We start from the raw sequence: 112,048 nt of genomic DNA on the forward strand, positions 1-112,048 counted from the left end.
AATGCAACCTTAGGATGTATTTGTGCGTGCGTGCGTGCGTGCGTGTGTGTGTTTGTGTCAGTGGTGAGATTCAGCCAGTTTGCACCTATTCGGGAGAACCGGTTGGTAACTTTCTAAGCAGTTTGGAGAACTGGTTGTTAGAAGAAATCTCATTTTGCTTTTTTCCCCACTTTACAGGGCTAATCCTGTAAGGCAGGAAGGAAACATTCTGGTGTTGTTTCTAGCCTGATCTTTATTGCCCTGCTTACAGAAACTGCCTCTCCGGTTAACCCTTATTATACTTGTAACAGCTAAGGCGAAGCGCCCATCGACCTGAGTGACGTTGAGTTGGCCACACCCACCCAGTCACAAGACCACCAAGCCACGCCTACCCAGCTGGTCATTAGGGCAGAGGACCGGTTGTTAAATTATTTGAAACCCATCACTAGTGTGTGTGTGTACTTGTTTTCCCAAAAATAAGATCCAACAGGAAATAAAATCTAGCATGATTTTTCAGGATGCTTGTAATATAATCCCTATATATATAATATAATAGACCGATTATATATTATACTATATAATATAATAGACCGATTAGATCCCACAGATTAGGCCTCCTCCGAATTCCATCCGCCGGCCAGTGTCGACTGGCGACTACCCGGAGGAGAGCCTTCTCTGTGGCTGCTCCGACCCTCTGGAACGAACTCCCCGTGGAGATTCGAACCCTCACCACTCTCCAGGCCTTCCACAAAGCCCTTAAAACCTGGCTGTTCCGACAGGCCTGGGGCTAAAGAACCGTTGCCCCCCCCCCCCCCGAATGGTATGGTTGTTGTGTGCTTTTAAATTGTGTATTGTTTTGTTCGTCTTTTTTATCCCTTATCTGTATCCCCTTCCCTGACTTGGATTGTGAGCTGCCCTGAGTCCCCTTCGGGGAAAAGGGCAGCATAATAAGTGCAATAAATTCAATTCAATTCAATTCCCTACACCCCAAAATAAGCCCCAGTTAAGATTGTCAGCTGAACTGATGCATTTAGTACCGTATTCCCAAAAAATAAGACCTAATCCAAAAATAAGCCAGAATGCATCTTTTAGAGCAAAAATTCATAAGGTTAATTTTAGTCTTCCAGTCTTACTTTGGAGGGGACATGGTATGTATGTATGTACTGTATTTCTTCATTTATTTATGTCCCACCTTTACTATTTTTACAAATAATTCAAGGTGGCGAACATATTCAGCCCGTCTTCCTACACGAATGATCAGAAGATGTCTACAGGTAGTCCTCAACTTACGATGACAATTGAAGCCCAAATTTCTGTTGGTAAATGAGGGGTTTGTTTGTCAGGACCACACACCAGTTGCCAGGTGTTTGAATTTTGATCCTGTGACCATGGGGATGCTGCAATGGGAGTAAGTGTGAAAAGGCCACTTTTTCCAGTGCCGTGGTAGCTTGGAACGGCCACTAAGTGAAAGGTTGTAAGTCGAGGGCTCCCTGTCTTTAGAAATACAGGAATGCTGATATTCATTGATAGGTTTTCCATTTGTTTGCTGTGAGGGACAATGGAATGGAATGGAATGGAGTGGAGTGAAAGAGAAGGGAAGAGATGAAATGAGGAGAGAAGAGAAGAGAAGAGAAGAGAAGAGAAGAGAAGAGAAGAGAAGAGAAGAGAAGAGAAAATATGGAATGGAATGGAATGGAAGGGAAGGGAAGGGAAGGGAAGGGAAGGGAAGGGAAGGGAAGAGAAGAGAAGAGAGAAAATATGGAGTGGAGTGGAGTGGAAGAGAAGAGAAAATATGGAATGGAGTGCAGTGGAGTGGAGTGGAGTGGAAGGGAAGAGAAGAGAAGAGAAGAGAAGAGAAGAGAAGAGAAAAAATATGGAATGGAACGAAGTGGAGTGGAATGGAGTGGAAGGGAAGGGAAGGGAAGAGAAGAGAGAATATATGGAATGGTGTGCAGTGGAGTGGAGTGGAAAGAGAAGAGAAGAGAAGAGAAGAGAAGAGAAGAGAAGAGAAGAGAAGAGAATATGGAATGGAATGGAGTAGAATGGAATGGAACTGCTATTGCTGCTATTGCTATTGCTGAATAACAGAGTTTCAAGGGACCTTGGAGGTCTTCTAGACCAACCCCCTGCTTAGGCAGGAAACCCTATATACCATTTCAGACAAATGGTTATCCAATATATAGTTTTGTACTGTAGGTGAGCTGTTAATTCTTTTTGCATATATAAAAAAAACCCCATGAGAGATAAAGAGTTTCTGGCATTAAAGAGTTTATGTCTAACCCTTCCGAGTGCTGTCGGAAGCAGAGTCATGCCTTCCCTGGCCCCTTCCCACATGGTCCCCTCTCAGCGAGGGTCCCAAGCTGAGTCAGCTGTGGAGCTTAGGGAGAAAGGATGAAACGACCGAAGGGTGGAAAAGCATTTGCCAATTCAGCGCCAAGCTCGGGAGAGACAAACCAAGCCGCAGGGATGCTTCAGAAGTGCTAAAAATGTTCAGCCCTGCTACTGCATAAAGACCCACAGCGGGACAAAAGGTGCAAGATTGTGCTTTTCCTTGGGAGACCAAAGTGGGGAGGGAGGGAGAAACACACACAAACAGACAAACACATCAAAAACACATGCCCAAAAGAGCATCCACGTCTGTCTGCAGAATTTCCACACTATCTCACAAATCATCAAATTTCAAAGGCTTCCCTAGTCTTCCCATCCTGCTTCTTCTGAGTCCAACTTTGGCTTCTGGAGAGTGTCACAGAGAATACCCTGGCTTGCATATCTTCATGGTCAAAGATACATTCCAGCATCTCTCTAATATGTAGAGCAGAGAAGAGTAGAATATAGAATAGAATAGAATAGAATAGAATAGAATAGAATAATGGGATTAATTTAATTTAATTTATTACATTTATAGGCCGCCCAATCCCGGAGGACTCCGAGCGGCTTACACAGAACAAGAAAGAAAAATAAACAAAATAAAATAAAAACAAAGATTAAAATTCTCCAACACGCATACATTCAAATTGGGGCTGGACCCTACATAATAAGGTTAACAGCCCCAGGCCTGTTAGGATGGGATAGAATAGAATAGAATAGAATAGAATAGAATAGAATAGAATAAGAGAGTTGGAAGGGACCTTGGAGGTCTTCTAGTCCAACTCCCTGCTTAGGCAATGGTTGCCTGTTGTGGCCCAGCAGGAGCCGTTGGAGCTGTCACCAGACTCCGACAGCGAGGGGCCCTATGAGTCGGCTCTGGAGGATGTGGAGGACCCTGGACAGGGTTCCGACTCCGAGCAGGGTGCAGAGAGGCTGGTTGGCCACCAAGAGGCGCCTGAGCCTTGGACCAGTGGGGAGGAGACAAGGGAGAGTGAGCTGGACGCCAGTAGTGAGTTGTTCCTGGATGCACGGCACCGAAGAGCTAATAGGCGTCAGGAACAGTTGCGCAGTTACAGGAGGTAATTGCACTCAGCTGGTGGTCATTAGGCTCCTCTCCAGACTATAAAAAGACTACTTGTGCACACACCCCTCTTTGCAGAAGTCAACAGAGGATCGAATGTCGGAGAACTTTGTTACGAGCTGGGCAGGCTGGATTTCTGCCAAGCCTCATCTGTGTTTATTGCTGCCCAAGCTTGTCTGTTCCAGTTTGCTGCCAAGGACCTGTCTGTCTGTTAATTAAATGCCGTAACTTATCTTTGACTCGGAGTGTGTCTTGGTGTGGGACGAGGGGGGTCCGAACAGTTGCCCAATCTCTTCTTAAAAACCTTCCAGTGTTGAAGCATTCACAACTTCTGGAGGCAAGCTGTTCCATTGATTAATTGTTCTGTCAGGAGATTTCTCCTTAGTTCTAGGTTGCTTCTCTCCTTGATTAGTTTCCACTCATTGCTTCTTGTTCTACCCTCAGGTGCTTTGGGGAATAGTTTGACTCCCTCTTCTTTGTGGCAACCCCTGAGATATTGGAAGACTCCTATCATGTCTCCCTTAGTCCTTCTCTTCATTCAAGTAGACATACCCAATTCCTGCAACCGTTCTTCATATGTTTTAGCCTCCAGTCCTCTAATCATCTTTGTTGCTCTTCTCTGCACTTTCTAGAGTTTCCACATCTTTTTTTTCCATCGTGGCGACCAAAACTGGATGCAGTATTCCAAGTGTGGCCTTACAAGGCCTTATAAATTGGTATTAACACTTCACGTGATCTTGATTCTGTCCCTCTGTTTATGCAGCCTAGAACTGTGTTGGCTTTTTTGGCAGCTGCTGCCCATGGCTGGCTCCTATTTAAACGATTGTCCAATAGGACTCCAAGATCCCTCTCACAGTTACTACTATTGAGCCAGGTGCCACCTATTCTATACCTGCACATATGGTTTTTCAAAGGGTTTGAAACTAATCAAGGAGAGAGCCAACCTCAAATTAAGGAGAAATGTCTTGACAGTGGGAACAATTAATCAGCATGTCTGGGACACAAGCTTGTTAATCTTCCTTTCTTTGTCTGCCATAAAGTATATTTATGGATTTTGCTGATTTTCCCCTCTTTTACCTTTTCAGTCAGAATTCTGCCAAACACCTGCTCAGTTCGTGGTTAACAAATTAATCCTCCGGAGTCTTGCAATGTTGGTGTGTTTTTCCTGGAATCTATTGAAAGGGCAAGCATCTGCACCCTTCCCATATGCATTCTCTCTCTTTTTTACATAACTATTGTTATATAGTTATATAAATGTAATATTTATATAGTTAAATAAATATATTTATATATATGGATCAGCAAGATAGCTTCGCGAATAATAGCTCCATGAAATAACTATAGATAGACCGGTAACTATTTACAGCTGAAATGATACATACCTTTTTATCTTTCGTTGTGTTTTTTCAATTAAGAAAATAATTTCCGTGCAGGCTTGTCTTTGATAAGGCATCTATTTTTATCTTTGTGTTTTGTTTTTCTGTTTCGCTGTCATTGCTTTAAAAGCAACAAAAGAATATTTTTTTTAAAAAAAATAGTCACACTTATTTACAAGTTTTCAAGTCGGTGTTTTGACTCTTAGTGACTACATAGAGAGTTTTTCTCCTGGAGTGTCTCCAACACTCTTCCAAACAAATACGTTGATATTTTAATATTTCTCCAGGTATATATCGTCTACATCTCAGTCCAACCCACCTCCCATCTTATTTTTGAAACAACCATATTGCCTCTTTTTCTAAGCAGATGCTTCTCTCCGTCACCATCCTCATTTATTCTTGAATTGTTAAATGCCTCAAACTTCCTTTTCTTTGTATTTTGTTGCCATTTTCCCAAGCATCCGTTCATGTTATCTAAAGAATATGCCTTCTCTTGTCTGCAACTCATTCATTAAAAATATTGCACTTTTTTTTCTAAAGAAACTCACCTCTGGCCAGTGGTGAAATTCAAAATTTTCCCCTACTGGTTCTGTGGGCGTAGCTCGGGGGGGTGGGTGTCATGTGACTGGGTAGGTGTGGCCAACTTTTTTTTTTACTTTTTAAAGCATTTTTTAATTTTAAAAATGTTTAAAAATTGTTTTGAAAAGGTCCAACAATCAGCTGTGCGACAATCAGCTATGCTGCTTGATCATCAGAACCTTTTTAAAACTTTTTCAAAGCATTTTTTACTATCTATTCGCCCGAACTGGTGGTAAAAATCTTTTTAAAAAGTAAAAAAGGTTCTGAGGTGGTGAGGTGGCGAGGTGGCGTAGAGCCGAGGTGGCGCAGTGGTTAAATGCAGCACTGCAGGCTACTGCTAGATCAGCAGTTCAGCGGTTCAAATCTCACCGGCTCAGGGTTGACTCAGCCTTCCATCCTTCCGAGGTGGGTAAAATGAGGACCCGGATTGTTGGGGGCAATATGCTGACTCTCTGTAAACCGCTTAGAGAGGGCTGAAAGCCCTATGAAGCGGTATATAAGTCTACTGCTATTGCTATTGCTATTGCTATTGATGATTTAAAGCATTTTTTTTACGACAGGTTCAGGCGAACCATCCTGAATCGGTAGCATTTGACCTCTGCCTCTGCCTCTTTCATTATTAACATTCACAGAATGTAAATGCATCTATTATTAATCTATGAGTGCCAGGTTTCATAAATACGTACCTCAAATAATTTGGATGAGCCAATTCACTTATTTCAATTTTTTCTTTTAAAATTAAATGTACACCTTCATTTGATTCTGCATATAATCATCCACGCCACAACATCAGACTAACAACAGTCAGATTTATTGCATCTTCCTTCCTCCTACTTTATTTATTTATTGGTATCCTGCCTTTATTACTTGTATAAATAAACATACCGGCTTGCCGGCCATGTGACTGGGTGGGCGTGGCCAACTTGTAAAATGTGGTGAAACTCACTTAACAACACTCTTGCTTAGCAACCAAAATATTGGCTCAGGGACTTTGGCATTGAAGTGTGCAAGTCTTAAAGCTGTCAGGTTACAAGACCCTTGCACCCTTAACGCTTTAGAAAAAAAAAGTCCAGGGGTGTTCAAACTTGACAGCTTTAAGACTTGTGGACTTCAACTCCCAGAATTCCTCCTCCAGTCATGTTGGCTCAGGAACTCTGGCATTGAAGTGTGCAAGTCTTAAAGCTGTCAGGTTACAAGACCCTTGCACCCTTAACCCTTTAGAAAAAAAACCCAGGGGTGTTCAAACTTGACAGCTTTAAGACTTGTGGACTTCAACTCCCAGAATTCCTCCTCCAGTCATGTTGGCTCAGGAACTCTGGCATCGAAGGGTGCAAGTCTTAAAGCTGTCAAGTTACAAGACCCTTGCACCACTAACCCTTTAGAAAAAAAAACCCAGGGGTGTTCAAACTTGACAGCTTTAAGACTTTAAGGTTTAGATAGGACACTTAGAGGCGGGTGGGGAGATTGGTGAGCCAGCCAATCAGTGAGCAGTGGGTGGGACAAGCGTGGTGCGGATGGGCAGGGGGTGGGAGCTGGAACTGGTTCTAAATGGCACTGTAGATTTGTGGAACCTCTTCTATAGAAGAGGTTAGAACTGGCAGGAACCCAACCTTGGTCTCCTGGTAATTGTCCCAAAGTTACCCCGCCAGCTTTCATGCCTAAGGCGGGGTTGTACAACTCGCCTTGCCACCATTGCTAAGTGAATCACGGCAGCTGTTAAATTAGCAACAGGGTTGTTAAGCGAATCTGGATTCTCCATTGACTTTGCGGGTCAGAAGGTCGCAAAAGGGGATCATGTCACACAGACACACAGACACACACACAAGCATACACAGGACATTGTAGCTGTCGTAAATAGGAACCAGTTGCCAAGCATCTGAATTTGGATCACGTGACTACGAAGTAGGGTGGGGCAAGCGTGGGAAACAATCACTGTTTCCAGAGTTGTGGTAATCTCAAATAAACGAATGGTTATAAGTCAAGGACTACTTGTACACCGTTTAGAGAGTTCTTTTTCTTTATTTATTTGGTAAGAGATCCACAAGTGGAGATTATTTTTTCTTCTTCTTCCATTCAATTGGAAAATGTCCTTGCAGTTTTCTGGGCAAAAAAAAATTCAGAAGTGATTTGCCATTGCTTCCTTCCTAGGGCTGTGAGTGAGGGACTGGCCCAAGGTCACCCGGGTGACTAAAGTAGAACTCACAGTCTCCAGATTTTTAATCAGATGCTTTAACCACTACCCTAAACTGGCTCATTAAATAAATGGCAGACCACTGGAGAATGGAGAGAGATTTTTGTATCTCTATCACCATCTAGTGGTTGGGTTTTTGTTCTCCATTTAGGGCTGGAGTGGGGAGTGATGGGCCTTTTATGACTTGTGGACTTCAACTCCCAGAAATCCTGAGCCAGCATCGGGCGGGGAGAACTATGGCCCCTTTATGACTTGTGGACTTCAACCCCCAGAATTCCTGAGCCAGCAGTGAGGGGGGGGGGGATGGTTGTGTGGACTTCAACTCCCAGAATTCCTGAGCCAGCATTGGGGGCGGGAGAACTATGGCCCCTTTATGACTTGTGGACTTCAACTCCCAGAATTCCTGAGCCAGCATGGGGCGGGGAGAACTATGGCCCCTTTATGACTTGTGGACTTCAATCCCCAGAATTCCCGAGCCAGCAGTGAGGGGGGGGGGGTATGGTTGTGTGGACTTCAACTCCCAGAATTCCTGAGCCAGCATTGGGGGCGGGAGAACTATGGCCCCTTTATGACTTGTGGACTTCAACTCCCAGAATTCCTGAGCCAGCATGGGGCGGGGAGAACTATGGCCCCTTTATGACTTGTGGACTTCAATCCCCAGAATTCCCGAGCCAGCAGTGAGGGGGGGGGTATGGTTGTGTGGACTTCAACTCCCAGAATTCCTGAGCCAGCATGGGGGTGGGGGAGTATGGTTGTGTGGACTTCAACTCCCAGAATTCCTGAGCCAGCATTGGGGGCAGAGCGAACTATGGCCCCTTTATGACTTGTGGACTTCAACTCCCAGAATTCCTGAGCCAGCATTGGAGGCGGGGAGAACTATGCCCCTTTTATGACTTGTGGACTTCAAGTCCCAGAATTCCTGATCTTGCCTGTGGGGCTGCCCTGGAAACACCAAAGGACCTGCCCGCAGTGCCTCTCCCAGCGAAAACAGAGCTCGGGAGAGCTGCCTGTGGCCCTCCCGAGCTCCATTTTTTCTGTCAGAGGGTTGGAGAAGGCGTTTGGGCCACCAAAAGCGCCCCTGACATGAATAACGTGGAGCTGGCCCCCCGGGGTCAAACACCACCTTGATGCGGCCCTCAATGAAATCAAGTTCAACACCCCTGGCCCTGATAAATCATGCAGCCTTGATTAGAAGCATTTTCTCTAGCTAGCTATTCCATCACTCACTATCCTGGCCTGCTTTGAACCTTGTGTCTTCTGCGTGCGAGACTCCTGATCTAGCCAAGGGCTACAATTCATTTCCTATAAGAACTCTTCTCCTGCAACGAGAACCTGCCTCAAGTTCTTTTCATGAATGACCTTCTAGGAGACAAAGCATACGCAGAATGCTTTTGTCTCCTAGGAGGAGAATATATGCAGAAACCCATTCATAGACCAGCAGTGTTTCAGTTCTCGTTCCACCACAAAACCGCGTTCGACTAAAGGGCGCTCGACGAAACCGCGTAGCTGACGTCATCACAGCGCGACAACAGCGTGGAGAAAAAAGCACGCTGTAAATGCTAACCTAAAATTAACCCCTAAACCTAAACCTAACCCCCCTAAACCTAATCCTAACCCCCCTAAACCTAACCCTTAACCTAACCCTAAACCTAACCCTTAACCTAACGCTAAACCTAATCCTAACCCTTAACCTAACCCTAACCCTAACCCTTAACCTAACCCTAACCCTTAACCTAACCCTAAACCTAATCCTAACCCTTAACCTAACCCTAAACCTAACCCTTAACCTAACGCTAAACCTAATCCTAACCCTTAACCTAACCCTAACCCTAACCCTTAACCTAACCCTAACCCTTAACCTAACGCTAAACCTAATCCTAACCCTAAACCTAATCCTAACCCTTAACCTAACCCTAAACCTAACCCTTACCTTAACTTGAATCGGCTTGCTTTCAAAGCGCTATTTAAAGCGCCCTTCTTTCTCCGCGCTCGCCGTTGTTGCCCTGTTGATGACATCAGCGACGCGGTTTAATCGGGCGCAGTTTAGTCGAGCACGGTTTTGTCGTGCCACGCAGTTCTCTAGCTATTCCAAGATCTTTTAGCCAGTTTTTGGGGCCACCGAATGAACTCATACAAGAAGCGATTGGCTTATAGAAGTTCTTTTAGCGACCATTTGAAGTTATGGCCCGTTGAAAAAAGTGGCTTAAACTCGTTTTTCACAGCATTCTCTTGGTCACACGATCAAAATGTATGAGCCTTGTACTGTTCAAGAAGATCTGGAATCACCATTTATACCCTTCCCAGCAAAGTCAATGGGGGAAGCCAGATTTGAGAGATTAACAAATTAACAGAGTTGGAAAGGATCTTGTAGATCATCTAGTCCAACCCCCCGCCCAAGTGAGAGACCCTACACCATTTCCGACATCTGTTCTTGAAAGCCTTCAGTGATGAAGCTCCCACTTCCGGAAGGCAACTTCTGTTCCATTAGTTGATTGTTCTGCCAGAAAAATTATCTTTATTTCTAGGTTGAATCTCTCCTTGGTCAGTTTCCATCCATTGTCCCTTGTCTGGCCTTCAGGTACTCTGGAAAAAAAGCTTGACCCAAGACTCCTCCTCTCTGTGGCAGTCCCTCAAATATTGGAAGACTGCTATCCTGTCTCCCCTGGTCCTTCTCTTCACTAGACTAGCCAGGCCCAGTTCCTGCAACCGTTCATTGTTATGTTTGAGCCTCCAGTCCCATCATCATCCTGGTTGCTCTTCTCTGCCCTTTTTCTAGAGTCTCAACATCTTTTTTGATAGTGTGGTGACCAAAACTGGATGCAGTACTCTAGGTGTGGTCTTACTAAGGCTTTAGAGAGTGGTATTAGTACCTCACTTGATCTTAATTGTATCCCTCTATTAATGCAATTTAGGATTGCACTGGCTTTTTTGGCTGCCACCACACACTGTTAGCAATAGCAATAGCAATTAGACTTATATACCACTTCATAGGGCTTTCAGCCCTCTCTAAGCGGTTTACAGAGTCAGCATATCGCCCCCAACAACAATCCGGGTCCTCATTTTACCCACCTCGGAAGGATGGAAGGCTGAGTCAACCCTGAGCCGGTGAGATTTGAACCACCGAACTGCAGAACTAGCAGTCAGCTGAAGTAGCCTGCAGTGCTGCCTTTAACCACTGCGCCACCTTGGCTCTGTTGGCTCCTATTTAGCTGGTTGTCCAATAAGACTCCAAGATCCCTCTCACAGTCCCTGCTATTAAGCCTGGTTTCACCCAATCTAAATGTGTCCCTTTGTTTTTTGTTTTGCTTTGCCTAAGTGTAAGACTTTACTTTTCTCTACATTGAATTTGTTGGAGAGGGCCCAGTGTTGAAGTCTTCTTCTTGATAGACTTCCCTGCATCCCATCTGGATCTTGAGCCTATCATCTAGGGCAGTGATGGTTAACCTTTTCGGCACCGAGTGCTGAAACGGGAGCACACATACTGTATGTGTGCTCTTGAGCACCTGATCCCGGAAGAGAGGAGGTGGCCGGTGCGTATGCACACGACGGAACCCGGAAGAGCAGAGGGCGAACAGTGCGCGTGCCCACATAGAGGGCTCTGGGTGCCACTCGTGCCATAGCTTCACCATCATGGATCCAGGGTGTTGGCTATTCCTGCCACCTTATTATCATCCGCTTAATTAATTTGCTTAATGACCCCGTGATTCGCTTATTGTATTTTTCGGAGTGTAAGACGCACCTTCCCCCCCCCTAAAAGAACGTGGAAATGTTGGTGCATTTTATACACCAAGCACAGCCGTTTTTGACCTCCTAAAGCCCTGTCCCTGCATCCCATTTTTGCAAAAGCGGAGGCGTTTTTGTCTCCACCCCCCAGGAGCACTCTGCAGGCTTCAGCAGGATTGGGGGAAGGCAAAGATGCCTCCATTTTTGCAAAAAATGCCCCTTTTTTTGCCCATTTCCCACTAAAACAGGGGCATTTTTGCTTTCCCCCAGCCCTGCTGAAGCCTGCAGAATGCTCCTGGGGGCTGGGGAGGACAACCCCCCTTTTTTTTCCTTACTTGCCTCTTCAAAATCTTGGCGCGTCTTATACACCGGTGCATCTTATAGTCCAAAAAATAAGGTAACTCTCTCCATGTCTTGCTCTCTGTCTGTGCCATATACCATACATAAATGGCATACCTATTTAGTGCAAATACTGTGAAGTCACTTGCAGCCAAATTGTATATATTAGGCAAAAGTTCTCAAAGTATATTTTAATGCATGCAAAAACCCTGCACATTGGGTGGGGGTGGGGGGAATACGATGGGCATGTGTACTCTAATTAAAGTCCGAGGGGAATCTAGCAGGATGTCACAAGTCCCAGGTGAGTAGGAGCCGAGGTGGCGCAGTGGTTAGGGTGCAGTACTGCGGGCCACTTTAGCTGACTGTGATCTGCAGTTCAGCGGTTCAAATCTCACCGGCTCAACGTCGACTCAGCCTTCCATCCTTCCAAGGTGGGTGAAATGAGGACCCAGACTGTGGGGGCAAGTTGCTGACTCAATTTTCTAAAAAAAAAAATGTAAACCGCTTAGAGATGGCTGAAAGCCCTATGAAGTGGTATATAAGTCTAATAAATAAATAATAAATAAATAATAAATAAGTAGACAAGTTGGTGGATGCTGTCAGGTTTGGTGTGGGGAGGTGAAGGGTTCAGGGGGGGGAGTTCAATGGGGTATGCGGGAGGATGAAAGAGATACTGCGTCAGGGAGGATTATACAAAATTTTAACAGTGCTAAACGAACTGTGATTTTGACTGGTCCCTTGGTTATGACCGTCTCCCCATCCCCATGGTTACACGATGGTAGAATATAGACTAAGACTTGGAAGGAACCTTAAAGGTCTTCTAGTCCAACCCCCTGCTTAGACAGGTGGCAACCCATTCTCCCCTCTTCGGCTTCAAGGGAGCAACTACACATTTTCAGTATCCCAAAAAGGATTTTATTTTAAATTCACCTTCTCCATTCTGTTATTAATCTTCTTCTAAGCCTCAAACATTGTAGACTTTTAATGCCAAGGAGTTACACCAATTCTACCATATCCCTTTCGCTGCTCTTTGTTGCAATCATGCTATTTGAGGTGTGACGGAGGGGAGCAATGTCGTTTGGTTATGATTTTGTGAGGAGACAGTATCATGAATTTTTAGATTTTTCATTCCTTTCCCGTTCTCATTTTCCCCTTTCCAGCAACTGGTTGCTAATTTTCACCTACATACTTACCACAATCCTAAAATCTAAGAATGGCAAAACAACAACAACAACAACAACAAAACCCCACCCCACTTTGTGCAAAGGTACAGAACAGAACAGAACAACATAGTTGGAAGGAACCTTGGAGGTCTTCTAGTCCAACCCCCTGCTTAGGCAGGAAACCCTACACCATTTCAGACAAATGGATATCCAACATCTTAAAAACTTCCAGTGTTGAAACATTCACAACTTCTGGAGGTAAGTTGTTCCACTGATGAATTGTTCTCACTGTCAGGAAATTTCTCCTTAGTTCTAAGTTGCTTCTCTCCTTAATTAGTTTCCATCTATTGCTTCTTGTCCTGCCCTCAGATGCTTTGGAGAATAGCTTGACTTCCTCTTCTTTGTGGCAACCTCTGAGTTATTGGAACACTGCTATCATGTCTCCCCTGGTCCTTCTTTTCATTAAACTAGACATACCCAGTTCCTGCAACCGTTCTTCATACGTTTTAGTCTCCAGTCCCCTAATCCTCTTTGTTGCTCTTCTCTGCACTCTTTCTAGAGTCTCCACATCTTTTCTACATCGTGGAGACCAAAACTGGATGCCGTATTCCAAGTGTGGCCTTACCAAGGCCTTATAAAGTAGTATTAACACTTCACGTGATCTTGATTCTCTCCCTCTGCTTATGCAGCCTAGAACTGTGTTGGCTTTTTTGGCAGCTGCTGCACACACGGCTGGCTCACATTTAAGTGATTGTCCAGTAGGATTCCATAATCCCTCATGGTTACTACTATTGAGCAAGGGACCACCTATACTGTACCTGTGCATTTTGTTTTTCTTGCCTAAATGTAGAACTTTTACTTTTTTTCACCATTGAATTTCATTTTGTTAGATAGCGCCCAATGTTCTGTGACATTTGAAACGCATTAGGTTTTACGCGCTTTTATCGTTCTCACTTCAAGAATGCGTGTGATTGATATGGGATTCAACGGGCCTCGTTTGGGATCGAAAAAACTTTTGATTCCATTCCAGGCCAGGGCCGGGATTTCAAAAGGCGATTTTTAGAAAGGCCTTTTTGCCACGTAGCCATTAGCAAGAGAGCCCAGTGGGCAAGGATTAAATTATGAGTCCAGTCCATTCTGCCGGGAGGCTTCTGTAGATGATTGAAAGAAGCTGCTTTTCCTGTGATTCCCTCGTTAATACGGGCAGAGTATTGATCTAGGCGACTTGACTGTAATGCAGCTGAGATGATGTACGAGAAATGTTTTGAACTCCTTCCTTTGGTCACAACAATAGGTAGGTAATAGGCTGCGTTCTGTCCATTAAGGAAAGACGAGCTCAGGAAACACGCTGGTTGTGATTGAAGCGCAAATTAACAACAAGAGATTGATCAAAAACCAATTTCGTTTTACACTGATGGGGTCTGTTCTGGACCAAGGCTTTCCAAGAGCCTGAAGCAAACTCCTGGTCCCAACAAAAACCCCTTTTATTAATTGACTGTGAATTCTGCTCATTCACATCCAGCAAAGTCTTTTGAGGGAGGATTTACAGTCACAGACCTTATCTGGCTTGGAGAGCTGCCAGGCCGATCTCTGCAGAACTTGGCAAGGAGTCTCGGAGAGTCACGAATCAATTAAGCAAAGCAATTGTCTCCTGCAAACTCCACTCCCCTTTCGCTCCTCTTTTATTTCCTCTGGGAGGGGCCATTCATCGTCCACCTGTGGCCTCACTCCCAAGTTGACCCCTGTTCTTTAGCTGTTTCCTTCGTCTGGCAACTCTGTGCATGCGCACACTGGGAACAGGCTCCAGCTGTTCATCTGCCTCACTAATGTTTGACACTGAAGGCAGCTGAGAACTGGCATACGGCTCTCTGCCTCCGACACAGAGCCCTCATCAGAGCCTTCCCCGGACTCCAGGACTGGCCCATCTTCCTCCCCAACCTCCTCACTGGCGGGCCACAACAGGGTTATCTGTATACTTGGAAGATACCTATTAGCAATTTAAGAGATGATCTATAGCTCAAGGTTGAACTAGGTAACATCAGCCTGGTTGTTTTCTTGCAGATGTTTCATTACCCAACTAGGTAACGTCATCAGTGCATGAATGTTACTTAGTTGGGGTAAGGAAACATGTGCAAGAAAACAACCAAGCTCAGAGAGGACCAACGACCCCACAGCTACCTCTTAGTGGTACAGTTCCTTGTTTGGAAGAGAGCTGGAGAAATGTTATGGAGGAACTACAAGTTTGCAAAGGGGATGGATTCCAATGGAGGTCCCAAGGCAAATCTGACCTGTAAGTTTAATCGATGGAATTCCAGTTTCATTTGATGGGCGAGGGAAGCCGGTAGATCTGGGATCTTCACCAAAGCAGAAATGTGTTGGCGACGGTTTGGAAATAGAAGGGAAATGGCTGTGACCAGCAACATTTATGGCAGAGGTGGGGAAACGATGGCCCTTTTATGACGTGTGGACTTCAACTCCCAGAATTCTGAGAGCTGGCTCAGGAATTCTGGGAGTTGAAGTCCACAAGTCACGAGAGGGCCATCGTTTCCCCACCCCTTGCTTTACGAAAACCATCGCAGGAAGATATTTTCCCCCCAAAGAAAACGTGGTCACAAAAACCCTCACAGGCTACAAAGAAAGGTATTGTTTAAATAATTCACTCTATTTTATTATTTTCCTTTAAAATAGTTTAAACTTTATGCTACAGACTCGTTTCCAAAAACAAAAACAAAAATGAAAAGCCCAGAAAGTCTCATCTTGCACATATATACATACATATATATGCACACATATATGCATATACTATGTATACGCATATATTGACAATTATATATATATATATATATATATATATATATATATATATATATATATATATATATATATATATATATATTCATTCATTCAGTATCATCACTCTATTCTTTTTTCCTCCAGACCATTAAATATTACATGGAGAGAAGAATGTGTGTTAAAAAGAAACCTTTTTATGTGTGTTTTTGACTTTTTAAACTCAGCAGTTACACAAACAAATTCTAACTTTCCCTCCCCGCTCCCACCCAAAGGGGGGGGGGGAAACCCCTTCCTTGTGAAAGATGTGAACAGAGCTGTTAAAACCAGACCTGTCAAGAAAATTAGAAGCCCGGCCGCCTGGTGCTGCAACGTGCCAAATTCTTATAGCTAAATCGGGGTGGAGGAGTGGGGTGTTTTGCAGCCGAAAATGCCAACTTTACTGAAGGTTCAGTATGACCGTCAAAGCGGGCACGCTTGGCAAGCCTGTGCCCCCAAAATTATCAAGTGCATTGATTTCTTAACCATACAATGGCTACAATCTCACTTTTCAATAGAGCAAAAGCTAAATCGAGACAGGGTTGTCTCAAAAATAAAAATACAACAAAAATAGCAAAAAAAAATTATTTTAAAAATCTAACTCCAAATTCTTTAAGCTATCCAGTGATTATAGATTTTTCTTTCTTCCTCGTCCTTTTTTTTAAAAAAAAATTACTTTTGAAAGTCCTTCGAGAGAGAGGAAAAATGTAGTGTTTTTAATTAAAAAAAAAACAAAAACAAAAGAGGAAAATAAACTGGTTACCAAGCTAAAAAAAAAACAAAAAACCCTCATGATTCCTTTAGAACAAACACAGTGCACAATTGGAAGAGGTTTGGTTAGAATGCAGTCAATTTTTTATATATACATGGAAGTCACAGCAAATACAAACTAAAAAATAGCTTTCTTCTTTTTTCTCTCCACCCCCTCTTCATTTTAAAAGGGTAATTCACCAGTATGCCCCCAGATGCTTCTGATACTGGCCAACAACATGAAGAGACTAAATACTGGATTTATTCAATCAGTAGATCAGTTAGAGCTATAGCTTTCCTTACTAGAAAAAAAAGAAAAAGAAAAGAAAACCGAATAAAATCCCCCGCTTTTTCTGGATTTGGGGGGGTGGGGTGGGGTGGAAGTAGCACAAAGCTGCTCTATGCCAGATTTCACCTGCGCCTAGTCTTCAGACACTCCCATCGAATCTGCTTCGCCTAGTCTAGCTTCACGGTTCTCACCGTTTGAGTGGGAAATTGAAAGTGTGCAGGGGGGCACAATTGCAATTCTCTAGGAGGTGGCTACGGAGAAGAATCCATATGGCTGTGTTACACTCATTGCTACTTTATGCACGCCTGACACACTTATGGGGGAGCACCCAAGCTAGGGAGCAACCAATCACCTCTGTCTGATGGAAATTATGGGATTGATGGTTCTTCGGCTTGGAAGAACCTGATCTGGACACACCGCCGGTTGCATTAAGGACCACAAGATGAAGGATGGGGATGAGCAACGATGAGTTTTTCGGGGGTTGTGCTATTGGGAGGGGGTTATGCATTTGGGGAACATCTGGACAGCTGCGTGCTGTCATCCCTAGAGGCCGGTCTCTTTTTTGACTGGGGAGGGGGCGTAAACACCCTCCTGCCCTGGAGGAAATAAGGCTGAGGTTTCACAATGAAACGACAAAGGAGGCAGGGTTGCAATTCGTTCCAAATCGTTTAGGGCAGGGATTCTCCAACCTAAGTTGCTTTAAGACGTGTGGACTTCAATTCCCAGAATTCCTCAGCCAGCTGAAGTCCAGACTTTAACTCCCAGAATTCCTCAGCCAGCTGAAGTCCAGACTTTAACTCCCAGAATTCCTCAGCCAGCTGAAGTCCACGTGTCTTAAAGCGGCCAAGCTTGGAGGCCCCTGGTTTAGGATTTATTTCACATCCTGATATCAACTTTACGGGAGTGGGCTTCTAGTGTCAGGAGGGGAGGTGCTTGGCTTTCTGAGTGGGCGTTTGTGTGCTTGGGTATGGTTAGACGAGCACCGATTCCGCTCACCATCTGATATAACGGCCTCGCTACATCAGGGTGGTTGAGGCACGAAGGTGCCAACTCAAGATCCAAAGCCGGCCATTCAAAGATGCCCCCCAAGCAACCAGCTTCTTGCCTGGTTAAGAGTTTCCCAAGCCACCCCGGGCTGCTAAATCTCACAATTCTGCAAAGGGCCTGTTGCAGGGGTGAAAGGCTCTGAAGTCTGCTACCGGTTTGCTTTGCGCGTGCAGGCGCACTTCATGCGCAGGTGCGCCAAAGGTGCGCTTAATGCGCAGGCGCACCACAGGTGCTAAGAAGCCTTTTCTGAGTCTGCAACGGTAAGTAGAACAACGAGACGAGGGGAACAGCGGTGCCGTGCAGTTTAGATTCGCTAGAAAGCAGGATTTCCTGCTTTCCAGCGAATATAAATTGCGCAACACAGCTGATCGTCAGAACTTTTTTTTTTAAAAAAAACTTTTTAAAAGCATTTTCTTACTACCAGCTCGGGCGAATTGGTAGTAAAAAAAAATGCTTTAAAAAGTTTTTAAAAAACTTCCCACGATCAGCTGTCAATCGTCAGAACTTTTTTTGGAATTTTTTTTTACTACCGTTTCAGGAGAACTGGTAGTAAAAAATGCTTTAGAAAGTTAAAAAAATAAGTTCCGACGATCAGCTGTGCCATGCAATTCTCGGAACTTTAAAAAAACTTTTTAAAGCATTTTTTTTTTACTACTGGTTCGGGTGAATCGGTGGTAAAAAAAAATGCTTTAATTTTTTTTTTAAGTTCCAACAATCAGCTGTGTGACAATCAGCTGTGCCACGTGATTGTCAGAACTTTTTAAAACTTTTTCTTTACTACCAGTTCGGAAGAATCGGTATTTTAAAAAATGCTAAAAAAAAGTTTTTTAAAAAGTTCCAATGATCAGCTGTGCTGCACGGTTTCTAGTGAACATTAAAAAAAATTTAAGTTCCAACGATCAACTGTGTGACAATCAGCTGTGCCACAGAAAAAGTTCCAATGATCAGCTGTGCTGCGCGGTTTCTAGTGAACATTAAAAAATGTAAGTTCCAACGATCAGCTGTGTGACAATCAGCTGTGCCACAGAAAAAGTTCCAATGATCAGCTGTGCTGCATGGTTTCTAGTGAACATAAATCACACGGCATAGCTGATTGTCGCATAGCTGACTACTGATTCGTCTGAACCAGTAGCATTTCACCTCTGGGTTGTTGGTTCATTCGTCCTTTTAAGGAAGGAAGAATCCCTCTGAATTTCTACATCCAACTGCTTTTGCCCACCTGTTTGGCTGCACTGCATCTAACAGGAGCAACAGGCTTTTTTTTTCCCTAACAGAACGGGCTCGTGACATTCAGAGGACTGGATCTACCTGGGGGATTGGCATGTTTTAGCTCATGCTTCTGAACACAGCAAAGGACAAAATGTTCCAGGATTTTTTTTTAAAAAAAAATTCTGCGCAAATGTGGGGTTGTTTCTCTTAACATTTTATTTTACCCAATTTGAAGGGGAAATCTTCCTGATTTGTGAGCCTGGCTTTTCTACAGGAGTGGGTGCAGGAAGAGAGAAAGCTTCCTTTAAACTACCCTGTTTCCCCAAAAATAAGACCTCCCACATAATAAGCCCAATTGGGCTTTTGAGCACATGTGCTAAAATAAGCCCTCTCCCAAAAATAAGCCCCCCCTGAAAACATTGCAACACAGCAGCAACCATGAGGTGACCACACTTGCCACCTCCTGCACCTCAAAAATAATAAGACCTCCCCAAAAATAAGACCAAGTGCTTATTTCGGGGGCCAAAAGAAAATAAGATCCTGTCTTATTTTCGGGGAAACATGGTACTATTCTCAGTATATGCAAAGGGTCCACCAACCATTTGCTCCCCCAGAGGCGGCCAGTTATTGAGGACATTTCATGTAAAGTGAGATCATGCCACGAATCGTCATGCATGAACAGTAACCAGGACATCCAAGGATTTTTAGGGGCTGTGATAACCCCTGTGCTACTGTTTTCTGACACTTTGGGAGTGTTTGAGGCCAGCTTGCCCAATGACATTAGTCCTTCTGCACAAGTGGTGGGTTCTAAATTCCGTTCCAACTAGTACGGTTGGAACGGCCCCGTCACCCACATGGACGCGCGCAATGCGCGCACGAACATGCATTGTACTTGCCAGTGACGTTTCCGCAAGCCTCTGCGACACTCCAGCTGCTTGGCGGAGCATCGCGCAGGCGCCATATGTGCCATGCGCATGCGCAGAAGCGCCAAAGGCTTAAAGGACAGGTAAGGAGCTCGGGCGGGCGGGTGGGCCCTCCAGAGCACCATACCGGAACGGTATCCAGTGCTCCGGGCAGACTCCGGTACGCCTATACCGGGGAGTACCGCCTGCAACCCACCACTGTTACTCACGGAATAGGGGGCCTCCATTATCCCTCCCCCCCGAGGGAATAAGGATGATCTCAACAGGCAGCGAAAGTTAACCTCTGCAGAAGACAACACAGCTTACGGCCCAGGAGGCGTTCTACATGCAAGCAGCATCGTTCTTAATTGGGTGGTGAAACCCAGGTCAGTTTAAAGAAAAAACTCAGAAGGAGATCCGAGAGTTGAATAGACTGGTGTAAAAGTAAAGCGCCGGCTTTCATGTTAAACGTTTTAAAAGCAAACGGATAGAAATAAGCTTGAAATGAAGACACACACACACACACACACACACACACACACACACACACACACGACCTTCCTCTGGTTCTCTGTTTGGGTAACAGCAATGCTTTTCAAAACATTCCAATTAACACAGGCAAAGCAGTGTGGCCTGTCCTTGCATGGATGCCATACCAACGCGTGCCTGGATTTTATTCCGATGTGTTCGCCATGCAGAGATCGGCGTCTGCCCTATTTTATTCCTCCTCGGTTCCATCTTACAGAGAGCGATCCTGAGAAGGAACAGAGCTGAGCTTCTTCCGGTCATGGAAGAGAAAGATTTCGGAAAGGGGTGTCCATGCTCAGCATCCCCCCCAAATCCCACTAAGGTTTCTCAGCGAAGAGCAAAACTTGGGAGCGGGTTGACTTTTTAACAGCTTTTGTTTGTAGCCTCTAGTTCTCACCCGCTACAATCATGTATCTCTAGCTAGAGGTGGTATTCAGCCTGTTCGGACCGGTTCGTGTGAACCGGTTACCTCCGACGATCAGCTGGCCCCGCCCCTGCCCTATCCTGTCCTTTATTTCCTGCATTCTAGCTCATCTCAATTATGCGGCACAGCTGACTTCCCCCTCACCCTCGCTGTTCTAATTACCGTTGCTGACTCGGAAGGTAAACAGCTGAGCTTCTAAATCAGGGCCCCCCAAACTTGGCCGCGAGTCTTAAAAGTTGCCAAGTTTGGGGACCTCTGTTCTAAATGCTCCATTTTTAGTGCTGCGTGTGTGCAAATCGCGCACTCCCCAAACCGGTTGTTAAACCGGCAGCAACCCACCACTGTCTATAACCCCACAGATATGGGATTACCGCTACAACCCTGACTATTTGAGCCCCCTCTGTCAAATACAGCTGAGGTCAGAAAAGAGAAACTGCCTTCTTCCTTGCGCTCGTTCTTAAAAAAAAAGAGAGAGAGACTGTAGCAAGCCAAGCCAAATGACCAATAGGGATACAGTAGTTTAAGGAGGGGTGGGGGAATTAATAAGAAAATGCACTACTACTCTAAAACTCAAATCTGAGTGCAGCTGAAAATTCACTCCTGAATTTGAAACAAAATTGGGAGCCTGTTGGTCTTTTTTGGGACCAAGCCTTGGTCCTTCTATACGACGGAATCCATTGGCCATCTGGAGGCCCCTGGTCCTGACTCGCTGCTCGTTAAGCTTTCCCCACCCCAATTTACGCTATAATGAGGATACTCAGAACCGGGAGCCTGTTGGGCTAGCAGTGTCCTTTTAATGCTCACACTGCCAGAGACGAGGATTTAAAGCAGCCGGCATTAAGCTCTCTCTCTCTCTCTCTCTCTCTACAGGGTGGGACCGAGAAGAGATCGTGGTGCTCCCCTCCACCAGCACTCCGACTGAAAGACACAGAATTAAAAAACCAAAACAAGAACAACAAAAACCATGTGGAAGTTTGTCTCTGAAGTTCAGTGCTGACGGGAAGCTCCCTTTGTTTTAAGCAAAGTGTTCTTCGTTCAAAGAAACGTCTGGTGACCTTGCAGTTCTAAAGGTAGGAAGGGGGGGGGGGAAATGCAGAGGCAGAGGAGGGAACTTTCCCAAGGGAGTCTAAAGACTTCCAAAAAAAAAAAAAAAAAAAAAACCGCTCGGAGCAGAGGCTTTGGACACCAAGCCGATATCCAGAAACTTCTGTGCCACAAAAAAAAAAGTGTGGGGAAAGAACTAAATAACTAAAAAAGAAAGAAAAAGAAAAAACACAGTGAAAAATTTACTGCGTTACAGTAAGTATTTCCGTCGGCTGTCCTCGTCCAGTGTCAGATCTACCACTTCGGGGGGCGAAGACCAATTCTGCGGAGGAGGGGCCACACCTGTCCATGTTTCTGATTGCCGGGGGCACTGCAGACCTGAGCCGTGTTTCCGGGAAGACACTGTCTGGATCACGCCTCCACGAGGATGGACGTATCTGGGATCAAAGCAAAAGGAGACATGTTCTTGAATATGCACTGGTGGTTTTCCTTGTATGCACGCGGGATATGCCTCAATCACAGGCATGCTGCCCTGAGTCCCGCTGGGAGAGAGAGAGGGGGAGAGAGAGAGACGGGTGGTTTTAAAACCTACTAAATGTACTAAATAAATACTAAACAAAATCTATTTTATTTGGTGGTTTTGAAATCTATTAAATAAATCTGTGACTTACAACAGTTCATTTAGTTCAGGTCCTGAATAGAAGCAACTTATGACCGTCTTTCACAGTGACCATCTTTGTAGCATCCCCGTGAGCACGTGATCAAAATTCAGGTGCTTGGCCAACCGGTTCGTACTTATGACCGCTGCTGTGCCCTATGGTCATGTGATCCTCTTTTGCAACCTTCGCAAAGTCAATGGGGAAATCAGGTTCACTTCACTACTGGTTTACTGACTTAGCAACCGCAGTGATTCACTTAACAACAGTGGCAAGAAAGGGGCAAAACCTGTGTAACAAATGTCTCACTCCACAGCATAAATTCTAGGGCTCAATTGTGGCCGTACGTCGAGGACTATGTGGAATACGAGCAGGAAGTGGGCTCAATTGTGGCCATATGTCGAGGAGTATGTGGAATACGAGCAGGAAGTGGGTAGAGAATGGTTTAAATTGGCTAAGTTGAGAAAAATCAACGGCTCGTCTTGGTTAAACCGAATACCCACCTCCAGTATGTTCTGGGGTGACATTTGTCATTTCTGAAACTCTTGCTGCTGGCAGACATGAAGGGGAGGCAGCAGGGGGGGAAGGCAAGGTGAAACCGGGGTGGGTTCCGGCCTCCACTACTACCGGTTCAGTAGTAAAAAAAAAATATGCGCACATGTGCACTTCGCTTTGGCATATGCCAGACGCACGCTCTACGCCAGTGTTTCTCAACCTTGGCAACTTGAAGATGTCCGGACTTCAACTCCCAGAATTCCCCAGCCAGCATTTTCATTTAAAATGATCTGCGCATGCACACAACATTAAAAAACAAATAAAATTACATTTTTAAATGAAGAAAATCAAGATGGCGCCAATGATCATAGAAGCGGTGTGGTCACATGTCCGCCGGAGTTACTACGTATTCGGCTGAACCGGACCGAATACATAGGAACCCACCTCTGGGTCAAACCATATGGGAGGCAAATATGAAAATGGTAAGAGCCAATACCAGTGGTGGGCAACTATGGCTCCTTTACCAGCTGTGGACTTCAACTTCCAGAATCCTTAGCTGGCTCAGGAATTCTGGGAGTTGAAGTCCATCACTTGTAAAAGGGCCATTGTTTCCCACCTCCAGCCAATAGTCAACCCAGAGCAACTGATTGCACGATCCTCCAAATTTATAGAATCCTATTGATTTTTATTCCTATTTTTGTGTGAACTGATACAACATCAAAGCTAATGTGAATAATCTGTTCATTACTGGGAAGAGGTGGGATTTAGGAAGAGAGAACAGTGGCTAGTCCACAAGCTAATGGATTTTCACCCAAAATCTCAGGAATTGAAAGATATAGGGGATCACTATTTACAGAAAGGATGCTTGGCAATTTGCCCAAAGTGTTGATAATACGGAAGACATAATTCTATCAAACATCTTTAGAATCTTAAGCGTGCCATTAACGGGATAGGGTAGATAAGATCAATGCATAATTTTTTTGTTTCAGGCAATACTTCCTCAAGTTCATGAAATTAGAAATACCATATTTTTGGGAGTATAAGACGCACCTTTTTCCCTCAAAAAAGAGGCTGAATATCTGGGTACATCTTATACACTGAATACAGCATTTTTTGCTTCCTGAAACCCCGCCCCCTTCACCAAAATGGCCGTGCATTGCCTTTAGGCGGCTTTCAGAAAGCTCCTGGGTTCTGGAGGGCAGAAATGAGCAAAAAATGGGCCGTTTTTTGCTCAATTTTCCCCCCCCCCCCCCCCCGAGCACTCTTTAAGCCTCCTAAAGGCTATACTTACCCTTTTTAAAACAAAAAACGGGCCGGTTTTTGCTGGTTTTGCCCCCCCCCCCACTCCCCAGGAACACTCTATAAGCCTCCTAAGGGTTATTCGTGTCCTTAAAAAAAAAAGATCTGTTTTCATTAAAAATGGGCCGTTTTTAGAAGGTCTGCAGAGTGCAAAAACTTTTTTTTTTAATTTGCCTCTTCAAAATCTTGGTGCGTCTTATATTCCCGTGCATCTTATATTCCGAAAAATACGATAGACTTGGCCATAACAAGAAGTTGAGTCCAATTGGACCACACGCAAACCTTTTAGAAGGGCACTGCAGCATGGATTATCCTCACCTTACAACCATTCTTTTTATGAGCCTTTTAACTGATGGCTGAATTAAACGTATATGCTGCCCTTCTCACTGCAACAGTGACTCTCTTTACAACAGAGCTGGAAAAAGTGACTAATGCATTTTTGATCATCACAGTTGTGTCTGTGTGTGTGAGAGAGGGGGGGGAGGGAGGGAGAGACAGAGAGAGAGGGAGACAGAGATATCAAAATACAGGTGTTTGGCAACTGGCAGGGTTTATGCACCGCCCCGAGATCAGGTAATCATCATTTGTGATCTTATTTAAGAGAGACTTCTGACAGAATCAATTGGGGAGGGGGGGGGAGTCAGATTGATTTAACAATAGCATTTATACTTATATACCACTTCACAGCCCTCTCTAAGTGGTTTACAGTCAGCCTCTTGCTCCCAACAATCTGGGTTCTCATTTTACCGACTTCGGGAGGATGGAAGGCTAAGTCAACCTTGAGCCTGGTAAGATTCGATCTGCCAAATTGCTGGCAGCCGGCAGGCAGCAGAAGTAGCCTGCAGTACTGCACTCTAACCACTGCGCCACCGCAGCCCTTTGCCAATCTTGTCAATCGATTCACACCCGCAGGAGAAAAGGTGATACAACCGAGTGCGACTCGCTAAACAGCCATATCGCTTAGTGACAGAAGGTTTGGTTCTGATTGTGGTTGTAAGTTGAGGATTGCCTTATCCCTTTCTGTTAGCTTTGGAGGCTTGTTTTTAACAGCTGAAAAAAAATAACATCTGTTTCTTCCTCCCCCAATAGCCTTTTAGTTAAAATGAAAATATTATTAATAGTATTGGCAGGAGGCTGAACTAGAACTCACTGCACCCTATAAAAGGCTGGAATGACCTTCAGGAGAACTGAAGGGCTGCACTTCTAGGCTGGACATTTGATTCAGAGCTCTCCTCTCCAGGAAGGGAACACTTAAAGAACACTCTTTTTGTGTTAACCTTTAATGGTTGAATGTCTAGGGAGATTCTCAGTCCTCCAGGTCGTGGTTGTCCCAAAGGTGTTTTTTCAAGAAGCAACTGGACTTTCTGTTTTTTTTTTTCTTTGAAGACATTTCTCTTTCCATCCAAGAAGCTTCTTCAGCTCTGGATAGTGAGGAATGGAAGGATTGATCCTCCTTACAGACGGCTGGTCATTTGCATCCTTTTAGAGATTCATGGAGGCAATTTGAAGGCTTGTCTGTGTCCTCAGGGTCACCTGAGTGGTGCAAATGGTTCCTGCAGTCTGCTATTTCTGCAACAGGAACTATCTGTACTACTCAGGTGACCCTGAGGACAGCGATAAACCTCCAGGTGGCCTCAACAACTCTCTAAAAGAAGGCAAATGACCAGCTGTCTGCAAGGAGGATAAATCCTCCTATTCCCCACCATCCAATCAGAGCTGAAGAAGCTTCTTGGATGAGAAGCAAAACGTCTTCCAAGAAAAACCAGATGGTCCAGTTGCCTCTTGAAAAAAAGCATCTCTGGGAAAAGCCTTCTGCAGGCAACAGAAAACATAACCCCAAAAGCCTAACTTTAGTTAATTAGTTAACCTAACTCAAGCTTAACCTTTAATGGTTGAGACCTGCTATGGCAGGCATCTCCAAACTTGGCAGCTCTAAGACTTGTGGACTTCAACTCCCAGAATTCCCCTGTGGCACGACAAAACCGCGGTCCACTAAAGCGCGCCCAATTAAAGCGCGTCGCTGACGTCATCAGCGCGACAACAGCGACCGCGGAGAAAAAAGGGCGCTTTAAAAAGCGCTTTGAAAGCAAGCCGATTCACGTTAAGGTAAGGGTTAGGTTTAGGGTTAGGTTAAGGGTTAGGATTAGGTTTAGGGTTAGGTTAAGGGTTAGGTTTAGGGTTAGGTTAAGGGTTAGGTTTAGGGTTAGGTTTCGGGGGGTTAGGTTTCGGGGTTAATTTTAACTTTAGCGCTCACAGCGTGCTTTTTTCATCACACTGTGATGACGTCAGGTACGCGGTTTCGTCGAGCGTGCTTTAGTCGACCGCGGTTTTGTGGTGGAACCAAATTCCCCAGCCAGCCAGCCAGGGAATTCTAAGAGTTGTAGGTCAACAAGTCTTCAAGTTGCCAAGTTTGGAGACCCCTGTGCTAGTATGTGGAGAACGAACACAATTCTGCAAGTTTGGCTTTAACTAAAAAAAACGAGGACGAGGAATAGCTTGTTTTGGCACCTGTGCTCATAGAGTTCTTCACTCTTGCTGCTGGCCTTTCCTTTTGGCAGCTCATTGGTTTTCTCTGCCTTCCTCTCACTTCTCCCTAGGTCTGGGATTCTCTGTCCCCCTGCTGTGTGAGCGACTTCGTTCCTGTTGCAAAAAAAGATCTCTTTACTGCCTGCCCTTCTCTCCTGGTACGGTGACCCTGAGTTGACTTGGCAATGGCAATGGCAGTTAGACTTATATACCGCTTCATAGGGCTTTCAGCCCTCTCTAAGTGGTTTACAGAGTCAGCATATCACCCCCAACAATCTGGGTCCTCATTTTACCCACCTCGGAAGGATGGAAGGCTGAGTCAACCTTGAGCCGGTGAGATTTGAACCGCCGAACAGCAACTAGCAGTCAGCTGAAGTGGCCTGCAGTACTGCACCCTAACCACTGCGCCACCTTGACTTGAGGGTTTAAGGCTGTGAGGGTGAACCTATTGCAAGCGTGGCAGAGGTGACAGGCGGGACTCACTTTGTGAGCGCGCGCGCCACTGCCAGCTGCTCTTCTGCTTTCCGACACGCACATGTGTGCCGCCCAGCGGGTCTTCACAGGTACCAAGACGCCGGAAAACAACCTAAAAAACTCCCCCCAAAAACAGCCTGAAAATGACCTGAATAACAGCCAAAAAACAGGTCATTTGGGGGGCGTTTTCAGGGCTGTTTTTGGCCCCAAAATATTAGAAAAACAGTCTGAAAACGCCCCGCCCAAAAGGCCATCGGTCAGCTGATCTTCGAATTTCTAGTGTGTAAATGCATGCAGTTCGCCATAACTGGTTTAAGGTTTAAGCTGCTTTATCATAAGTGCCATGCGCTTTTATCCCCAGCATTCCATACATTAAAAAACAGATAGATAAGTGCTGCTTATACATCTGAAATTAATCTGAAAAGAAATAAGCCATCAGCCCTGTCTATGGAGATTCTCAGTCATCCAGGTCCTGGTTTTCCCAAAGGTGCTTTTTCAAGAGCCAAGTGGACTTTCTGTGTTTTTCCTTGAAGAAGTTTCGCTTCCCATCCAAGAAGCTGCTTCACTTCTGACTCTTCAAGGGATGAAGAAACATCTTGGAGGAGCAGCTTCTTCATTTCTGAATTTTCCAAGAGGCAGCTGGATTTCCTTCGTTTTTCCTTGAAGACGTTTTCGCTTCCCACCCAAGAAGCTCCTCCATTCTGACTCTTCAGAACTGAGGAAGCTTCTTAGATGAGAAGCGAAACGCCTTCGAGGAAAAACAAAGGGAGTCCAGCTAGCTGCCTTTTGAAAAAACAACTTTGGGAAAAACAGGCAACAAAAACATAAGCCCAACGTTCTTCATTTTGAAAAACTTATCCCAGCTTTCTAATGATAGCCAGAGTTAAAAACCAGAAGCAAATAGGAAAAAGCACCTTGCATGTTCTTGAACTCCCACAATCTCCACTTCGCTATCAGAAGAGGCCACGTTAATTTCTTCATTGACCTGGGCGTGGCTGGTGGGAAGTTTGTTGCTTGCCAGGAACTGCGCATCCAGATGATCTACGGGAAAGAAACCAACAGGCATCAGCCAACTAAAGACTCAGCGGCTGGAGCAGGTAAATCAAAGATCCTACTCTTTTTTTTAAAAAAATGTTTTTTTTTAATTTTATCAATTTCATATATACATTCACAATTATATGATCTCATAATTGTTATTAATAATATGTATTTATAACCATTTTTTCCCTACAGTTGACAATATACTTGAAGATTGCTTTCTTACCATCCCATAGATCCATCTTATCTTACAACGGTCCTACTTCTTCTTCCCTCCCTCCCTCTTTCCTTCTCTTGTTTCTTCTCTCCTACTCTCCTTCCTTCCCTCCTTCCCCCTTCCCTCCTGCCCTCCTTCCTTCTCTCCTTCCTTCCCTCCTACATTCCCTCCTTCCTTCTCTCCTTCCTTCCCTCCCTCCTTCCCCCTTCCCTCCTTCCTTCTCTCCTTCCCCCCTTCCTTCTCTCCTACATTCCCTCCTTCCTTCCTTCTCTCCTTCCTTTCCCCCTTCCTTCCCCCCTTCTCTCCTACATTCCCTCTTTCCTTCCCTCGTTTCTTCTCTCCTACTCTCCTTCCTTCCCTCCCTCCTTCTTTCTCTCCTTCCTTCCCTTCCTTCTCTCCTACATTCCCTCCTTCCTTCCCTCCTTCTCTCCTTCCTTTCCCCCTTCCTTTCCCCCTTCCTTCTCTCCTACATTCTCTTTCCTTCCCTCGTTTCTTCTCTCCTACTCTCCTTCCTTCCCTTCCTTCCCTCCCTCCTTCCTTCCCTTCCTTCTCTCCTACATTCCCTCCTTCCTTCCCTCCTTCCTTTCCCCTTCCTTCCCCCTTTCCTTCTCTCCTACATTCCCTCCTTCCTTCCCTCCTTCTCTCCTTCTTTCCCTCCTTCCTTCCCTCCTTTCTTCTCTCCTTCTCTTCTTCCTTCCCTCCTTCCTTCCCTCCCTCCTTCCTATCCCCCTTTCTTCTCTTTCTTCTCTCCTTCCTTCCTTCCTTCCTCCTCTCCTTTCCCTTCTCTCCTTCCCCTTCCTCCCCTTTACCCTTCCCCTCTTCTTCCCATTCCTCCCCTCTTTCCTACTCAATACAGCACAGCTGCAAACCGCAGGGCTAGTTTTAAAACAAATTCTGCAATGAATGGAATGGAATCTGGAGGGGACCTGGGAGGTCTTCTAGTCCAGTCCCCCTGCTCAAGCAGCAGAACTGATATCATTTCAGATAAGTGACTGTCTAGACCAGGAGTATCAAACTCAAAGCCAGGTTGCTTAATCTGGCCCATGGATCTGCCCTGGAAACAGCGAAGGACCGGCCCACGGCGCTTCTTCCAGCGAAAATGGAGCCCAAGTGGGCCTTGTACGACCTCCCGGAGCTTTGTTTTCGCTGGCAGGAAGTTGCAGGAGGCTGTCAGTCGAAAACGGAACCTCAATGAGTGACATCGGCCCAGCCACACCCTCGGGCCACACCACACACACCCTGCCCCTCCGAGGTCAAAAACAAACCTGATGTAGCCCTCAATGAAATCAAGTTTGACACCCCTGGTCTAGACTCTTCTTAAAAGCATCCAGTGATGGAGCACCCACAGCTTCTGAAGGCAAGTTCTTCCATTGGTTAATTGTCCTCGCTGTTAGGAAATTTCTCCTTAATTCCAGGTTGCTTCCTGTCTTTGATTTGTTTCCAACTCTTGTTTCTTGTCTGGCCTTCAGATGCTTTGGAGAATAATTTTGTCCCCCTCCTCTTTGTGGCAGCCCCTCAAATACTGGAACACTGCTATCACGTCGCCCCTAATTCTTCTTTCCTTTAGAATAGGCAAGCCCAAATCCTGCAGCCGTTCTTCACATGATATCTTCATACTCAAAGGAGTTGTCAGCCTCTGCTTTGCTGCTGCTTTTCGGCTGCCATTGAAACGGGGAGGGAGGGCATGGTATTTGGGGAGGGAATCATTCTGTCCTGGAGGATTGTTTATTGGGAGTTATTCTCACCGTCTCTTTGCGCAGGTGGAAGGAAGGGAGTTTCCCGCCAAGGCCAATTGTCCAGCATTCCACCCTGATGATGATTTTTGAAGATGTCTCCCACCTGACAGTTGGGTGAATTATGATTGGACTATGGACTGGGGTACCAAGGGGAGGTGAGTGGATCATGTATTGATATCTATTGCTTTCGCGCCTTTTTATTCAGATTCAGCTTTGCTTTGCTTCTCATCGTTTGTAATCAGTAAAAGTACACTTAATTCTGAAACATGGAGTTGATTGAGTGGTTTCTTTCTTGATTATTAAATGAAGGGGCAGTGATAGGAGTATCCCAACTTGTATTACACACATCGTTGTATCAACACTGCCACTACAGGTTGTCCTAGATTTACAACCATTCGTTTGAAGTTACAATAGACATTAGCAACAGCATTGAGGTTTATATCGGACCCTCACCTCTCTCCAGGCCTTCCGAAAAGCCGTCAAAACCTGGCTTTGCCGGCAGGCCTGGGGGTGATGAGTTCCCTCCCCTCTCGACATGTATGGTTGTGCGACTGTTGTTTACTTTTATTATTTGTATTTTGTTTTTTATGTTCTCCCTTTTCCCCCTTGAATTGTTTGCCGCCCTGAGTCCTCCCGGAGAAGGGCGGCATACAAATAATAAAATTCTATTCTATTCTATATACTGCCCCACAGTGTTTTGCAGCACTCTCTGGGCGGTTTACATTGTAGAAGCATTATTTGAATATTGCCCCCAACAATCTGGGTCCTCATTTTACCAACCTCGGAAGGATGGAAGGCTGAGTCGACCCTGGACCATGTCAGGATCGGACTCGAGTTTTGTCTGCAATAATTTTCTGTGATGACCTGTTGCCTCTTGAAAAAAAGCATCTCTGAGAAAAGCCTTCTGCAGGCAACAAAAAACATAACCCCCAAAGCCTAACTTTAGTTAGTTAATTAGTTAACCTAACTCAAGCTTAACCTTTAATGGTTGAGACCTGCTATGGCAGGCATCTCCAAACTTGGCAGCTCTAAGACTTGTGGACTTCAACTCCCAGAATTCCCCAGCCAGCCAGGGAATTCTAAGAGTTGTGGACTTACAACTCTTAGAATTCCCTGGCTGGCTGACTGGGGAATTCTGGGAGTTGAAGTCCACAAAGGCAACACAGCCAGAGAACTGGTATGAATCCCTTTATTGGTACCAACTGTGCTCCCAATGTCTCTTTCACTCTCTGGCCTGGACAAAAGATCTTCCACAAACCTGGAGCCCAAACACTGTAAGCAGAATGACTGCAATCGATCACTCCAGCAGGGCAAGATCGGGAATCCCAGGAACAAAGGATAATTCCAGCAGGAGCAGATAAACGCACAGAAGGTCGTGAATACTTCCAACAGTTGGGAGGAACGCCAGGGATGCAGGCCACAACTCTACACTAGGTGAACTCAAGTGTTTGTTCTCGACAAATGCCCCTCCCAATTGCCTCTCCTTTAAACTCCATCCCCAGGTGTGCCTTGTGAAGGGAATCGGGGCCCTTGCCTTCCTTGTAAGCCACACAACCCCAGTTGATCTCTTCTGCGTTCTTCCCTGCGCTCCCTAGGATGAGGGGGGAGCGGGCCTTGTTGATCTGAACCCCCACTCCCTTGTTCTACCTCTCCCCTGCTCTGCCCAGCCTGACTTTGCCCTTCCCCAGTTTCCTCCACAGCCAACGGAGCCGCTTTTCTGTTCTCTGTCAGCTGTTCGTCTTCCATCTCAGTTAGACTCCAACTGGGGCATGACACTTTATCTATCTATCTATCTATCTATCTATCTATCTATCTATCTATCTATCTATCTATCATCTATCTATCTATCTATCTATCTATCTATCTATCATCTATCTGTCTGTCTGTCTGTCTGTCTATCTATCTATCTATCTATCATCTACCTACCTACCTACCTACCTACCTACCTACCTACCTACCTACCTACCTACCTATCATCTATCTATTATCTATCTATTATCTATCTATCTATCTATCTATCTATCTATCTATCTATCTATCTATCTATCTATCTACCTACCTACCTACCTACCTACCTATCTATCTACCTACCTACCTACCTACCTATCATCTATCTATTATCTATCTATCTATCATCTATCTATCTATCTATCTATCTATCTATTATCTATCTATCTATCTATCTATCTATCTATCATCTATCTATCTATCATCTATCTACCTACCTACCTACTTACCTATCATCTATCTATCTATCTACCTACCTACCTACCTACCTACCTACCTACCTACCTACCTACGTATCTATCATCTATCTATCTATCTACCTTCCTATCTACCTACCTATCTATCATCTATCAATCTATCTACCTACCTACCTACCTATCTGTCTGTCTACCCATCCATCCATCCATCCATCCATCATCTTTCTATCTAACTTGTCATGTTTATGTAATGCATATTGGAGGTGGTGAGCCTTTGAGACCTGTATACAATTAAAATGTATTCATTTTAATGTACGCTGATTAGTGTACATTCAAAGTGACAATAAAGTTATTCTTAGTCTAATACTGCACGTTAACCACGTTGCCATTAGGGCTCTTGACAATGACACTGAAAAAAGTAAATTCTGACCAACGTTCACACTTATCACTGTGGCAGTATCCCCATGGTCACACGATCAAAATTCAAGCACTTGGCAACTGGCCACAGTGGCCTGGGATCATGTGATTGCCATTTGTGGTTTTCCCAGCTGACTTCCGACAAGCAAAGTCAATGGGAGAAGCCAGATTTGTTTAACGGCCACATGATTCACTTAAACAACTGTAGGAATTTGTTTAAGCATTGTGGCAAAAAAAAAAAAAAGATTGTAAAAAGGGGGCAAAACTCACTTAACAGCTGCCTTGCTTAGCAATTGGAACTTTGGGGCTCAATTATGGTTGTAAGTCAAGGACTGTCTATTATATTTAATACTAGCTGGATACCTGTGCTTCGCTATGAAACTATGTGATCGGGCTTGATAAATTGACACTTGAAGCTTGAAACTTAATGAGTAGTTATGGTCGAACTTGATACATTGACACTTAAAGCTTGAAAATTAATGTATAATGTGTAACTCCTTAGCATCAGTGTGTGTTAATATAAGGACACTGGCAGTTGGAACAGAGGTCTTTTCATATGGGGAGGGGGAGTAGAATGTCTAAATTCCCAGCCTGCAGGCCAGATGAGTCACACATTGGCCATGCCCATATAAGGCAACTGGCAGTTGGAACAGAGTTCCTTTCAGGTGGGGAGGGAGAGTAGAACGTCTAACTCCTTAGCATCGAGCGTGTTAGCATAATACTGTATAAGAAATACTGATGATCTGGATGGTCATTTCAAAAAATCCTTTCTTAGCAAGCACCCAGAAGCCAAGAGGAACCAACGTGCCGAATTTCAAGTTTGTAGGCTTTACAATTCTGGAGATTTCGTGATGAGTGAGTGGTATTTGGCTTTTATATATTTATTAATTTAACATATTTATCAAGGCAGCCAACATACCTAATACAGATAGTACTCCGGTTACGATGGCAACTGGGACCAGAATTGTATGACTGTGTCTCTTAGCAAGACAATCCCAGTTGCTGTCGCAAACCCAAGGTGCATAGGTCATTAAGTGAAAAGTGGCAGGGGAGGACCAGGGAATTTCTATTTGAGAAAGGGATCAATGCAAACTCTAAACCCATGTTTCTTCTATATCTGAGTCTCCAGACAATAGAGAAGATTGATGGGGCTTTCTGAAAAACATGGCAGCAGACCAATATCAAGTGGAAAGTACAATTATGTACCGCAAGCAATTCTCAAAAAGGATTTGCTACAATGTAGAATGGCGTTTTAACCATGTTTCTGCATCCAGTGCAAATTGAACACTGTCGGATTGCATTAAATTTTGAAAAGAAGAGATATTTATTGCATTGCTCTTCCGAACTCATAATCCAACAATACAGCTCAGAGCAGCGGTAGCCTCAGCGGTAGCCCCAGCCTGTCCCCCCCCCCCACTTTGTACGTATTGTGGCATACAAATATAAAATTTGTAGGCAGATGTCTTTTTGCGCAGTGTTCTGACCTAGGCTTCCCAAGAGTATGAAGCAGACTCTTTGTGCCAATAAAAGCTCTTTTATTTAGGTTAAAGAGATTTCCTCTCCAGCAAAGTCCCGGTTAACAGTCTTTCAAGAGATTTCAACTACAGACCTTTATCAGACTTGGAGAGCTGCCAGGCCGATATCTTCCAAACGCCACTCTGTAGCAGGCAATACTTGGCAAGAAGTCAGGAACAGATCTTCACTCTAATGAATTGAACTAATTGTCTCCTGCAATCCCTTCGCTCCTCTTTATTCCCTATGGGAGGGGCCATTCACCGTCCACCTCTGGCTTTACTCCCAACTCGACCCTTGTTCCTTAGGTGCTCCTTTCTCCCGGCAGCTCTGCGCATGAGCACACTGGGAACAGGCTCCAGCTGTTCTTCTGCCTCACTGATATCCAACTCCGAAGGCAGCTGATGACTGTCATACGGCCCTGGCCCCATCTCTGCCTCTGACGCAGAGCACTCGTCGGAGCCTTCCCCAGACTCCAGGACTGGCCCATGTTCCTCCCCAACCTCCTCATTAGTGCCACAACACACAGGTATTAGTAGAGGATCTAGATCAGGATTCCATATAGAAAGAGAAGTAAACCTTGAGGGGAAGCATCAGATCTTAGCAAGACCAATGAAATATGTTCTACCCACTTGTCTCCGCATTCAGCTCTTCCAGCAGCCCTCTCGTCCTCCAAGTAGGCTCAGCATCCTGGTTAGCGACGGAACTGTTGTGCTCTTGAACGGCTGCAGCTGCCAAAAGATTGTCCACGTTCACCACTTCTGGGTCAGAGTTTGTGTCCGAAATATCATAATGGGGCACGACGGGAGGTCCATCTGGAAAGGAAAGGAAACCTAGAGAGATCAGTGACGACACCGCAAGATACACGCACAGAAAAAGATTTACTGCCTTGGCTGTGAACCCAACATGTAAGCATTTCAAAATAAACGGTATGTCAAATATGAACTGTTGCAATGACACGCATGAATAAAATACGTAACATAAAAACTTAGGAAATGAATACATGAAACAGACAGCTGTCCTTCCCATCAAATCATAGATCCCTAATCCTGTCACGGGAATTAGATAAGATGATTTCTATTTTTTTTAAAAAGAAAGTGTAGGCATATCTGTTTGGAAAATGGCTGGTTAAATCTAATTTCAAATATATGTCTATACTGAATATATACTGATACCTGCATGCTATTTTGGTTTTAGAGTGTAACGTTTAGAAAAATAGAACCCTGATATTTAACACTTCATATGGTCGAACTGACATCTTCCAGTCTTAAAATACAAATAATGGTCAAATTATCGTTTTTCCAGGTCATTCATCTACCCACTCTTGCAAAAAAAATTGATCCCATTTTTTCCCCCAAGTTGCAGTATTTGTTGTTTAGTATGGAAGGACTATAAAACAAAATCCCAGATGAAATTTTGAAGCAGAACACATAACAGGCCTATTCCCAAACTAGTCCCGCTGGTAACAATGTCTATTAATACAAAAGAGGGAGAACATTTTTTTTAAAAAGGGGGCAGTGGTTTTGTGACACAAAGTCAGTGGTCCAATTCAGATGACGGCCAAATTCGCTGTCAGAAATATGTCGTAAGATCATGTATTCTTCTCTTCTGCGTCTTTTGGTTTCTGGGAATTTGTCCAGAAAATGGCCTTCCTGTCCAAATGAGGCATATTTTGCGTTCCTATTTGTCATAGTTTATTTCAAAATTGGAACTGGAAACTTCCGTTTGAAATGGGCTTAAAACTACACCAAAAAAATTTCAGTTTGCTCATTTGGAAGCCATTGCTGTTGGCTCACCAGGCTATCTCAGAGTATCAGGAAGCAAAGGAAGGAAGTGAGCATTGCAAACATGGAGATAGTCTGGGTTGCCAAATTATAACAATCATATCTGAACCAATTCCAAAATTACCATATTTTTCGGAGTATAAGACGCTCCGAAGTATAAGAAGCACCTAGCTTTTGGGGAGGAAAACAAGAAAAAAAAAAATCTGTCTCCCAGCAATTTGCCTCCTTGCAGCAAACAGCAAACAGCCTGTTTCAGTTTCAGTTTAGCCTGATTAGCACAAGGGAAAAAATTCTGCCTCTGCCTCCCAACAATTTGCCTCCTTGCAGCAAACAGCATGTTTCAGTGTCAATTTCAGCACAGCCTGATTAGCACAAACAGCTGATTGTCGCTTGGATCGGCCTCCCGACCATCAGCTGTTTCAGGGTGAAGGGATTGCCATAGCCTATTGCCGCCTCTGTGCGCTCCGTTTTCAGTCTCCACGTGCCCCGTTTTCGGCCTCTGCGCACCACATTTTCCGCCTGTTCCAGGTGGAATGGGTGGAAACTGGGGCGCGCAGAGGCAGCAATAGGCAATGGCAATCCCTGCAGCCTGAAACAGTTGATAGTTGGGAGGCCGATCCAAACAACAATCAGCTGCTTGTGCTAAACAAGTTGTGCTGAAGCTAAAACTAAAACAGGCTGTTTGCTGCAAGGAGGCAAATTGCTGGGAGGCAGAGGCCAAAGGGGCAGTGCCAGCGGGTGGGAGGGACTACATTTGGTGTATAAGACGCACCCAAAGTTTCACCCTCTTTGGGGGGGGGGGGAATTGCATCTTATACTCCCAAAAAAATACCGTAAGTCTATTTAGATGCACATTATTCTCCGGGAATTCCCAATGAAATACAGGACATTTTTTCCTCCAGTTTTCTTTTCAGAACAATCCTATAAAGGAAATTAGGCTGAAGGATGATTTTTTAATCTCAAGGGTTACAATGGCTCAGCGGTTGAAGACGCTGAGCTAGAAAGCTGACGGACCAAGTTCAAGACCTGAGGGCTATGCAACAGGATGAGCTCCTGTTCCTACCTCAGCTCCTGTCAACCTAGCAGTTCGAAAACATGCAAATGTAAGTAGATAAATAGGTACTACTTTGGTGGGAACTGAACAGCGTTCCGTGCACCTCGGTGTATAGTCATGCCGGCCACATGACCGTGGAATTGTCTTCGGACAATGCTGGCTCCCTCAGCTAAGAAATGGAGATGAGCAACGCCCCCTAGAGTCAGGTACGACTGGATGGGGGAAACTTTTACTCTTTTTATTCACAATGTCACTTAATGTGAACTTGAGACTTCCTAGCCATCACATCGCTAGAGGCCATCAATCGCTTTGAGGTTTCATTAACCCATTTGGGGAATCAGGGCTCAGCTTACGATAGTCCTCAAAAAGAATGTGGACATTTTCTATTTATTTCATTTACTCCAGATCCCGTTATTACACGTTTTCCTCGATCTCAAGCATAAGGCATTATGTTATATATACAGTGGTGGGATTTGAATAATTTAACAATCAGTTCTCTGTCCTAATGATCAGCTGGGTAGGCAGGGCTCGGGGATGATGTGACTGTGTGGGCATGGCCAACTCAATGTCACTCAAGTTGATGGGCACTTCGCCTTAGCTGTTACAATGTAATAAGGGTTAACCAAAGAGGCAGTTTCTGTAAGCAGGGCAATAAAGATTAGGCTAGAAACAATACCAGAATGTTTCCTTCCTGCCTTCCTTACAGGATTAGCCTTGTAAAGTGGAAAAAAACAAAATGATATTTCTTCCAACAACCGGCTCTTTAAACTGCTTAGAAGGTTAACAACTGGTTCTCCCCGAATAGGTGCAAACTGGCTGAATCCCACCACTGGTTATAGGTATATGTGTATTGTTAAGAAGTCTGAAGCATTTAAAGCAGAGAAGTCCAACCTTGGCAACTTTACGATTTGTGGACTTCAATTCCCAACTTCTGGGAATTGGAAGTCCACAAATCGTAAAGTCGCCAAAGCTGGATACTCCCGACTTATGTGCATACCAGTTAATCAAATTGATCCCTTGACTAGAGAGGAATTTAAGATGGATCTGAAAGTCCAGCATTGTTGCTTTCCATCACAATCAAGTTCATTTTTGGAAGCACACATGCAGGATAAGAGTTCGTGTGGCCTTCCTCCGCTGTTGCTTTCCAGCAACTGGCAATGAATCATCATGCTTAACAATGGCTTATAATCACTTCCATAAATTCCTCTCCTGCCTCTTTAAATGCATATTTGAAACCAGCAGCTGTCTCCACTGTATAACCCTCACCCTTCTGAGGACCTAATAAAACGGTTTTCTAGATAATGGAAGAGGAAGCCTCTTTGCTGTTCAAGAGAATCCGCCCTCACTTGGCTGTCGCTTAAAGGAAATTGGAGATGGGAGTAGTAACATTTACTCATAGTTTTTTTGGTGTCCTCGCGTAAAACAGCTCCCAGCGCAAAGCCGGGAATTGCCTCTGACAAACATTTTAGGGAATTCGCTACGTGTTAAAAGACCCACAGTATTGGGTTCATATTGATTCACACTTAAGGGCTTGACTGAGTTGATAAACTGGGGCAGTCAAGCCGAGGAGGCGTGGCTAAAGACTCTAAAATAACTCAGTCACCGGGAAGACCTCAATTTACGGTCACAATTTCTGTTGCTAAGCGAGACAGTTTGCTGTTCAGTGAATTTTGCCCCATTTTATGACCCTTCTTGCCACATTTGTTATGTGAATCCCTGCCGTTGTTAAGTTAGTGACACGGTTGTTAAGTGAATTCGGCTTCCTCCATTGACTTAGCTTGTCAGAAGGTTGCAGAAGGGGATCAAATGACTCTGGGACATGCAACTGTCATAAATGAGTCAGTTGCCAAGCGTCTGAATTTCGATCCCGTGACCACGTGGGGGGATGCTGCAAAGGATACAAATATGAAAAAAAAAAAAAAAACGGTCGTGAATTACTTTTTTTCAGTGCTGTTGTAATTTGGAGCGGTCAGTATAGCCGAACTGTCGTAAGCTGAAGACTGCCTGCTTAAAAACAACTTTTAACATTAGAACAGCTGTTGTATTGCATGCAAGGAAAGCTTCAATCTGATATAACTAGAGATGACAGAAGAATAAACTGTATTGTAGGAAAAGAGCTTGAAGGTTTGAAGATCTACTGGTTCAAACCAAAGTCTTTTCTTTGTTACCAGTAGCAATAGCACAAGACTTATATAGTGCTTTACAGCCCTCTCTAAGCGGTTTACAGAGTCGGCCTATTGCCCCCAACAATTTGGGTCCTCATTTTACCCACCTTGGAAGGATGGGAGGCTGAGTTGACCTTGAACCTGGTGAGATTTGAACTGTCAACTTGCAGGCAGCCGGCAGTCAGCAGAAGTAGCCTGCAGGACTGCACTCTAACCAGCGAGCCACCGTGGCATAGCAATAGCACTTATATATCGCTCCATGTTGGTTTTCAGCCCCTCTCTAAGTGGTTTACAGAGTCAGCCTATTGCCCCCAACAATCTGGGTCCTCATTTTATTGATCTCAGAAGAATGGAACGCTGAGTCAACCTTGAGCCATTCAAGATCGACCTGATGGCAGTCGGCAGAGTTTGCCTGCAATACTGCATTCTAAAAAAATGCATCATGAGGGCTCTTTTATAGGTAGTCCTTGACTTACGACCATAATTGATCCCCAAATTTATGTTGCTGAGTGAGACAACTGTTAAGTGAATTTCATCCCATTTTACGACCTTTTTGCCTCAGTTGTTAAGTGAATCACAGCAGTTGATAAGTTAGTAATCCAGTTATTAAGTGAATCTGGCTTCCACATTGAGTTTGTTTGTCAGAAAGTTGCAAAAGGGGATCACATGACTCCAGGACACTGCAAGCGTCATCAGTTCAAATTCGATTTATCTGCCCAGGAACTGAGGAGAGTGTCGAAGTCACACTTAAGGGCTTGACTGAGTTGATAAACTGGGGCAGTCAAGCCGAGGAGGCGTGGCTAAAGACTCTAAAATAACTCAGTCACCGGGAAGACAAACTGAAGTTGAACCCATGCTTGGATTCTCCAAGCAACGCACAGGAGAAAAAATATATTTGGACATCTAAACATTGACGTTTCATCTAGCTGATGAATTTAAAAAACAAAGAATTAAAATTTTAATCCACAGTTTGCCCTTTAAAATGTTTGGCAGGTAAGACTCTGAGACAAGTTACACATAAAAGTTTCCCCTCAGCATATGTGCTAGTCGTTCCTGACTCTAGGGGGCGGTGCTCATCTCCGTTTCAAAGCCGAAGAGCCAGCGCTGCCCGAAGACGTCTCCGTGATCGTGAGGCCGGTATGACTAAATGGCAAAGGCTCACGGAACGCTGTTACCTTCCCACCAAAGGTGGTCCCTATTTTTCTACTTGCATTTTTACATGCTTTCAAACTGCTAGGTTGGCAGAAGCTAGGACAAGTAATGGGAGCTCGCTCTGTTATGCGGCGCTAGGGACTCGAACCGCTGAACTGCCAACCTTCTGATCGACAAGCTCAGCGTTTTAGCCCCTGAGCCACCGCGTCCCTGTTCTGTGTTATGTTATGTCTACGTTATGCATAGAACATCTGAAATCAGTTTTGCAATTTATGCTGAAGAAAGTTACACAAAAGGAGTCAAATCTAACTTCTTCCATTGTTTTCTGAAAATTTGCAGTTCAAAAATGACAGCACTTTACTTAAAAGGATAAATGAATGGTTAAATATGAGAAGGCATGGGGTTGGTGAGGATGGAAAACAATGATTTTGCAATGAACGCTGATGACTACAAATTGTTGGAGCAGCCGTGACAAATCGAAATTTCAATATTCACTGTCTAGATGTTGCATGCAGCTATATCGAGGTGATTATTTGAGGTTGGAGAGGGTTTTTTGCAGGTTTGAGTAACATGGAAAAGGAAAGCTATTTCTCACTTCGACCAGTCATCAGGGTTCGTTGCAACTCGGCTTCAACAGACATTCCATGATCGATTTAAAAAAAAAAGTTTTAAGTGCAGAAGATACGAGGGTTAAGTACAATATTGACTGTTTTATTACCTAACCAATGACGGTGCTGTTCGTAATTCCTTTTATCAATTTCTCAATGGATTGCCTTTAATTATCAGCACTGGTTTTGTCCAAAGGAGAATCAAACCGATTTATGGAGGTCAAATTATGCTTAGTTAACAATAAGAACCAAGTCAAAATTGTACCACTCCAACATGTATAATCATGCAAAAAATGTAGAATAAAATGCATATACATGCAGAGTGATATTCTGATCACCTACCCAGAGAATAACTTGGGTGAAAATCTTCATCAGTAGGAAATACAAGCATAAACTTGCTATCTGTAGCGCCAACTCTGGTATCTTCCACACTTCCAAACAGCAAACCTTATAGCTTAGCTTAAATTTAGCATACATGAGACAGTGACAACTTACATGCTGAACAATAAGACTTATTAAGAAAATATATCCACTGCTTTTTTTTTCAAGTTTTCATTAAAACAAGAAATCAAAATGTATGCCTTCGCGCTGCGAATGGAACCAAAATATTGCTTTTTAAAAATTCTGACTCTTAAGAAAAATGAAAATATGAGCAAATCTTAAGGTTCTCCTGGCAGGAAGCAAATAAACTGAAAACAGGCAAGCAGAGGAACACAAAGTTGGAGTATTTGGCACAAGATTTTTCTGCATAAATGTTCCTAGAGTTAAAAAAAAAAAAAAACAGAGTTCAATGAAACTTAGGCAGGAAACTTACCAATAAGCTTTTGTTTACAGAGAATCGTATATACCAGTGGTGTGATTCAAATTTTTTTACTACTAGTTTTGTGTGCGTGGCTTGGTGGGCATGGCAGGGGAAGGATACTGCAAAATCTCCATTCCTCACCACTCCAGGAGAAGGATACTGCAGAGAATAGATGGGGGCGGGGCCAGAGGTAATATTTGCCAGTTCTCCGAACTACTCAAAAATTTCCGTTACCGGTTCTCCAGAACTGGGCAGAACCAGCTGAATACCACCTCTGGAATGTACGTGTGAATGGTCCCTTTGTGATATTCAATTTCAATGCTACCATGCCATGCGTACTTCCATAAAATAACTCTACTGTGGTAATTAAGGGTTATTTCTATTTTGAACAAACAAGCATGGGATTGGATCCTGTGATCCTGAAATGTATTGGATGAGCACTTTCTCAAACCGATATTCTTCAGCCAGAACCACAAACCAACTTTTTCAGATTTGCTGTTCCTCTCATGTTGAAAGTGGCTAAAATGAGGCCTCCTTTAATATGCTTTAATTACTGCACAGAATAAGTCAGGCACATTTCTTGCAGGATAGAAAGCTGAAATGAATGTCAGAAGCTTCTTGAATGAGAAGCTAAAACTGGCCACATGGAGCGGGTGGCTTTTATGCCTTCTCTTGGGCTTTGCACTTGAGCTTCCTGTTCCTGTGCAGGAATATGTATTCTATTGATTGTTGTAGGGGTTATGTAGGGGTCAGAGCTGGCTCTATAGGCAAAAGAGGAAATGCAAATCCTAGGTGTTTGTCTGAGATAAGATTGGTTGGCATTTGCTGGGGGTGGTGCAACTGAAACAAACAAACAAACAAACAAGTCCACTTGGCTTTTGAAGGGCACCTCTCAGTGGTCAGATGCTGCCAGTTCGGACCAGTTCGGGTGAACTGGTAGTTGCAGGTAGGCCCCCCCATCTGCCCCCTGCAGGTCCTATGCTGTCCTTTTTAGCCTTGCTTTTGATGCCACACCCAAGTGCGCAAAACGCACGTGCGAGAGCAGCACACGCGCAAAGGCTGGGCACGTGTGGATGGTGCACACACAAGTGAAGCGAGTGTGCACGCGCCCTCACATTTTTAGTGCTAGGCGAACCAGTTGTTAATTCATGGGCCACCCACCTCTGGCACCTCTGAAAAGCTGCCAGAGTGTTGGATGCGGGGGAAGAAATCCATGATGATGCTGAAGGAAGCTGATTAGTCTTCCACATATTTATATGTTGAGCTTTATGGTGCCCATAAAATTATTCAGGAAACCTAAAGGAGGTCCTTCCCCCCCCCCAACCCCCTTCCTGCTGCACTTACAGCCCTCATGCCTGCATTTCCAAGAAAAGCACCATGTGATGAAAATTCCCCACTTCGCTGGAGGAAACAATTCTTCTGGAGAGAATAAAAAAAGGAAACTACCACTTCACCAAAAAGAGAAAACAAGGCCTTGGGGTTGGGTCTCTGTACCAGTCTCTGTAACTTAAAATTGATGAATGCAAAGTGCAAAGGGAGAAGACATTTGAAAGCATAGGAGGAACGGTTGCATTAATTAGGTATGGCCAGTCTAGAGAAAAGAAAGACTAGGGGGGGACATGATAACAGTATTCCAGTATTTGAGGGGCTGCCCACAAAGAAGAGTGGGATCCCCAGAGGGCAGGAGAAGAAACAATGGATGGAAACTAATCAAGGAGAGAAGCACCCTGGAATTAAGGAGAAACTGCCTAACAGTGAGGACAATTAACCAGTGGGACAGCTTGCCTCTAGAAGTTGTGGGTGCTTCATCACTGGAGGCTTTTAAAAAGAGATTGGACAACCATTAAGTCTGAAATGGTGTAGGATCTCCTGCTCATGAGCAAAGGGTCGGACTAGAAGACCTCCAAGGTCCCTTCCAGCTCTATTCTGGTTATTCTGATTCAAGAGCGAGATTAGAGCTCAATATAAACCCAGTAAGGAAGAGGAGGGGCAGGTAAAATAAAAGCAGTATGGGAGGAAAGTAAGAGTAACATCCCGAAACCATCTAGGCCAGTGTTTCTCAACCTTGGCGACTTTAAGTCCTGTGGACTTCAACTCCCAGAATCCCCCAGCCAGCACAGCTGGCTGGGGGATTCTGGGAGTTGAAGTCCACAGGACTTAAAGTCGCCAAGGTTGAGAAACACTGATCTAGGCTACCTTCCTGGAGATACATAAACAAGGCATAAAAGCAGGAACATTCCACAGCTGCTGATTTCCACAGAGTAAAAATGCTGTGTGGTATATCGCCACTGAAAATGGAGGTTTCATACACGTAATCCTCAACTTTTGACCCAAATTAAAACCCAAATATCCCACTGCTAAGCAAGACAGTTGTTAAATAAGAAAGACAGTTGATTAAGCGAATGTGGCTTCCCACGACTTTGTCACAAGTGATCCAAAAGTGATCACATGACCTGGGTCATAAATACGTGCCAGTTGCCAAGCTTCTGGATTTTGATCACATGACCACGGGGGATGCTGTAACAGTTTTAAGTGTGAAAAACGGTCGTGACTTTTTTTCCGTTCGAAAGATCATCGAACCAAATTGAGGACTACCTGTATAACTTTCACGTCTTACAGCTGGATTCCCTTCAAAGATGTCTAATCTATCTATATCTATCTACATCTACATAACTACCTACCTACCTACCTTTCTTTTTCTTTCTATCATAGGGTGTATGTATGTATGTATGTTCCGACATAACTCTGGAACGCCTCGAGCAATTTCAACCAAACTTGGTACACAGATGACTTACTCTCTGGAGAAAAATACTGTGGGGGGTAAGACACCCCTGACACCCCTAGGGATGTGTGTTCTGTTAAGATACAGCCTGTTGTGCCTTTCAATGGCTTCTACTGTACTGCCGTAAAATGGCTTCTACCAGCGGTGGGATTTTTTTTTACTACTGGTTCTGTGGGTAGGGCTTGGTGGGCTTAATTTGGTGGGCATAGTAATTTGGCAATTGGCAATTTAATAAATTTATATGCCGCCCAATCCCGTAGGACTCTGGGCGGCTAATCCTGTAGGACTCTGGGCGGCTAGCTTGGTGGGCATGGTAGGGGAAGGATACTGTAAAATCTCCATTCACTCCCCACCGATCAGCTGGGACTCGGGAGGCAGAGGCAAAGACTAGAGGGCGCGGGGCCAATCAGAGGTGGTATTTACCGGTTCCCCGAACTACTCAAAATTTCCGCTATCGGTTCTCCATAACTGGTCAGAACCTGCTGAATACCACCTCTGACTTCTACTGTACAGTGCAGTGGAGTTGCCATGGTAACAGCTTCACAGTACTCCACATGGGGGCTCCCTCTGGTAAGGGGGAAAATCCAACAGTAGAAATTACATTTGGTCCAGACATTTTCCCACTTCCCGTTTATTTATTAAATAAATATCCAGCAATGCCGGGCTATCAGCTTATCTCCTTTAAAAGAAAGACTGAATTTTTATTTATTTATTCCTTCGGATGATAGAAACACTCTCTCTTTCCCAGACAACAAAAGAATAGATTAATAAGAGATCCAAAGGCTTTTAAGAAGAAAGTGGACAACCACTTGTCTGAAATGGTGTATAGCAGGGGTGTCAAACTTGATTTCATTGAGGGACACATCAGGGTTGTGTTTGACCTCAGGGAGGCTGGGGGGGGGGGGGCATGGCCAGCTCAAGATCACTCGTGTCTGGGGTGCCTGTGGTGGCCCAAATGCTCTGCGAGAGAAAACCGGATCCCAAGCTTCATTTTGGGTTGCGACGGCCTCCTGCAACCCTCTTGCCGGTGAAAACGAAGCTTGGGAGTGCTGCCTGTGGCCCTTGCAAGCTCCATTTTCAGCTGTGATGGACTCCTGCAACTCCCTGCCAGTGAAAACAAAGCTCGGGAGGGCCCCATGCAAGCCCGCCCAAACTCCTTTTTTGCTGGCAGAGGCACTGCCGGCCGGCCCTTCACAGTTTACAGGGTGGCCCTCCCCGGGCCAGATCTAAGCATCCTGCGGGCCGGATCTGCCCCCCCATCCCGGGCCTTGAGTTTGACAAGCCTGGTCTATAGGGTCTCCTGACTGAGCAGGGGGATGGACTAGAAGACCTCCAAGGTCCCTTCTAACTCTGTTGTTTGGTTACCTTTTTATTATTTATTTATTTTATTAAATATATTTATATGCCGCCCAATCCTGAAGGACTCCGGGCGGCTTACAGATCATAAGCTGTTCAGAGGTGAGGAAATATCTGCAGGGGATGGACTGCCCCCCGCCCCACTTGTCCTGTGGGTCCATGCAACTAAATTAGGGCATCTCTGTCTAATCATCAGCCATTCATTGGGAGGAAAGGTCTCAAATAATTAAACATGCCAGGAAGGAAGGGGGGAGAGAACTAAAATGGAAATCTACCTCTCATCAAGGGGAATTGGGTGATAATTACAGGTAGTCCTCGATTTATAACAGCTCGCTTAGTGACCATCCAAAGTTACAATGGCACTGAAAACAGTGACTTATAATCATTTTTCACCCTTTTGACCACTGCAGCATCCCCATGGAATTAACATTCAGTTGCTTGGTAACTGATTCATGTTTACGACTGTTGAAGTGTCCCGGGGTCTTGTGATCCTCTTTTGCGACTTACTGACAAGCAAAGTCAATGGGGAAGCTGGATTCACTTAACAACCACGTTGCTAACTTATCAACTGTAGTGAGTCACTTAACAACGGAGGCAAGGAAGGTCGTAAAATGGGGCAAAATTCACTCAACAAATGTTTCACTTAGCCACAGAAATATTGGACTCAATTGTAGTCGTAAGTCGAGGACTACCTGTGCCAAAAGGGAACTGCTGTCATGGATCCTGTTATTTTTTGCTCATTTTACAGATTGTCCTCGACTTACAACCATTCAAGTGATGGTTTGAAATCACGACGACACTGAAAAAAGTGACCTATGTCTGTTTTTCACACTTACAACCGTTGCAGCATCCCCTTGGTCACATGATCAAAAGGATGATAGGAAGCGAAAGTTATAGGCAGCTGCCTAGCTAAGGTTAAAATAAAAATGCATTTTCATAAATTACCAGGGGTTTTTTGAACAGTAATTTATTTATTAATTAAATGCATTTGCTGCCAATTTCACTATGCACATGATGTGTTGATATTCGAGAGAGAGAAAATGTGCAATCTTGAAGGTTCTGCTTACTTAGGATATTAAATTCTGTGTTGATGCTTCCGGAAATCTGTGCTCTCCACTACTTCCTATTTTTTTGAAGGAAACTTTGCACTGCATTAAACTTAAATTATGGTTAGCTGTTAAATTTGCTTTGAAGCTGCAGTTGCCGTTAGCCTTACCTTTGGTACACAGGTAACACAAATCCATGAAAAATATTAAATATTGAGTTTTGAGAAATATTAAATATTGAAAAAATATTAAATATTGGGGAAAAGAGTAAGGGGAATGTTAGTGATTTGCCCACTTCAAACTCAAAATCTGAGTATGAAGTGGGCACCTCGAATAACATGATTAGGAACTAGGAAATATTTTTATCTGGAGGCCTCTGTTAGATCGAACTTGAGATTTAACAACTCTTCATGTTCACATTTGTTCAGGTTTTTTTTTTAAAAAAAAGACTCACAGACGCAAATTATTAAAGGTAAAGGTTCTCCTTGGACATATGTGCTAGTCGTTCCCGACTCTGGGAGTGTTGTTCATCTCCGTTTCAAAGCCGAAGAGCCCACACTGTCTGAAGACGTCTCCGTGGTCATGTGGCAGGTATGCCTAAACATTGAAGGTGCATGGAACCCTGTTCTCTTCCCACCAAAGGTGGTCCCTATTTTCCTACTTTGCATTTTTACATGCTTTCGAACTGCTAGGTTGGCAGAAGCTGGGACAAGTAATGGGAGCTCACTCAGTTACACAGCGCTAGGGAATCGAAACGCCAAACTGCTGACCTTTGTGATCGACAAGCTATGTGTCTTAGCCACTGAGCCACCGCGTCCCAATAAATCATTAGGATGACATAATTAACACAAACAGAAACAGTATATTTTTCCTGAAGCACTCGAATAGTATTAATAAATTTACACTTATTAACCTGTCATTCAGAAGATCTGTTCATCCCAGCTACTGTAATTTATAAACCACTTTATGGATTAGTGTTATGTATGAACTCAAACACTAGCTTTGTATATAACCTGTATGATAGTTTCCTGAGTAGGACAATTGGATTCGTTCATACATTGCACTAAGCCATAGCTTACAAGTTATGCCAAGATTCATGCAATAGCAATAGCACTTAAGACTTATATAGTGCCTTTACAGCCCTCTCTAAGCGGTTTACAGAGTCAGCCTATTGGCCCCAACAATTTGGGTCCTCCTTTTACCTGCCTGGGGTGAGTCAACCTTGAGCCTGGTGAGATTCAATCTGCCAAATTACTGGCAGCTGGCAGTCAGCAGAAGTAACCTGCAGTACTGCATTCTAACCACTGAGCCACAGCGGCAATGATACAAAGCCAAAATTACTCTGAATTGCAGTTTTGTGTGACATGTGACCAGTCACTCTAACTCACTAGTAAATCCCAGTTAAAACAATTAATAGTTAAGTATGGGAGCTAAGGCAATAGGAAAAAACACTTCTCAATAGGATAAGACCTGGATTCCAATTCTTTTTTGGGATCACATTTCTTACTGGGCCACTGAGATTTCATCATAAACCGGACTTGCTTCTAAGAAAAGTCCTACCTCTGACAGGACCAGGCAACTGGTAATGGAATGAACCATGCAAGGTGCTCTCTTCCAGTTACTCAAGTCCCTCTGGCTGGATTCACACAAAACAATAACGGCAAAGACAATACATTGTCTATGAACCCAACTCAATGAAATTAATCTTCCTGGGTTACTACAAACCAAGTAGGACCTGTAACCTGAATAGCATCTCCATGTTGTTCTTGACTTGTGGCTTACAGGACAACCTTATACTTACTCAGAAGTAAGCCGCTACTGAATTCAACTTCATTGTAAAAGCTGAGTAATGTAAAAACTATTTGGCAGCATCAGACAACAGGAAGGAAAATCTGGACGGGGCTCCTCCCAAACATTTTATCCTATGGGGAGTGGGGTGGTTTCCAGGTCTTCTTCTTTCATGATCTTGATCTTCTGAGGCTGCTCGAGGGAAAGATATGAAACAGCTCCCATACAAAAAAAAAAAGCACAAAGAGGAAGTTGCAGGAGGAGATAAAGGGGAGAAGAGTAAATTTAAGGGCTGGGTAAACTGGCACCGGGTATTATTAATAACTGCAATACTATTTGGGTATATCCAATATGAACCCAAAATCTTTGACACCTCATCATTTTCAATTTGACATTTTCCACCTTTAGTCAGAGCAAGAATCTGAGCCACTAACAATTGGTGAAAATGAGTTCTGAAAGTAGGAAAAAATGACTGTACAGAAAATATACTCTCCTTTAGAAATAAGATTTCAAGTTATTTGGAGCCAAACTTGCAAACTACTTGTTTGTTTCTAATGCGTCACCTGGGTGGACCTTCTGTACCCCATTAATTATTGTATTTTTCATGTTCACAAAATCTTTGATACAAATAGATGAAGAGACTGATAAAAAGAATTATTTGCTGATAGCGAACATGGCGCTCGTTGTACTGAAACCGGAAGTCATTACCCATAACTGAGATCAATGGAAGTGACACTTCCAATTTTCATAGCTGACCTTTGCTAAACCATGATTTAAACAGTAACAATATCCTTACTCTTGGACTGTTGGGCTACAGGTAGTCCTCAACTTATGACCACAATTGAGCCCAACATTTACATTGCTAAGCGAGACATTTGTTCAGTGAGTTTTGCCCCCATTTTACGATCTTTGTTGCCACAGTCGTTAAGTGAATCATTGCCATTGTTAAGTTAGTAACATGGTTGTTAAGTGAGTCTGGTTTCCCCATTGACTTTGCTTGCCAGGAGGTCACAAAAGGTGATCACATGACCCTGGGACACTGCAACCGGCATAAATATGAGTCAGTTGCCAAGCATCTGAATTTTGATCACGTGACCACAGGGAGGCTGCAGCGGCCATAAGTATGGAGAAATGGTCATAAGTCACTTTTTTCAGTGATAACTTTGAACGGTCACTAAATGAACCGTTGTATGTCGAGGACTACTTGTGCCTTTGTATAGCAGCATTTTAACAAAATCCAGTTCACTGGCACCAATAGGAATGCTACAGAGGTTTTGTGGAAAACAAATATGACCTTTAAATCATCTTTACATTTTAAGTTTATTTTTTGCAATGATTTTTAGAGGGTGAAAGTTGGAAAGATTATGTCAGGAGCTGTTTCATATGTTAAGTTTAGAATCCAATCAGAAATAATGTATTGGGGAAAATCTACCAATAAACCATATCTGATGTCTTAATACTCCTGTAATGTTTCAGAACATGACGAAGGGAAGAAAATGGAATTTAACCAAGGTCTCTGCATGCTTGGGAAGACCTATATAGCTGGCAACCTCCTCTGAACCTAATCCTAGATTTTTACCTGTTATCTCAGGAGCAAAACAAAGTAACTACAATACAATAAACACTACACATTCTTAATTTGTAAAAGAATGGCAAATTGATGCTTTATTCAAGGCAAAACAAAAACCAAACCAACTCATCAAGATACTAAAGAGATTCCCTACTGTTTAAAACCAGTTAAATGTACACATTTTTAAGGTTAGGAAGGTATCAAATTCACATCCATATCAATATGATACATGGAAAACTATTAACACCAAACTTATTTTAGAAACCATTCACATTTGTTTTACATATTATTTCCTGCATAGCCTTTAGAACAGATACCCTAAACAATGCAGCTTTTAAAAAGCTGCTTTATTTCTCCTAAGATAAATTATGTAGAGGAGAGGGTAAGAAACCGGTTTACGTATTTATTTATTTATTTTTAAAAAACTTTTCCTTAAAAAACATTCACAGATAAAATTAACAAGATGGATCAATGAGCAATAGCTGAAGATATCTATAAAGTACAGGCATCCAAGGTATTGCTTTAAATATCACGACCTTAAGAGATCTTTTTGAATTTTTGAATGCTTATCATCTCACTGCATGCCTTTTCACAAACTGCCTTCAAAGGGAGTTTCGCTTTCACAGACTGCTTTCCATGTGGTGGGAGCAGCCGTGAGAAAAACACACAGCATCCTCCTACAGAGGTACTCAAACAATCCATTTGTTAATTCCCCACCCATTTTTACCACTGGAAATTTAGGTTGCGATCCTAAAACAAGAAAAAGCTGCACTGAGTGACCTGTGTGGGATTTACTTCCGAGTAAACATGTTTAGGATCTCATTAACTGTGGAGAGAGGAATCAGTCGGGCATAAATCTAACTAGATTGGGCGACACATATTTTTTATTTTTAGCATAGTGAAAAAGTACTTTTGTATTATTTTTTTAAATAATTCATTTTCACATGAAAGCCCAAATAGGAACCATCAGAACTTTTGACGTTTTTGGGACCAAACCTAACTTGTAAGGGATGTTTACTCAATAGCCTCTCCCAGGCATGAAAAAAAAATTTAAACTGAAAAGAATTACAATAACTGAACACTGAATGGGTAGTGTCAACCAACACTGCTAGGAAGAATATTCAGTGAACAAGAGCTTAGAAAATGTTTGTAAAAATAAAAAATAAAGACATAGGGGGGAAAGAGCAGCAATCCAGAAAGCCATGCAGCAAAACCCACTTACTCGTGGTCTTATTATGTGTCCATACACACCATTTCCACATTTACTTGTAATGTTCAGGAAAATGTGGAGGTTTTTTTTAAGGTCAAGGAGATGGGATAAAAAAGAAAGAATATTCTGAAAACAAACTGTGAAGGAATATTTGGAAAACAAAACAAAATCTTACCATTTACTGCTTCCAGAGGTAGGTCTTCTGGAAACAGGGATGACTCAGGGCATAGAAGAGTTTTCATCCCTTAAATCAGGGGTGTTCAAACTTGGCAACTGGTGGGCTTCAATTTCTAGAATTCCCAGGTAAGCCATTATGGCTGGGGGAATTCTGAGAGTTGAAGTCCACAAGTGTTAAAGCTGCCAAGTTTGGACGCCCCTGCCTTAAATGTATAGATAGAATTGTCCCTCAAAACTTAGCCTAAGTGGGTATTAAGAGTCCAAGTTTTGCCATTATCTGAACCAACAGGGAACCTAAGGCAGGTATCAGGAAAACAAGGGTGTCAATCATAAACCACACAACAGGAGGAGAATATTTGTTAATGCTTGAATATGTAAAATGGTCATTTGGCATCAAGATTAAAAAAGCAGGGAAGGAACTTATTATGCAGCAGAAGAGATGCTGACTAAAAGAAGAGCAATCAAAAGGATCACGCTATGAATTATTTCATGAGTGTCTGATAACATTTTATGGGCTGCAAATGACAACATCTTTCAATTTGTAATTTACAACTGGCCAAATTTCAAGGCTTAACCCCACTATTATTTTACAATATAGTCCAGAATTGATAGCATAACATTACAATTTGATTGTATGAAACACACCCACACCGAAAATTACTCTGTTTTGACAGGTGGTATAAGTTCTTATGCATGCTTCTATAGTAAATGTTCACTTAATCTCGTTCAATGTTCCCAAATTAATTTAACTCTTGGAGAGATAGATCTATTATTTTTCTCTCTCAAATTCCTCTGGCCGTTAGGATTAGTACGTTTTTACAAAATGAAAGAGTCCTCTAAATATACTGTTGAAAGCAAAAACTTGCATGAAAGCGAATGAGAACAGTGAATGGTTTATCAAAAACTTTCCAATTCACAAATCAGCCAATTTGTGCCCTAAGTGATGGAAGAACCAAACATGGCAAGCAGTATAATAATTCTGTTTAAGATGCACAATATAGACGCTAGCATTTGTTTTAAGAAAATATTTACAGGACATACTGATTTGGTATACGATTCTTTCAATTTCAAATCTTTTTTATATATATATATATATATAAATATATACAAATGAACAATTCTGGCATGCAAAAGGAGCAGTTAAGGAATACATTGATTGGTCCTACAAGTAAGATACACAAAATAAGCTCGCTAACTCGTAAGCTCTGCTGATGGAAAGCCAGGAAGAGCAAAACCAAATGACATCTCTTTTCTCAAGAAAGCGACAAGAAAAATAAACGCTGTTTAAAAGCCTAAAAGGAGGAACCAAAATGTGTTATTCGTTTTATAACGGACAGCATTTCCAGTCAAGATCTGGGTTAAACCGTCACCGCTTGAGGATCTTGTTAAGTTTGTGATGGGTTCAAGCTGGATTCCATGATATTCCCGTTTTCAGGGAAGAGAGTTGGGAAATTGTTATTCAAAGTCTCTGGACCCTCTAAAGCCGTATCAGTATTTTGACAGCTGGCGTAAGAGTTAAAGGGCTGCTGCGGCGGAAGTCCTTGGCTATCCGATGGCACCTGCATAAAAATCCCTGCCTGAGGAGTTGAGGAGATTCTTTGGCCATCTAAGGGTACTTTAGTTTCCCTGGACTCCAGTTGCTGCTTGCTTTCTTCATCGGTGTCCAGGCGAGTGAGTTTTTCTATCCACATGCGAAACTTCTCCTCTGTCTGCCTCTGCATCTCGGCAAAGCAGTTCATGGCCTCTTCTAGGACGTTGCCTATGCAGTTCCTATCCCACACGGTGCCCCTGTCAAGCAATCCTGGGATTTCCCTGGTCGCTCCTCCAGATCCCCCAGCACGACTGAAGCCAGCTTGAAAGACATTGAGGCCATGGCATCAGATATCATTAAAGGAAGATAATCACATCCACACACATTTAAGGCATGCGAGTATGGCATGAATGAGCTCCACGCTTGCTCTAACTGACTGAGAGACACTGTCCCGGAGGAGCACCTGTGTTGCTCATAAACCAACCGCACATTTTTTGACTCTTTGAAATTATTTTCAGAAAGTGAAATTAACACAATTCCCACATGCAGTTTAAGCCTTTGTTGCAGAAAGCAAAAATAAATATTTTTTTTAAAAAAAACAACCTCAAATCTAGGCTGTATGCATATTATTCTTAACATAAAGTAGCCCTCCCAAAGCAGATCAGGGCAGTTCAGCATTTCACTTCCATTAATCCACTGGTGAGTATCTTTGGGAGTTAGTAAGGCTTGAAGGTGACATCCCTGGTTGTACCTCAATGTATTACCCATAAACATGACAGTTCTATTCATCTTATGGTTACTGTCATTCTCTAGGCCTCTAAGATTTAAAAGAGGCTTAGCTATCCACCGGGGAAGCCATACACAACTAATTATGTCAAACCAACTTTAATTACACTGCTTTAAAAAAAGAAAAAAAGACAATCAGACCAAAATCCCATCCAGTTCTGCATTCTGTTCCCAACAATGCTCTCAGATACCCCTTCGCAGCTTATGATGAAGACATGAAATTATCCTTCCAATTATGTTTCCCAGCAAGTCTATCGTATCATTTCCCATCATGACTAAGTAGCCTTTGATATCTTGTTAAATTGTTTAATTACCTTTTAAAAACTTCTAATTTGGCTGGGGAAACAAACTTAAATCCCAAACCTTGGAGACCTACTCTGTGGTCTTTATTGGAAAAAAACTGCTCCTGCGGGCAGTTACTATTATGTTACACAAATTAACAATTACGCAATTCTAGTTATTCCCAAAGAAACACTTTGGAAAAGTCCAGACTTAAGGCACAATTAGGATATGCCCACTGAAATCAAGATTTTAAATAAGATTAAGTCTAATGCAACTTTCTAATATGATACACAATAGAAATGTAAACAAATTTAATTTTCAATTTGTATTCTGGTAATATTTAGTGCATTGCCAAAAGTCGTGGTATTTTGTCAGGGAATAAAATGACTAAGGACACAGTAGATAAACAAGGATACAAAGAACAATTAGGACAAACACAAGACAGTGAACAATGAAGAAAAAATGGAAATACACTAATTATTTCCAGTGGTTATTATAAATTATTTTCCAGGATTATTTTCGTGTGGGCTTCATATGCATACCATCTGCATATTTTATCTGAGATGGTAATAGCTAACATTTTTGTTTTAGAGACATTAAAAATCTAATCTTCCCTATTATAAAATATAGCCATGATAGTGAAGGCAGAGGAATGTGTTTTTCCACATAAATCTACAGCTGAGTTTGCTACAGCCTTCTGCAGATGTTGAAGCGAATATAGTACACTGGTCTATTAAACTGATGCCTATGGGAATGTACCAGAAAATCATGGAGACTGAAGAATTGGGTTGTTTAGATGAACTTTTTGGGTCCCCCCTCATAATAGCAATATATCATTTAATATAAAGGGAACTTTATCAAATAAGTGGGCAAGATGTAGGCATACAGACTTAGCACTCAGGTAATCAGCAAATAACTGTATTTGGCTGAACTTGTCTGGCTCAGAAGCTAAACAGGGCCGGATCTGGACTTGGATGGAAGGCAACCTAAAAATATAGAGTAGTAGGCTAAACTAGGAGTCAAAAAAGCATAATGGAAGAAGGCAAGAATAAATTAATGCAGTGTACAGTTGTAAAGATATGCCTATATAGGACTAAAGTCATACCAAGTTCGGCATCTAGTCATCTTTGATCTTGTCAAACAAAAGTTAAGTTGGTTAGACTTCCTTAATAACAATGAAAAATTAATAATAGGGGACTACGGCGAAATCCCAGGATGTAGAACAGATTGGCAAATATAAAATAATTTGGTAAAAGGCAATGACAAATCATTTCTCTACTGTTACCAATACAACTTCATGAAAACAGCTAGGAAATCAGAAAAAAAGGTTTGAAATGTTAAAGGAAATGTTATTTTTGCACAAATTCAGACTAATGTCCCCTAACCTAGGTTGGAGAGAGCCAATCTAGAACTAAGGAGAAATTTCCTGACATTAGAACAATTACTCAGTGGAACAATTTGCCTTTGGAAGTTGTGGGTGCTCTAATGGTGGAGTTTTTCAGAAATCATTGGACAACCATTTGTCTGAAATGGTATAGGGCAGGGATCCCCAATCTCTGGTCTGTGCATGCCAGGCTTTTGCACGACCCATCTGCGGCATGCAAACAGCACACGAAACCATGCCCCCTCCGGTCCACGGAAAACTCTCCACAGAACCAGTTGCTGATGCTCAAAAGATTGGGAGCCACTGGTATAGATAGGGCAGGAGTCAGCAACCTGTGGCTCTGAAGCCGCGTGTGGCTCTTTCATCCCTCTGCTGCGGCTCCCTGACGCTGGTCGGCTCCACAATTGATAGGGCTTTTGGTTAAGACAGGTAGAGGAAAAAGGATGCCGCACTAGGAGGAGACTCTATGGTGGGGGAACCAGACTTCCGGTTGGCTGTAGAATTGAACGGGGGGCTTCCGGTTAAGACCTCTGTGGCTCTTTGAGTGTTTAAGGTTGCCGACCCCTGAGATAGGGTTTCTGGCCTGAGCAGGGGGTTGGACTAGAAGACTTCCAAGGTCCCTTCCAACTCTGTTATTCTGTATTCTATAACCTATAACCCTCCAAGAGTTTTTATATAACTCCCCAAAGACAAGCTAGCAAACTATTATTCACTGTTAATGAAACTATAAGTCCAACCATATCTGGAAAACTACTTGTGAACCAGGATGCATTGCGAGCTAAGAATAACCAGGAGCATCTGGTACACTTCTCAGATGGCTCCTCAAACCATGATGCGTATTTCAGAGAAAATTGTGAACAATCCAGATCATCATATTCTATTCTGAATTCAAAAGCAACATCAACATTGAATTTCTCTGCAAAGACACAGCTGAGGAAATTCTACATTAATCCCAATCGCAGAACTACAAGACTTCAGTCTACCAAAAGGAACACTTCTTAAAAAGTTAACATAAACACACTTTTGTATGAGTTAGGTCATCAAGAAAAAAAATTGTAGGAAACAGATCAACTCTTTACATTATGTGCTTATTTTATTCTTTTGAATTATCTTTTAGCACAAGGCAGAGAATAAAAGAAACACATATTTGCTATTTCTGTTTCAGTCCGCGAATACATACATCAAAACCTCTCTCTGCCCACACTGAAAAAGCAATGTTTTAGCACCTGCCTCCAACCTCCCTTTCCTGTTGAGAGCTGTCAAAGGACAGCGAAGGCGGTCTGTCCTTCAGTCAGCAAAAGTTGTAACCACATCTCAGGTATAAGCCACTACCTCCCCTCCTTTCTTCATTCAAGATAGTAGACGTATGCAGAATTTCCTTCATTGTCTGCAATGAAACTAATGCCTCAGTCCTGCTAGCATGTACAAAAAATAAGGCTCCCTGCTGCCTTTTCTTGTCGCCTTCCCATTTTAAAGAAGAAAACAGAAGCCTGAAGTCCATCTTCTGATCAGGTTGCTATTACAGGTAGTCCTCAACTTACAATCACAATTGAGTCCAAAATTTATATTGCTAAGCGACAGTTAAATGAGTTTTGCCCCATCTTACAACCTTTTTGCCATGGTTAAGTGAATCACTGCAGTCATTAAGTTAGTAACCGGGTTGTTAAGTGAATCGGGCTTCTACATTGACTTCGCTTGTCAAAGTGAAGGGGATCACAGGGCCCTGGAACACTGCAACAGTCATAAATATGAATCAGTTGCCAAGCTTCCAAATTTTGATTGCATTAACGAGGGTGATGCTACAACAGTCGTAAGTGGGGAAAATGGTCATAAGTCCCTTTTTTCGGTACTGTTGTAATTTTGAGTGGTCGCTAAATAAATGTTGTAAGTCAAAGACTACCTGTATTCCAATTGACAGCAAAGATGGTGGAAGGTTTCTCCCTGTAACTTGGGCCTAGAAGGGTAAACATTATGCAACTTGTCAATACTGTTACCATCTTCCCTGCACTACAGATCAAGTCCAGGTCTATCAACCTTCTTAAGCTACGGCACAAACTGCGATGATGTCAAAATGATTATGTGAGTGCAATGAAGTCATCACCCAAATGCCATGATCAGTACTGGCATCAGATGACAAACATTGTGGCATTTATACAATGATAACAAGAAGCATATGTTGTCATTATGCACACACACCTAGCATCCTCTTGGCAGATGTCCATTTTTTCTGAGCAAGGCTGTGGTACTACCAAACGACAGCATTAAATTCTGGCCATTTATTCTTGCTAAATGCTTCTATCATTTAAAATGTAATTTTATTTAAAACTGAATTGTCATAGACTCATTTCTCTACCAATGGCAGTATAAGCTATCAATCCTAATTCCTACCAACTGATAAACACTGCACAATGAAAGCAATTCATACTAATTAATGTTATCGCTGGTGTTCATGGTTTAACTGTCAAAAATTACTTATACTTAAAAATATGTTATTATATATACATACCTCAACAGAAGATGAAAATATTAGCATCAAAAGCTACACATGCATGTTTTATAATTTTTTTTCCAAATGTGGTCTAATCAGGATTACTTTAGAAAGGGAATTTTTCCTATTTATAGGCAAAACATTAAAATGTAAACGAATAGGTATAGATTATGTACTTTTGCACTTTATTTTTCCAATTTCATTTTCCTCATTGGCAGCAGCCTGCTCAATCAAGTGAATTGAAATCTCTTCATATGCTAAAAATATAGCATGTAAAATATAGAATGAAGATGCACCGACATGTTTCTTCAAATTGCCTGCTCACTAACATTCGTTTAGCTTTACAATCTCCTATTTTAACCCAACCCTATTTGTTGTATAGCAAATATAATCCCCATAATAGATTTACACTTCTAAGAACTATCATAACTACACCTGTAATTTTCATATATACATATATATATATATGTATATATGAGGTTCGATTCCCAAACTTGGGTATGGCTAGCTGATGAGAGCTAAATAGCTTGAAATAGATCTATACTAGTCTCCCTTTATTTATTTATCAGCATAAATATAACATATATATTATATTATATTATATTATATTATATTATATTATATTATATTATATTATATTATATTATATTATATTATATATATATATATATATATATATATATATATATATATATATATATATATATATATATATATATATATATATATATATATATATATAAAATTGCCAAGGGGACTATTTCTGGATCTGCCAATGAGGAAAATCCGCACTAAGTAGGATTGCTAAGATTCAATCAACGTAGCTAAATAGTTCAGAATTATATGTAGTTTTATATATCAGAATATCATTCTGAAGGGGTTTTTGATGTCTGTTACATACACCTATTAAAAATGAACAAATGAATACAGATTTTGTCTTATAAACAGGTTCAAATAGAATTCCTTATTCAGTGGCAATAAAACCTGTTTCTATTCATAATTTTTTGATGCATATAATTTATTTCCCCATAGCTAACATTTGCACATAGCCAGAGAAAATTAGCTAGCCTGATCTGCAATTTGAATGAAGACTGCACTGAATTATGTTCAAACAAAACCAGTCCATCAAAAGCCATACTAAATTTTATTTGTGATGGGGCTTTAACATCTGAGACTGTACCCCACTGGTTGCATTACCAACAGTTTATGTGGAGAAGCTTATAACTTACAATCTGAAATAGTGACGCCTAGCAAGAGATGCACTGGGGTAGCTTTTGCTAGTCTGTTCTAATCAAGACAACAGTAAATACATGTCTAGTCTGTCATCAAATAAATAACCATTTCAAAAGAAACCCTCAGGATTAACTATTGTTTTAAAATAAATGTGACGTCCAGAGCATCCACCTCACACAGCTGTGACAACTTTCATTAATTTCAAACGCTTTGGACAGAGCTTTCGTGAGATCCAAACTAAAATGGAGATTGGAGGGCTACAATGTCTGCAATATGCAACCCGAGCATAAATGCAAACCTCCATATATTGTGCAAAGGCAGAATCCATCACACATGCCTAGAAAGAACACTGAAGGACCATGTTCTGAGCTCAACATTGTAACCTTCCAAGCCTTCCTGCTCAGCACAGAAGCAGATTTACTTAGGACACCGACTGCAATTACACACACACTTCCTTTTGTGTAAAAGAGATAAATGCGTGTTCACCCATAAAAGATTAGCAAACCAAAGGATTTTTAAACAGTATTTTATTTTAAGGTTGCTATAAATGCAATTTTTTTTTTGAATACCATATGCCGAGTAGCTTGATACATATTCCTGATCATGCTATTTCAGCTAGAGGAATAATGTAGGCCTTAACAGTCTTTTTTTTTTAAATTAACACACCTTCTGTTATTTTATGAGAGCAGCCAAAATATTTTTCTTCTCAATTTAGATGCAGAGGGGCGGTGGGGGAACAGTATTGACAATTGTGCAATCCACACAGCGGAGCATGTTAGCTCTCTTCTGAAACTGCGGGATAGCATGGGGGGACACTCACTTGCAACCTGCGTACAAAATGTTCCTTACACAGGCGCTGAAATAACTGGAGTTGCCTGTTATTAGAAAACTTTGCAGCAAAGCTGAACCAGCTTATCATGCATTGAAACGGAGCTTGAAAGTGCAACATTAACAAGGGAGGAGGGCCTGTGGTAGAAGCAGCAAGATGCCTCCTGAAATTTCAGATGCAGAGAAAGGAGCAGCTGCAGCATTTTAAAACAACAGCCCATTCAGAATGAAATAGCAGCAAAGGAGTAGACCGTTTTAACTATTACAATCTAAGGTGCACTAATGCCAACTGGCAGGAGAAGGTGGAGTACCGAGGTGGGGAGAGGAGAAATAATGAACCACTCAACATTATCACGATTTGTCTGGATTATTATTAAAGTGAACTATCGTGCAAATAAGAGCACTAAGAAACCCTCCTTACCCGCCTTGAAAACATGTCACATTTTAAAATACGTTGCAGCCCCTCGTATTTATACAGAGCTCTGGTTCTCCTAGCGAATTATTTATATACTTTTTTTTTTTTGCTCCTTCCTTTCTAAATTTAGCCCGACAGCTGAGAAACGATGGCAGGAGCTTTTTTTTTTTTTTTTGCCAGTTCAGTTTAAAAAACATCCTCTACCTGGTATCTCCGCAGTGATTGTCTTGCTGCTCCCTGAAACTTCGTCATCGTCATCCGACGAGCTCGTGCTCGAGTCACAGGTTAGGTCACTATCGCTGGTACTGCTGTCCTGCAGCAGGTTATACTTCTTGCGGGCGGCGGCCTCCCGCTTCTGCCTCAGTAGCCGGATGCGCTCTTTGTGCTTTTGGCTCCGGTGACCTTTGACCTTAGCGACGCGGCCGTTCTGCTTGTCGCTCGACTGCCGGTTTTTCTTTGCAGCCATTGTCGAGGTTTCGCTCTCCGATCTGGACCGCCTCGATTTCCTCCCGACGGTCGACACGGACATGGCGGAAGAGTCTCCCTCGACTGCCGTCTCAGGTTGGCCGGGAGCATTCTCTTCTGCAGAGGAGAGCGTGTCAGAATCGGCCAAATGGCCGCTGGATGAAGGGGACAGCATGCAATGGTTGGAAGAGTCACTCTCATAAACGCGGCCGGCCGTCGGCTTGTCACTTTCCGTTGAGGCCAGCTGAGATTCGGAGGAGTCCCGTCTCAGTTCCATCAGCAAGCAAGGCATCGAGGCGAGGACTGCCGAATCCTCCCCCAGCACTCGGTTCTCTTTCTGAGCAGGCATATCCAGTTCTATAGATCCCTCTTCGCCCAGAGCTGGCTCCTGTTTCTCTGAGAGTTTGGGTGAGACTTCTGGGTCAATGAGTTCTTCTGTTCTGTCTGCTGCCTCCATCTTCATTTCAGAATTTTAAGTCTCTCCTGGTCTCAGAGGATGGACCCAGAGTTTTGTGGAAATGCAAACTCACCTAGGGCTTCAGCAGGAAAGCAACCTAAGGGAAAAAACACATACAGCACATGAGTGAGCTGGTAATGAGGACATCTTTGAATAATATTTCGTGAAGAGTTTTGCAAAGTAAAGAAGAAGCACCCTGATTATGCCAAAGAGCATGGCAAATCTAGGAGGATGTACAGTGCATTCAGAAAGTATTCAGAGTCCCTTCATTTTTGTCTATTTTGTGATGCTGCAGCCTGATTCTACAGCTGTTGAAATTCATTTTTTTCATTAATCTACACTCAGTACCCCATAAGGACAAAGTGAAAACAGAATTTCAGAAATGTCTATGAATTTATCAAAAGAAAGAAACTCCCTCCCAGTTCTCTTGATCGTTGCTGACATGTTTCTATACTTTATAATTTGAATACTGACTCTCCCCACTTATCTCTATTTTTACAATGGGGTAAAAGTCAAGAAATATATTGCTTTTGTAATATCATCAGATGAATCTATTCGATATTCATGTGTAACCATTAAAAAGTTCTACAGTACTATCAGCTACTCCATTCAGTTTCCTTGGGAGCTAACCGCATAACGATTGGAAACCTACAACCAGAACAAAAAGTCGCTCCCTCCTGGACTCTAACTGACGTTGAGTTTTTCAGATATTCATTTGAAGAAATTCTAATTTATCTATTATCCCTATTTTCATAGCTTCTCATTTTGGCAATTTGTGAGCAGAAATTAATTTTAGCCTAGATTCTCTTGCCAGGAGCATTCGGAAAGCAGAATAGGGGAAAATTAGAGTAAACCTTGGTCTTCTAGAAGAGAAAAAAGTCAACAATGGAAGGTACAACCACCCGTTAAATAATTTGGATTGATACACAACTCTCATCTGATATAAAAACTGGAAATTGATCCAAGTACTTTTCTTTCTTTCTTTCTTTCTTTTTCTTTCTTTCTTACATTTTTAAATCACCCATCTGTTTCAGATGGACTTTTCTTTCCAGATCATGGCATAACAAATCAATAAATGTCTCACTCAATCCCATCCCATCATCAATCTGTCAGTAACAAAGTTATTCCGTATACCTGTTAAAAAGACAGTTACAGAATGGTTCAAACCCACAGAGGCCTCAAAATCTTAGAACTGTCTTTTCAAAATGCGATCAATCAATGCAATAAAATTTGCACATTCTTTCTACAATAATAATGCAGATCGAGCATGAAAATTATGAATGCCACCAGGGTTAAAGTGGATATAAGATAGCATGTTTTTATAAAGTGCTTGTCTGCCATTTAGATAAGCTTGTTGCTTTTTAAAAAGTCTGCTAGGATTTTAGTATTTTAAAAATACTAAATGTTTAAAATATTTTTAATCTGTACTTCTACTTTCTTACATTCTATATTTTGTAAGCTGTTTTGATTGGTCTCCAGAGCAGAATTGTATGGTATACAAGATAATGCTAGACAACATAGGTTGTGCTGTTCTCAAGATAGTACTTTTAATATTTTCAATACAATACTTTCTCCTATTGATTGGTAGCTATAAGGTGGCATGCAAAGGTAGGCGTGTGCGTGTGTTTGTGTGTAGAGGGGGGGAGAAAATGAACTATATGCATTACATAAATATTACTAATGTAATTAAGGTTTTTAGGTTTCCTTTTATTTTAACTATTCACAGGTTGTAAATTACTAGTGTAAAAATTATTGGTTTATTTAACTTCATTCTGTAGTTGATGTTAAGCTATCACAGTACATCCTAAAAATGTAAAGACAATTTTGTTTTGTTGTGTGGCAAAAGACGTGACATTCTCTGTTTATTGCTGGCAATGGCAGCATGTTGTATTGAGAAGAGAATCTTCATTTACATAATACATTTGGGTTTTTTTTTCCTTTCAGTGCAACTTGTTCCTGTCTAAGATATTCCTGGATTGTATTGTCATACTAATCACAACAAAACTTTATTTAGGAACTTTATTGTCACTGGCAAATACATTTCAAACTTCAGGCAGAGTTGTTTTTTTTTATCTTTGCTTTAAAATGCCATGATTTGAATCTGGGAATATTTGCAGACCATTTTGCTCAACACAAAAAAGGACATAAAAATATAAAGTGGATGTAGTTTTTTTTTATATTCAGTCTTCTGAAGCACCTTCAAAAGGAAAAAAGAGCTGTAAAAGCCACAACTCAGTTGTATAAGGCAAGAGGTAACAGAAGAATTAAAGTCAATAATAAAGCTACAACTGCAACTTGAATTGAGTTAGTAAATAGTCACAAAATCTAACTTTGGGTTCACAGTGGGAATGTAGTTGAAATAGAGCTACAAACAATGGAGAGATATTTTTAAGCTGAGAGAACCCAAGATTTGTAACAATAGAAGAATCTTGTGATGGTATCATATACAAATGAGTCCAATATAAATGCTCTGTGGGTGCAAAAAACCACAGTTTGGAAGAACAAAAAGCCACAGATAAATTGGAAGATTCTGAACTCTCAGTACCTTTTGATACTATTGACCATGCTACCTTGCTGGACCAGCTCCAGGAACTGGAAGTGAGGGACACTGTTTTACAGTGGTTCTCCTTTCTCTGTGTCCATTATCAGTCAGTGCTGATGGGAAAGACAAGGTCAAGACCCCAAGCCCTTATTATGTGGGGTGCCTTAAAGCTTGATTATTTCGCCTCTCCTATTTAACATCTACAAGAAGCCGCTGGGAGAGGTCATCTGATGGCATGAGGTTTGGTGTCATCCATATGCTGATGATACCCAATTACACATCCCCATGTTGGGCCAATTGATGCCATTTGGGTGCTGGCTCTGTGCTTAAGAAGCTGTAAGGATGGACAGAAACCAGCTGCAACTCAACCCTAGCAAGATGGAGTGGTTCTAGTTTTAGGACCCTTTTAAAAAAAAATGAATAAACATTAAAACATTGGACATAGAGCAACATTTCTGGCTTCGTCATTTCCATTCATATTTTAACATAACAACAAATACAGTTTATACTTACCGTACATAGCTACTTTTGATCTTATTAACATATCCCTTATCCTCCTTTATATATTTATCTATATTTTATCCAGTTCCAATTTTACAGTCCTCAAAATATTCTGTTCCGAGTCCTTTCCCTCATTTTTCAACCAGATACATTTTGTTCCAAATTTCATAATATCTAGCAATTGAGGTCGGGAGAATTAACATACTCAGACTCTGGGCAGGATAACACTCCACCATACAGGTCTGGTGCACAATTCAGGGTTCCTCTTAGACTCACAGCTCCTGATACAAGAGGCAAATGGTGAGGGGAGCCTTTGTCTTCTCTGCCAATTGCAACCATTCCTTGTTCATCAATTACAATTATTTTCAAGCAACATATCCAGAAACAATTGTTATAATATCACATGCAGAAAACATTTAGAGAACAGATGTGTAGACGTGAGGCAACCAAATAATTTTCCTCCACTTGCCAAAAGAATCTAAAAGAAAACATTGTTCTTCCAATTAACTACCCTCTCATCAAAAGTATTAAATTAAGAATAATTTATACACTTGAGTCAACTAATATTGCTAATCAGGGTTCCTTGGTGACATTTAGAGAGGCTCAACCTGTAAGTACTCTCTGAATACCAAAAGCAAGTTTAAGTTTAATTTCAGTTCCTTTGCAACAGATTAGATTTCTGGTGAGGAGTTCTCTCTTCACTGTTTGGCAGAAAGAAGGAAATGAATATGCTGGATGGATTCAGGTAGTCCTTGACCTACAGCCATCCATTTAGTGACTAAAGTTATAATGGAATTGAAAAAAAGTGACCTATCATCATTTTTCATGCTTGCAACTGCTGCAGCATCCCCAAGGTACATGATCCAAAATCAGACAGAGCAACTCGGATGTATTTGTGACAGTCTCGTGGTCATATGATTCCCTTTTGCGACCTTCTTACAAGCAAAGTCAATGGGGAAACTAGAGTCACTTAAGATCTGTGTTACTAACTTAACTGCAGTGATTCACTGAACAACTTTGGCCAGAAAAGTCATCAAATGGGGCAAAAAACTCACTTAACAACTGTGTCAGCAATGGAGATTTTGGGTTCAATTGTGGTCATACATCAAGGACTACCTTGTTCTCATTCACTAGTCCCTCTTCACTTTTGCCTCTCAACCTCAATAACCATGTGGCCTATTTAGATTAACAAATGTCTCACTTAGCAACATAAATTTTTGGTTCAATTGTGGTCATAAGTTGAGGACTACCTGTATGTATGTATGTATGTATGTATGTATGTATGTATGTGTGTGTGTACCGTATTTTTCAGAGTATAAGACGCACCAAAGTTTTGAAGAGGCAAATTTTAAAAAAAGTTTTTGCACTCTGCAAATCTCCCAAAAATGGCACATTTTTTGCGAGAATGGGCTTGTCCCCCCCCCCCCAAAAAAATGAATAGCCCTTAGGAGGCTTGTAGAGTGTTCCTGGGAGGGTGGACGGGCCAAAAATGAGCAAAAAACAGCCCATTTTTCACGAAAACAGGCCCATTTTTTTGTCAAAAAAGGGGCATGGATAGCCTTTAGGAGGCTTATAGAGTGCTCCTGGAGATTGGGGGGAGGGCAAAATTGAACAAAAAAAGGCCCATTTTGTGCTCATTTCTGCCCTCCCCAGCCCCCAGGAGCTCTCTGAAAGCTATGCACAGCCATTTTGGTGAAGGGGCGGGGTTTCGGGAGGCAAAAAATGCTGTATTCAATGTGTAAGGCGCACCCAAATTTTCAGCCTCTTTTTTGAGGGAAAAAGGTGTGTCTTATACTCTGAAAAATACGGTACTTTGTTTCTCTGTGAGAGAGGGAATGCCTGGCACATGTAGGTGGGGCTGGTTAACTGAATCATTTGCGCTGCCAACTAATGTGGGGCTTATAGAGTGGCATGTAACACTTGGGGTTGTGGTAAGCACCTTGAAGGTGCCTCCCTGTCTTTTTAAACTTTTAACTTATTCAATATTTGTTTTTTTACCCAGCTCCCATATTTTATTTAGAATAGAATAAAACTAAACAAAACAGAATCAAGCTAGAACTAAGGAGAAATTTCCTGAAATTGAAGTTGTGAATACTCCAACATTGGATGTTTTTAAGAAGATGTTGGATATCCATTTGTCTGAAGTGGCATAGGGTTTCCTGCCTAAGCAGGGGGTTGGACTAGAAGTTCTCCAAGGTCTCTTCCAACTCTTGTTATTTCCACCCATTGCTTCTTGTCCCGCCTTCAAGTGCTTTGGAGAATAGCTTGATTCTTACTTCTTTGTGGCAGCCCCTGAGATATTGGAACACTGCGATCATGTCTCCCCTAGTCCTTTTTTTCATCAAACTATACCCAATTCTTTATATACTTTAGCCTCTAGCCCCCTAATCATCTTTGCTGCCCTTCTCTGCACTCTTTCTAGAGTCTCCACATATTTTTTACATCATGGAGATCAAAACATGATGCATTATTCCAAGTGTGGCCTCAACAAGACATTATAATGGTATTAACACTTCACATGATCTTGATTGTATCCCTCTGTTTATGTAGCCTAGAACTGTGTTGGCTTTTTTGGCAGCTGCTGCACATGGTTGGCTCCTATTTAAACGATTGTTCACTAGGACTCCCTCTCACAGTTACTACTATTTTATCTGAGTTTTATGCTTTTAGCTGTGAACTGGCCAGAATAACTGCGAGAGTGAGATGGGCAGTACCTAAATTTGATAAGGAATTACTTAATTAGTGATTCCTGGCAGATGCATGTACATAGCAGTAGACTTAGCAGTAGACTTATATACCGCTTCATAGGCCTTTCAGGCCTCTCTAAGCGGTTTACAGAGAGTCAGCATATTGCCCCCAACAATCTGGGTCCTCATTTTACCCACCTCAGAAGGATGGAAGGCTGAGTCAACCCTGAGCCGGTGAGATTTGAACCGCTGACCTGCTGATCTAGCAGTAGCCTGCAGTGCTGCATTTAACCACTGCGCCACCTTGGCTCATATACGCACATTGAAATGATGGCCTTAAAATTAACTGTGAATCAATAAAAACCTTTTGCAAGTAAAATTTTGCATGTATTTAAATATGAATATATTGTTGAATTAATTCCTTACCTTTCAGCTTCTGCTGTCACTGCTCTGCAGACAGAAGACCTGAGAATCCAAAGTTGTCATTCTGGCTGTTTCCCAACAAATTCTCTAAACAAACAAACACACATAAATTAACTTAGAAAAATGTTTAAGAAATAAATACACATGGAAGACTTAGCTAATGCTTATGCGTGTTGTTCATGTATTTCTTATTTTATATAGACAAAAATAAAATTTGCAAAAAAAGATACAGGTAGTTCTAAATGTCCTTTGTACTGCTTATATGCAGAACCCAGCACAAATTAATTTCTCTTCCTCGTAAGCCAACTCTGTACTATAAAATGTGTTGTTCAAAGTTACAATAAATTCAATTTAAATAATGCTATTATAAGGTAAGAATAAACAGTGTTGCAACCGACAAAAGATTTCATGCATTTCAATCCAATTCCCTGTTACATTAAGCAGGCATGTACATTACTTCCTTTTTTAAAAGTAATGAAAGCAAAAACAAAAACCTCCCCAATAGTAAATGCTGTGTTTCACAAACAAAAAAGAGCTGCACATAAAGCTTATCTATAGTTTTATTAAATTACAACAATAAAAACTAGTACGCAAAAAAGAACCAAAAATAAAAGGTACGAGAAGAAAAAAAATAAGAATATAGTGAAGAAAATGTATAAGGAAGTGAGACACACACCACACACACAAACATGAAAAGAATTGTATTATGGTACCGGTAGATAGGACGATACACAGGGTAAAGGTTTATATAATGTGAGGAAAAAGCAGAGTAGAGGTATAAAGAAGATCTGAACTGGGGAGAAGAAAAGTAAATTCATGCTTGCTTGTTTGCTCATCCATCCATTCATAAAATTTATTGGCCACTCCTCTTGCTTCAGGGTAACTCTGGATGGCGTATAGGCCATAAAAATGTATTTATACAGTACATTAAAACATAAATTAAAACTAAACATTAAAATCTGATGACACGTGGGGGTGGGCAGGGATGGGATGGAGGTGGGATCTGTTGCTACTAGAACATATTACTATTCTGGTTATGGACTGGAAATATATTTTTTAAATTTAAAAATGTATATACTACAATCAAAATCTGTTTTTAAAACCTCTATCCTTTTCAGGGTGCTTTATAAAACTGAAGTACATATAATGGTGTATAGACTAATAATGATCTTTGGGAATAGCTTTTCTGTTTTTGTTGTTCAAATCCTTCTGTAGCTTCCAATTCTTTGTGATCCAAAGGAAAACTTTTTTTGGTCAATAACTGCTTCTTTGAATTCTATCAGTTCATATTTATGCCATCCATGATTGTATCTAACTATTTTGTCTCTTGCTTGCTTCTTTTATAATTGTTTTTATTTCCAATTAATCTTAGTCTTTTCCTATGATTTTTGCCTTCACATTAGGCGTCCAAGTTATTTCAGCTTGAGTTTAATTTTAGTTTAGTTTTTCCAGGGAATACTCAAATTTTACTTCATCTTATATTGAATTATTTGTTCTTCACAGTCCTAAGTATTCTCAGCTATTTCCTCCAGCATCTCAATTGAAAGCAATCCATTTTTCTTTGTTTAGGCTTCCTTGATGGTCCAGCTTTGACAACCACATGGTAAAATGGGAAAACATTATTGTTGAAAATGTGTAATGTTTGTTGCAATTGTGATGTCTTTTGATCATAGCACTCCTCTCAAGTAATGGATTTCTTTTTATTTTATTGCCACAGTCACAATCCAGGTGAATGTTGTAATTCAGGAAGGCTTGAGTCTCCTTTCTGTCTTCCATATTTTCACCGGGCTGGCTTTGCCTGTTTACGTAATCTGAGGGTTTAAAAAAAAACCCTCTGAGCAACAGATTGGTTTTCATAATCTCTTCTTTCAACTTTAACAAAGGATTTTTTGGTTTTCCTTGATTCTAATCATCAAATGTATCATAACTGAGGTTACTCCATCACACAAACTTCTGATTACCCCATCCCAAAAATGACAGCATGGAATTAGAAAATATGAAAATAAGGATTTTGATATTTCTTAGGAAGGAGAGTCAAAATATTCAGATCTTTTTATTATTTCCAATTCAATAAATTGTTGGAAAAAAATTAGGAGCTCTCTCTCTCTCTCTCCCCACCTAATACTTCCCAGTGAAAAAGATTACGATCCTCAAAAATAACCATTAATAATTAAATTAGCTGTAGCAACATTGGGGGGGCCATGATGGCTCAGCAGTTAAAAGATGCTGAGTTTGTCAGCTGGAAAGCTGACAGCCCGGGGTTCAAGATCCATGTGCTATGCAAAGGGTGAGCTCCCATTACTTGCCCAATTCCTGCCCACCTAGCAGTTCGAAAGCATGCAAATGCGAGTAGATTAATAGGTACCACTTTGGTGGGAAGGTAGCAGTGTTCGTGCACTTGCCTCTCATCTGGATTTACAGAGGTCATTTAGAACAAAGCTTCGGCTGCCTGTCTTCATTTCCAAGTAGTCACAAATAATCTCTTGTTTTGAGCATGTAGACTTTTCTATACTATCCAGGTTCATCAGGATGAATCAATCCAGGTGCCCCTGGTTTGTGTAGAACATTTTAGACACAATAAAAATCAGTCATAGCTTCCCGTAGTATAGAAGTGTAAGGTAACTTCCCGCAGTATAGAAGTGTAAGGTAACTGCTGTAGTTTTGCAAGAGAAAGCCCAGTGTAGCTTCATGAATTAGTGAAACCTCTGGAGTTTAGGTGTCTACCAAATTGATAACCAACTGCCCCATTTTTAATTTTTTTTAAAAGACAGCATTTCCAAAAGGGTGATAGTCCAATTGTGGGTGGCTGGCTGAGCTGATGCAATGAAATACATATTTTTGAATCAGCATCGACTATGAATCTTTATTTCATAAACTTTGAAAGTATGAAATCAGGTAAGCTCAGCTGTGCATAACCATTTACCGATATAATGGTGAAAAGTAGACTACAGCACTCATCTGTAAGGCAGCCAATGAAAATGACAGCAGCTGAAAATACAGGGAGATTCACCCAAGTTGACTACTTTCTCTCAAAAAGAAAATCAATATAGCACTCTTCAAAAATACATCTGGGAACAAAAGTTGTGGAATATAAAGGTCAAAACTTCAGAACTCTAAGCCAGGTTAACTTCCTTTACTTTATATTCTGCAAATCACCAGGGCAAATGTTGAAATAATTCCGTATCTAGAGTAACCAAGAAAAAAATGCTACACCTATAAATCATCTGTTACTCTGTAATTTAAGGGTAATGGAGTGGTTTGCTTTTGTGCTAATACAGAAGGAAGGAGTATCACTTTACTAATTAATTCCAGATCAATTGCATACAAATACTTCTTACCAGTTTTCTCAAGTACTGTGCAATATTTGTTATCCTTTATAATCATTTCAATGGTTTTGTAATTTTTACCAGAATAAAATAACTATGTTGGGTAAACTTATTTCACCTGATTTGTTAGTCTATTTTTGAAAACATGCTATAAATACACATATATTTTGTAGCAATGAGACACATGGAAATCTGCTGTTTAATTGTGTTAGTCTTAGGCTGGGGAGCAACACTCAAATTGTTGTGTTCCATTAAAAGGCTAGATGAGAGATGTTTATTTAAAACTGAAAAAAAATCATACAGCAAGATGAACATTCAAATTTTGATGAAACGAATTATCTAAAGGTAGTCCTCAACTTACATCCATTTAGTGACCGTTTGAAGTTACAACATCACTGAAAAAAGTGACTTATGGCCATTTTTCACACTCATGACTGTTGCAGCGTTCCTCACTTAGCCACATAAATTCTGGGTTCAATTGTGGTCATAAATTGAGAACTACCTTTATTATACAGCTGACATCTTTGGCAACAAATATCATTAAAAAAATGTTATAGTGGAACCCAGTGTGGCAAATACAGAATGTCTAATTCTGACACAGAGAAGCGTTTACATAGGAGATGACACAGCAGGAGTAGGAGTTGTACTGCTGTTTCAGTATAATCTCTTCCTCTACTCCCAGCCATTTCCAATTATCCTTGCTATGCACACTGCAATTAAAAACAGAAATATGTTTCTACTAGCAAAGTTCAAATTCGGGATTAGTATGAAGACAACCTGCATTTCAGGAATGACACACTTCTAGAAGTTATATGGTCATCCCTTTTTAAAGTATTGGTAGTCTTCAACTTACAACAGTTCATTTAGTGACTGTTCAACAGGGCTGAAAAAAGTGACTTATGACCATTTTTCACACGTACGACCACTGTAGCATTTCTCATATTTATGAGAGTCATCGTGTCCCAGGGTGATGTGATCAAATTTTGCAACCTTCTGACTAGCAAAATCAACGGGAAAGCCAGATTCATTTAACACCCGTGTTACTAATTTGACAACTGCAGTGATTCACTTAACTGTGGCAAGAAAAGTCGTAAAGTGGGGCAAACACTTAACAAATGTCTCGCTTATCAACAGAAATTTTGGGTTCCATTGTGATCATAAGTCGAGGACACCAAATGAGGTTACAATAATTCCATCTAGTTAAACTTTGGAAGAGAGTAGAAGAAAACAGGAGTTAGAATATAATCTATGGGTTTAGAAACAGCTGGTTGTAGAAGAAAAATATAAAATTGATTTATTTGATTATGATTAAATAATGAATTGCTGTCCGAAGCTTAATGGTCATCGTGACTGGATAAGTTTTTTATTTTTATTTTATGGAAATGTTTAATTGGCTTAATGGATTACTTTGCATTATCTACAGTACTTTTAGCATGTAAATGAGGGATTACTATTTCCTGTAATGTTTAATTAATTTTTTTCTGTTGTTTTAATTGTTAAATGGAATCAGACTTTATTACTAAAGAGAGGAACGAGAGGGGTTTATATTAAATTAAATGGAAAGGTGGATTATATGCTTATGTTGTTAGGTATTCCTGTTAATTTTTATTGGACCTTTGATGATTAATAAGGAAAGTTGAAGATTGAGAGATTAGTTTATACAAAATGGGGTGAGGTACTGAATGAAAATGCATTGGAGGAATTCAAGGTGGGGAAAAAGAGGTTCTGCATTTGTAATGGATAATTGTGCCCAAAATGTAGCTTGGGTGTGGAATCCAGACAATGGATAATTCTCTCTGGAGGAAAGAGAGATCCTGAGATCACCCTCATGTATTCTAAACCAGGGATTTCCAAACCAGGCAACTTTTAAGATTTGGAGATTACAACCCTCAGAATTCCTCAGCCAGGTTTGGCGACCCCTGTTCTAAACAGCTGGGGGGGGGGGGAGGTCTGTGCATCCACAGCAGACATTTTGCAGCTGCTATGTTCAGCTGGAAATCACAGGTTCCATCATGCTCCGAGCCATTAATATAGCCCAGTTTGTCTTAACCTCACTTTTTAAATGACCTTGGAGTTTAATCTTCTTTTTACTACCTCTTCAAGATTGAAAGGCTTTGAAAAATTGTCAGATGGGTATTTGCTGGGTGACTTAATCTGTCTCCAAGACTGTAAGATTTTCTTTTTTGTAATACAGTATACAGCAAAGGGACTTATAGTGTTATTTTAACTTGTAAATGCTAAGAATATGGATGAAACTGATTTATAGAAAGATGTGCAAGTCAACTAAAAATATCTTATCTTGTGGAAAAGAGTGTCTGGGTTTATAAATTGCTAAGAAGGCGGCTTTGAAGGCTGGCTACCCATTAGAAAACGCCAGATGGCCTTGTTAAAGAAAATTTACAACCAATGGACTCAGGAACTGTGAATTCGTTAATTCTATGTTGCAACCAAAAACATTGAAGAGAATCAGGCTGCTCTGAATAAAATTTAAAAGGATATTATAAAGGACTCTAAAATAATAATCCATAAGAAAGAGATTGAGATATTGGATCTACAAATTGAACTGGAGGAAATAATAGATACACAAATAAGATACCAAAAGGATGACATGATTTATTAAAATTAAAATATGAGAGATTTATTAGAGAGGCTGCACTTGAAAATACAACTGCAATTTGATAAAGATGACACAGATTTGGAGAGATAATGATAAGAAAAGAAAAGAAAACAGATGTTAACAATTTGATATATGGGATTTAAAGATTGCTGGGAAGGAGGGGAAAAATGCAAAATTGGTTTGTTTGATAATTTTGTTGTATTTAAGTACAATGGCAATAAAGATTATACTTATACTTAAAATGGATTATTTCTGATGTTGTTCAATGGATACTTGGACTGGTTGGATGTAATAGACTAGTCTGTAATATATATATTATTACTTTTGGCATATAAATAAGAGGTTATTATAATAATGGTTGCTATCTTTGGTGGTTAATGGTTATTTTGGATAATTTTTGCTTTGGAATTATGCTATTAGAATAATGCTTGGTTAGCAATGTCTATATTAGTACTTTTCATATATAAATCAGTGATTACTGACCTCTGGTAATGTTTGAAATGTTTTCATCCTTGTGATGTTTAATTGCTAATTGAGATTTAATTCATCTTATTACAAGGTATTAGGGAATTAGGCTTTAAATAAAAATGGGAATATATATTTATGCTGTTAGATATTTTTATTAACTTTTATGGGACATCTGCAAAATAATAAACTGAGCTAAGGATTTAGAGATGAGTTTACAGAAAATGGGAAGAGGTACAGAATGAAGATGTATTTGGGTATATTTTAAGATATGTGATAAATTATGGTTGAACATACGATGGTGATGAAGAAGTTTCTTTTTCCTATTTCCTATTTTCTTTGGTGGGAGAGTTGCACTTTTTATAATTTTAATGCATTTCCTATTAGGTTTGGGGGGGGTTTCCATCTTTTATATGTTTAATATTATTCTTAATAAAATTATTGGGGGGGAAAGGAATGAAGATTTATTCAGTTGTTGTGTGGAATGTAAGGAGAAGATGGATCCCGGGAGTCAGAGGATGCATTCCAGAGAAGGGGCGACTCAGCCCAGATATGTGCGAGAGAAAGAGGGTGAAGACAGCCTCTCCCTAATAGTTCACAGGGTACCATATATTGCACATGCAGGTTAGTTTGGTAACATTTTCTCTATGGTATGAAACAATTAAAGAAAAACTCAGCTTGGAAGAATTTCCATGTGTCATTTCTTGGTTTAGAGTCTGACAGCTGTATTTTAAGAGACTGTGATAAATTATTAATGTTAAATATATTTGCTAGGGATGAAAGGAGAAGTTTAATTTTTTTACTACTTCCTTTTGCAGGATGGAGGACTTTTTCTACACTTATCAATATTTTTTCTTTTAATATATTATTGCAGTGGTTCCCAAACTTGGCAACTTTAAGACTTGTGGACTTCAACTCCCAGAGCTCCCAGAGCTCTGCTGGCTGGAGAATTCTGGGAGTTGAAGTCCACAAGTCTTAAAGTTGCCAAGTTTGGGAACCACTGTATTATTGTATCAGATTTTTATATTAGTTTTAGTTAATATGATTCTTAGTCACTTTTCCCCAAAAAATCTTATTATAATTTTGGAGAAAAATCATGTTAAATGAGGCTTGAAAGGGTTTATGATCAAAATAAGGGATGAGAAACCCTGATTTAGAAGATCCATTTTTGCTGGTCCCCTTCCAATAATCATAGCCGGTATCTGTTTTCCTTTTATCACTTTTTCCATTGCTACTAGCAGTTGGAAACTAATATGTTACGGCTACCCGACAATGGACAATCAGTTGGGCAATAGAGAAATGTTGAGGGATTCACAGCTCACAAAAAGAGTAAAACATCCTGTTATTTAACCTGTGAACTGCCAATACAAGTAGTCCTTGACTTACACCGACTGTTTGAAATTATAACAAAATTTGGCCACTTGGCAATTTAACCACCCTTACGACTGACTGGGATATCAGAAAGGAAAGCATTTTTAATTCTGGTACAGATGTTATTGTATTCGTATTAATATATCATGGTTTATAACCATAATAAAAGGGAAAAATAGGAAAAAGGGAAGCATTCAAAACTCACTGAAACAGCATTTTAGCCTTTCCAATTGCATCATAAAAGTTCAGCTTACTGAATAACAACATGGAGATTACTCAGTAACAACTTAGCTTTATGTTTATGCTTTAAACTATAAAGCTTTGCATTTTAATTACATTACCTGTATTAACTATTTCATAGACTGTCAGTATTTACAATATCACCATAAACTCTTCTGGGAAATAGCAATAGCAATAGCAGTAGACTTATATACCGCTTCATAGGCCTTTCAGGCCTCTCTAAGCGGTTTACAGAGAGTCAGCATATTGCCCCCAACAATCTGGGTCCTCATTTTACCCACCTCGGAAGGATGGAAGGCTGAGTCAACCCTGAGCCGGTGAGATTTGAACCGCTGACCTGCTGATCTAGCAGTAGCCTGCAGTGCTGCATTTAACCACTGCGCCACCTTGGCTCTTATATTAGGCTATACACTTAATCAAGAAATTAAAAAACACCCCCAAAACCTCTTGGTTGTTTTCTTGGCTGCGGGATTTTTTGGGAAATAATGCACACGGCTCTTTTCCTGACTATATTTTTTAGCACTTATGCTTAATGAATTAGGCATGGATCTAATTTCATTAATTTCAGGCAGGATGTATACATGTGCATGTTTCTTAATTAACTTAATAAAATTACCGCTTCGCATAATAATAAAACCAACAGAGCCTTGGGGCCCCAGTGGTTACAATGCAGTACTGCAGGGTAATTCTGCTCACATTGTCAGGATTTTGATTCTTTTGATCCTGACCAGCTCAAGGTTGACTCAGGCTTCCATCCTTCTGGGTCGATAAAATGAGGGCCCAGATTGTTGGGGGCAATACACTGATTTTGTAAACCACTGAGAGAGGCTTGTAAAACACTGTGAAGGGGTATATAAGTCTAAGTGCTATTGTTATTTCAAACACAACTCATCAAAGACAAACTATACATTTTAGTTATAGGTTTTCTTTCATTTTTCCTTGGATAATTCCATATCAAACACTGAACAAAAGATTCAAGCCATCATATCAAATGATGACTGCTAGCTGAGAGGAATGACATAATTTTTGAACCAACATGGTACTAACTGCCTAATCTACCATAAAATGCCAGAAAGCCTTTTCAAAGTTTAGTCAAGAAAATGAACTGGATGTGTACAAAATCACAGCTACAAGAATACATATAACATTCTGCACGTATCAGTCAAGCTAGAACTGATACTATCAAAATAGTTGAGAAATAGTGCCTAATCAGTCAATCCATTGCTGATGATTTACAGAGGGAACTATAGATTACTCATTTTCCCCAGAATGTTACATTCATCTGACATCATTTAAACTTAATTTTATCAGCAGTACCCTTTTTTTGTGATGCCACCTGGTACTGACAGGAACAGCAGCTTGTTTTCCAAACAAGGAATGCATGTTGCTCTGTTTCTACACAATGTTCTCAAAGTGAGGATTGGCTTGAGACCTTGCGGGCAGGCAGACTATTCCCAAATCACTCCCTTTCTGCGAGACAGAAATGTTTTGATCCTTAAAACATAACTAAGACTAAGATAGAAGCTAAGAATGGGGGAGGGGGATGAATAAAGAAGAGTTACAAAATAAAATCTGTATCTAATAGATAAAAATGCAAAAAAGCTTAACAGGGAACATTCAAGTAGCACTTTATTCTAAGAAATAACAAAGAAGCCTAGCTGGAAATTATGTGTTAAGTTTAATTTGCTGTATGTGCCTAAATATTCTGTCTCTTATAATCATTTATTTTCTCTGTACAAATTGAGTAACTCCATGTTTTATGTCATTCGGAATTCCTTTACAGTAGAGGTTTCTCTAGTTAGGAAAGGTCAGCAAATTTGTGGCTTACCTGGAGCTTTATATTTTCCTATGGGAAATATTTGGTGCATATGCACCAAAGACAAATTCCTTGTTTGTCCAATCACACTTGACCAATAAAGAATTCTATTCTATTCTTAAATTACAATCTGTGATTTGAACAGTTCTTTTTATTCCTCCACTACTGAATATTTTCCATATGACAACCCAGAGTTAAAGTACATTATTTCATTTTTTAAAATTTTGTTTACCTCTTACTGTAAGATCGGTGCATCTCCCAAAGAGACTAAGAAGAGCTAGTATCCCTAGCTGGGCACTTCAACACTCCCAACTATAGTGCCAGGAGGTGTGCACTGTAGAATTTCTACCATTTTTGTTCTCTTTACTTTTTAGTCTGCCAGAAGCACCGTTGGTTATGGGGGGGGGGGGGCATCATGTTGGGGCTATGGGGGATAATGCCAGGTGAGGCACCTATTTATAAAAGATGGGCAATTACTTCCAGCAAAGCAATGGGAGGCAGACACAGAATTTCTGTGAAAACAGGCTTGTGACTTTCAACCTTTCTCCATATGGGTTTGGTCATGCTGCTAAGCGATTACCGCAAACTCAGTGGAAAAAAGAACCTTCCATAAGAAAAGTGTTGTTTGAACTTTGCTCAATGTTTTAAAACCTTGATCTTGGTCACACACATTACACAATAAGCAACTGAGCAAAAGCTTATGTTTATTTCCTCTCAAATACAACAGAATCATTTTCCTCTGACTGAAGCCTATATTGTGTGATTTCATCTGTGAATGACATATCAGGCCCTCATCCATGTTAAAAAGCATTTGAGGGCTTCAGATTAACATACTGAAATATTGTAGTTATACAATACAGAAAGTTTATTTTTCAGTTATTCTTGAAAAAAATCTACTGAGATCTTCTGAGATAGAAAACTATTAATACTGTACCACAGACATTAAAAAGTATCACATAATTGAGGATATGGAACTGAAAATATCTGAATGTAGGCTAGAGTCAAACTGAAACTTCAGATAATAACTATTTTTATTTGGTTTCTTATAGCTGCTCAACTCCAATGGACCCTGTGCAGAATAACAGTTTCTTCAAACCAAATTATTACTAAATTTAAACCATTGTTAAAGTAAGTGCAGCCCACCTCTAGTTGTCCCAATCTATAGTACTTTTACCACTTTAACACTCTGGCTCTCATTAATACAGATTGCTTATGATCGTCAATCCTAAACAAGAAAAATGAAAAGTCCAGGGAGTTTGCTTTTGTTGTCTAACTGGCTACAATTCTTTAACTTTTCAAAAACATCAATTTCTAAACCACTGATTTATTGCACTGGATACAATAAAAAGAACTGAGACTAGTAAGCAAAATCCACCCATACGTATCACCAATATGTAGGGTGTTTTATGTTCAAACATGGCCCTGTCCACATTCTCTAGGTTTTGTCCAGTACCATAATTAAATTAAATTAAAAATTAAAGCTGAAATTTTTACAAGGCCACCTTGTGAACAATTGCTGGACCTTTTTCAGTTGATTTTCAGGCTGATTACAGTAGTCCGTAAAGTACTGAGACAGCATTGGTTGCACATACAGTACTCAGTACAGCATTGTTAATGACCCACGGTGGAGCCAAGATGGAGTTGACCCTCTCCTCGCCCTTCTTGATCTTTCAGCAGCTTCCTCATAGTATTATTCTGGACCAGCTGTGGGGGAATAGGATTGATAGGAATAACTGTCACTGATTCAAGTTACTTTTGGGTTTGAAGTCCTTGCTTTGTCAAGGGGTGCAGAGGTCACATTCTCATCCCTCCTGTTTAATACTCACATAAAGTCACTTGGGGAAGTAATTTTTCAAGTCAAGTATTATCAATACATGGATAACACCCAGTTCTCTGGCTAGTGAAGGTCTTGTCTCACTGTTTGGGCCCGCTGAAGTCTGGGTAGGGACACACAGATTCAAAGGCAAACCCTAGGAAGATTGAGTGGCTATTACTATGTCAAACTCTTGCGTTTGGGATCTTCATCCTTAAATGGGCTGCATTTCCCCTTTGGGTCTAATGTGTGATCTGATGGTTTTCCTAAACGCTTAGCACCTGCTTGAGGGGAAGGCGTTTGTGAAACAGCTTGTGCCCAGGAAAACTGTTGCACAAACCCCAATCATGCCTTGACTGTGAGACCTTCCTTGCGGTTTACTCATTCATTGGTCACCTTATGAATGAATGAACCACTGCAATGGAGTCTACACTGAATACCATTTAAAAGCCATAACTGGCCCAGAATGAAGCAACACACGTAGAAAAAGGCAAATCTAGCTGTGCTCATGAAACATGTTTTGTGAGCTGCACTGGTTGCTAATAAGCTTTCAGGAACAATTCAAGAAGTTAGCTAATACTATAAAGCCTTACACAGTGTATCTGACAGACTCTGTCTCACATAATATTTACAATCAGAATTGGCATACTTTAGATCCTATCAACTAAGCAATGTCCTTTAATGCAGGGTGACTATGCTTTTTAAATATTATATTGGTCATTTTTTGTTTTTAATTTTGTAAAGCTGCTTATGGATGTTTATGAAATTGGGAGGCCTAGAAATTGGATGAATGAATAATTACAATCATATTCCATTCAATCAACATGCGTATAAGAGATTTTAAATTTTTCCTGCAGGCTTCCCCCTGTATTAAATCTGATAAAGCTAAAGACATAATAAACAAACATTACTACTTAAGCAAACTAATGGACTACTAAACTAGTTTTAGTAACAGACATCATCAACCTTTTCACCTAAAATTTAACTTAGTATGTACTGAAAACTGGTGTCAATTCAGCAGATATAATAAACTATTAACAAAATCATGACTATGCTTTCACTGCTTGAAATAAAGCTGCTGAACCTAGAAATTAAGCTTTGCTGAACAATGTCTCACATCCCAGAAATTCAATGCTGCAATATTTATCATTTGTTATCACTAATACAGCCAAAGAATTCTTTACTTGAAGTTGAATTTCAGTTAGATCTCTGTCTTATTTTCACCTTTGCTTCTAGCAGGAATAGATAGAATATCCAAAGCATGACATGGAGATAAATATACAACACAAAAATATAACATCTAGTATATTTTCAACCCTTTTAGTAGGAAAACAAGGATCAGCACAAAGCATTGTGGGATATAATTAAATCCAATCTAGTGTAGTTTTCAACAAAAACAGGAAGGATAAAACACAGCAACCACTGCTGTTAATCAGGTAGGATTTAGGGAAAATATTACTTCTTCCCAATCTTAAATCTTCACTGCTGGATTGGATTACAACAGCCTTGTAAGTAGTCTATGTAGATTCTCAGTCATCCAGGTCATGGTTGTCCCAAAGATGCTTTTTCCCCAAGAGGCAAAGAAAGTCCAGTTGCCTTTTGGGAGGAAACATTACCTTTGGGATACCCCTGTAAGGACCTTAATCTCCTGAAGAGTCATGAAAAATATCTAGAGGAACTTCATCTCAAAACTGTAGTTAAAAAAATACCAAGCATGAGATGGAAAATATTCAACAAAGAAATACATCCTTGCCTCTGGAATTAAGATGACAAGCAGTTTAAGTCTTTCCTTGTTCCTTGTAAAAGGAAGATGGAAGGAATTGTTTCTGCAGGTTTAACATATTTCATATATTGAAACGATATAGGATCTCCTTGCTTGAGCAGGAGGGCTGGATTAGAAAACCTCCAAAGTCCCAACTCTATTCGGATTGCAAAAAATGCACAGTGGAATAACGAGATCTAATGCAGCTTCGGTTTCATAGGATAGGATAGAATAGTTGGAAGCGACCTTGGGGGTCTTCTAGTTCAACTCCCTGCTTAGGCAGGAAACCCTAAACCATTTCAGACAAATGGTTGTCAAATCTCTTCTTAAAAACTTCCAGTGTTGGAACATTCAGAACCTCTGGAGGCAAGTTCTTTCACTGATGAATTGTTCTCACTGTCAGGAAATTTCTCCTTAGTTCTAAGTTGCTTCTCTCCTTGATTAGTTTCCACCCATTGCTTCTTGTTCTACTCTCAGGTGCCTTGGAGAATAGCTTGACTCCCTCTTCTTTGTGGCAACCCCTGTGATATTGGAAGACTGCTATCCTGTCTCCCCTAGTCCTTCTTTTCATTGAACTAGACAAACCCAGTTCCTGCAACCGTTCTTCATATGTTTTAGCCTCCAGTCCCCTAATCATCTTTGTTGCCCTTCTCTGCACTCTTTCTAGAGTCTTCACATCTTTTCTACATTGTGGGGACCAGAACTGAATGCAGTATTCCAAGTGTGGCCTTACCAAGGCGTTATAAAGTGGTACTAACACTTCTTGTGATCTTGATTCTATCCCTCTGTTGATGCAGCCTAGAACTGTGTTGGCTTTTTTGGCAGCTGCTGCACACGGCTGGCTCCTATTTAAGCGGTTGTCCACTAGGACTCCAAAATCCCTCTTACAGCCACTGCTATTGTGGGGTGCAATCTCAGCCCCCCACACACTTCCAAACCTGGGTAACGGGGATGGGGTGGGGTGGGTGTCTCATATTAACCCTAATTGGACCACAGGAACCCTTCTCACGACACCCCTTCATAAACTAACCATGATTTAGAGGCCCTTATCCCAGTTTTCCGGTCGGCTCAAAGGGCAGGCCGAGTTGCTCTCGCGGCCTAAGATGGTGCGGTCGAATTAAAGGCTCTGAGGAAGGGAAAAGACCAAGGAAAGTCCGGGGAGGGTGGTGATGGTGGGGTCTTTTTCAAGAGGCCCACTCTGCCTGTGACTCGAGGGTGGCCGAACGAGGCGACCAAAGGGAAGCGGTCCCCTCAGTCCCCTCCAAATACCCGGGGAGTGGTTCGGGCGCTCGGCCTTTCGTAGGCCGAGGCGCTCCGTGAGGCTGAAAGGACTAGGAAAGAGGAGGGGGTGTCACTCACCAGAGTTGTTGCCGCCGCCGCCGCGGCCTCTGAGGCTCTTCCCGGCCTGAGGCCCCGCGGGAAGGGCCAGCTCGAGCATGAGGGGCCGGGGCTCCTCCTCTCCCCCCGCTCTCCGTTCCTCCTTCTGGCGTGGCCGGTGCCGCTTCTTCGGCCCGGGCAGGAGGGAACGAAAAGAAGAAGCCGGAGGAAGGGAGGAAAAAAATGTCACCTCAGAAGGGAGGCCGCTGGGATCGCCTCAGCTCGAGCCTTCCGACATCACTTCCGGCAGCAACCAGCGGCGCCGCCTGACACAGGAAGTACGCCAGGGGAGGAAAGCGCTGCGCGGCCGGAAAGAACGGCTGAGGGCGTGACGCGGCATCCTGTGGCTGCGCCACCTGGCGGCTCCCGGCCGCTCCTGTAACGGCGGAAGGCAATTGGGCGGGAAAGCGAGGGGAAAAGGGGCGACGTCTTTGCTGTGCTTCCAACGGTCGCGGGGTTCGAAAGGCGGCGCGCGGACTATACAGGCTGCGCATGCGCGCAAGAAAGGAAGGGAGGCAAGCAGGATTAACCCCTTCTTTTCTAGCCCGTTTGTTTTTTCTGCTTGAACCGGATTTAGGGGTTGTGTGAATAAGGCTGCTAGCCCTGCGACCACTTTGCAAAAAGCAAAAAGGGTTTACTACAAAAAGTAGTTTACTACTACTTGACGGAGAGAAATCTTGCATGCAGGACCAATGCAAGATATTGATCAGCTGTAATGTATTTTTCCTGTTGCTTGGGTCCAGTCAACATGGCAGCACTACAATTCCCACGTACCTAGGACCAGGCAACATGGCAGCATTACAATTCCCTTGCACCCAGGGACCAGTCTACATGGCAGCGCTACAATTCCCACACACCCCTGACCAATCTATATGGCAGCGCTACGATTCCCACACACCTAGGGCCAATCTACATGGCAGCAGTACAACTCCCACGCACCTCGGACCAGTCTACATGGCAGCGCTACAATTCCCACACACCCGTGACCTATATATATATATATATGGCAGCGCTACAATTCCCATGCACCCAGGACCAATCTACATGGCAGCAGTACAATTCCCACGCACCTCGGACCAGTCTATATGGTTTTATCTTTAATAATCTAAGCCAGTGATGGGTAATCTCTGTCATCGTGTGCCGAAAGCGCACATGCGTGACAGTGCACGGAAACATGCCCATGCACATAATGTAATGCGTACGCGACACCATGTGCCCCATCGCCCTGCGCATGTGTGCGTGAGACCCCCCTCACTGTGCTCCCCATGCACGTATGACACCCGCACCCCCCACAGCCCCCCTGAAGCCTCCTGGAACCAAAAAGGAACACACACACCACCCCGTGCATGTGCACGCCACCCCCGCGCATGTGCACACCACTACCCCGGCCCTGCACATGTGAATGCATCTCCCGCACGCCTCCTGCCCATGCGCAGCAGAAACCTGAAAATCAGCTGGCTGGTGGGAGGCGCGCACATGCGCAGTGGATCTAAGCTGGGGCGACGTTCATGTGCCTGCAAAGACCAGTGGCAGACGTGACATAGGTTCGCCATCACGAATCTTAGCCATTCAGAGTTACTGAGTAGTAAGATGGGCATCTGATAAATTTTATAAATAAATAATACTTTATTGTTACTTACAAATACTTACAGTTATTCTTCTGTGAACGAGTTAGATGCAATACAGCACACAATAGGGTGATGGCCTAATCCAATTGCTTATATAAATCCCCATGTTAAAAATTTTATTCAGCAAGATTGAATGCTATGACGTAGTCCCAGGAAGAAAAAACAATTTATATACAATATGGTACGTTCTGTCAAGGGAGAAACCAGCAGGCACAACAGCCACAATAATCTTCCCTTTTTGCACGCACCAGAATGATTACACAAATGGTCTTTTGGTAGGCAAAGTTGCCGAAAGTGCAGTCATATCCAGCTTTGTTGAAAATTCGGCCTCCAGGGCTTCCTGCAAAGGAAGGGGAAAAAGAGCATCCCGTAAGATTTGTATTAAAGGACAGAGGTCAGGCCTGAAAGGCATCTTTCGCATTGGGCCTTCAGACCTGCCACATTGGATGCTGTGGGAAATTGGGTTGTGGGGAAGTGTGATAGTGGAGTGTGATAGTCAAAATAGCATTCCTTTCTCAGAGAGTCAAGGAGGTCTCGCCCTGCACCTGGAGTGGTGTGATTGGGAAGCATCTCCAGTTGGGACGGTGCCTGATTGGACAATGTGACGGACATGTGGGGGCTGGGCAGGGGCTTGGACTTTCGTTTGGGTGGGGAAAACCTGGAAACTTTCAGATTCGGGTTTTCCCTCATGTGCCATGACATCTCCCCCCCCCTCTCTCTCCCTCCCCCCTCTCTCCCTCTCCCCCCCCCTCTATATAAGGGAAGCAGTATGCTCCCTCACATATTTGGGCATACCAGGTGCTTTGACATAACACGTAATCATTTCCTTGGCTCAACTGAAAAGGGAGGAGAGCCTGTGGCTTAGAGGTTAATATAACTGCCTAATATGTAAAAACAGTCCAGGTTCGAATCCCAGTAAGGATATGGCTAGCTGATGAGAGCTAATAGCTTGAAATAGATCTATACTAGTCTCCCTTCATTTATTTATCAGCAAAATTATATATATATATCATATCAGCACAATATCAGCACAAATAAAAACACAAATATAACAAGGCAACAGTAAAAATATTGGGTTTCTGTCGTGATGGACTCTTGTGAATGAGCCAATTGACAGAGAATGGAAGCAGTTAGCTTCCTCCCATAATTGGGGCATACCAGGGGTTGTGACTTTAAATTATATATATATACATACATACATACATATATATGTATGTTGTATTTGTGTATGTGTTATGTATGTGTTGTGTATGTATATGCATATATGAATATGCATATACATACATACACATACATACATACATACATACATATGAATGAATGAATGATTCTCTGTGTGTGTGTGTATGTTCCAGCTTAACTCTGGAATGCCTCCCGCACAGATGACTTGCTCTCTGGAAACAAATACTGTGGGGATAAGACACCCCTAACACCTCTCGATGCACGTGTTCTATTAAGATACAGCCTGCTGGGCCTTAAAATGGCTTCTACCGTACTGCCATAAAATGGCTTCTACTGTACAGAGCGGTGGAGGTGCCGTAATAACGGCTTCCCAGTACTCCACAATGGGACTGCCTGTTAAGGGGGAAAATCCAACATTAGAAATTAGATTTGGTTCGGGATTATTTTTGAGGACAAATGTATGGATTAGGATAAATAAATATCTGGGCAACGCCGAGTTATCAACTCGTCTCTAATAAAATGGAACTTTGAGGAACGTCAAGTCTCGGAGTCTTCTTTTGTTAGGGGTGTTACTTGGAACCTTGACAGAAAACAGTTCTTTCTTCAAAATGAAGAATACAGGTAGTCCTCGACTTACGACCACAATGGAACCCCAGATTTCTATCATGTCAGAGTGCACACAGCGTGACTACTATTTTGAGGCAATCCAGGAGCAAAATATAGTACACAGAGCTTTTGTCTGTATATAAACAGTGGTTTATCTACAAGACTTATATAACCATACATAGACGTATCAGGCAAATACTAGGCAATCAATCAATCTTCAATTCTCCACGGAGAACTACAATGGAGACACACACACGAGGAGAGAAAGATTCACCCTCTCCTGGCCTCCTTTATATATACAGCTTCTTAAAGTGGCAGTAACATCGCTGACTCATCCTCATGTCATCATCTCAGTTTATAGCCTTACAGCTGTTAAGCTGTTAAATCATCATTACCCTGACATGTCACTAAGCCAGATCACCGTTAAATGAGTTTTGCTCCATTTTACGACCTTTCTTGCCACCATTGTCAAGCGAATCACTGCAGTTTGTTCAGTTACTGACACCGTTGTTAAGTGAATCTGGTTTCCCCGTTTGACGTTGCTTGTCGGAAGGTCGCAAAAGGGGATCACCTGACCCCGGGACACTGCAGCCGTCATAAATATGAATCAGTGGCCAAGCGCCCGAATTTTGATCGCGTGGCCACGGGGAGGCTGCAACCGTTGTTATGTGTGGAAAAATACTTCAAGTCGAGTCACGTTTTTCAGTGCCGTTGTCACTTTGAACGGTCAATAAATGAATCACTTTGAATGGTCACTAAATGGACCGTTGTAAGTCGAGGACTCTCTGTACTGCCTTGGACTAAACATGCCTGATTCCTTCATTGCCCTTCAGTGTATCCCTTCTGCTAGATGGAAATTAGCACCCATGTTAGCCCCGATTTCAGATTAATGCCAAAGGATTAATCTGATGCCAATCTCCCCGTGGAGATTCGAACCCTCACCACCCTCCAGGCCTTCCGCAAAGCCATTAAAACCTGGCTGTTCCGACAGGCCTGGGGCTAAAGAGCTGTTGCCCCCGTCTCGAATGGTATGACTGTTGTGTGTTTTAAATTGTGTATTATCATGTTTGTTTTTTATGATTTTTATGATTTTATTAACATTTGTAGGCCGCCCTTTTCCCTGAGGGGACTCAGGGCGGCTCACATAAAATCAGGGAGGGGAAGTACAAACAATGACATAGACACATATAATAAAAGTAATAAGCAACATACATTCATCATTCGGGAGGGGTAACTATCCTTGTCCCCAGGCCTGACGGGCTAGCCAGTTCTTGAGGGCTGTGCGGAAGGCCAGGACGGTGGTGAGGGTACGAATCTCCACGGGGAGTTCGTTCCAAAGGGTCGGGGCTACTACTGAGAAGGCCCTCCTCCTTGTAGTTGCCAGCCGGCACTGGCTGGCCGATGGAATACGGAGGAGGCCCAATCTGTGTGATCTAATTGGTCGCAGGGAGGTGATTGGCAGGAGGCGGTCTCTCAAGTATCCAGATCCACTACCATGCAGGGCTTTATGAGTGACTAATAGCACCTTGAAGCGCACCCGGAGATCGACAGGTAGCCAGCGCAGCTCGCGGAGGATAGGTGTTATGTGGGTGAACCGCGGTGCACCCACAATCACTCACGCGGCCGCGTTCTGTACCAGCTGAAGTCGCCGGATGCTCTTTGTCTGTACCCCCCCCTTCCCAGATTTGATTTGTCAGCCGCCCTGAGTCCCCTTCGGGGGAAAAGGGCAGCATATAAATATAATGAATGAATGAATGAATGAATGAATGAATGAATGAATGAATGAATGAATGAAATGAAAAGACCTACCAGCTCTCTCTTGGCTTCTTCAATTTTCACTCGAGCAAGAGAAGGACTCTGAAAAGAAGAGGAAGACATAGCAATAGTACTTAGGAGTTCTGACCTAGGCTTCCCCAAAAGCCCAAGGCAGAGTCCTGATCCCAACCAAAGCCCTTTTATTAAAGAAATGCAAAGGAGGGAGGGAAAATGAATGAAGAAGAGAAAAAGGAAGGAAGGGGAAAAGGAAGGAAGAAGAGAAAAAGGGAGGGAGGGAGAGAGGAAGGAGAGAAGGGAGAAGGAAGAAAAAAGAATGAGAGTGAGGAAAGAAAGAAGGAAGAGGAGGGAGGGAGGGAACGAAATAAGGAAGAGGAGGGAGGGAAAATGAAGAAGAGAAAAAGGAAGGAAGGGGAAAAGGAAGGAAGAAGAGAAAAAGGGAGGGAAGGAGAGAGGAAGGAAGGAGGAAAGAAGGAAGAAAAAAGAATGAGAATGGAGAAAGAAGGAAGAGGAGGGAGGGAGGGAGGGAAAGAAATAAGGAAGAGGAGGGAGGGAAAAATGAATGACGAAGAGAAAAAGGAAGGAAGGGGAAAAGGAAGGAAGAAGAGAAAAAGGGAGGGAGAGGAAGGAAGGAGGAAAGAAGGAAGACAAAAGAATGAGAGTGGGGAAAGAAGGAAGAGGAGGGAGGGAGGGAAAAATGAATGAAGAGAAAAAGGAAGGAAGAAGAGAAAAGGAAGAAAGGAAGGGAGGGGAAAATGAAGGCAGAGAAAAAGGAAGGGAAAAATGAATGAAAAAGAGAAAAAGGAAGGAAGGAAGGAAGGAAGGAAGGAAGGAAGGAAGGAAGGAAGGAAGGGAAAAAGGAAGGAAGAGAAAAAAGGAGGGAGGGAGGGAATTACCGGTGTGAGATCCAGATAAGATTCTATTTTCTTCTTTAAAGGAACTGACTGGTTCTTCATATCTGCCAGTTTCTGTGGAAATAATTATTTTATTTTATTTGAGTTTTTCCTGCTCTGTTTCATTTCATTTATATGAGAGGTAAAGTCTTCAACGTCGGACGGCAATTGAGTCCAAAGCTATTATTGCTTAGGGAACCGATTGGTGAAGTGGGCTTTTTGCCCTGTTTTACGACTTTTCTTGCCATCTTGCTTCACTGAACGTCTGCCGTTCTTAAGCTAGTCACACTGTTGTGAAGTGAACCTGCTTTCCCCACTGACTCTGCTTGTGGCAAAAGGGCATCAACACGACAGCTGTCACAAATTAGAAAACTTTTGCATTCTGTTTGGCTTTTTTTGTTGTTAATTTTTCCATCAAATTATTTTCTCTCTCTTTCTCTCTCTCCCCCTCCTTCACTCTCTCTCTTTTTCTCTCTTTCTCTTCTCTGTCTGTTTCTGTGTGTTTCTCTCCCCCTCCCTCTCTCTTTTCTCTACCTCCCTCCTTCACTTTTTTCTTTCTCTTCTGTTTCTGTGTCTCTCTCTCCCTCTCACCCACCCCATCCCTCTCTCTTTTGTCTCTCCCTCCCTCTCTTTTCCCCCTCCCTCCCTGCTTCCCTCTTTTTTTCTTTCTCTTCTGTCTGTTTCTCTGTATGTTTCCCTGCCACTCCCTCCCTCCGTGCCTTTTCTATCTCTCCCTCCTTCACTCTTTTTTCCCTTTCTTTTGTCTGTTTCTGTGTGTTTCTCTCTCCCTCCCGCTCTGTTCTCTCTCTCCCTTTCTCCTTCACTCTTTTTTCTCTCCTGTTTCTCTCTCCCTCCTTTTCTCTCTCCCCCTCCCTCCTTCACTCTTTTTTCTTTCTCTTCTGTTCCTCTGTTTCTTTCTCTCCCTTTTCCTCCCCCTCCCTCCTTCACTCTTTTTTTCTTTCCCTTCTGCCTCTGTCTCTCCCTCTTTCCCTCCCCCTTTCTCCCTCCCTCCTTTTCTCTCCCTCCCTCCATTTTTCTCTCCCTTCCTCCTTCTCCCTCCCTCCTTTTTCACTGCAGGCCTTTGGACATCAGATGCTGGAATCCTGAACATTTTTAGAGAGGCGTTTAAGAGCTTAATCACAGCAGATCCCAGCTCAACGGTTGCTGAATTATCATTTCCTCCAGCGGCCCAGGTGAAATACCAGGCAGCTGGTGCCTGGTACTGTAACATCCGTGGCATCCCACCCACCTCTGAAAGGGTCACCAGTGACTCATGGGTGAGAGAAGCATCCAGCCCACTCGCAGACAGCTGGTCCTGCAGGGAGAGAAGAGACAGATCAGTATGAGGCCTGGTTTGTTACTTGATGTTTAGAGTTGAAGAAGCTTCTTGGATGAGAAGCGAAACGACTTCAAAGAAAAACCAGAAAGTCCAGTTGTCTCTTGAAAAAAAAAACACCTTTGGGACAACCACGGCCAGGATGACTGAGAATCTCTACAGACATTTAGCAATAGAAGTCAATGTTTATTTACATCGCTGAAAAATTATAATAAGGTAAGGCCTCTTCCCAATCGAGTTCATTCAGCAAATGCTAGCGAAAAAATATCAGTCAAATCCCTGCTGCCAACTAAAAGCTCACTAAAAGGACTTAGAGAGTCGCTCTCATCCATGTCTCTATGATCATGAATGAGTCAGAATCACTTGAATCGTCAGAATCGGTTCACCGACAAAAGCGCGCCCGACGAAACCGTGGTGACAAAACCGCGAGTTCTAAACCGCGCCGGCGATTGAGCGCTGAAGCGCGCCGACAACAGCGCCCCGACAGAAGCGCGCGCTAAACCTAACCCTGACCCTTTCCTTAACTTAAATCGCGCTTCTGTCGGTGCGCTGTTGTCGTCACTGCGCTGTTGTCGTCACATTGATGACATTGCGGTTTTCACGCTGTGGTTTTGTCGCCGCAATTTTGTCGTGCGCGCATTTGTCGGGTCACGGTCAGAATCATCTAAAGCCGTGATGATTTGAACCTATGCCACGCATGCCACAAATGGTACGCGGAAGACATTTGTTAGGGCACGCGAGGCGTTGCCCTGTCAGCTCCAGCTGACTTCAGCCTTCATTTTCAGCTGGTTTTTTTGCCCTCCGGAAGCCTCCCTGAAGCCTCCGGAGGGCAAAAAAACAACCCAACGCACAAACCGGAAGTTCAGGAACGTACTTCTGGTTTGCGTGTTGGGCCGTTTTTCACCCTCCGGGGGAAGAAAAATAACCCTACACGCAAACAGGAAGTCCATACCCAAACTTCCGGGTTGCCCCTAGGGACGTTTTTCGCCTCCGGAGGCTTCAGGGGGGTGAAGCCTAAAGCAATACGGCGGAAAAAATATTTTTACTATAAGCTTCTACTTTTTTCTTTCAAAATCCAAGCAAGCTAAAGTATCATTTGTTCTCCATTTCTCCTCTTTTTCGGATCCCCTTTAAAGGTGGTTGTTGACCACCTTTAAAGCCCTTCATGGTAGTGGATCTGAGTACTTGAGAGACCGCCTTCTGCCGATTACCTCCCTCCGACCGATAAGATCGCACAGACTGGGCCTCCTCCGAATCCCATCCGCCAGTCAATGTCGACTGGCGACTACACGGAAAAGAGCCTTTTCTGTTGCAGCTCCGACCCTTTGGAACGACCTCCCCGTCGAGATACGCACCCTCACCACCGTCCAGGCCTTCCGCACAGCCCTCAAGACCTGGCTATCCCAACAGGCCTGGGGATAAGCTTCTAATTTGCCCCACCCGAGTGTTGAGTGTTGAATGCAAGTTGTGTTTTTATTATTTTACTTTATTCACATACTGTTTATTTTTGAATTGCACCCCCTTCCTAATGATTGTAAGCCGCCCTGAGTCCCCTCAGGGAAAAGGGCGGCCTATAAATCCTAATAAACAGAATAAACAAACAGGTGCTCCCAGATTTCAGCTGGCGGGGACTGGGGACCTGCAGTAACTTAAACCATACTTTTTAAATAAAATAAAAATAAATTCTTTCTTTGAGGGCCCCCCCCCCCCCCCCAAAAATCAATTTCGTTCCTAGAGAAATCTGAGCAGTCTCCTCCGACTTACCTTAGCGGATCTAATTTCACATTTGATATCTTCTGATTTCTTCATTAGGAACTCCATCGTCTGCATTCGGCGATCAGCTGTTTTTTTTTCCTCTGTCAGAAATTTTTCGGATTTCAGCACATCCCTGCAAAATAGCAACAGAAGAGACAGTATTTGTAGCTCAGGGCTGAATTGTGGCGCCCTCTCTGAGCTTGGTAGTTTTCTTGCAGATGTTTCGTTACCCAACTAAGTAACAACATCAGTGCTACCATAAAAATGAGTGGGGTTTGTGAGGAGGAGGACGACAACAGTGGGATCCTTGGTGCCCTCTGAGCGTGTTTTCTTGCAGACATTTCATTACCCAACTAGGTGATATCATCAGTGCTAGAAGGGAGTGAGGTATGCAGGGAGAAGGAGGAGGAGAACTGTCCTTGGTGCTCTCTGAGCTTGGTAGTTTTCTTACAGATGTTTCATTCCCCAACTAGGGAACATCATCAGTGCTAGAAGGGAGTTGGGTTCGCAGGGGGGAAGGAGGGGGGATGAGGAGGAAGATGACAACTGTGGGGTCCTTGGTGCCCTCTGAGCTTGTTTTCTTGCAGACATTCCCCTACCCAACTAGGTGATATCATCAGTGCTGGAAGGGAGTGAGATTCACAGGGGGGTGGGGAGGACTGTGGGGTCCTTGGTGTTCTCTGAGCTTGGTTGTTTTCTTGCAGACTTTTCTTAACCCAACTAGGTAACATCATCAGTGCTAGAAGGGAAAGAGGTTTGCAGCGAGGAGGAGGAGGAGGAGGAGGAGGAGGAGGACAACGACGACTGTGGGGGTCCTTGGTGTTCTCTGAGCTTGGTTGTTTTCTTGAAGACTTTTCTTAACCCAACTAGGTAACATCATCAGTGCTAGAAGGGAAAGAGGTTTGCAGAGAGGCGGAGGCGGAGGAGGAGGAGGAGGAAGACTGTGGGGTCTTTGGTGCTCTCTAAGCTTGGTTGTTTTCGTGTAGACGTTTCATTACCCAACTGGGTAACATCACCAAGATTGCTAGCGCTGGCAACCAGTCCTGGCTGCTTTCAAAACCAGTATCCTCTGTCTGTTTCCTGAACTACTACCGTATTATCTCCTCTGTTTGGTTCTGCTTCTGCCAACCTAGCAGTTCGAAAGCATGTGAACATGCAAGTAGAGAAATTGGAACCAATAGGAAGGTAACAGTGTTCTGTGCGCCTTTGGAGTTTAGTCATGCCATCCACATGGCCACTGAGACGTCTTCCAACAACACTGGCTCTTCGGCTTTGAAACGGAGATGAGCGCTGCCCCCTAGAGTCAGGAATGACTAGCAGAAGGGTTAGCCACCTGTGGCTCTGGAGCCGCATGTGGCTCTTTCATCCCACTGTTGCAGCTCCCTGTTGCCGATTGGCTTCACAATTGATAGGGTTAGGATTAGGGCTTTTGGTTAGGACAGGTAGAAGTAAAAGAATGCCGTCCTAGGAGGAGACTCTATGGTGTGGGAACCAGATTTTCGGTCGGCTCCAGAATTGAACCGGGGGGGGGGGGGGGGGCTTTCTGTTAGGACCTTTGTGGCTCTTTTGAGTGTTAGGGTTAAGGTTTCTGACCCCTGGATTAGCACATACCATATTTTTCGGAGTATAAGACGCACCTTTTTCCCTCAAAAAAGAGGCTGAAAATCTGTGTGCGTCTTATACACTGAATACAGCATTTTTTTGCCTCCTGAAACCCCACTCCCTTCACCAAAATGGCCATGCAAAGCCTTTAGGAGGCTTCCAGAGTGCTACTGGGGGCTGGGGAGGGCAGAAATGAGCAAAAAGTGGGTCGCTTTTTACTCAATTTTGCCCCCCCCACAAGCCCCCAGGAACACACTACAAGCCTCCTAAGGGCTATTCATGCCCTTTTTTGAAAACAAAAACAAAAACGGGTCCGCTTTCACGTTTTTGGGAGGTTTGCAGAGTGCAAAAACTTTTTTTTTTTTTTTTTTACATTTGCCTCTTCAAAACCTTGGTGCATCTTATACTCCGGTGCGTCTTATACTCCACAAAATACGGTATGTGCGGAAAGAACCTTTACCTTCACCTTTGGTTCTGTAATGCCATCTGAATCAAAACCCAGAATGCACACACTTGGCATACATTTGGAAATCAAAAAGAGACAGCATGCTATTTCATTATGATAGATTCAGGTCAGTGTGTGTGTGTGTGTGTGTGTGTGTGTGTGTGTATTTATTTATATTTATACAATGTGTGTGTTTATATTTAAAAAGCGTAAGTCGAGCCAACTGACTAGCTGAAACTCTGCAAAAAAAAAAAAATTGGGAGCAAAGAAGAGAGGGAGGGAAGGGAGGAAAAACGAAGGGCACGAGTGCTTACTCCTGAAGGCGTTTCTCCAGCACAAGCGCTGATGTGAGCTTTCTTCTCAGGGTGCTGAGTTCCAGTTCCAGTTCTTTGCTTTTGGATTGCGCTCTGGACAGGTCAGAAGTCAAGTCGTTGATGGCAGGAATAAAACTAAAGATAAAAAGCCCAGGATTTGGTGGTATTTTGTTTACATCGAGAGCTGTCATAGAATTTAGCAATTGGTCACTATGAAATTCTGAGGGAGTTCTAATAAGTAAATAAACAGGTAGATTTCTTAAAGAATGGAATTTTTATTACAAACCTCGATATTCTCATCTCATTCATGGGCTTAGCATTTAGAAGACTAATATGAACCCCACAAAAAAATAAAATGTGATCCACCTTTTCCTCTATTTTCTTTATATCTTAAAGTGTAAGCTACCATTTTGAGAAAGAGAATCTCTAAATGGAAACAGATGAATAAACAATAAATCTGTACTAGATTCTACCAAAGTTATTTCAGCCTCGAAGTTGAAATAATAAACAAATGATGTACAGAGCTAATCTAAATTTCAATCATGTTTTAAAGCTAGAACTGTAGATTTCCAACTGTTCTACAAACCAGGGTAGAAAATATTCTGTTCTATAGGGGGGCAAAGGCATGCAGGCAGATATGGCTAGAGATAAATAGATGATAGAGACAGAGATGAAGGCAGACAAGCGGATATGAATAGATGAGAGAGAGAGAGATGGATAGAGATAAATAGATGTTAGAAATAGACAGATAGGCAGGCAGCTAGAAATGGATAGATATAGATGAGATAGGTAGATAGATGATAGATGATAGATAGATAGATAGATAGATAGATAGATAGATAGATAGATAGATAGATAGATGACAGATACATGATAGATATGATAGAGAGAGATGGATGATAGATGCTACATAGAGATGAGAGAGGGGGATGATAGATAGATGACAGATATAGATAGATAGATAGATAGATAGATAGATAGATAGATAGATAGATAGATAGATAGAGATGGATGATAGATAGATGCTACATAGAGATGAGAGAGGGGGATGATAGATAGATGACAGATATAGATAGATAGATAGATAGATAGATAGATAGATAGATAGATAGATAGATAGATAGATAGATAGATAGATAGATTGAGATGGATGATAGATAGATGCTACATAGAGAGAGATGAGAGAGAGAGGGATAATAGATGATATGACAGATAAGATAGATAGGTAGGTAGGTAGATAGGTAGGTTGGTAGGTAAATAGACAAAGACAGAGATGAGACAGATAAGATAGATAGATGATGATACATGATAGATGGATATGATAGAGATGGATGATAGATAGATAGATAGATAGATAGATAGATAGATAGATAGATAGATAGAGATAGATAGATAGATAGATAGATAGATAGATAGATAGATAGATAGATAGATAGATAGATAGATAGATATGGATGATATATAGATGCTACATAGAGAGAGAGAGATGAGAGAGAGAGGGATAGTTAGATGATTAGATAGATATGACACATGATAGATAAGTAGGTAGGTGGGTAGATAGATGATGGATAGATACCATAGATGGATGGATTGTAGATGGATGGATGGGTAGACAGATAAATAGAGGGAGGGATGGAGAGAGGAAGGCAGGCAGGCAGGCAGGAAGGGAGGGAGGGAGGGAGGGAGGGACTGTTTAAATTTTCCCCAACTTTTATCTCTAAAAAAACTACTAATGATCATGAAATGCCTGTCATTCCTCCCTCGAAGTTGGCACGGCAGCATTCAGAAACATTTTCGGGAGAGAGTTCCAGCACCTGGCAAGAGACGTGTCCTTTGTTTCCAGAGCCAAGGCGATGTCCACTAGGTGATTTAGGTAGCTCGTACTGGCTTTAGAGAGGCTGCTAAGGGAAAGATTCAAACCCTCCATTAACAGTTCCTGCAGGAAGAGGCCTGGGGAAACAAAGGTAAGAAAATCTTAGGGCCATGATGGCAAAACTATGGCAGATATACCTCTCGGTGGGCACATCAGCCGTCGCCCCAGCCGAGCTCCATCATACATGCATGTGTCTCCTGCCAGCTAGCTGGTCTTTGGGTCTCTACTGCGCATGCGCGGGTGGGCAGGGCACATGCGGGGTATGTGTACGCACATGAATGGGGGAGGGGCGCATGCATTGGGGAGGTGCTTGCATTCCATTTTGGGGCCTTGCGCAGCACCCCCACGGCCCATTTTGACTTCCAGGTTGATGCAGGAGGGCCCTTCACACCCCTGGAAGCAAAAAATAGGTGTGGGGAGGGGGAAGCACAGGAGGTTGTATGTGCATGCATGGGGGTTGCGCACACATGTGCGGGGAGCTTGCACGCACATGAGCAGGGGGTGGGGCGCGCGGAGGGGTCACACACATTGCATTATGGGTGTGGGCACATGCATGCCCTTTCAGCACGTGACACCAAAAAGGTTAGCCATCCCTCCTTTAGGGCATAAGTATGTTTGGCCTGAGGCTGACACAATTACTCTAATCTACCATATTTTTCGGAGTATAAGATGCACCAAGATTTTGAAGAGGCAAATTTAAAAGGGGAGGGTTGCACTCTGCAGACCCTCCAGAAATGGCCCGTTTTTCACAAAAATGGGCCCATTTTTTGTCAAATAGGGGACATGCATAGCCTTTAGGAGGCTTGTAGAGTGCTCCTGGGGCTGGGGGAGCAAAAATGAGCAAAAAACGGCTTGTTTTTCGCTCATTTCTACCCTCCCTAGCCCCCAGGAGCCCTCTGGAAGCCTCCTAAAGGCTAGGCATGGGCATTTTTGCGAAGGGGGCGGGGTTTCGGGAGGCCAAAAATGCTGTATTCAGTGTATAAGACGCACCCAGATTTTCACCCTCTTTTGGGGGGAAAGGTGCGTCTTATACTTGGAAAAATATGGTAATTAAGAGAACCAGTTGGATGTAGTAGATAGTCCCGTCTTACAGCCATAATGGAGCCCAGAATTTCTGTGGCTGAGCAAGACAGTGGTTACGGGGGTTTTTTGCCCCATTTTAGGACCTTTCTTGCCACAGTTGTTAAGTGAATATTTTCAGTTGTTATGTTAGTTACATGCTTGTTCAGTGAATCGGGCTTCCCCACTGGCTTGGCTTGTCAGTAGGTTGCAAAAGGGGATCGCGTGAAACTGGGGCATTGCAGCTGTCATAAAAATGAGTTGCCAAGCATCTAAATTTCGATCATGTGACCATGGGGTTGCTGCAATGGTGATAAGTGACTTTTTTCGGTTGAGCACTATCTGACTATCTAACACAGTCTTTCTCAACCTTGTTAAGTTTAACCTTCATGGACTTCAGCTCCCAGAATTCCCTAAACCAGCTAGGCTGCTGGGGAATTCTGGGAGTTGCAGTCCAAACAGTTTAAATTTGCCAAAGTTGAGAAACACTGATCTAACAAAATGAAATTCAATGTAGAGAAAAATAAAGTCTTAGGCAAGAAAAACCGAAAGTAGACTTGTAAACTGGGTGAAGCCAGGCTTACTTTTTTTTGTAAAAGGTTTTTTAATTTTTCCTTTCAAATTCATTCTTAGATATACATTCTTATAATTGTTATTTAACATACGTCAATTCATATCATTTTTACGCCTGTATATTTACATTTTGATATTTTCTTATTTCCCCTCCCCCTATATTAATCATGTGTCATCTGAGATACTTATTTCATGTTTTGTTCCTTTTTCTTTCTATTTATACCTTTTTTCAAGCCACTCATAAAATCGCCCCCATGTCCTGCAGTGCACTGATTCCTCTTCGTCCTTTATTCTCAATGTCAACCTGTTCATTTCTGCACAATCTAATATCTTCTTTATTACCTCCCCTTCCGATGGGATTTTGTCTGCTGGGTGAAACCAGGTTTAATAGCAGTAACTGTGAGAGGGATCTTGGAGTCTTAGTGGACAACCAGCTAAATATGAGCCAAGAGTTTGTGGCAGCATCCAAAAAAGCCAATGCAATCCTAAATTGCATTAACAGAGGGACACATTAAGATCAAGTGAGGTAGTACCACTCTATAAAGACTTAGTAAGACCACACCTAGAACACTGCATCCAGTTTTGGTCACACTATAAAAAAGATGTGGAGACTCTAGAAAGAGTGCATAGAAGAGCAACAAAGATGATTAGGGGACTGGAGGCTAAAACATACGAAGAACGGTTGCAGGAACTGGGCATGGCTAGTCTAGAGAAGAGAAGGACCAGGGGAGACATGATAGCAGTCTTCCAATATTTGGTGGGCTGCCACAGAGAGGAGGAGGTCAAGCTATTTTCCAAAGCACCCAAGGCCAGATAAGGAATAATGGATGGAAACTGACCAAGGTGAGATTCAACCTAGAAATAAGGAGAAATTTTCTGACAGTGAGAACAATCAACCCATGGAACAGAAGTTGCCTTCGGAAGTTGTGGAAGCTTCATCACTGGAGGCTTTCAAGAAGAGACTCGACTGCCATCTGTCAGAAATGGTGTAGGGTCTCCTGCTTGGGCAGGGGGTTGAACTAGAACACCTCCAAGATCCCTTCCAACTTTGTGTTAAATCTGTAGTTAAAGCACTAGTCTAGAAACCAGGTGACTGTGAGTTCTAGTCCCACCTTAGGCATGGAAGTTGGCTAGATAGTTACCTCACAGGAAAGTTGTAGTGGGGAAAATAGGACGTGGAAGGAATATTAGGCATGTCCACCCTTTCTAAAAATATTGTTACTTATCAAAACAATAAAGGCAGGGAATAAATTAATCTCACCATCTGACTCATACTCCACTGCTTTCTGCTTCATATCTTCAATTAACAAGTTGACATCCCCATCTCTGGATTCATTGCATTCGGCCAGCTCATACAAAATATCCACTGTCCGTGTGTTCATTTCGAAAAGAGGAATCGGCTGCTCTCCAAAAACATTCTTCAACCATGAAGTGACCTGTTACAGAACGAAAAGAATGACGGTTTTTTTCTCCTCCATTTGACTTCCGGGTTACAAACACATTTCAAAAGGTGAGTAGGCGTGACTGTAATTTTTCAGTGTCGTGGCACTTTAGAACTTTTATTAATGTATTTTTTTATTGAAAAGTGTTTTTTTATTTGTCATTTTCCAAACATTAAAATCACAATTACACTTTTTTAGCAGATTTTTTTATTATTTTTTCCCTTCTACAACACCTTAGTCATTATATCAACATTGTTATGTCATCATACCTGTACATGTATATAATATTTCGCTTCTATATTTACACACCTTTATACACAGTTCTATATATATTTATATATGTTTTTTGGCTTAATTAATTTTATTCTTGTTTTGCAGCCATTTGTACCAATTGTTCCAAATTTCATAATATTCCGACTCTTTTTATCTTTTAATTTCAGTGTTAATTTGTCCATCTCTGCACAATCCAAAGGTTTTTTTTATCACTAATTCGTCCGAGGGGGTATTATTTTGTTTCCAGCATTGGGCAAATGCTATTCTAGCTGTAGTTAGCAGATGTGTTAATATGTACTTAACTTTCTTTGTATATTTCCCTTTGATTATTCCCAGTAGAAAGATTTCGGGTTTGTATTTTATCTGTTCTCCTGTAATTTCTTGCACCCATTTCCAAATTTTTGTCCAATATTTTTGTGTTTCCGGGCAGATCCACCATATGTGATAATAGTCCCTTGTACTTTTTTTATACTTCCAGCAGGTCAGCTTCATGTTTGGGTACATTTTAGCCAATCTGCGATTTCTCCGCGGGTGGTTCATGAAGCCAATGAGGAAAGAAGACTCGGACACGAATTTCCTTCGGGACGAAACCGACCCAGAACGAAGTCTGGGGGTCCTTTTTTATTGAGCATACACAAGGGAGGGGTGGATTCACATAGCCAATGAGGACCAATCATGATTGTGCAAGTTTACAGTATATGGTAACTCATTTACTCTCATGTAGACTCGAAGAACACTCATAGTCAATAAACCTTTTATCATCATGCAAACATCCAATGCTTAATTAATGTTTGAGAGTTAAACAGTTGTAACCCCTGATTTAATCAACGCTTAGTTACAAGTCTGTGGTTGCTGATCTGCTTAGTGTTAAGGGTACTGATTTAATCAACGCTTGGAGTTGGACAGTTTGTCTTACTGATCTAATCATATGGCCAATTATTGCTTTTAGTTTACTGATTTAATCATATGGTTAATTATTGCTTCTGTTCTATACGTGTTACAGTATGGCAGATGCATACCTGCACGTATATCGCAACATCTCCTCCTTTTGTTTTAAATTTTGAGGAGTCGGAAGGGAGTATCGTTTTTCTCTGGGTCTTCATCAGAGAATGCTGTTAGTAGGGCTTTGTGTTGCGAATCAAAGATTGCTGTGTTAATGTTTTTGCCCTGTGTCATACTTTCTACTGTGGATTGAATGATGATTCGGAGCACTGGGATTAAACAGGGTAAAAGGAGAAACCCTAGGAGCGCCATGCCTGCCATGAAGGTGGCTTGTTTCCAATTGCGAAAAATTCCTCCCAGGAAGCCTGCATCATCCATTAATCCTGTCCACTTTTGCATGGGTACGTGAACCAATTTCTGCAACTGAGATTGGCCACTACCTTGCCAGTTTCATCAATTTGAAGACAGCAATTTGTAAAATTAAATTTCCCACATACTCCCCTTCCTTTTGTTTTTTCTTCAAAACATGTGAGTGGAATGCACATGTGTTTGACAAGAGATTAAAATTGGTCACATCAGGGAGATCTAATTCTGATGAAAAAACATTGAGAGAGACACTAGAAGGATCTCTTCAGTGGCTCCCAGATAGCTTTCAACCATGAAGGTCTAGCAACCGGGGCACAAATTTCTGGAAAGAAATTTACAGTATCCAATTTTCCATGCCAATTAGTATCAGATATCATTTTCTGTGAGCTTTCAGACAAGCAGAAATCCCAAAAATTAAAAGGGATGGTTCTTCAACCTGCCCTGGCTCTTATTTTAGTGAGGCCAAATTGAGTTTTGCTAAAAATCAACCTAGGAAAAACTGTGTGTGGAGGAGATAGTTTCAATCTAATTCTGAATAGGCTCTTCTCTCTCTCTCTCTCTATCTCTCTTTCCTGGTGTGTGTGTGCGTGTGTGTGTGTTTGTGTAGCTGCTTCTACAATACAGAAAATACAGACATTTTAGACAAACTTTCCCTCCCACTAGACATAAATCCAAGGTGTTCAGAATTGCTGTGCTATCATTCTCAAAATACAATTCTTACAGGAATACATTAAAACTGATTACAATATAAATGAGAAAAGAAAGAAACCTAACAATGAATTTCTGTGAAGAAAGCAAAGAAAGAGAACTTTAGGATCAATTTTCACCCTCCCCAATAGTCTTCTGGGGATAGAAGAAAGTCTTTTGGTCTTTACTTCTCCATCTCAGAGTCCATTCTTTCATATCTGCTGGATGGCATTAGGCTTAGCTTGCTGATAAGAGTGGTCAGTCAGGTTTGGTAGTCAGTTCCAGACTTGGCTAAGTTTTTTCTCCTCATGTCAGGTTTTATCAGAATGCAATCGCCAGCAGCCAATTCAAGAGTTAGCAGTCCTTTGTGTCTTAGGTGAAGAAAAAGAGAGGCCAAATATACAGTTCTTTACAGACATATCTTTAGTCCCATGTTGTGGAATCTCACCCATTCTGTCCAAATGTGGAAATCCAAACATTATTCCAGAAGGCAGACAATGTAAATGATGTAAATTTCATGGAACAGGACATTCCCACTGCTTCTATGATTGAAACACTTTTGCAGTAAGATGAGTAAATTTTCAAAAGAGACAACAACTTGTGTTGCAAACAAACAAACAAAATATCATAGGGTAAAGCACCTTGACTCACAAGCTTTTACAAATGCACTCAGGTGTAAAAGAGAAAGGGAAGAAAAATAGCTTTTTTGTTAAAAAAAATGCAATTAAAAAAAGAGGTACTTTGAGTCAACGCTCCAAAATATTAGATTCCATTCAGATGGAAGCAAATCCTCATCAAGTATGTTAAAACATTTACAAATGTAAGCAAAATATCTCAAAATCATTTCTGTTTATAGGTTTAATTAAGCATTTTAAACCTCAAAAATTTCCAGAAGGAAAAGAGAAAAAGTCAAAATTGCATTCAGAGCAGAAAAGGAAATGTAACTGCATAACTTTTATAGATGAAAAGATAATAGTAAAAGGTAAAGGTGAAGGAGCAAGTCACCCATTTACTCCAAATGTCTCAGAAGAGAGAGGAAAAAAAATTGTTTAAAATGAGCAGAAAACTTCAGCCGCCCTTCAATGACCCAAAAAGGAATGAGGGAAAGAAGGGGGCGGGGAATGCACAGAGGCATTCACAGGTATCTCATACACACGTTCACTGTAAATGAGCAGACACACACTCTCCCCATTTCTCCTGCTTCCCTCCAAAGAATGACCCAGAGGGGAAAAAAGGGGGGGGGGGTTCACACAGGCAATCACAGGTCTTTGGATCTCTTCAGTTATCACTTTCGGGGACATATACATTCATACTGCAATCATGCTTGCTCATGCCAACCAATCATAACACACAAGCATACACACACATACCATTAAACAATCTTGCAGCTTACTGTACATTTGCACTGCAATCAGACTGCTTGTGTAAATTAATTTCACACACAAAAATATCCCATTTCATTCTTCTTTCATACAAAGCAGTTATTACAATTATTTCAGGGAGCTGTACATAAGCCAATGAGCTCCATTTTCTATTATTAAGAAATTTCAACTTCCCTCCAGGTCTGAAAATGATTACACACACACATGCACACATACCATGAAACAACACTTTCAGGCCTGGGGGAGGTTCTGTCACTTTAAATCTTCAAATTTCTTTCCTTGGAGAACTTATGGCTCATTCTCCAAGCAGTGGGGAAACTCAGAAAGCAGTTTAAATCCCAACTACTCTTCCCTCCCCACAGCTTCAAGCCCAAGCTTATTTATTTATTTATTTAGCTAGCTGATCAAACATCAGTTCAATTCAATTCCACATGTTATTAGATGCACACCTAAGAATTTATTTTTTAACAGACATTACATCAAAGTAATCAAGTCCAATTACCTAGGTCTTCCCATTCAGTCAGGCTTTAATCGCTTTGGGGAAGAAACTCAGGTAGAATTTATCTTCAGTTCATCTGATGGTGGCCAGAAAATCAGCAAACTTGTTACAAAATCTAAATGAAAACTGTCTTCTAGAGGCCAGGTTTCGAGTAGGTTGGCCAGATAAATGTGCAGAGGGTTTTTACATGCACACACAAGGCTACACTCTCCTTCTCCCCCAAAAGAAAAAATCTTTACTCACCTGAAGAGTAAATCTTCCAGGTCTGAAAAACATGAAAACAAGGTTCCCTCCCCCACAGAAAAGGCATTGTTGGGGGATTAAGGGTAAGGGAGGGGCTTGGGGCTGGGTGGGTAGAAAGCTTGCAGGCAGAGTAAAAAAAAAGGTAAAATCATCAGTTACTAAACAGATAAACTGGTAACATTTATGGGGATATCACAGATGCAAAATGGGGTCTGGATTCACATGCTTCAGGAAGGAAATAAACAGGTAAAATCATTTAAACACACGATAGAAGCAAGGATGAAACTTTTCCTGTAAATGAACTTAAAACATTTCCTGGGTTGTTACTTTAAGGCAAAGGGATGGAAGGAAGGAAAAAAAACCTTATCTGTACTCTTTTTTTGGGGGGGGGAAACAAACTGAGCGAAGGCAATTTCTGCCAGTTTAGACCTTGAGGGTGCACAAAGACTTAGGCACACATTTACACAAGAACAAGGAGAAAATAAGAAGGGAAAAAACAGAACTCTCAGGTTTTCACATCCTACATTCCTAGCACAAATCTGTCAAATTAGGGAAGGCACAAATCTTAACAAACAAACCACGTGGTTACATAGAAGACAAAGAGACAAAGAGACAGGAGAAAAAAAGAAACCTCAACATTTTTCCCTTTTCTTTTAAGTACCTTTATGTAGCCAAATTAGTTTTCCTGTATTATCACAGAACAACAGAAACAACAACAAAAATTTAAACTTTAGAGAATTAAAATTTAAAGGTACTCACCTTCTTTCCAGGCAGCCTTTGAGCTCAAACTCAAAACCCCTTTAAAACCTAGATCCAATGGTTAAGGCCAAGATAAAGTCCACCCTCAGACTCAATGGGGTCTGTGCCGGCATGGGAGGCTTACCTGGGCCATATCCATTTGTTAGGCTAGCTTGGAGTCCCATCTGTGGGTCGCCAATTGTTGAGAGAAATGTCCTTCTGGGTTCAGCTCCAAGTGGGGAAGAAGACACTGGAGACATGGAGGCTGCTTGGAAAGATGGTTTACTGTTGGACAGGGCCACATGGCTTGAGCCCTGACCAGAAAAGGTGATCACATGTTTCAATGTTGATGGAGAAGAAGAGAGAAGGGAAGAGGAAGGGGCTTGCTAGGCCTTTTTGATAAGTAAACGCCATGTTGTTAAAACGCCCAGAGGGGCTCGGGGTTCCTCATGGAAGTAGGTGCCCAATTTTATCCATAAGGAGAGCTTTAAAGACCCCTTTTTCCGGGTAGATTGGACAATGATTTTAGACATCAGTCAATAAGTCAATTAAATGCTTTTGAGGGGAAAACGGGAAGCGACTTGCCCATCGCTTGAATAATTACACTAGAAAATTTAGATATCCCGAAGCTCATGAAGGTGCGCTTCCTGTTCTTTCGAGAAACCCGATCCCATACTCACGAATTGAGAGGGTGCTCCGTTCGCAGACGGCCGGCCCTGGGTGCGAGGCTTTTCCCGGCCGAGGGTGAGATGAGATGGGCAGCACAGATCATCACGTCGGGGTCACCAGATGCGATTTCTCCACGGGTGGTTCATGAAGCCAATGAGGAAAGAAGACTCGGACACGAATTTCCTTCGGGACGAAACCGACCCAGAACGAAGTCTGGGGGTCCTTTTTTATTGAGCATACACAAGGGAGGGGTGGATTCACATAGCCAATGAGGACCAATCATGATTGTGCAAGTTTACAGTATATGGTAACTCATTTACTCTCATGTAGACTCGAAGAACACTCATAGTCAATAAACCTTTTATCATCATGCAAACATCCAATGCTTAATTAATGTTTGAGAGTTAAACAGTTGTAACCCCTGATTTAATCAACGCTTAGTTACAAGTCTGTGGTTGCTGATCTGCTTAGTGTTAAGGGTACTGATTTAATCAACGCTTGGAGTTGGACAGTTTGTCTTACTGATCTAATCATATGGCCAATTATTGCTTTTAGTTTACTGATTTAATCATATGGTTAATTATTGCTTCTGTTCTATACGTGTTACAGTATGGCAGATGCATACCTGCACGTATATCGCAACACCAATCTTGTCGGTGATAAATGCCAACGATAAAACATTTTGTATATATTTTCTTTAAGTGCTGCTGATCACGTTAGTTTATAATTTGTGTTCCAAATTCTTTCCCGATCCACTAGATCTATGTTGTAACCAAAGTTTTTGGCCCACGCTATCATGCAACCTTTAACTTTTTCTTCTTCTAATGTTATTTCTAATAAATATTTGTAAATTTTCATTATGACTTTACTTTCCTGGCCAATTAAAATCTTATCTATTTGTTGTACACAATTGCACTTTTACAGCTTTCTGTTATCAGTATTTCTTTTTTCTGATTTCAGGTTTTCCATTTTCCATTCTATTATCTTATACATATTCTTCGTTGTTTCATACTTTCTCATTTTTACAATATATACATCTATATAGAATATTTCCATCTCTATTGCTTTCTAAGTATATGCCATCTCTTTTCATTGTATTTACTATGTGTTCCATATGCATTGATTTTACATCTCTTTTCAAGCCAGTTGTACCATCTGTTCCATATCTTGTAGAACTCTGTTTCCTCTCTATCTCTTAGTTCCATTGTTAGTTTGTCCATTTCCGAGCATTCTAGCACAGTGTTTCTCAACGTTGGTAACTTGAAGATGTCCGGACTTCAACTCCCAGAATGCTTTCTGCATTTGAGGGAATGGTTGTTTGTTCCCAACTTTGGGCAAATGAGATTCTGGCAGCAATAATTAAATGAAGAGTTATATATTGGATATCCTTACTAATATTTTTTTTTTAGAAGAAACAGCTCAGGGCTCATGTCAAGAGCCAAGGTGGCGCAGTGGTTAGAGTGCAGCACTGCAGGCTACTTCAGCTGACTGTTAGCTGCAGTTCGGCGGTTCAAATCTCACCGGCTCAGGGTTGACTCAGCCTTCCATCCTTCCGAGGTGGGTAAAATGAGGACCCAGATTGTTGGGGGTGATATGCTGACTCTGTAAACCGCTTAGTGAGGGCTGAAAGCCCTATGAAGCAGTATATAAGTCTAACTGCTATTGCTATGTCAATTTTTGTTCTATTATTTCTTCTAACCATTATTGAATTTTTGTCCAGAATTCTTTGGCTTTTGGACATGTCCACCACATATGATAGAAGATACATATTAATGTATTTATTTACATCCCGCCTTTATTTATTTATAAATAATTCAAGGCACCAAACATACATAATACTCCCTCTTCCTTCTCTTTTCCTCCACAACAACAACTTTGTGAGGGTGGATTGAGCAGATACAAGAGTAACTGGCCTAAAGTCACCCAGCTGGTTTTCATGCCTAAAGTGGGACTAGAACTCACAGTCTCCTTGGAATTGGCTCAAAGTCACCCAGCCAGCTTTTAGAATAATAGAATTGGAAGGGACCTTGTAGGTCTTCTAGTCCAACCCCCTGCTTAGGAAGGATACCCTACACCACTTCGGACAAATGGTTATCTAACATGTTAAATACTTCCAGTGTTGGAGCATTCACAACCCTCTGGAGGCGAGTTGTTTCACTGTTTAATTGTTCTAATTGTCAGGAAATTTCTCCTTAGTTCTAAGTTGCTTCTCTCCTTAATTAGTTTCAACCCATTGCTTCTTGTTCTGCCCTCAGGTGCTTTGGAGAATAGTTTGACTCCCTCTTCTTTGTGGCAGCCCCTGAGATATTGGAAGACTGCTATCATGTCTCCCCTAGTCCTTCTTTTCATAAGCCTAGACATACCCAATTGCATCAATCGTTCTTTCATGCCTAAGGTGGGACTAGAACTCAGTCTCCTAGTGATCGGCCCAAAGTCACCCAGTTAGTTTTTCATGCCTAGGGTGGGACTAGAATTCACAGTCTCCTAGTGATTGCTCAAAGTCACCCAGTTAGTTTTCATGCCTAAGATGGGACTAGAACTCCCTGTCTCCTAGTGATTGGCCTAAAGTTACCCAGCTAGTTTTTCACGCTTAAGAGGCAGGGGTGAAATTTTGAGTAGTTCAGAGAACCGGCAAATACCACCTCTGGCTGGCCCCAGAGTGGGGTGGGAATGGAGATTTTGCAGGGAATAGGGATTTTGCAGTATCCTTCCCCTGCCACACCCACCGAGCCATGGCCAGAGAACCGGTAGTAGAAAAATTGAATTTCACCACTGCTAAGGGGGGACTAGAACTCACAGTCTCCTGGTGATTGGCCCAAAGTCACCCATCCTAATAATAAGGGAGAACACAGAGATCACTCCTGTAACAAATATCAAACTTTTATCTAGAAGCTCACAAATCGTATACAAAAGCTTTGAGCCTGGCAGAATATTATTTGTTAAATATTGTCATTTGTTATACTGGAGCTGCAGAATCAAATAGGCTTTAAGTTGGCTTTAAGCCCAAACTAGGAAACACAAAACACAGGGGAACGCGCCTTTTCAGGAAAATCTTTCCAATCCTGGGTATTTTTTTATTCTTTCATATATATATATATATATATATATATATATATATATATATATATATATATATATATATACACATACATACATACATACATACATACATACATACACACACACACACACACACACACACACACACGTGTGTGTGTATATATATATATATATATATATATATATATATTTGTGGGGTTTTTTTATTTGTGCTGATAAATAAATAAAGGGAGACTAGTATAGATCTATTTCAAGCTATTTAGCTCTCATCAGCTAGCCATACCCTTACTGGGATTTGAACCTGGGCTATATTACATATTAGGCAGAAATCTTAGCCATTAGGCCACAGGCTCTTATCCGTTATCAGTGAAGCCAGGGTGAAAGGTATCATATATATATATGTGTGTGTGTGTGTGTGTGTGTGTTTTATTTGTGCTGATAAATAGCAGTTAGCTTCCTCCCATAATTGGGGCTTACCAGGGGTTGTAAAAATCTAATATATATACACACACACACACACACACACATATACAAACATACATACACACACACACATAGACACACATGTATGTATGTATACATATACGTGTACATATACATATAAATATACACACACATATACACACACACATACACATATATGTATGTATGCATACACACATACACATATATGTATGTATACATGTACATGTACATACACACACACACACATCCCCGAATGGTCCCAACCTCGCTCACCTTCGTTATCTTTTCCTCCATTCTGCTTCGCTTCTCCCTGCGGTGCAAACTTCCCGCTTCCCCGTTTCTCCGTCGCTGGCCAATGACGTCATCGGAAGCAGGGGCTCTTGGGAGCTGTAGGCCGGCAGTTGCGCTACTTTCCCCTGCAGCCTGAACTAACCCCTTGCAAGGAAAAGAAAGGGCGTGGCTTTTTTGTCCTTTTAAGGTCAAGGGTCTGACGTGGAATATAAGGTGGAAAGGAGGGGGGGGGATAGTGAAACTGAGGGGGGGGTATGCTTTAAAAGTTACTTTGAGCCAGGTGGATGCCCCCCCCCCACCCTTGATCGAGTTAAATTTATTATTATGGAGAAATTTTCTTGTCTGTCAGTAAGAACCGTTTAACACAGTGTTTCTCAACCTTGTCAACTTGAAGATGTCTGGACTTCAACTCCCAGAATTCCCCAGCCAGCAAATGCTGGCTGGGGAATTCTGGGAGTTGAAGTCCAGACATCTTCAAGTTGACAAGGTTGAGAAACACTGGTTTAACAGATTAACAAAGTTGGAAGGGACCTTGTAGGTCTCTCCTGCCCAAGCAGGAGACCTTACACCAGTGTTTCTCAACCTTGGTGACTTTAAGTCCTGTGGACTTCAATTTCCAGAATCCCCCAGCCAGCTGACTGGGGAATTCTGGGAGTTGAAGTCCACAGGACTTAATGTCATCAAGGTTGAGAAACACTGCCCTACACCATTCCTGACAGATGGCAGCCCAGTCTCTTCTTGAAAGCTTCCAGTGATGAAGCTCCCACAACTTCCAAAGGCAACTTCTGCTCCATTGATTGGTTGTTCTCACTGTAGAAAATTTCTCCTTATGTCTAGGTTGAATCTCACCTTGGTCAGTTTCCATCCATTATTCCTTACCTGGCCTTCAGGTGCCTTGGAAAACAGGTTGACCCCATCCTCTCTGTAGCAACCCCTCAAATATTGCAACACTGCTATCCTGTCTCCCCTGGTCCTTTTCTTCCCTAAACTAGCCATGTCGAATTCCTGCAACCGTTCATCATATGTTTTAGCTTCCAATCCCCAAATCATCTTGGTTGCTCTTCTCTGCACTTTCTATTGTCTCAACATCTTTTTATGGTGACCAAAACTGGATGCAGTACTCTAGGTGTGGTCTTACTGAGGCTCTAAAGCGTGGTATTAGTAAGGTTTAAGGTTTATTTAATTTGTATGCCGCCCTATTCCCGAGAGACTCAGGGCAGCTAACAATCTGGGGGGAAGGGGGGATACAAAATAAAAGTAAAAAGACAAACAATTTAAAAATACGGCAACATTCATACCTCAGATGGGGCTGGAAGATTCAACAGCCCCAGGCCTGCCGGAACAACCAGGTTCTTAGTAGCTTTGCGGAAGGCCGGGAGGGTAGTAAGGGTCCGGATCTCAATGGGGAGATCGTTCCATAGGGCCGGAGCAGCCACAGAAAAGGCCCTCCCCCGGGGAGTTGCCAGCCGACATTGGCCGGCAGATGGAATTCGGAGGAGGCCTAGTCTGTGGGATCTAATCGGTCTTTGGGAGGTAATTGGCAGGAGGCGGTCTCTCAAGTACCCAGGTCCGATGCCATGTAGGGCTTTAAAAGTAACGACTAGCACCTTGAAGCGTGTCCGGAGACCAATGGGCAGCCAGTGCAGCTGGCGGAGGATAGGTGTGACGTGGGTGTACCGAGGTGCACCCACAATCGCTCGCGGGGCTGCATTCTGGACAAGCTGAAGTCTTCGAACGCTCTTCAAGGGCAGCCCCAAACTTGAAACTCACAAACAAGTGAGTAGTACCTCACTTGATCTTGATTGTATCCCTCTGTTAATGCAATTTAGGATTGCATTGGCTTTTTTGGCTGCCGCCACACACTGTTGGCTCATATTTAGATATATATACTATATATCAGACTATATATCTACTTTTGGTTTTTCTTGCCTAAGTGTAAGACTTTACTTTTCTCTACATTGAATTTCATTTTGTTAGATCGGGCCTTTCAAGATCCATCTGGATCTTGAACCTATCATCTAGGGCAGTGATGGGCAACCTTTTTGGCGTGGTGTGTCAAAAATCGGCAAAAAATCGAGCATAACTCGCGTTGTGTGTCACTTCGACAAAAACATAATTTTGCGCAATTTATAGTTTAAACTACAAAAATGTATAATTGCAATATATAATTGTATTTAATAAACCAAAAACAAATTATTTAACATACCTGCTTAGTAACTTCTTTCATCCTCACTTTTTTCCAAGAGCTGGGAATGATTAGTTTCAAAATGTCTATTTATATTCCACGTTCTGCTTACTACCGTTTCAGTACATAGAACGCAAAATGATCTGCCATTTTTTTCTATAATGCCATACATCTCGCTCCATGTCTCTTGAAAGGGTCGGCCACTGCCACTACCACTCCCTTTACTTAACCTTTGTTTTTTATTTTTTGGGTGCTCCATCAGTGGGCCAGTGACAGCAGATAGAATTATAGATAGCCAATTAGGGGTTAACTAGCCTAACAAGCTAACACAACCTCCCCCTCACTTATCTCAGTTATTGTGGGCAATTACAAGTCCATGGCACCCCAATAGTTGCTGCTAATGGCGCTCACAGTTCCCGTTGGCACTCCGCTGTTCCCTGCTGTGGTGCGGTCGTAACCGACAGTCCCAGGAGTAGACTCTCTGTGCCGGCCTGACTGGAGAGAGGCGCGCACTGTTCCCACGCTCCTCTCCTGCGGGTCCTCCCTCGCCGCGCTGATGACGTGTGTGCGCAAGGCACGCACGCCTTACCAGCAGCCCCTGTGCTCAGAAAGGGGCGGCGGCGATACAGTAAGTGAGTGTGGGCGGGGGAGATCACACGTTCCCCCCCCCCCCCCCCCCCCCGTTCCTCCAGCACAGATTCTTTCATCCTCGGCGGCCGTGCAGGAGCCGAGGATGAATCGCATGAAATCCTGTGCGTGTCACCCCAAATGGCTACGCGTGTCAGCACTGACACGCGTGTCATAGGTTCGCCATCACTGATCTAGGGCGTTGGCTATTCCTGCCATCTTAGTATCATCTGCAAATTTGGTAAGTTCCCCTTCTCTTTCCTTATCTAAGTCGTTTATGAAGATATTGAAGAGTACTGGGCCTAAGACGGAACCTTGTGGTACCCCACTGCTTACTTCTCTCCATGTAGATGTAGTACTGAAGGAAGTTATCACTCAGCCCTCTCCCAGAAAAAGGGAAATATCCTAGGAAATGTTGAAAAGGCAGAATATTATATTTCCCT

General features: G+C 42.1%; 2 protein-coding genes across 9 annotated transcripts; both read right to left on the reverse strand.

Moving 5' to 3' along the window:
* Positions 1-21,445: 21,445 nt before the first annotated feature.
* Positions 21,446-82,956, reverse strand: C3H18orf25 (chromosome 3 C18orf25 homolog). 6 transcript variants are annotated; one of them, XM_032213204.1, is made up of 7 exons: positions 82,680-82,956; positions 67,914-67,997; positions 61,040-61,854; positions 35,027-35,209; positions 28,185-28,311; positions 26,779-26,910; positions 21,446-22,257 (listed from the first exon to the last, which is right to left on the reverse strand). In XM_032213204.1, exons 3-7 carry the CDS (start codon positions 61,761-61,763, stop codon positions 22,071-22,073), a joined length of 1,353 nt encoding a protein of 450 aa, XP_032069095.1. In that variant the 5' UTR covers positions 61,764-61,854; positions 67,914-67,997; positions 82,680-82,956; the 3' UTR covers positions 21,446-22,070. The 6 variants fall into 6 exon arrangements, with proteins under 6 accessions (XP_032069095.1, XP_032069094.1, XP_032069097.1 ...); XM_032213203.1 differs by having other exon boundaries at positions 35,027-35,227; XM_032213207.1 differs by having other exon boundaries at positions 22,166-23,261; positions 35,027-35,227.
* Positions 82,957-84,327: 1,371 nt separating this feature from the next.
* HAUS1 (HAUS augmin like complex subunit 1) lies at positions 84,328-108,846 on the reverse strand. 3 transcript variants are annotated; one of them, XM_032214584.1, is made up of 9 exons: positions 108,776-108,846; positions 98,998-99,172; positions 96,046-96,181; positions 94,232-94,324; positions 91,880-92,003; positions 90,029-90,094; positions 88,783-88,854; positions 87,923-87,970; positions 84,328-84,665 (listed from the first exon to the last, which is right to left on the reverse strand). In XM_032214584.1, exons 1-9 carry the CDS (start codon positions 108,794-108,796, stop codon positions 84,582-84,584), a joined length of 819 nt encoding a protein of 272 aa, XP_032070475.1. In that variant the 5' UTR covers positions 108,797-108,846; the 3' UTR covers positions 84,328-84,581. The 3 variants fall into 3 exon arrangements, with proteins under 3 accessions (XP_032070475.1, XP_032070474.1, XP_032070476.1); XM_032214583.1 differs by having other exon boundaries at positions 94,232-94,366; XM_032214585.1 differs by lacking the exon at positions 98,998-99,172 and having other exon boundaries at positions 94,232-94,366; positions 108,776-108,837.
* Between the last annotated feature and the right edge of the window lie 3,202 nt (positions 108,847-112,048).

This window comes from Thamnophis elegans, chromosome 3 (assembly GCF_009769535.1).
Source record: "Thamnophis elegans isolate rThaEle1 chromosome 3, rThaEle1.pri, whole genome shotgun sequence".
NCBI lineage: Eukaryota > Metazoa > Chordata > Lepidosauria > Squamata > Colubridae > Thamnophis > Thamnophis elegans.

Bases quoted from the DNA above. Each gene is read 5' to 3' on its own strand.
- C3H18orf25 (XM_032213203.1), bottom strand. From the start codon at position 61,763: ATGAAGATGGAGGCAGCAGACAGAACAGAAGAACTCATTGACCCAGAA. The intron at 28,312-35,026 runs GTGGGTAGAACA...TCTTTCCCGTAG, and splicing joins AGAGCTGAATGCGGAGACAA to ATCATCTGGATGCGCAGTTC. The intron at 26,911-28,184 runs GTGCTTTTTCCT...TTTTTGCAACAG, and splicing joins GGAGTTCAAGAACATGCAAG to GAACGAAGTCGCTCACACAG.
- HAUS1 (XM_032214583.1), bottom strand. From the start codon at position 108,796: ATGGAGGAAAAGATAACGAAG. The intron at 99,173-108,775 runs GTGAGCGAGGTT...GTTCTGTAACAG, and splicing joins TGGAGGAAAAGATAACGAAG to GTCACTTCATGGTTGAAGAA. The intron at 92,004-94,231 runs GTAAGCACTCGT...GCTATTTTGCAG, and splicing joins CTGGAGAAACGCCTTCAGGA to GGATGTGCTGAAATCCGAAA.